The sequence below is a fragment of the Salvelinus namaycush genome, chromosome 16, assembly GCF_016432855.1.
Source record: "Salvelinus namaycush isolate Seneca chromosome 16, SaNama_1.0, whole genome shotgun sequence".
NCBI lineage: Eukaryota > Metazoa > Chordata > Actinopteri > Salmoniformes > Salmonidae > Salvelinus > Salvelinus namaycush.
Window position 1 is genome coordinate 28,809,919 of NC_052322.1, and position 144,179 is coordinate 28,954,097.

The following is a 144,179-nucleotide window of genomic DNA, read 5'->3' on the forward strand; positions in this document are numbered from 1 at the left end:
CCCATATGTATACACTAAGCACCTTTAATGGGCACATGCCAGGGGTCTCTCACCCCACACACCAGGGGCAGAACAGGCTTAAACTACAGGAGAATATGGCTGATGTCCCTGTGTGGTTCATTAGCGCTAGGCTAACCTTTATAAGAGTGAAGGCTGTAAGGGACAGCTGGAGACACAGGGGTTCTTCATCATCATCACGCACGCATACACACACACACACGCACACATGCTAGACACCACAGGCACCACTCACTGTTTGTGTGTGTGTCTTGCAAGGCTCTGTGCAGACACTCTGCAAGAAACAAACACACATGCAAGAGCACACATTGTTAGCTTGGATTTGGCGGGTAGGCAGGGGTGGAAAGATTCTGTTAGGAAGGAAAAAAATCATAAACACTAAAAAAGCAGGCACAGAGAGGGCTTTAGGGGGATATGTGTGGTTTTGTGTTGAGATAGGTATCCATCCAGAGAGGCTTTCAACTGGTGAGCTGGCAGAGGGTTCTGTGGTTGATGGTTAATGGGGAAAGAGGGGAGTAGGAGGGTGACATCTGGAGGGGAAGGAGGAGGTAAGTGGGGTTGTGGATAGGAGTCAGGACCTGAGGCAGTTGGCATCCCCATGACCTATAGGAGCAGAGTTAGTGGGTCTCACCTATCACCCATTTACCCCCCTCCCTTGTAGACTTGTTTGTAGACTTGTTTACGTGTAGCTGTGCGGTTTGTTGCTAACCTTACTTTGCTAGCTGGCAACTTTACGGTTTTTATTTTTTAATTATCGTTTATATTTTTATTTTTTCCCTCGCTCGACTTTTTTCATTCAATTTTTTTCACCCCGGACGCTTTATCTGGACGTGTTTCATCAGGACCCCCACCAGCCGAAGCTAAGTAGTAACATTAACATGATGCCTTCTAATCGCAGACGCTGTACTCATAATATACAGGAGAACGAGCACCTTATGGTGAGGATAGCTGTGCTGCAAGCCCAGCTTCAGACGCAATCGTTAGGCAAGAGTAATTTCAGTGTAGGAAAGGATGAAACAGCGTCTGTGCCACTAGTAAGTACAGATAGTAGTATAAATCCCCTCGCACGGTCCCCGCAGCCGGACAACTTTCTCATGGCTTCTGGAGGGAAATGCTGTAGGAATGCGCAACCGGTGTCGCTCATTCAGCCGACAGAAACTTTCAACCGGTTCTCCCCATTAAGCAGCGAGTCAGAGTCAGAGGCCAAGCCTTCTCTGGTCTCTACTCCTCCCGTTACGGTGTCTGAGACGCCGAAGCCTCCTACCATTAGCTCTGACAAATTGAAAACCCTAGTCATTGGCGACTCCATTACCCACAGTATTAGACTTAAAACGAATCATCCAGCGATCATACACTGTTACCAGGGGGCAGGGCTACCAACGTTAAGGCTAATCTGAAGATGGTGCTGGCTAAAGCTAAAACTGGCGAGTGTAGAGAGTATAGGGATATTGTTATCCACGTCAGCACCAACGATGTCAGGATGAAACAGTCAGAGGTCACCAAGCGCAACATAGCTTCAGCGTGTAAATCAGCTAGAAGGATGTGTCGGCATCGAGTAATTGTCTCTGGCCCCCTCCCCGTTAGGGGGAGTGATGAGCTCTACAGCAGTCTCACAACTCAATCGCTGGTTGAAAACTGTTTTCTGCCCCTCCCAAAAGATACAATTTGTAGATAATTGGCCCTCTTTCTGGGACTCACCCACAAACAGGACTAAGCCTGGCCTGTTGAGGAGTGAGGGACTCCATCCTAGCTGGAGGGGTGCTCTCATCTTATCTACGAACATAGACAGGGCTCTAACTCCCCTAGCTCCACAATGCAGGCCAGGCAGCTTGGTAGAGTCTGCCACTAGCACAGTCAGTGTAGTCAGCTCAGCTCCCCATTGAGACCGCGTCTGTGCCTCGACCTAGGTTGGGCAAAACTAAACCTGGCGGTGTTCGCCTTAGCAATCTCACTGTAATAAAGACCTCTTCAATTCCTGCCATGTTTGAAAGAGTTTGTGATACCTCACATCTCAAAATAGGGCTACTTAATGTTAGATCCCTCACTTCCAAGGCAGTTATAGTCAATGAACTAATCATAATCTTGATGTGATTGGCCAGACTGAAACATGGCTTAAGCCTGATGAATTTACTGTGTTAAATGAGGCCTCACCTCCTGGTTACACTAGTGACCATATCCCCTGCGCATCCCGCAAAGGCGGAGGTGTTGCTAAAATATACGATAGCAAATTTCAATTTACAAAAACAAAGACGTTTTTATCTTTTGAGCTTCTAGTCATGAAATCTATGCAGCCTACTCAATCACTTTTTATAGCTACTGTTTACAGGCCTCCTGGGCCATATACAGCGTTCCTCACCGAGTTCCCTGAATTCCTATCGGACCTTGTAGTCATGGCAGATAATATTCACATTTTTTGTGACTTTAATATTCACATGGAAAAGTCCACAGACCCACGCCAAAAGGCTTTCCCAGCCATCACCGACTCAGTGGGTTTTGTCCAACATGTCTCCGGACCTGCTCACTGCCACAGTCATACTCTGGACCTAGTTTTGTCCCGTGGAATAAATGTTGTGGATCTTAATGTTTTTCCTCATAATCCTAGACTATCGGACCACCATTGTATTACGTTTGCAATTGCAGCAAATAATCTGCTCAGACCCCAACCAAGGATCATCAAAAGTCGTGCTATAAATTCTCGGACAACCCAAAGATTCCTTGATGCCCTTCCAGACTCCCTCCACCTACCCAAGGACGTCAGAGTACAAAAATCAGTTAACCACCTAACTGAGGAACTCAATTTAACCTTGCGCAATACCCTAGATGCAGTCGCACCCCTGAAAACAAAAAACATTTGTCATAAGAAACTAGCTCCCTGGTATACAGAAAATATCTGAGCTCTGAAGCAAGCTTCCAGAAAATTGGAACGGAAATGGCGTTACACACAACTGGAAGTCTTCCGACTAGCTTGGAAAGACAGTACTGTGCAGTATCGAAGAGCCCTCACTGCTGCTCGATCATCCTATTTTTCCAACTTAATTGAGGAAAATAAGTACAATCCAAAATGTATTTTTGATACTGTCGCAAAGCTAACTAAAAAGCAGCATTCCCCAAGAGAGGATGGCTTTCACTTCAGCAGTGATAAATTCATGAACTTCTTTGAGGAAAAGATCATGATCATTAGAAAGCAAATTACGGACTCCTCTTTAAATCTGCGTATTCCTCCAAAGCTCAGTTGTCCTGAGTCTGCACAACTCTGCCAGGACCTAGGATCAAGGGAGACACTCACGTTTTTTAGTACTATATCTCTTGACACATTGATGAAAATAATCATGGCCTCTAAACCTTCAAGCTGCATACTGGACCCACTGAAAGAGCTGCTTCCTTTGCTTGGCCCTCCTATGTTGAACATAATAAATGGCTCTCTATCCACCAGATGTGTACCAAACTCACTAAAAGTGGCAGTAATAAAGCCTCTCTTGGAAAAGCCAAACCTTGACCCAGAAAATATAAAAAACTATCGGCCTATATCGAATCTCCCATTCTTCTCAACATTTTTTGAAAAAGCTGTTGCGCAGCAACTCACTGCCTTCCTGAAGACAAACAATGTATACGAAAAGCTTCAGTCTGGTTTTAGACCCCATCATAGCACTGAGACGGCACTTGTGAAGTTGGTAAACTACCTTCCATTGGCGTCAGACCGAGCCTCTGCATCTGTCCTTGTGCCCTTAGACCTTAGTGCTGCTTTTGATACCATCAATCACCACATTCTTTTGGAGAGATTGGAAACCCAAATTGGTCTACACGGACAAGTTCTGGCCTGGTTTAGATGTTATCTGTCGGAAAGATATCAGTTTGTCTCTGTGGATGGTTTGTTCTATGACAAATCAACTGTAAATTTCGGTGTTCCTCAAGGCTCCGTTTTAGGACCACTATTGTTTTCACTATATATTTTACCTCTTGGTGATATCATTCGGAAACATAATGTTAACTTTCACTGCTATACGGATGACACACAGCTGTACATTTCAATGAAACATGGTGAAGCCCCAAAATTGCCCTCCCTGGAAGCCTGTGTTTCAGACATAAGGAAGTGAAAGGCGGCAGATCTTGATGGTTGTACAGTCGTCTCAAATAAAACTGTGAAGGACCTCGGCATTACTCTGGACCCTGATCTCTCTTTTGACGAACATATCAAGACTGTTTCAAGGACAGATTTTTTCCATCTACGTAACATTGCAAAAATCTGAAACTTTCTGTCCAAAAATGATGCAGAAAAATTAATCCATGCTTTTGTCACTTCTAGGTTAGACTACTGCAATGTTCTACTTTCCGGCTACCCGGATAAAGCACTAAATAAACTTCAGTTAGTGCTAAACACGGCTGCTAGAATCTTGACTAGAACCAAACATTTTTATCATATTATTCCAGTGCTAGCCTCTCTACACTGGCTTCCTGTTAAGGCAAGGGCTGATTTCAAGGTTTTACTGCTAACCTACAAAGCATTAGATGGGCTTGCTCCTACCTATCTTTCCGATTTGGTCCTGCCGTACATACCTACACATACACTACGGTCACAAGACGCAAGCCTCCTTACTGTCCCTAGAATTTCTTAACAAACAGCTGGAGGCAGGGCTTTCTCCTATAGAGCTCCATTTTTATGGAATGGTCTGCCTATCCATGTGAGAGACCCAGACTCGGTCTCAACCTTTAAGTCTTTATTGAAGACTCATCTCTTCAGTAGGTCCTATGATTGAGTGTAGTCTGGCCCAGGAGTGTGAAGGTGAACGGAAAGGCACTGGAGCAACGAACCACCCTTGCTGTCTGTGCCTGGCCGGTTCCCCTCTGGTGCTCTTCCATGCCGTCCCTAGGAGGGGTGCGTCACTTGAGTGGGTTTAGTCACTGGCGTGATCTTCCTGTCCGGGTGGTTGAAGATATCCCTCTAGTGGTGTGGGGCTGTGCTTTGGCAAAGTGGGTCGGGTTATATCCTGCCTGTTTGGCCCTGTCCGAGGGTATCGTCAGACGGGGCCACAGTGTCTCCTGACCCCTCCTGTCTCAGCCTCCAGTATTTATGCTGCAGTAGTTTATGTGTTGGGGGGCTAGGGTCAGTCTGTTATATCTGGAGTATTTCTCCTGTCTCATCCGGTGTCCTGTGTGAATTTAAGTATGCACTCTCTAATTCTCTCTTTTTCTCTCTTTCTTTCTTTCTCTCTTTCTTTCTCTCTTTCTTTCCTTCTTTCTTTCTTTCTCTCTCTCGGAGGACCTGAGCCCTAGGACCATGCCTCAGGACTACCTGGCATGATGACTCCTTGCTGTCCCCAGTCCACCTATCCGTGCTGCTGCTCCAGTTTCAACTGTTCTGCCTGTGGCTATGGAGCCCTGACCTGTTCACCGGACATGCTACCTATCCCAGACCTGCGGTTTTCAACTCTCTAGAGACAGCAGGAGCGGTAGAGATACTCTGAATGATCAGCTATGAAAAGCCAACTGACATTTACTCCTGAGGTGCTGACCTGTTGCACCCTCGACAACCACTGTGATTATTATTATTTGACCCTGCTGGTCATCTATGAACATTTGAACATCTTGGCCATATTCTGTTATAATCTCCACCAGGCACAACCAGAAGAGGACTTGCCACCCCTCATAGCCTGGTTCCTCTCTAGGCTTCTTTTTAGGTTCTGGCCTTTCTAGGGAGTTTTTCCTAGCCACTGTGCTGCTACACTTGCATTGCTTGCAGTTTGGGGTTTTAGGCTGGGTTTCTGTACAGCACTTTGTGACATCAGCTGATGTAAGAAGGGCTTTATAAATAAATGTGATTGATTGATTGATCACTACATAATGACCCTATGGAAACTTGTATCCCTGTATCCCCCTCACTTACAGAGGCGGATCAGAGGAGGTGCTAGACCCCTCATTACACCCCCATATTTATACACTAAGCACCTTTAATGGGCGCCTGCCAGTGGTCTCTCACCCTACACACCAGGGGCAGAACAGGCTTAAACTACAGGAGAATATGGCTGATGTCCCTGTGTGGTTCACCTTTATAAGAGTGAAGGCTGTAAGGGACAGCTGGAGACACAGAGGTGCCTCCATCATCATCATCATCATCACACACACAACAGCTCCCACTTTTTTTGTTTGTTTGTGTGACTGTGAGGACTGGAACCCTGAGAAATAGAACACTTACTTACACTGCCATACTTCCTCCTCTCCTCCTCTCTCCTAACCCTGTGCAGTAAACATTGTTCAGCTGCACTTACTTTTTGAAAGGAGCAGTATTGAGGCGTTGGCCACGGAGGGCATAATTGGATTGGACACACAGTATATCGTTGAGGGTTTTCCGAGGGTGGGAATAACGTTACATAGGGGCTATACCCTGTGTTTAGATAGATAGGTACCATGTGGAGTGGATGGCCAGGTGAGGAGGGGGAGAGAGAGAGATTGATAGTTTCCCCCCTCCGTTCATGCGCTTCATAATCCCTCACAGTGGCTGCCATTCAACACTTCAGCAGCAGCATAAACATCTATGTAGGGCCACATTTTTATGTGCACTGTAATTTTGGTTGGGTGCTTGTATATATCCCACATCTGTTGCTGTGGGGTATTGATGTTAGGGACAGTATAGGATGGAATCACAAACTGTAATGTAAAATTAATAATAATTGTTTGGCAAAAATGTAGATTTTGTACTGCCAGCCCTTGTTATAAGTAACAATCCTTCGTAGGAAGTGCTTACATTATTAGCATATTATTTGTCAATTGTGGAAATAAATTAAGATATATATATATATATACACTACCGTTCAAAAGTTTGTGGTCACTTAGAAATGTCCTTGTTGTTGAAAGAAAAGCAACAAAAAAAATCATTAAAATAACATCAAATTGATCAGAAATACAGTGTAGACAATGTTAATGTTGTAAAGGACTATTGTAGCTGGAAACGGCAGACTTTCTTTCTGAGATATCTACATAGACGTACAGAAGCACATTATCAGCAACCATCACTCCTGTGTTCCAATGACACGTTGTGTTAGCTAATCCAAGTTTATAATTTTAAAAGGCTAATTGATCATTAGAAAACCCTTTTGCAAGTATGTTAGCACAGATGAAATCTGTTTTGCTGATTAAAGAAGCAATGAAACTGGCCTTCTTTAGACTAGTTGAATATCTGGAGCATCAGCATTTGTGGGTTCGATTACAGGCTCAAAATGGCCAGAAACAAAGAACTTTCTTCTGAAACTTGTCAATCTATTATTTTCTGAGAAATGAAGGCTAAACCATGCGAGAAATTGCCAAGAAACTGAAGATCTCATACAACGCTGTGTACTACTCCCTTCACGGAACAGCGCAAACTGGCCCTAACCAGAATAGAGAGAGGAGTGGGAGGCCCCGGTGCACAACTGAGCAAGAGGACAAGTACATTAGAGTGTCTAGTTTGAGAAACAGACGCCTCACAAGTCCTCAACTGGCAGCTTCATTAAATAGTACCCACAAAACACCAGTCTCAAAGTCAACAGTGACTCCGGGATGCTGGCCTTCTAGGCAGAGTTCCTCTGTCCAGTGTCTTATGTTCTTTTGCCTATTTTAATATTTTATTTTTATTGGCCAGTCTGAGATATGGCTTTGTCTTTGCAACTCTGCCTAGAAGGCCAGCATCCCGGAGTCACCTCTTCACTGTTGAATGTATTTCTGATCAATTTGATGTTATTTTAATGGACAAAAAAGTAGCTTTTCTTTCAAAAACAAGGACATTTCTAAGTGACCCCAAACTTTTGAACGGTAGGGTATATATATATATATATATATATATATAGTACCAGTCAAACGTTTGGACACACCTACTGTACTCAAGTGCATTTTTAATTTGCTGATGATGTTGACCTGAAACAAGAAAATGTAATAATAATAAAAAATGGAATACCAGTCAAAAGTTAGGGGACACCTACTCATTCAAGGGTTTTTCTTTATTTTTACTATTTTCTACATTATAGAATAATAGTGAAGACATCAAAACTACGAAATAACACATATGTAATCATTTAGTAACCAAAAAAGTGTTAAACAAATCAAAATATATTTTAGATTTGAGATTCTTCAAACGTGCCACCCTTTGACAGCTTTGTACACTCTTGGCATTCTCTCAACCAGCTTCATGAGGTAGTCACCTGGAATGCATTTCAACTTACAGGTGTGCCTTGTTAAAAGTTAATTTGTGGAATTTCTTTCCTTCTTAATGCGTTTGAGCCAATCAGTTGTGTTGTGACCAGGGGAGTAGCCAGAATGTTTTGGGATGATGGCCTCGAAAAATGTGGATAGGCATTTTTTAAACTTATTTATTACATTTATTTTGCGATGTGCACCGTATATTACTTCGTAATACAATCGTTTTATACTAGTGCATAGTACTTGGAGCAACCTCGTTACATATACAAATAATTACCTATCCCAGCATACTAAAATAAGACAGTAACTTTAGACCAGTTGCCAACTTGCCAACAACATAAAACTCATCTTCATGCGCACTTTAATATTGATGGGAAAACAAGCCTATATTTGATGTTACAATTTATACCACGGCGGGCAGTAGTACTATTAAAAGATACCTTACCTTTAGTAGACGTATCATAAGGCGTGACCTACATCACAAGGCACAGACGGCGAGGCTTTGAGTTGAATATGGTGATGATTTCATCATAATCCAATGTATCTGTCAGTTACCTTTGTTGACTGCCTCTTCAGTTTCTCTGTGCCCTCTGAGTGGAATTTCCTGCTTTGCACACAATTGAACAATATCTCTGACCACTTTAACATGTGCACGGTTTCTTTCTATAAAATCCATGTTTGCATCACCATGTATTTGGTTCAACACAGTCCCACGATTTCTAGGCTCATGGGTCGACTTGTAGGATGAACATTTTTTAAGGGCACTAGCATGTAATTTGCTATTCTCGTGTTTGCAGCAAGCATTTCTTGTGAGTTTCCAGTTTTTAAATCCATCTCGTACAAATCTAAATTCGACATTTGCCCCAGAAAAGTGCCTACAAAACTTACAATAAATTGCATCTTTTGCTTTACTATACTCAATCCACACGAACTGGTCATTCCACCTTGAAGAGAAACAGCGTGATTTGCCATTTATCATACTTGAAGGGAACTTTGCTAGCTTTGGTTGACAGGCTGGTTCATCAACGGCAGACAAATATGTCGGTGGGCCTACTGCAGGTTCACCCCGCCCGCAGCATCAATAATGAGAGGAGACGGTGGGGTAGGCAAGCATGCCTGGCTCAACGTGGCATTGGCGGTTGTGATGGCAATTGTGGTTGTTTCTATCCTGGCGCCACCTGTTAATGTCTCATCAAAGTTTATCCACGTGACGTTGCCAGGTTGTTCAGGTAAACCACCGTATTAATTTAAAATAAATTTAACCAATTATCGGAAGCTAACTTGATTGTCACGGACTATTTCTTTGTTGCATAGAAAGTAAATCTCACATGCATTTATTTTTAAAATGTAATAAAATAAATACAAATAAAAATGTATATCGAATAATTTCTGGAACCTTTTGGGGTAGGCCTTATATGAAACTGGCCTACCCGTGGCTACGCCGCTGGTTGTGACAAGGTAAGGGCGGTATACAGAAGATAGCCCTATTCGGTAAAAGACCAAGTCCATATTATGGCAAGAACAGCTCAAATAAGCGAAGAGAAACGACAGTCCATCATTACTTTAAGACATGAAGGTCAGTCAATACGGAAAATGTCAAGAACTTTGAAAGTTTCTTCAAGTGCAGTCGCAAAAACCATGAAGTGTTATGATGAAACGTGGTCTCATGAGGACTGCCACAGGAAATGAAGACCCAGAGGTACCTCTGCTGCAGAGGATAAGTTCATTAGAGTTACCAGTCTCAGAAAATGCAGCCCAAATAAATTCATCACAGAGTTCAAGTAACAGACAGATCTCAACATTAACTGTTCAGAGGAGACTGCATGAATCAGGCCTTCATGGTCAAATTGCTGCAAAGAAACCACTACTGAAGGACACCAATAAGAAGAAGAGACTTGCTTGGGCCAAAAGACATGAGCAATGGACATTAGACTGGAAATCTGTCCTTTGTCCTGATGAGTCCAAATGTGAGCCGTGTCTTTGTGAGACGCAGAGAAGGTGAATGGATGATCTTCACATGTGTGTTTCCCACAGTGAAGCATGGAGGAGGAAGTATGATGTGTGGGGGTCCTTTGCTGGTGACACTGTCAGTGATTTATCTAGAAATCAAGGCACACTTAACCAGCATGGCTACCACAGCATATATAAAAATAAAACTGAAATACACATTTACATAAGTATTCAGACCCTTTGCTCAGTACTTTTTTGAAGCACCTTTGGCAGCAATTACAGTTTCGAGTCTTCTTGGGTATGATGCTTGGCAGACCTGTATTTGGGGAGTTTCTCCGATTCTTCTCTGCAGATCCTCTCAAGCTCTGTCAGGTTGGATGGGGAGTGTCGCTGCACAGCTATTTTCAGGTCTCTCCAGAGATGTTCGATCGGGTTCAAGTCCGGGCTCTGTCTGGGACACTCAAGGACATTCAGAGACTTGTCCCGAAGCCACTCCTGTGTTGTTTTGGCTCTGTGCTGTTGGCTCTGTGTTGGAAGGTAAACCTTTTCCCCAGTCTGAGCGCCTGAGCGCTCTGGAGCAGGTTTTCATCAAGGATCTCTCTGTACTTTGCTCCGTTCATCTTTCCCTCGATCCTGACAAGTCTCCCAGTCCCTGCCGCTGAAAAACATCCCCAAAGCATGATGCTGCCACCACCATGCTCCACCGTAGGGATGGTTCCAGGTTTCCTCCAGACGTGAAGCTTGGCATTCAATCTTGGTTTATCAGACCGGAAAATCTTGTTTCTCATGGTATGAGAGTCTTTAGGTGCCTTTTCGCAAACTTCAAGAGGGCTGTCATGTGCCTTTTAGCGAGGAGTGGCTTCTGTCTGGCCACTCTAACATAAAGGTCTGATTTGTGGAGTGCTGCGGAGATGTTTGTCCTTCTGGAAGGTTCTCCCATCTCCACAGAGTAACTTTGGAGCTCTGTCAGAGTGACCATCGGATTCTTAGTCACTTCCCTGACCATGGCCCTTCTCCCCTGATTGCTCAGTTTTGACAGGAAGCCACTAGAAGAGTCTTGGTGGTTCCAAACTTCTTCCATTTAAGATTGATGGAGACCATTGTGTTCTTCGGGACCTTCCATGCTGCAGACATTTTTTGGTACCCTTCCCCAGATCTGTGCCTCGACACAATCCTGTATCGGAGTTCTATGGACCTCATGGCTTGGTTTTGCTCTGACATTTAATCCATTTTAGAATAAGGATGTAACATAACAAAATGTGTAAAAAGTAAAGGGGTCTGAATACTTTTCAGAATGTTTTTCCAACAGTCTTGAAGGAGTTCCCACATATGCTGAGCACTTGTTGGCTGCTTTTCCTTCACTCTGCGGTCGAACTCATCCCAAACCATCTCAATTTGGTTAAGGTCAGGGTATTGTGGAGGACAGGTCATCTGATGCAGTGCTCCATGACTCCTCTTCTCCTCCTGGAGGTGTGTTGGGTCATTGTCCTGTTGAAAAACAAAGGATAGTACCACTAAGCGCAAACCAGATGGGATGGAGTATCGCTGCAGAATGCTGTGGTAGCCATGCTGGTTAAGTGTGCCTTGAATTCTAAATAATTCCCTGACAGTGTCACCAGCAAAGCACCATTACACCACCTTCTCCATGCTTCACGGTGAGAACTACACATGCGGAGATCATCCGCTCAACTACTCTGCGTCTCGCATCTACATGGCGGATGGAACCAAAAATCTCAAATTTGCACTCATCAGACCAAAGGACAGATTTCCACCGGTCTAATGTTAATTTCTCATGTTTCTTGGCCCAAGCAAGTCTCTCCTTTTTATTGGTGTCCTTTAGAAGTGGTTTCTTTGCAGCAATTCGACCATGAAGGCCCAATTCACGCTATCTCCTCTGAACAGTTGATTTTGAGATGTGTCTGTTACTTTTTTCCGAGGCTGGTAATTCTTATGAACGTATCCTCTGCAGCAGAGGTAAATCTGAGTCTACCTTTCCTGTGGTGTTCCTTATGACAGCCAGTTTCATCATAGTTCTTGATGGTTTTTTCGACTGCACTTGAAGAAACTTTGAAAGTTCTTGAAATTTTCAGTATTGACTGACCTTCATGTCTTAAAGTAATGATGGACTGTTGTTTCTCTTTGCTTATTTGAGCTGTTCTTGCCATAGTATGGACTTGGTCTTTAACCAAATAGGGCTATCTCCTTGCTCGCACACGCTTTTTCAGTTCCGTCCACAAAGTTTCTATAGGATTGAGGTCAGGGCTTTGTGATGGCCACTCCCAATACCTTGACTTTGTTGTCCTTAAGACATTTTGCCACAACTTTGGATGTATGCTTGGGGTCATTGTCCGTTTGAAAGACCCATTTGCGACCAAGCTTTAACTTCTTAACTGATGTCTTGAGATGTTGCTTCAATATATCCACATCATTTTCCTGCCTCATGATGTGTCACGCCCTGACCTTGCCCACTCCAACCGTGAGTTGGAGTGGGCATTCTATGTTTTGTTCTATGTTGTCTATTTCTATGTGTTTGGCCGGGTGTGGTTCTCAATCAGAGGCAGCTGTCTATCGTTGTCTCTGATTGAGAACCATACTTAGGTAGCCTTTTCCCACCTGTGTTTTGTGGGTAGTTGTTTTCTGTTTCGTGTGAGTGCCTGACAGAACTGTTGCGTTTTGTTCCACTTTTGTTTTTTGTTTCAGTGTTCAGGCTATATTAAAACATCATGAACACGTACCACGCTGCGCTTTGGTCTACTCCTTCTTCCTCAGACGAACATCGTTACATGATGTGGATATAGATATTTTTGTACCTGTTTCCTCCAGCATATTCACAAGGTCCTTTGCTGTTGTTCTGGGATTGATTTGCACTTTTTGCACCAAGTACGTTAATCTTTAGGAGACAGCACTGATTTTGAAGGTAGGCCTTGAAATACATCCACAGGTACACCTCCAATTGACTCAAATTATGTAAATTTGCCTATCAGAGGCTTCTAAAGCCATGACATCATTTTCTGGAATTTTCCAAGCTGGTTAAAGGCACAGTCAACTTAGTGTATGTAAACTTCTGACCCACTGGAATTATGATGCAGTGAATTATAAGTGAAATAATCTGTCTGTAAACAATTGTTGGAAAAATGACTTGTGTCATGGACAAAGTAGATGTCCTAACCGACTTGTTAAAACTATAGTTTGTTAACAAGAAATTTGTGGAGTGGTTGAATAACGAGTTTGAATGACTCCAACCTAAGTGTATGTAAACGTCCGACTTCAACTGTAAGTGTCTTATACCGGCTGAAAGCTTAAATTCTTGTTAATATAACTGCACTGTCCAATTTACAGTAGCTATTACTGCGAATAAATGCCATGCTATTGTTTGAGGAGAGCTCAAAACAACAACTTTTTTTCACCCCGACAGGTTTGATAAATTCACCTCTGAAGGTGAAATGTGTACTTACATTCTGAAATCTTGCTCTAATTTATCATCCCAAGGGTCCCAGAGATAACATGAAGTGTCGTTTTGTTAGTTAAAATCATTTTTCATATTCTAAAAAGGTCCATATAGCATGCACAATTGATTTTGTATTTCCACTAACCCTGAATGTTGTTTCAACCAGTCAAATTGCATTCGTATTTATTCCTCAGAGATCCTAGAACGTAACCAGACTTCACTATATCATTAGAAGGGTAGTATATTCTACAGGACACCAAATTTAGTCCGAGAGCGACTTCTTCATGGCCCGCCGATGACATGGGCGGTCTTCACTTGATTGACTGTAACTTTGTCAAATAAGCACCAATCGGGATCAAACAAAGCTAGCTAGATAGCCAAAGAGCTGGACTTTACGGGAATATGCACAATTTTGCTGCTAACCTTGTGTGACAGCAAGCATTTTCCTTTTGGACAAAAATTGCAAGAATATGGAGAGTTATGAAGTTATTAAAACTGGGTGTTTTGCAAATGTTGAACTTACAATATGGCTACTAATACTGGAAAAGCTAAATCAAACTCCAAATATACAGATTTGACGATATTCTTGCAGAAAAATGTAATGTAAATGTAAATGTACATTTGGGCAAATCGTGAAGGACACCTGGGTGACTTCACACTAAATGTCATGTTTCTTGCTCATACTTAGTTATCAGTCTGTTATCAGTCTGAAACTTTGCACATACACTGCTACCCTCTTGTGGACACCATCGAAATTACAACCAGAGTGATGGCTAGATTTGGGACCTTTCTGTTGCATTTCAAAGATGGTGGTAGAAAGAAATACAAAAAACGTTTTGTTCTTTGTATTTTCTTCTACCAGATCTATTGTGTTATTTTTTTCCTACATTAAATCCACATTTCCACAAACTTCAAAGTGTTTCCTTTCAAATGGTACCAAGAATATGCAAATCCTTGCTTCAGGGCCTGAGCTACAGACAGTTAGATTTGTGAATGGCATTTTAGGCAAAAATGTTTAAAACAATCTATCCTTAAGGAGTTTTTATTAATAATTGAAATGCATTCCAGGTGACTACCTCATGAAGCTGGTTGAGAGAATGCCAAGAGTGTGGAAAGCTGTCATCAAGGCAAGGGTGGCTACTTTGAAGAATCTCAAGTATAAAATATATTTGTTTATTTGTCTAACACTTGTTTGGTTACTACATGATTCCATATGTGGTATTTCATCGTTTTGATGTCTTCACCATTATTCTACAATGTAGAAAATAGTAAAAATAAGGAAAAACCCTTGAATGAGTAGGTGTGTCCTAACTTTTGACTGTTACTGGATTTTTAAAATAATTATTACATTTCCTTGTTTCAGGTCAACATCATTAGCAAATTAAAAATGCACTTTCAGTTCTCTACTCTTTTACAATGTGTCATAGTGTTTCCTGTAGTTAATATGCACACTGCATAATGCCCAGACAGGCAGTGCTGGTATATGTAAAAAGGAGGAAAAAGGGATATGTTGAGATGGACTGATAAGAGAGGGAGAGAGGGAAGGAGGGACAGATTGTCATCTGGCAGAGGTTGTCCCAGTGTTTAGATGTGGCCTCGGTGCAGAGACTGATAAGCAAGAGGAAATCTCAGATTAGCTGTAATCAGCACAGACTCGTTTATCTGGTCACACTTTGACCCATCCATTCAGAGAGAGAGAGAGAGAGAGAGCGCAAAACTCTGCCCTTCAATTCCCTAGGGCTAAGGGAGAAAGTGATGGAGAGGGAGAGGAACCAGAGTTCCAGCTCCAAAAATAACATATATTTCACCAATCCAATTAATTTAGAACTTGGTTTGGTCTCCAAAACTAAGTTAGAAGAGTTAAGCACCTTACAGGGATGGAAGTTTAGTCTATAAAATCATCAATGCGCCAAAAGCAGCTCTGAATCAAAATCAGCTCTGCATGGAGAGGTGTGATTATATGCAGAGACGCCTTCGCACTGCACAGTACAGACAAGGTACAGGATCAGCACAGACAGGCTGGACCACATAGCCTTTGAACATGTCACTGTGTATAGGGAGTGGGACCCCAAAACCAGCCAAGACTTAGGGGGTGTGAAAGGGAAAGCCCCCTGGCCATCTGTTTCCAGTTGGGTTTGATCTCTCAAACTGGTCTGGGCCCAACAATATGCCCTTTCAGTGACACACTCACTGGTCGCAGCTACATGCTTGCATTAAGCCAGCGCTGTGATCGGCCAATCAGAGGCATAAAATAATCCAGTTTACCTCAGTCTAAGGACTGGGCCCAGCACTCTGCTGTGTTGTAGGCAGGGGTCTGGTTTAGTTGAAACAGGACCATTTCTTAAGACAAATTAGATTTTAGTTGAAAGAAGGTATCATGTTCAGGAGAGTGGGGTAAGTTGAGCCAAAAGGGTAAACTGAGTCACCCTTGTGAAGGAAGAAACCACATGGAACAAGTGGTAAGCAAGTTAAGTCCAAAAAAATGATTTTCACCCAGTCAAATGAATTGATTTTGTTAGAGGTTTCATGATGCTTCTACACTACATGACCAAAGGCACTGATGTTGTGCGATTAGGCCTTGCTCGCAATCGGCGTTCCAATTCATCCCAAAGGTGTTTGATGAGGTTGAGTTAAGTTCTTTCACACTGATCTCGACAAACTATTTCTGTATGGACCTCGATTTGTGCACGGGGACATTGTCATGCTGAAACTGTTGCCACAAAGTTGGAAGCACAGAACTGTCTAGAATTTCATTGTATGATGTAGTGTTAAGATTTCCCTTCACTGGAACTAAGGAGCTTAGCCTGAACCATGAAAAACAGCCACAGACCGTTATTCCTCCTCCACCAAACTTTACAGTTGGCACTATGCATTGGTGCAGGTAGTGTTTTCCTGGCATCCGCCAAACCCAGATTCGTCCATCGGACTGCCAGATGGTGACTGCTTGTGTGCGGCTGCTCGGCAATGGAAACCCATTTCATGACAAACAATTATTGTGCTGACGTTGCTTCCAGAGGCAGTTTGGAACTTGGTAGTGAGTGCAACCGAGGACAGATTATTTTTACGGGCTACGGGCTACGCGCTTCAGCACTCGGCGGTCCCATTCTGTGAGCTTGTGTGGCCTACCACTTCGCGGCTGAGCTGTTGTTGCTCCTAAACATTTCCACTTGACAATAACAGCACTTGAATTGTTGAATTAGTGGTTGTGGTAGTGTAGGCGGCTTAACTTACCATATCCCACGGCTCAACTTACCCCATATCCAGGGTAAATTGTGCCAAGACACCACTTCTTTTTGGACAAGCTATGTTTTCAAAACTGTTTACATGAATTCTGATTATCTCCAGGGATACCTAACATCCTGAAATATAGGTAGATCTCTTTGTTAGAAAGAAGATTATATTTCCCTTGACGCAGTGATGCTGAATGTAAAATATAGCACAATTTACCTCACTCTCCCCTACCTATATGAGAAATGGTTTGGCTTTGGATTGGTCTTATGTTCTTTCTCCAACTTTATGGGCTGTTTAACACATATTTTTCCTACTGTGTGGAAGATTCACTGGGGATCTGGACTGGTGAGAGATGGTAATGGCATGTATTGACTGGAGAGTGTGTGTGTGGTCCGTGGGGAGTACTATAGAGTCCAGTACTGTGACATTTCTCTCCCTGCTGGACTATAACGGTAAACCCTGAAGGCACCCAGAAGATACACACACACACTCACACACACTCACACACACGCACACACACACACACTGTTAGACCACCCATGTGTAACACTAAAATCAAACAGACCTACATATTGACAAAAACCACAATCACTCAACCCACAACACATTCTAGGCTCACAAAGCAAAGAAGCAGTGCGACACATACACACAACCACACTGCCACCCTCCCTTTGACAGACTTGATGAATGGCTTTCTGGATGGAGGGGGTAAACAAATATACATCAAAAACCATGATCTCTGGGTCAGGGGTTATAGGTCACGGTGAATGACAATGCCGCTCTGATCATCTGTGTTCAGGTCACGAGCTTAACATTCTGCACCAATCACAGCGCAGCAGAATCCGCATCACTGTCTCCCCTGAGCCAAATGTAATGGATTATCTGCCGTACTTAACATTATCGTTGCATATCATAAATACTTATTTAGTCAGAGTGGTGTGTCTTCCAGGTTCCCAGACGCTCTAGAGATGATGAAACCATCCATCAGGAAGGGAGATTATCCTGACATGTCTCCCCATAGAGGGAGCACTACTCTGGGGCCTGGTGCCAGGGAACCGTCCCTCAGTCCTCCTGGGTGTAGGCTAGGAGCCAGGGAGCTATCAGTTTGGTCAGTAGTGGATAAGAGGGCTATAGAGCAGTCACCCCGTTCTAGAGATATGAAGGTTTTGGAGAGTTCCAAGAATACAGTGCATTCGGAAAGTATTCAGACCCCTTCACTTTTTCCAGATTTTGTAACATTATATCCTTATTCTAAAATGTATAAAAAATGTATAAATCCTCATCAATGCCCCATAATGACATTTATTAGAAATACAAACTGAAATATCACATTTACATAAGTATTCAGACCCTTTACTCAGTACTTTGTTGAAGCACCTTTGGCAGCGATTACAGCCTTGAGTCTTCTTGGGTATGACGCTACAAGCTTGGCACACCTGTATTTGGGGAGTTTCTCCCATTCTTCTCTGCAGATCCTCTCAAGCTCTGTCAGGTTGGATGGGAAGCGTTGCTGCACAACTATTTTCAGGTTTTTCCAGAGATGTTCGATCGGGTTCAAGTCAGGCTGGGCCACTCAAGGACATTCAGAGACTTGTCCCGAAGACACTCTTGCTTTGTCTTGGCTGTGTGCTTAGGGTCATTGTCCTGCTGTAAGGTGAACCTTCTCCCCAGTCTGAGGTCCTGAGCGTGCTGGAGCAGGTTTTCATCAAGGCTCTCTCTGTATTTTGCTCCGTTCATCTTTCCCTCAATCCTGACTAGTCTCCCAGTCCCTGCCGCTGAAAAACATCCCTACAGCATGATATTGCCACCACCATGCTTCACCGTAGGTATGGTATTGGTCAGGTGATGAGTGGTGCCTGGTTTCCTCCACACGTGACGCTTGGCATTCAGGCTAAAGAGTTCAATCTTGGTTTCATCAGACCAGAGAATCTTGTTTCTCATGGTCTGAGAGTCCTTTAGGTGCCTTTTGGCAAACTCCAAGCAGGCTGTCATGTGCCTTTTACTGCGGGGTGGCTTCCACCTGTTCCGCTCTACCTTAAAGTCCTGATTGGTAGAGTGCTGCATTGATGGTTGTCCTTCTGGAATTCTGGAAGGTTCTCCCATCTCCACAGAGGAACTCTGGAGCTATGTCAGAGTGACCATCGACACTTCTCCCCCGATTGCTTAGTTTGGCCGGGTGGCCAGCTCTAGGAAGAGTCTTGGTGGTTCCAAACTATTTCCATTTAAGAATGATGGAGGCCACTTTATTCTTGGGGACCTTCAATGCTGAAGACATTTTTTGGTACCCTTCCCCAGATCTGTGCCTCGACACAATTCTGTCTGGCACACCTGTTCCTTCAACCTCATGGCTTGGTGTTTGCTCTGACATGCACTGTCAACTGTGGGACCTTATACTGTATAGACAGGTGTGTGCCTTTCCAAATCATGTCCAATCAATTGAATTTACCACAGGTTGACTCCAATGAAGTTGTAGAAACATCTCAAGGATGATCAATAGAAACAGGATACACCTGAGGTAAAATTCGAGTCTCATAGCAAAGGGTCTTATGTAAATATATACAGGTATTTCTTTTTTTTCTTTTTATAAATTTGCTACAATTTCTAAAAACCTGTTTTTGCTTTGTCATTATAGGGCATTGTGTGTTGGTTGATGAGGGAAAAAAATATTTCATCAATTTTAGAATCAGGTTGTAACGTAACAAAATGTGGAAAAAGTGAAGGGGTCTGAATACTTTCCCAATGCACTGTAGATCCCTGAGGAGCTCCAGAGATTGTTTCAAAGTCCCCATGGTACTGAATGTTACTGAGAGCACAGGTGGCACTATGAAATGGGTCATGTGGTATTGGGGAGGAAAGGGAGTAAAGGAGAGTAAAGGAGAGACAGAGTAACAAGGTGAGAGAGAGCGAGAGTGGGAGTGGGACAGAGGGACGAGGAGAATTATTGGTCAGGGGAGGGTTGAGAGAAGAAAACCAGAAAGAAGGTATAACTGGGACTGCTCTATTTCAGGCGAAACCACAATCCACAACTGTGTGTCTGGGAGTCAAAAACAATATCCTCTCAGTCTCAGGACAGTTAGAAAGGCTGTTCAAATTACATGTACTGTATAGTTAACCGTGTCTTTGTTTGGCTCAGTACATGAATCGAAACATGCATTCTTGTACTACAACATGTGTTGTTTTTGACTATCAGTTGTTCATTCTGACTATGTATGTGAGGCAGTAGTAGCGTTGAGTCTGTTGACTACAAAGCTCCACCTAGTAAGCAGCTCCCTCCCATGCTGCTGTGTTTAAAGGCACCGGTCAGCGGTCACTGTACAGGTCAGTCTGCAATTAGGGTCTGCTTAGACTGATGCCCTCTGGGGTGTCTACAGGGCTCCTGAGCAACCCCCAGGGTCAAAAGTAAAATGTAACTAGGCTAGATCCATGAGCCTGGGGGTTAGGCCCACTGATATAACCATGGCAACCCAGGTGGCTGATAGGTGGGGTGGCAGATACATTGTCTCATGAAATGTACGTAGTTATACACACAGCAACTTGTGTAGCCATTTTCCCTCAACACATCCAGACCCATCTACAGTCACTCTGCACCTGCACTAAGATACTATATATATTGGAGGTTTGGAGTGAAGCCAGGTGTGCTTTGTATCTATCAGCCAAACATGACTCGGCTCTCCTTCCTGTCCAGTCTATAGCTGCACACACACACACACACACATCCCTCTCTCCTCTCCTCCCCTACTCTGGAAGAGTACAGAGGATATGCTGAGGTGAGGCGGACTGTAGAAATAGATTCTAGACTGGTCCCAGTGGAGAGACGCAGCCTACTGCTCCTCTCTCCTCACTCCGCTCTGATCCACTTCCACTCCCAGTGTCCACGCTCAGCTCAGCTCCAGAGAGGGATGAAACATTTATGAAACCCCCCTTCCTGCCTCTAAAGGATAGGCTGCCCGCTGGCTGTGGCTCCCCCACTACTGCCTCCTCTAGCTAGCAGAGCAGGGACCATGGAGACCATGCATGGAGGGTAGCGGACAGCTAAGTTAGTATCGCACAGTTATATCACCTTCACTGACTTTGTGGACATCTGAGTTACATCACACTATTTCCAAATCATCAAGATTTGACCCTCAATACAGGGGAATTGGTCAGGAGGAGAAAAAATATAGTGAAGAAAATGCGTTAAAATGTTTTAATCAAGAAGCCTGACACTATGATTTTCACAGTTGCAATATACTGAACACAAATATAAACAAACATGCAACAATTTCAAAGATTTTACTGAGTTACAGTTCATATAAGGAAATCAGTCAATTTAAATAAATTCTTTAGGCCCTAATCTACAGATTTCACATGACTGGGCAGGTGCGCCTGGGAGGGAATAGGCCCAACCACTGGGGAGCCAGGCCCGCCCACTGGGGAGCCAGGCCCAGCCAATCAGAATTTGTTTTCCCCACAAAAGGGCTTTAACTTCTTATGGCTGCAGGGGCAGTATTGAGTAGCTTGGATGAAAGGTGCACAGAGGTGACCAGAGTAAACGGCCTGCTCCTCAGTCATAGTTGCTAATATATGCATATTATTATTAGTATTGGATAGAAAACACTCTGAAGTTTCTAAAACTGTTTGAATTATGTCTGTGAGTATAACAGAACTCATATGGCAGGCAAAAACCTGAGAGGTTCCACTTCCTGTTTGGATTTTGTCTGAGGCTGGTAGATTTTCAACCAAGCTCCCATTGAAATTACAGCGAGATATGGATGTGTTTTCACTTCCTACGGCTTCCACTAGATGTCAACAGTCAATAGAACTTTGTCTGATGACTCTACTGTGAAGGGGGGCTGAAGAAGACAGGAATGAGTCACCACTGGCATGAGGTGACCATGCTTTGACCACGCGCGTTCATGTGAGAGGCAGCTCCGTTCCATCGCTCATCTGAAGTCAATGTAATTCTCCGGTTGGAACGTTATTCAAGATGTATGTTAACTTCTTCTGGCTGCAAGCCCGAGGTCGGTACACTTATGACAACAGCCAGCTCAAGTGCAGGGCGCGAAATTCAAAATATATTTTTTAGAAATATTTAACTTTCACACATTAACAAGTCCAATACAGCATTTGAAAGATAAACATCTTGTGAATCCAGCCAACATGTCCGATTTTTAAAATGTTTTACAGCGAAAACACCACGTATATTTATGTTAGCTCACCACCAAATACAAAAAAGGACAGACATTTTTCACAGCACAGGTAGCATGCACAAAACCAACCTAACTAACCAAGAACCAACCAAACTAACCAAGAAACAACTTCATCAGATGACAGTCTTATAACATGTTATTCAATAAATCTATATTTTGTTCGAAAAATGTGCATATTTGAGCTATAAATCAGTTTTACATTGCAGCTACCATCACAGCTACCGTCAGAAATAGCACCGAAGCAGCCAGAGTAATTACAGAAACCAACGTCAAATACCTAAATACTCATCATAAAACATTTCTGAAAAATACATGGTGTACAGCAAATGAAAGACAGGCATCTTGTGATTCCAGCCAATATTTCCGATTTCTTAAGTGTTTTACAGCGAAAACACAATATAGCATTATATTAGCTTACCACAATAGCCAGAAACACAAGCCATTCCCCAGCAGCAAAAGTTAGCGATCGTAACAAACCAGCAAAAGATATATCATTTTTGATTAACCTTGATAAGCTTCATCAGATGACAGTCCTATAACATCAGGTTATACATACACTTATGTTTTGTTCGAAAATGTGCATATTTAGAGCTGAAATCAGTGGTTATACATTGTGCTAACGTAGCATCTTTTTCCCACAACGTCCGGATATTTTTCTGACACTCACATATTCTGACCAAATAACTATTCATAAACATAACTAAAAAATACATGTTGTATAGGAAATGATAGATACACTAGTTCTTAATGCAATCGCCGTGTTAGAATTCTAAAAATAACTTCATTACGATATGCAGTTTACGTTATGGCGAGAGCGTGCCCAAAACCTGGCCGCAAACTACTAGTACACATGTACGACAGATATATGAAATAACATCATAAAATGGGTCCTACTTTTGATGATCTTCCATCAGAATGTTGTACAAGGGGTCCTTTGTCCAGAACAATCATTGTTTGGATTTAGAATGTCCTCTTCTCCAGTCAATTAGCACGGAAAGCTAGCAAAGTGGCGCGAAGCTCTCCTTCCTGAACATACGCAGACAAAGCAACACGCCTAATGTCCCGAAAAAAATTCAATAATCTAATAAAACTATATTGAAAAAACATACTTTACGATGATATTGTCACATGTATCAAATAAAATCAAAGCCGGAGATATTAGTCGTCTATAACGACAGCTTTACAGAAGGCAATACCAGGTACCTTCTCGCGCGCTCCAGAAAACAGGAAACTGGTGACACGTCATACAAAGAGCTTTTATTTGACCCCAGATCAAGTTATACACTCCATTTCTTCTCTCACTGCCTGTCGACATCTAGTGGAAGACGTATGAAGTGCATGTATACTGATATATATCAAGGACATTTATAGGCAGGCCCTAGAACAGAGCATCGATTTCAGATTTTCCACTTCCTGTCAGGAAGTTTGCTGCAAAATGAGTTCTGTTTTACTCACAGATATAATTCAAACGGTTTTAGAAACTAGAGAGTGTTTTCTATCCAATAGTAATAATAATATGCATATTGTACGAGCAAGAATTGAGTACGAGGCCGTTTGAAATGGGCACCTTTTATCCAGGCTACTCAATACTGCCCCTGCAGCCCAAACAGGTTAACAACATTCTAAAGATTGATTCAATACATCGTTTGACATGTTTCTACTGACTGTTACGGAACTTTTGGACATTTCGTCATGTTTTAGTGAACGCGCTTTGTGACTTTGGAATTGTTTACCAAACGCGCTAACCAAATTAGCTAATTGGACATAAATAACGGACATTATCAAACAAATCAAGCATTTATTGTGGACCTGGGATTCCTGGGAGTGCATTCTGATGAAGATCATCAAAGGTAAGGGAATATTTATCATGTAATTTCTGGTTTCTGTTGATTCCAACATGGCGGCTAATTTGACTCTTGTTCTGAGCTCCGTCTCAGATTATTGCATGGTTTGCTTTTTCCGTAAAGTTTTTTTGAAATCTGACACAGCAGTTGCATTAAGGAGAGGTATATCTATAATTCCATGTGTATAACATGTATTATCATTGACATTTATGATGAGTATTTCTGTTGAAACGATGTGGCTATGCACTATCACTGGATGTTTTTGGAACTAGTGAATGTAACGCGCCAATGTAAACTCAGATTTCTTTATATAAATATGAACTTTATCAAACAAAACATGCATGTATTGTGTAACATGAAGTCCTATGAGTGTCATCTGATGAAGATCATCAAAGGTTAGTGATTCATTTTAGCTATATTTCTGCTTTTTGTGACTGCTATCTTTCGCTGGAAAAATGGCTGTGCTTATTGTGGTTTGGTGTGACCTAACTTAATCGTTTGTAGTGCTTTCGCTGAAAGCATATTTGAAATCGGACACTTTGGTGGGATTAACAACAAGATTACCTTTAAAATGGTATAAGAAACATCCTCAGTATGTCTGAGGAATTTTAATTATGAGATTTCTGTTGTTTTGAATTTGGCGCCCTGCACTTTCACTGGCTGTTGTCATATCATATCATTACCGGGATTGGCCCAGCCAATCAGAATTTGTTTTCCCCACAAAAGGGCTTTAATACAGACAGACACGCTCTCTCAAAACTTGAGACATCTGTGGCATTGGGTTGTGTGACAAAACTAACATTTTAGAGTGGCCCTTTATTGTCCCCAGCATGAGGTAAATCTGTGTAAAGATCATGCTGTTTAATGAGCTACTTGTTATGCCACACCTGTCAGGTGGATGGACTATCTTGGCAAAGGAGAAATACTTACTAACAGGGATGTAAAGACATTTCTGCACGAAATTGGAGAGAAATAAGCTTTTTGTGCGAATGGAACATTTCTGGGATCTTTTATTTCAGCTGATGAAACATGGGACCAACACTTTACATGTTGCGTTTATATTTTTGTTCAGTATATGTATTAGTTTTTATTTTATTTTATTGTTCCCTTCACACTTAAGCTTAGAGCTTAAGTATTTACTGTACACTGCATGTGACTTAATAAAAACGTAATCTAAGCACTGGGATAGTATAGTAGGGCATCTGTCATTGTGTAGTGGTTGTTTTCAATGTGTTTTATGTCATGCGATCTTGATGATAGCTGCTGTCAGACTTGTGTGTGTGTGTCAGCATGTTCAATATGGCCTCAGTATGGCCCGACTGGACATGGAGTCATAGAGACAGACCCAGACATAATCATTCTCTCTCTCTCTCTCTCTCTCTCTCTCTCTCTCTCTCTCTCTCTCACACTCACACTCACACTCACACTCACACTCACACTCACACTCACACTCACACTCACACTCACACTCACACTCACACACACATTGAATATAAGCAGTTCAACATTCTCTTTGACATTCTCAATCATAGCTATGGGATGTTCTCTTGATAAGTGAGTAAATTGAACCACTTTCCTGTCCTGCTAAGCATTGAAAATGTAACAAGTACTTTTGGGTGTCAGGGAAAATGTATGAAGTAAAAAGTAGATTATTTTCTTTAGGAATGTAGTGAAGTAAAAGTAGTCAAAAATATAAATAGTAAAGTATAGATACCTAAAAAAACTACTTAAGTAGTACTTTCAAGTATTTTTACTTAAGTACTTTACACCACTGGTAACAATGTAATTCAGACCAAAAGAAGCACAATTTATTCAAATGCCCCTTCAATCATACTTTCCTATACATTCCGTATTCAACCATCCACACTTTTTCCCTGAACTTGGGTGTTGAATACATGCAAGGCCGCAAAGCTCTAGGATCCCTTATAGTTAAGAGTTCCTTTGGTCCATTCCAATTAGGTGTTGCTATGGCTAAGCCAGCACTGGAATGCATTGCTTAGGTTTAGGTGATGGGGACAAGAACAGTTCCATTTTGCATTGATATCTTAATCAAGCTGCAAATGCTACTACCACTGCCATTAAATCCCTCAAGTACAAGAGAAGGGAAGAGGGAACCCCTTTCCTTGAAGAAACAAGTGCCACAAAAGGCAATGGATTGCCATTTCCCTGACACCTTAAATGCCTAGCCATAACCCCTTTGAGACCCCTGCTCATTTGGAGAGTGTAGGAGTAGCCCCAACTTAATGACAGCACCGCACACGTTACAATAGCTCTCAAGGGGTTAACGCAAGTCGCGCACAGACGCCCATGGTGCAGACAAACTCAGTGATACCACATTATTATTGCGCACAGACCATGATAATTTATTCGTTTCACTCCATGTCAGGTTAAAATACATAAACAGACGCAGGTTTTGAGCTTTACTCAATTACAGCCCCTCATCGACAAAATAATGTAACAAACTTATTTATCACATAGTGCGTAAAGTGGACTCTCTGATGAGCATTTGCGTTGAGAGCGTGTCTGGCGAGAGGCTGGTCGCTTAGAACGCTTCCCTTTGCTGGCTGCTGCTCTGCTCTCTTGCTCCTCCAGAGAAAGGCGGGGTTGTAGCGAAGTCTGTTCAGAGGTAGAAACAAACCCACGCTGTCAAGCCCGGAACAGAGAGAGTGGTGGACCCGGAACAGACTAATATCTGAGACAATTATGCACGGAGTCTAGATACAGGAGTGACTGAGTCCTTCAAGTTTATGACAAACAGTTTTATAACTTATGAAAATACAGTGCTACAATAATTTTGAATGTAAATATTCGTTTGTTACAGAGGTGAATTGCAAAACTTCCCAAACTCAAAGATCTATCGAAATTCAAAAGGACATTTCCAAGGAAACATGAAGGAATTATCATATTTCTGCCAGAGGATGATTCGGTTTGCTCTTCTTCTAACAACAGTCTCAGCTACCAAGATGAACGTACCACGACTCAGACTTTCATACAAAGGTAAAAATACATTCAACTACATTCATTTGATCACATTTATTTTTCTGGTCAGCTATATTGATAACTTTTTTATTTTCAAATGTTTTATTATTTCAACAACGTCTAAGACCCCGATGGGGAGGAACGTTTTTGACCGATCTAGGCTTACAACTGGGGAATAATTTAATTATTCTATTGCCTAATAGGCTATTCATTTTCAACTATGTGTCATCATTTGAAAATAGGTTTTGACAGAATGCGCACAAGGTGTTTGAACATGATCTGTCAAAATTGTTTGAACAAGTGCATTACTTTTTCCAGGGCGTGTATGTGAATTATAGCCTATTGCTTTTTATCCATTATTAGGGTACCCACTCCCATGTAAGCACCTCAAAGTTGAAGAATGTATGCTAGTGTGTGTTTGTGTTTGTGTTCGCCTGTGTCGACCATTCAAAGCGCGTGAGCCCAATTGTGGGCAACAGTGTGAATTTAAGAGGTCTCTGAATTTCTTAAAAACACTCAGAAGCTAAATTTGTAGCTATAATATACCTATAGAATATTGTATTTTTTTGTATCTAGGCCTATTACATTTTTTCAATGTTCTCAAAAATCCTACACATGAACTCATGTTCTCCTGAACTGAACATTAGAACATACTGTATTTCTTATTGTCCAATAAATTATGTCGATTACATTTAATTCAATAGTACATAGAATATAATTTCATTAACACCAATATATTTAATTGCCTTTATCCCATTGTCTGAATTGTGCAAGCATAGGCCTATAATACTCTACAGTATTATTTGCAACACACCTTTAATGCACAGGCCTGTTTTATATCATGTGGATGAGTTAAATATTTTAATTCCTCAGTGTTATAACCTACATCCCACGCACAGGCTTCTTGGAGGGTCTTGTCAAGGTGGGAAATGATTGTTTAAATATGGTTGATTGTGGTCTACTGTAGGCAGCGAGCGGTTAGTCGAAGCCCCACATTTAGTTAGTTGGTTTTAACGTGGATACATCGCCGACCTTTCTCCCTGAAGGGATTTGTAGCGTATTTTCACCTCCTTGCGGTCTGGCACACTGTGGCGCGCGAGACGTTTATTCCATTCCTGCGCCGCAATTAAGTTTTATAGAGCGAGCGGACACTGCTGTTCGAGACGGAAACCTCTAGGCTCTGTCTTCGCACACTCAACTATGACAATATATGGATTCATAATGTATTGTCTAACCACTTACATTCAACTGCTGTTTTATCTGCGACTCATAGACTGGAGTGGGATAAATCAATCTCACAAGGTTAGATATTTGCAACCGATTATGGTTGTACATGCCTTGAACGTGTGATACCCCTGAGTAGCTTTGTCATCTCAGGCTGCCTATATATGTATATGCTTCATTTGGCTGGAACATAGAGTTGTAATTTCCTGGTCAGTGTTCACAAACATGGCCCTTCTCCAGTCCCAGTGGGTCTGCTAGCATTAGTGATACAAATCAAAAGGGATTTCCTCCTGTTGGACTAGATGTTTTCAATAGAAAATAATTATGCTCATATTTTCTTTATCCTGTTGCTGAAAAAATGGCACATCTGACTGACCTGTAAAATTTAGCTGGTATTGACTCAAATCTTGACCTAAGTTTCCCCTAGTCAGATCCCGCTATAAAGCCCTGAGATATCATCCTTCCCTTTTAGAGGCAATTTAGAAAAAGGAAAAAGTGTAATTATCTCATTTAATCAATTAGTATGGGTATTTAAAGCAGGAAGGGGCACCAAGCAGCACCCCTTCCTCTGAATCACCACTACCTCTCCTTCCCTCCATCTGTTACACCCCTCCTCCCATCTACTCCTTCACTCAAAGATAATCATCAGACTGTTAAGACTCCAATCGGTCCTTCTGACTAGAGTCCCAGGTCCCCCTAACCCTCCCCTTTACTCCTTCCCCCCTTCACTTCCCCATACCCCCCTCCCCTCCCTCTCACCCTCTTCGCCCCCTGGTGGTATTGGTTGATGTTGGTATCTGGTGGTGCCCCTGCCTCCTGCTCTGTGTGATTAGTCTGGGTGTCAGGCTGGATGGATGGTTGGTGTCGGAGCAGGCAGTGTTTGTGATGTGAAGTGGGGAGCCCCTGGTGGTGGGCTCTTAAAGTGGGTCTGGGTCCCCGGGGATGGGGGTCTGGGGCCGGGTGTGTACTAGGGGTCTCAGGGGGTGTCATTGTAGCCCCAGGTCTGTTCTGTTCTGTGTGTGCTGGTGAGTGTTTGTAGATGGAGACCCCCAGCCCCCTGGCCCTCTGTCTCCTCACCTCCCACCATGTCCTCCCTTCTCCCCATCCTCCCCCTCCTCTGCCCCATCAGGCATATGTAGACCTCAGCTGGGTAAATAAGCCTGGACACGCTCCCATGCACTGACGCAAACAGTCACACACACACGCGCACGCACGCACGCACACACACACACACACACACACACACACACACACACACACACACACACACACACACACACACACACACACACACACACACACACACACACACACACACACCTCTCTCTTGCTCACATGTACACAAGCATAAATACACACATAAACACAGGGCTCCTCATCATCACCCATTTTGAAAGGATTCAATTTGTTTCCAGAGTACTGCAGATGGAGAGGCTGTTTGTTTTAATTAATTCATGCGTTTGTTTTTCCAGTGTTTTCCAGATGTTGTTCGAGTGGGGATTTAGAAGGAGCTGAATATTCTGTCATTGTCTGGAGATCCAGAGGCTGGAATGTTGGGTGTTTCCATCCCTCTCTCTCTAGTTCCCAGGCTTCTGCAAAAATCTAGAAACAGAAAGCAGAAAAAGGGGTCTCAGAAACCAATCCAGTTGGCTCATCACACCAATTAACAGCATACTGTACAGCTCTGAGAGTGAAATACGGAGTAAAACGTTTTGGTGTATGACAGAGATTGACAGAATTGGAGTGGACTAGCTCCTGCTGGCAGTACCTCTCAGCTCAACTCCAGGAGTGTGTTTAGAGTGTGTGTCCATGAAAAGGGTCATTATGGAGTCACTTTAGGAAAGCAGAAGCTCAAGAAAGTCTGAGGAGATGTTCTAATTAAGCAATAAAGCCCGAAGGGATGTGGTATATGGCCAATATACCACAGCTAATGGCTGTCCTTAGGCCCAGAGGTGCCTTATTGCTATTTTAAACTGGTTACCAACTGTCACGACTTCTGCTGAAGTCGATGCCTCTCCTTGTTCGGGCAGTGCTCGGCAGTCGACGTCGCCGGTCTTCTAGCCATCGCCGATCCATTTTTAATTTTCCATTTGTCTTGTCTTGTTTTCCCACACACCTGGTTCTCATTTCCATCATTATGTGTTGTGTATTTAACTCTCTGTTTCCCACATGTCTTTGTGTGGTATTGTTTATTCTATTTCATGTTATGCGCATGTTAGTCTGTTGCGCTGGGTTATTGTCACGACTTCCGCCGAAGTTGACTCCCCTGCCTGTTCGGGCGGTGCTCGGCGGTTGTCGTCACCGTCCTACTAGCCGCCACCGATCCCTTTTTCGTTTGTCTGGTTGTTTTGTCTTATTAGTTGCACCTGTTGTTTTTGTTTCGTAATGAGCTTCCCTATAATTAGGAGTTTGACCCGCCCTTGTTTTGTGCGGGATTGTTTTTGTTACGTGTGTGTATGTTGGGTGTTTGGCAAGTGTTTTCACTGCGCCCTGGATGTTCGGGCTTATTCAGTTTGTTGTAAAAAAGTAAATATAAGGATTATTTTTCCTAAGCGGCTCTCTCTCTCTGCGTCTGGTTCTTTCGCTCACCTAGTCCCGCGTGACAGAATCCCGCACCAAACAAAAATGGAACCAGCAGGAGCAGCCGCGTCTCCTCTCCCATCGATGGAGGAAAGGGTCCTCCATCACACCAGTGTTCTCCACAGAATTGGGTCGGCTATGGACCAAATGATGGAGAGGATGGATCGATGGGAGAGGAGTGGCCTTCCCACCTCATCTCCAGCACCTCCTGTTCCTGTTACAGCATCTGGCTCCGGGGCTCTTCGGCTGGCGCTCCCACGGGAGTATGATGGAACGGCGGCCGGGTGTCAGGGGTTTCTTCTCCAGCTGGAGCTTTACCTGGCGACCGTTCGTCCTACTCCCTCCGGAGAGGAGAGCGTGAGCGCCCTCGTCTCCTGTTTGACTGGACGAGCTCTTGAATGGGCCAACGCAGTGTGGAATGGCCCAGACTCGGCGAGGGATCATTACCCTGAGTTCACCCGCCGATTCCGAGCTGTGTTTGACCACCCACCAGAGGGTCGTGCGGCGGGTGAACGGCTGTTCCACCTGCGTCAGGAGACGAGGAGCGTACAGGACTTTGCCCTGGAGTTCAGGACCTTGGCTGCAGGAGCAGGGTGGAACGACAGGGCCTTAATCGACCATTTTCGATGTAGCCTTAGGGAGGACGTCCGCAGGGAGCTAGCGTGTCGGGACACCACACTCACGCTGGACGAACTTATTGACATGGCCATCCGTCTCGACAACCTGCTGGCTGCCCGCGGACGTTCGGAACAGGTCCTGTCGTTTCCACATCCCAGCCCTCCTGCTCCTATCCCTATGGAGTTAGGGGGGGCAGCATCAAGGGGGACCGGAGGAGGAGTGTCCTCCTGCACCAGTTGTGGTCGGCGAGGGCACACGGCCGACCGGTGCTGGAGGAACTCTTCTGGGAGTCGGGAGGGCAGGCGGAACACTACTCGATCACCCCAGGTGAGTCAGCACCAGACTTACCCAGAGCTTCCTGTCAGTCATATGTATGTATTAACCCCTCGTTTCATGTGTCTCTCCTCAGGCCGGTGGTGGCTGGTCCCCTGCAAGAAGGTGAGGTGCCTGAGGTCCCTCCACCCCCTCTGGAGATCGAGGGGTCCCCGGCGTACACAGTACGTGCCATTCTGGACTCGAGACGCCGGGTGAGGGGCCTACAGTACCTCGTGGACTGGGAGGGGTACGGTCCGGAGGAGAGATGCTGGGTTCCGGTGGGGGACATTTTAGATCCTACTCTACTGAGAGACTTCCACCGCCTCCACCCGGATCGCCCGGCACCTCGCCCTCCGGGTCGTCCTCGAGGCCGGTGGCGGCGCGCTGCGGGAGCCACGCGTCAGGAGGGGGGTACTGTCACGACTTCTGCCGAAGTTGACTCCCCTGCCTGTTCGGGCGGTGCTCGGCGGTCGTCGTCACCGTCCTACTAGCCGCCACCGATCCCTTTTTCGTTTGTCTGGTTGTTTTGTCTTATTAGTTGCACCTGTTGTTTTTGTTTCGTAATGAGCTTCCCTATAATTAGGAGTTTGACCCGCCCTTGTTTTGTGCGGGATTGTTTTTGTTACGTGTGTGTATGTTGGGTGTTTGGCAAGTGTTTTCACTGCGCCCTGGATGTTCGGGCTTATTCAGTTTGTTGTAAAAAAGTAAATATAAGGATTATTTTTCCTAAGCGGCTCTCTCTCTCTGCGTCTGGTTCTTTCGCTCACCTAGTCCCGCATGACAGTTATGTTAACCCGTATTGTTATTTCGTGTTCACTTTGCCGTGTGTTTTTGGTTCGCCTAAATAAAAGGCTCCGTTGGCTACCCAATATCTGCTCTCCTGCACCTGACTCCCTTACAGCCATTTACGCATACCTGACACCAACATAATTAAAACAGTAAAAATATGTTTTATCATACTCTTGCTATACGGTCTGATATAGAACTCGAACCACCCAGTTTATAATATAGACTACCATTGAGTGGTCTACCATTGAGTGGTGGATTGTTCTAGAATGTCCATCAACAATGTCTGTGTGTTCCAGTATCTCACAAAACAAGATGGCTGCCTTGCTGCTGGTATGCAGGGATGGTGACAGTAGCAGGTAGCTATCTGCTTGACGCCCGACACCTCAGAGCTGTCATCTCTTCTCTTATCACACCCTGTGGCGCTCTCACACGTGTGTGTTTTGTGTCTGAGCCCTGATAAAGTGTCACCTTGTCGTCACCATGTCTGCCACCTCCGCCGCAGCACTCTGAAGTTACAGCTCCCAGACGACAATACCGTCAGATCACACAGCACCGACAGAGGAGTGGAGAGAGGGAGAGGAACACAGGAGATGTGTGAGAGAAGAGAGGGGGAGACTGGGAAAATAAAAGAGAGAAAGAAAGAGCCTGAGAAAAAGTTCCACTTGCCAGACCTATGGATACTCTCCGGACTCTGGCAAACCTGTTGTGTTTTTCTTTATGCCTATAAAGGAAATTAAAATGAAGTGAGGTTGAAGAAAACATATTTCTTGGCAGGACAGATCATTTGACGTGGAACCAGAGGGTTTTTGTAATGCCTCATCAAGTCAGTGAAAGCAGGTGGGGTTATGAACTCTACGCAACCTAGATGCAACCTCTCCTCAGACCCCCTCTACTCCCAGCACCCCCAGTATCTCCCAGTCCCAGTAAGGGCATGTTAGTGTGACTGGGAGGTAATGATTACATAGCCATGGCTGGAGCTCCGTCATGAGAGACCTGTGGCTTCCTCCAGTCCAGCGGTGGCTATCACTGGGAGCTATACACTGCCTCTAATTAGGTAACATGCCTTTCTCCCACCGTTTCCCTTGCGCACACACACACACACACACACACACACACACACACACACACACACACACACACACACACACACACACACACACACACACACACACACACACACACACACACACACACACACACACACACTCTGATAGACTCATCTCTTGGTCTCTTAGGGTCCAGCTGAGCCGCAGCATTTAACAAACTAAAGCAGCAGCATAGAGAACAGCTGGGTCAGTGTGGCAGGCCTCTATAGGCCTGGCTCTATAGGACGACTGTGTCTGTGTCTGTGTTAAGGGACGACTGTGTCTGTGTTAAGGGAATGTTAGGGAAAAGAGAGGGATTGATGAATGCGTGAATGGAGAGGATGGTGGTATAGCGATGGAAGGAGGATAAAAGGAGGACTAGCAATGTGGGTGTGTGTTGGTGTGTGAGAGGGAGACAGTGTCTGTGCAAGTCTGTTTGTCTATATACACACTATACATTACAGCATAAGCCTCTGTGTGTCATCTGTATTTTTGATTGTTTGTGTGTGTGTGCGTGTGTACTGTATATATGTATAAATCAGTGATGTGTATAAACGCTGGATTACTGAGGACACTGTATTGAAACCATCATGCAGCCATCTTGTTGGTACTCCTCAATTGTAAAAAAGAGTTTGGAAGCTATAGGAAAGCATTAATTAATGTCTACATTCGTTTTTGAAACATTTATTATATTACAGAAACCTTAATGAGAACTTTTAAATGAAATGATGTGAGCTAAACATAAAAAAAACATTTTCCTAAAAGTATTGTTTTTTTAGAGACTACTAATGTTACTGTCCCCTAACCTTAACCACACTGTTAACCTTATGCCTAACCCTAATCATTTTTGTTTTTGACTTTGTGGCTCTGGTAACTAGTGGAAACCCCTAATTCTATGCTTTACAGATGTAGACTGATTGTAGCTTCAGATTGGATTAGATTTAGGCTGGTGACGCCATTACGGTTTGTTGCTCCTAGTTCACTGTATTAGTCAGACTCAGACATGAGTTAGCTACCACCATAGCTGAATCCATTATTTAGATTTGCCCTAGAAAATACAGAATATACTTGTATGAGCTACGAACTAATTTGCAAATCCGACTTGTAGTCTAACGTTAGCTAGCCTGTAGCTAGCTAGCCTGCCTCACTAGTATTATCAAATGATAACGTTACATAACCAACAGTATCTCTTTTCTATCAAATATATGTTCAAACTAGTTTTCACTGGGATCACTTTTGCATTTGGAAACACAGAATCCTACTCATTACTCCACATGCTAATTACGTCACTTTTGTTTTGAGTCGACCTCGCTGTGAGCTTTGAATGGGGACCCTCGCTCATGCCCCTTAGGCAGCCGGTTCCAATACGAAAGCAAGTAATAAACGCCTACCCAGGTGCCAGGGCCAGATTAATTGATTCCCCTCAATGAAGGGAACCGAAGAGGGAGGAGGGGCAATTTGCACGTGGAGCTTGGCAAAAGGGGGTATGATTTCTTGACATCACTGAGGATCCAAACTCTGTTTTGGATGAGACTGACTTTATGACAAAACTTATTCTATTTACACTTTGTAGTTAATTTTGACACTAGAATAACTGTTTCTGACTCGTATCGATGCCACATAGGCCTTTTTAAAGGGATTAGTTCCTGTTTAGGTGCAACTCATTCTTTAAAGGTGATGGATGCCAGGGATTTGATGCCGGCTCTCGGTTTCTTCATAAAAGGCTCTACCTCTCCTAGTCTTGGGTAAACAGCTCAGACCTATGCATATTTCATTGGAGAGAAAGAGAGAGCAAGAGGTCCTGCTTGGCCCGTAGCGCAGGCAAAGAAAGGAGGGAGAAAATTTGAGAAAAATAGGTCTGGAGTTTGAGGAGGAGGGAGGAGTATTTACTTTAGGCTTTGAACCTACAGCAATCCCTGCTTTCACTGCTACTCTATGAGGAGTGAGTGGGTTTTGTATATTTTCTGACTGCTGGTGGGGTTGGCCCTTTCTGCCATGGCTAGTTGACCCGGTGAGAGAGTTAGTGAACGGGGCTACAGTTTCAATTGGGGTCGCAGGGCCGTGGTCCTGGGGGTCCCATTGGGCTATGGTACTGGGGGTCTGGGGAGCTGGAGGAAGGTTGGGGGGGGGGGGGGGGGGGGTAGTAGTTTGATAGGAATGTCTAAATGCAAGGGGGTCCTGTACATTACCCCCCCATACTACTGTAATCACATTGATTGAACGTCACATCTAATTCTCTGATTCTCTGATTTCTCCTATTGGCTGATGTTCAGTGCAGTGAACACAGGAAGCCGAGAATGTTATTCTTGCCTTTTGGCAAATGAGACAGAGGACTGGTAGGGTGGAAGGAAGGTCCTGTGGTCTCAGTGTGTTGGTCTGGGTGAGAGGCTACGTGTGTGGGTGTAATGTTGAGTGTTGTAGAATTAGTTTGGATGAGGAATGGAGTCTCTGTCTGTATGTTGTCTGTGTGCGTGTGTGTGTGTGTGTTAGTCAGTTAGTGTAATGTGTGTGTATATACATGTGTCTACCCATGTCATTGCACTAGAGATCCAGAGTTGTGTGGCTGTGGGCCAGTGAAAGGTGAGCAGGAGTGGGGTGATGGGAACCCCCTCTGAGAGCGTTCACAGCGCACAGGGAACAAAGTCCGTGTCGCTCACAGTGATGTGCGTCGCTGTGAACAATCCCCCCCACTGCAGGCTGCATTGGGACACGGACTTTGTTGGGACACGGACGTTGTTCCCCATGCGCTGTGAACGCTCTCAGAGGGGGTTCCCATCACCCCACGCTTTCTGGGGCGGCAGGTAGTCTAGTGGTTAGAGCGTTGGACCAATAACCGAAAGGTTGCTAGATCGAATCCCCGAGCTGACAAGGTAAAAATCTGTTGTTCTGCCCCTGACCAAGGCAGTTAACCCACTGTTCCTAGGCCGTCATTGTAAATAAGAATTTGTTCTTAACTGACTTGCCTAGTTAAATAAAGGTTCAATGAAAAGAATAAAAAATTGGCTCAGCAATAAATTAATTCCATGCTGGAGCTGCTGACAGGAAGTGCCAAGAGCAACAGTGCCCGCTGCATTTGATAGAAACACAGCAAAAAAAGAAAGGTCCTCTAACTGTCAACTGCATTTATTTTCAGCAAACGTAACATGTATAAATATTTGTATGAACATAACAAGATTCAACAACTGAGACATAAACTGAACAAGTTCCACAGGCATGTGACTAACAGAAATTGAATAATGTGTCCCTGAACAAAGGGGGGGTAACAGTCAGTATCTGGTGTGGCCACCAACTGCATTAAGTACTGCAGTGCATCTCCTCCTCATGGACTGCACCAGATATGCCAGTTCTTGCTGTGAGATGTTACCCCACTCTTCCACCAAGGCACCTGCAAGTTCCCGGACATTTCTGGGGGGAATGGCCCTAGCCCTCACCCTCTAATCCAACAGGTCCCAGACGTGCTCAATGGGATTGAGAAAAAGGGCTCTTCGCTGGCCAACACTGATATTCCTGTCTTGCAGGAAATCATGCACAGAACGAGTAGTATGGCTGGTGGCATTGTCATGCTGGAGTGTCATGTCAGGATGAGCCTGCAGGAAGGGTACCACATGAGGTAGGAGGATGTCTTCCCTGTAACGCACAGCGTTGAGATTGGCTGCAATGACAACAAGCTCAGTCTGATGATGCTGTGACACACCACCCCAGACCATGACGGACCCGCCACCTCCAAATCGATCCCGCTCTAGAGTACAGGCCTCGGTGTAACGCTCATCCCTTCGACGATAAACGTGAATCCGACCATCACCCCCGGTGAGACAAAACCACGACTCATCAGTGAAGAGCTCTTTTTGCCAGTCCTGTCTGGTCCAGTGATGGTGGGTTTGTGCTCATAGGTGTAAAACCTTTACAATGAAGATCTGTGAAGTTATTTGGATTTTTACAAATTATCTTTGAAAGACAGGGTCCTGAAAAAGGGACTTTTCTTTTTTTGCTGAGTTTAGTTATTGATATTTATAGGATACAGACGCACGACTGCACACACACATATAGGCGCCCGCACGCACGCACACACGCACACAAACCACAAACACACACACACACACACACACACACACACACACACACACACACACACACACACACACACACACACACACACACACACACACACACACACACACACACACACACACACACACACACACACACACTGCGTTCATTACCTCAGCACTCCTGGCGATTACATAGGCCGCCGTTAACTGATACTTGAGCCAATCCTCCATACAGGCCACGTGTGTGTTAATTAAGAGAGTAGCTCAACATGGGGTGCTGCCTGGCTCTGATAGGGAGAGTCAGCTGGTACAGGGGCCAGGGAGACTACCTGCCTACTAGTGTTTACGAGGGTCATTTCTTCATTACAGAGAGAGAGAGGAGGAGGGAGACCTTCTCAGCAGGGGGGTACTGGACTGGGTACTGGACTGGGCATTCCAGTACCCCTCTAGACCCTCCAGAAGTGGCCTGGTTCTGACCCACCTTGTTGGGAAGCACTAGAACATTTGACAGATGATGGACCATCTTATTGGACGTATCATCACATGCCTGTCCCATTTCACGGCCCTCCATACCAGCCATTCCCAATTCAGCCCAAATTCCTCCATAATTCCAGGTTTAGGGTGTTTTATGAGCACTGTGTGTGAGCCAGTAGGGTTTGGACTGAGTTTTGGGTGAAACCTCACTCCACTGTGAAAGTCATTGGTGAGGTTTACAGTGAGTTGGCTGTCCTTCTGACAAGGGCTTGATTGAGGTCCGGGGTGCTGAGGTCACCCTCTACCCCCCTCTCCCTCTCCCCCCTTTTCTGGTTGGCTCTATAGGGGGATCGTGTGACCCTGTCAGATAAGCGTCCTGAGACGACTGATAAGAGAGATGTTCCTGTGTGTGTGTGTGTGTGTGTGTGTGTGTGTGTGTGTGTGTGTGTGTGTGTGTGTGTGTGTGTGTGTGTGTGTGTGTGTGTGTGTGTGTGTGTGTGTGTGTGTGTGTGTGTGTGTGTGTGTGTGTGTGTGTGCATGTGTGTGTGTGTGTGCACGTGTGTGTGTCAGTGTCCAGTGGATCTCTTCTGACAGAGCCCTGGCAGTGGTGCGAAGAATGTACTACAGCTCTACCTCAGAATCCACAGGGACAACTTCTGTCTCCACTGAGGACCTTCACAACACAGAGGTCAAACAACACTATGTGAGGTCGTAGACATAGAATGACTAAATGTGTTCTTAGGAAGCAAAAAAACAAGCTTAGGAGTTGAGGGCAGGTCCAACGCACAGTCAATGTGTCTATATACATTACTCTCTCTGTCAAACAGACACACAGGCACTCCCTCACACATACTCAGTGTAGAGTTTCACCATATAATACCATAGAAAGACCAGGTCCCTACCAGTAAGCAGTAACCCAGAGTATTGTGTCACCAGCCAAGACAAACACCTGACTTCTGTCCCATAGACTCATGTAGCCATAATAGACCCCATATAGATTCACAGTCTCCATACACTGTGGAAGAATCTTGTTTGCATACTCCTTGCGTCCTCTCTCCTTTCTTCTCTTCTCCTTCTCAAAACCCATTGGAGGAGAAGCTCAGAGGGGAGGGACCTCTGGCATTCTCATCCAATGGGTTTTGAGAAGGAGATGAGGAGAGAGGACGTGAGGAGAATGCAGTTGAGATCTTCCCTGTAAATATGATCTAATTAGGAAAGAACAGCTCTGGGGATGATATATAGCAGATGTTTTTCTGGGTGAATTTGTTGTTTTCGTGTGTGTCTGTGTGTCTGTGTGTGCGTGCATGTTTGCTTACTTGTGTGTGTATGATTCTGCGGTCGGTTATATATGACAGGCCCAGAGATGGTTAAGGACACGTGGGCAGAAAATACAGGGCTTTCATGTGTCACGGGCATCTGTGGTGGGGCAGGTGGACACAGATAATGGTGGCAGCCCTGCCAAGTGGGTCCCCTGTGGGTCCGTGCACAGAGGAGGGGGTGGGTAGTCCGGACAATGTGGAAAAGATGGAGGAGGAGGTGGGAGGGTTGATTTGTGTGTAGACCCAGATTCCTGCCATTCCTGGCACACAGTAATAATATACAGCAGTGCTAAAACAAGGAACATTGGCCTGGGAAGTCTTTTAGTAGTGTAATAACTTTAGTGTGTGTGTGTATGTGTGTGTGCACGTGTTTATCTATACTTGTGGGGACTAGAAGTCCCCACAAGAATAGTAAATTAACAAACATTTGACCAACTGGGGACATTTTGTTAGTCCCCACAAGAGCAAATGCTATTTATATAGGGTTTAGGGTTAAGGTTAGAATTCGTTTTAGAATTAAGTTTATGGTTAGGGTTAGGAGCTAGGGTTGGGTTTAGGTTTAGGGTTAGGGTTAGGTTTAGGGTTAGGGAAAATAGGATTTTGAATGGGACTGAATTGTGTGTGTCCACAAGGTTAGTTATACAAGACTGTGTGTGTGTGTGTGTGTGTGTGTGTGTGTGTGTGTGTGTGTGTGTGTGTGTGTGTGTGTGTGTGTGTGTGTGTGTGTGTGTGTGTGTGTGTGTGTGTGTGTGTGTGTGTGTGATTGTGTCTCTTTGTATGTGTGTGCACTATAAAAAAAGCCAATTTAACCAATTGTTTAAACAGCGTTCTTCTGTGAGTTGAGTTTACTTCAAAAGCACAAGAATTTGAGCTAATGTGTTAAAGTTTGTTTACTCAGCAAACTCTGCTCAAAATGAGCTGAATATCAACAAGCTTGTTGAGTAAAATTACAAATTCATGTTTGCCCAAAATCACTCAAAACTACACTCATCATTATCATATTTCCCACCATTTTTTCTTGCAGGTTGATTTTTCAGAATAATTTTTTTAAATAACTGTGTTTTTACAGGTACTTTGATTAGTTGATTAAACTTATGCCACACAGCGATAAATATCATACATTTTTCTAAACGAATGAAATTTGTTAGTTATTGGACTTATTGCACCCGATAGTGAGATGGCTGTTCCAGTTCATATGATTTAGGTAGCTCAATAATCAATCTTGGCAAGGCCTCTGAGAAATATGCAAATAACGTAGAATACATTCTCAAGTTGAATTGTATCTTAACTCAACCTACATTTCAAAATTGAGTGATCATACAATTCAACTTGAGAATGTATGTTGGTTCAGCTATATTACCAAATTTTAGGCAAACTTACAATCCTATTGCAGCTAGATGCCTTACAATCTTTTTTTACAGTGTGTGTGAACCTGTCAGATGGAGGGAGTAGGTGGGTTAGAGATGTAGCGATGAGAGGCATGAGATGAGAGGCATGAGATGGAGACAATGAGAGAAGGGATGTGAGTGTACCATGAAGAACGAGTGAAGGAGAGAAGAGAGAGAGAGAGAAGGGATGTGACTGTTTCACCAGGGTGTGGCCCCGGGGGTCTAATGGGCATCAGATGTGCCCCCCTCCTCTGCCCCTCGCCCATCACCCCCTCATCCCTCACCCTGAGCTCAGAATAACACTCCTCCAGCCAGCCCTTAACACACGAACTACTAACACTGCTTGGCTTGGGGCTCAATTTGTACCTATAGATGATACAGTCAGATACAAGAGATTGAGCACTCCCTCACACACAGCCTACTTTTCACCAGCCTCTCTCTCTCTCTCTCTCTCTCTCTCTCTCTCTCTCTCTCTCTCTCTCTCTCTCTCTCTCTCTCTCTCTCTCTCTCTCTCTCTCTCTCTCTCTCTCTCTCTCTCTCTCTCTCTCTCTCTCTCTCTCTCTCTCTCTCTCTCTCTGAATATTTATTTATATTCACTATTTGAATATTATATTTATTGGCTAAGGCATCCAGAGGATCTGTATTGAGTACAATTTCACAGAAGTGATTGGATGTTATGGTTACAGAGAATGTAGGAAATTGCATGTTGAATGTTTTGTGAGTTTTTCCCCAATCCTGGAATTGGTCAGAGGTTACCATTGGGCAAAACTGGTTAACTCATCGTTGTTTCCAGGTAATTCCAACCCCTAAAATCTATGTGATGTCGTTGAAGCAACGCGGAAATCCACTGAGGCATCGTCTGGGTCAATGGTGTTGTGGTTAGCACTCAGACAGACCATAACCAGGGACACTCTGCATTAATATTGAATTGGTATTGGGTTAGTATTTGGATAGTCTGGGTTAGTCTGGGATTTCAGGCTGTCTTATAGTGTTCTGTTGAATCAATATTATCCCTGGGCTCAGGTGTCAACTCTGAGGACCATCCAGACAGGGAGGTGGAGACACACATGCACGCACGCACGCACACACGCACGCACGCATACACACACACACACACACACTATTACGGGGCATTAGCCTATGGGGTGCCAGTATAGTGCGACCAGATGAAGGGCCCAGACCAGATGTTTACACTCTTAATCCACTGGATAAACAAACATGAAGACTGAAGAGGAGGGGAGGAGGAGGAGAGACAGGAGAAGAACCCTCGATAGACTCCCACCCTCCCTGATCCCCTCCTCTCTCTCCCCAGTCTCCAGCCGCTGTGTTTGGTTCCCAAAGCCCCAGACCCACAGAGAGTGACCCCTCTTTCTCTGTTTATTTGTGTCTGTGGGACACTGCAATGGGAAGACAGTGGATGTTGGTTAAAAGCTGCATGTAGGAGCATAGTTCGTTTTAGTTTTGTTGAATTTAAGGCAGAGGGTTTTGCTGTGATATTCAAGATTTGACACATTGACAACAAATGGTTATTACTTAGATTTGGCAAGGATGTTCTTATTTTGGAGCATTGCGATAATGTAAATGTGGCATATGTATCTCCGTATGTACAATGTTGTTCTTTACATTTGGGGTTATTTTTTTGGTAACTGTAGGGTTCTAAATGATTTGGCAGATGTTTTGCTGTCGTGAGGTTTTTTAAATAGGTAAAAAGAGAGAGAGTTGAAGATGGAGAGCGAAGGAGAAAAAGAGGAGAAGTGTGTGGTGTATGTGTGAAGTATGACAGTTTTCCGAGGCGTCAGGCTGTTACAGTGATAACAAGCTACAGATGAGCTGAAATCTGTTAGGTATTAGCTTGCCGCCACCACCTTTCTGTGTGTGTGTGTTTGAATGTGTGTGTTTTATGTGTACTGCACAGTATCTTCAGTTTGGGGGGTTTGGGAACAGGGAGAGGAGATAGTAGCTAAAGGAATGGAGTAGGAGCTGCATCACTGACAGGTTTCCTATACTCCTCTCTGTCAAACACAGAGGTGAGAGCAGAGCAACAGATCTCTACCTCATAGTTGGCTATCTCAGACTTCAACACTCACTCCAGACTGAAATCTATCCTCAGCTCATACAGATCAGTGGAAACCACTGAACCCCTAAATGCATTTACAGGTGTACGCTGATAACTTAAAATGAAAACAGTGACTGAATTTCTGCAAGTGTTCAGTTGGACACTGTATCTTTGTCTGTAACATCATCTGCTACAGAATAGTATTGATGATGTTTCCTTCTGCTTATACTGTACATGTGTCTCAACCCTACTACCTCTCTAGGTATCTCTCTTCTGTACTGTCTGTATTTGCTAACCTGTCTGTCTCCAGTATATATATATATATATATGTATACATATGTCACCTGTGGCCTTGTGGCCCTCATCTGTACTTATCGCTATGCTTCCCTGTCTGTTAGGAATGTAGGTCAGTACCCCCCCCCCCCCCCCTCCCTATTTCTCCCTGTTGATGCTCATGTCTACAAGACCTGTTTTTGTGTCTGTGAGTTAGATCTCCTGTCTGTCAGTTTGTCCGTCCATCCGTATGTCTGTATGCTGAGTCAGTGGTACCTTAGGCTGCGTTCTGCTGAGAGGTAGGCTTAGTCTTTGAAAAGGCTTCCAATAACTTTTATAAGGTCTTAATAACAGGCAGCCCTGTTGTTTGGCTTCTGCTGTAGCGATTGTTTCATCAGATTCCAATTAAAGGGGTTGGGTCTGACTCGTGCCACCTCAGCTTTTCCATTCATATACATTTATTGACAATTAGGAAATATATGAGGGGAAAAACACTGTAAAGTGAAAAGTGTTCTCCAATGCTTTCTACAGTTCATTATGGTGATGAGGGATAACTGTTTTTGTGTGTGTGTTTGTGTTTAGTTGGCTGTTAAAAAGCTGTAATAGTGTTTATGTACTTGGGTAGACCAATGCATAGAGCTTGTATGATATCATCAGTGTATATAAGGTTTATTGTGCTCTCTGCATGTCTGTCATCACTCCACTGTCACCTTCTCTACTTCTCTACTGAGTCTCTCTACCTTTCCGCGCATGCACAAACACACAAACACACACGCTGATAGACGAGCCCCTGTCACTCAGTGCTCCTCAGTGTTCGCTGAGTGATGCACAAGGTCCCCTCTGTACCCAGCGACACCTTGTCCATCCGTGTGGCCCTACAGAGTTCTGGGCGTTAGGTCCCCACAAGACACAGAGAGAGAGACACACACACACCCCACACAAAACCCCCCACCCCCAGACACACAGAGAGAGCGAGAGACACCCCCCCCCCCCCCCCCCCCCCCCCCCCCCCCACCCCCAGACACACACTGGGCTGATCTGGCAAAAACATACAAACCACCACCTCACATCGAACTTGAACTGCGTATATAGTCCACTCTTGCAGAGAGAGACTGTAGATGTGTTTGTTATTTGATGTTGTTGCCAGAATAGCTGGAGATCCAACAGTGAACTAATGTCTGTAAGACATTAAAGAGTAGAAATGGCAGGCTGTAGAGATGTTTGAAATGTAATTACAACACTCCCTGAACTGAATAATACCTCAGGTACCACTCTGCCTTTTAATGAGCTCAGCGCTTCTGATCTGATGGTTAGAGATCAAACGATTTTCTCTCTCTCTCTCTTTCTCTCTCTGTCTGAGTTCCACCTCCTGATTCTCGATTGGTTTTGGGAAGAGGGAGATCTGATGTGTACAGACCAGTCTGGCAACACTTCACACACTTACACAGAGACCACCGACAGACACACACACACACACACACACACACACACACACACACACACACACACACACACACACACACACACACACACACACACACACACACACACACACACACACACACACACACACACACACACACACACACACACACACACTTTTTCTGTCTTCTCTTACAACACTCCAGCCAAGATGTCAGGGGAGCATGCCTCGCCTCCCTACTGTGCTCTATGTTTATGGTCTGCGTGTGTTTGGTCGATCTGGGTCTGCACTGTAGAGGTGAGCCAGTAAGAAGAAGGCCCTGAGTGGATACTGTGCACACTAAAAAGTAGGGTTCCTCAAGGGTTCTTTGGGTGATTCTTCAGTATGGAACCATACTGACCCAAATAACCCTTTGAGGCCTTCAATGGTTATTTTCAGTTCAAAATATGATTGTTTCCTCTTTTAGTGACGAAGGGTAGTGTCATTCCAGTTGATATAATCTGTTGTGTTATGCTACGACAGTCTCATTTGGCTCAGTTGGTAGAGCATGGCACTTGCAATGCCAGGGTTGTGGGTTCAATTTCCACTGGGGATCAGGACGAACAAATATGAAAATATATGCACTAACGACTGTACGTCGCTCTGTCTGCTAAATGACTGAAATGTAAATAGAAACACGTTGTACTGTATATGACTATGGCCAGTGATGGTGTCTTATGAAAAACTCACGTATGGCCTTATGTCAATTGAGAATGGTTGACTAAGTCAGTAGTTCTTCATTTCCTGCACAGGGAACGCCAGCCATTCCAGAGCTAGCACAGCTGAATCAACTTACTAATAAACACAATAATAACACCTATGGGCGTTTAACAATATAATATGGCTAATAAACTAGAAATTAAATATAAAGAATACAAACGTTTTCTTATGGTTCTTTATACAACCTTAGGAAAGGGTTATTTATGAAACCATACAGGTTCCATTTAGAACCGTATGAGCATGGTTATGTATAGAACCTTCACATTTTTTCCCCATATAATGCCAAAATGGGTTCCACTAGGGTTACAAGCCAAATAACCCTTATATGGCACTACAGTGCCTTCGGAAAGTATTCAGACCCCTTGACTTTTTCCACATTTTGTTACGTTACAGTCTTATTCTAAAATGGATAAAATAAAATAAATTCTCAGCAATCTACACAGAACACCCCATAATGACAAAGTGAAAACTGTTTTTTAGAAATGATATACATACGTATTCAGACTCTTTGCTATGAGACTCGAAATTGAGCTCAGGTGCATCCTGTTTTCATTGATCATCCTTGAGATGTTTCTACAACTTGATTGGATTCCACCTGTGGTACATTCAATTGACTGGACATGATTTGGAAAGGCACACACCTGTCTATATAGGGTCCCACAGTTGACAGTGCATGTCAGAGCAAAAACCAAGCCATGAGGTCGAAGGAATTGTCCGTAGAGCTCAGAGAGGATTGTGTCGAGGCACAGATGAGGGGAAGGTTACCAAAACATTTCTGCAGTATTGATGGTCCCCAAGAACACAGTGGCCTCCATCATTCTTAAATGAAAGAAGTTTGGAACCACCAAGACTCTTTCTAGAGCTGGCCGGCTGGGGAGAAAGGCTTTGGTCAGGGAGGTGACCAAGAAACCGATGGCCACTCTGACAGAGCTCTAGAGTTCCTCTGTGGATATGGCAGAATCTTCTAGAAGGACAACCATCTTTGCAGCGCTCCACCAATCAGGCCTTTACGGTAAAGTGGCCAGACGGAAGCCACTCCTCAGTAAAAGGCACATGACAGCCCGCTTGGAGTTTGCCAAAAGGCACCTAAAGACTCTCAGACCATGAGAAACAAGATTCTCTGGTCTGATGAAACCAAGATTGAACTCTTTGACCTGAATGCACCATCCCTACGGTGAAGCATGGTGGTGGCAACATGCTGTAGGGATGTTTTTCAATGGCAGGGACTAGGAGACTAGTCAGCATCGAGGCAAAGATGAACGGAGCGAGTAGAGAGAGATCCTTGATGAAAACCTGCTCCAGATTGCTTAGGACCTCAGACTGGGGCGAAGGTTCACCTTCCAACAGGACAATGACCCTAAGCACACAGCCAAGACAAAGCAGGAGTGGCTTCGGGACAAGTCTCTGAATGTCCTTGAGTGGCCCAGCCAGAGCCCGGACTTGAACCCGATCGAACATCTCTGGAGAGACCTAAAAACAGCTGTGCAGCAATGCTCCCCATTCAACCTGAAAGAGCTTGAGATGATCGGTAAAGAAGAATGGGAGAAACTCCACAAATACAGATTGTAGTGTCATACAAGTTTGTAGTGTCATGCCCAAGAAGACTCTATGCTGTAATCCCTGCCAAAAGTCCTTGAGTAAAGGGTCTGAATATTGATGTAAATGTGATATTTTATATTACCATATATTTTTTATAAACAAAATGTCTAAAACCTGTGTTTTCTTTGTTATTGTGGGGAATTGTGTGTAGATTGATAAGGAAAAAAATCTATTTAATCAATTTTAGAATAAGGCTGTAACGTATCAATATGTGGAAAAGGCAAGAGGTCTGAACGCTTTCAGAGGGCACTGTATATAGAACCATTTGTTTTTAGTGTGTGTGTGTTTTTGTGTGTGCGTGTGTGTGCGCGCATGCGAGCAAACATGCGTATGTGTTGATGGGTGGTGTACCTCAGAGTAGCGCGTTCCATGTCAAGCCCAGATAACTCTTTCTGCAACTAATGTGTATTACAGGTGTAGGACATCCTATAAACACTGTAAAGTAGAAGGAAGCACGGGACTCCACTCAAACTGCTATTGATCTTTATTTGTCATCTCAGAACACAGAACACTGAGTCATTCTCTAGCTGAGCCAAACCTTCCAGTTCTCTAATGTTCTGGAAGACCCCTGAATACCTTTGAACAAACATGGAGATCTCCTTCCCAGCAGGGAGCCCACCCAGAACAACAACCCAAATTCCATCTTAATCACAAACTGACTTTTCTTCAGCATATTGAGCAGATTTATAGTAGTCCTCCATATTGATGTATTGCATACAAAAAAGAAAGAGAAACATCATTAAAAACAGGTTACTCCATATTTGCACAGTATGGCTATTAACATAGGACATGACTGCATGTAGTATGGCTATTAACATAGGACATGACTGCATGTGCTGAAATACAACAGAGACATAATCTAAACGGCAGGCTCCTCACAGGTCACAGACATCAATTCAACATCTATTCAACTAAATGATGTGGAAACAACATGATTCAACCAATGGGTTTCTACGTACTCCATGAATGGAGACCAGGTCAGGTCAGATTTCTTCCAGGACCCACATACGGTGTACCTAACCTTTTCAAGTGGCAGAGATGACATCACCTCCTTGACCTACTGCATATTGATGTTTTGCTTAGTTTTCCACTGGGTTTATATATCTTCACATGCTCACTCTGTTCTTCTCCGCATCCATCCATCCATCCTCCTTCACCTCCTCCTCCCACAGACCTTGTAGCCACCAACCGGTCCTCTATCTTCAGTGGTCACCACGGTCAGCTTTCCCTGAGCGCTGTGTTTCTGGACGAGTACCATGACCGCCTGTTCCTGGGGGGCAAAGACGTCCTCTACTCCCTGAGACTGGACCATACCAACCTGGACTCCAAAGAGGTGAGTCCATGTTCCCTGTAATACATACTGTACCGATAGGCCAATGGGGGAGTTTAAACCCCTCCCCGTACTCGCCAACTCATGTACAATAAACCCCACATAAATAATTATTCCTAAACTCCCCCATTGAGTTTGTGTTGTTTGAGCTGCTGACAAGGGTGGCATGAACATCTCACCAGGATTCCATATAGTCATTTAACAGACACTCTTATCCAGAGAAATTTACTGTAGTGAGTGCATAAGTCATACTTTTTTGTACTGGTCCCTTGTGGTATTCAAACCCACAACCCTGGCATTGCAGGTGCCATGCTCTACCAACTGAGCCACACAGGAATACCAACCTCAAATGTCTCTAAATCATCTCTCTCTTTAATCCAGCTCCAATTTTAGGATTCCTAACTTAATCCCTGTAGAGATTAACACTTTAACAGTTTGAGTTAGTGGGAATCACTGCTTGAGCGGTGTGTGTGTGTGTGTGTGTGTGTCTGTCTGTCTGTCTGTCTGTCTGTGTGTGTATTTGTGTGTCCTCATTCACCCTGTGATATACAGCCTCCTGTGTGTGTCACACTTCTCCTGGTCTAGAGTTTACACTAAACTGTTCTCTTATCAGGTCTCTGTGGTTTCCCACCTGATAGGGTAGCAGAGGGAGAAAGAGAGACAGGAGAGAAAGCTTAACCCTAGCCCCAGGTTTCTCCAGCCTCCTCACATATCATTACCTCTAGAATTCTTTAATCCCCCTCTATCCCTCCTTCTCTCTGGTCCTCCATCATAGACTAAGCTCTCTGCTCCTCCCTCCCTGCCTCTGTATATCACTTAACCTGCTATGTACCAGTTTACTGTTAGACTCCATTTAGAAAGTCACCTCACTATTTATTATATTTTTAAAAATTAATTATGTAGGGAGTAGATCAGTTTTAATATTGCAGATATATTGTAGCTTCCATCAATGTAATTGTCTGCATCACTTCCAATCCCCCATATATTTTGTTGGCGCATATACATACACATATATATATATACATACATATACATACACATATATATATACATACATATACATACATATATACAGTGGGGCAAAAAAGTATTTAGTCAGCCACCAATTGTGCAAGTTCTCCCACTTAAAAAGATGAGAGAGGCCTGTAATTTTCATCATAGGTACACTTCAACTATGACAGACAAAATGAGAAAAAGAAATCCAGAAAATCACATTGTAGGAATTTTAATGAATTTATTTGCAAATTATGGTGGAAAATAAGTATTTGGTCACAAGCAAGATTTCTGGCTCTCACAGACCTGTAACTTCTTCTTTAAGAGGCTCCTCTGTCCTCCACTCGTTACCTGTATTAATGGCACCTGTTTGAACTTGTTATCAGTATAAAAGACACCTGTCCACAACCTCAAACAGTCACACTTCAAACTCCACTATGGCCAAGACCAAAGAGCTGTCAAAGGACACCAGAAACAAAATTGTAGACCTGCACCAGGCTGGGAAGACTGAATCTGCAATAGGTAAGCAGCTTGGTTTGAAGAAATCAACTGTGGGAGCAATTATTAGGAAATGGAAGACATACAAGACCACTGATAATCTCCCTCGATCTGGGGCTCCACGCAAGATCTCACCCCGTGGGGTCAAAATGATTACAAGAACGGTGAGCAAAAATCCCAGAACCACACGGGGGGACCTAGTGAATGACCTGCAGAGAGCTGGGACCAAAGTAACAAAGCCTACCATCAGTAACACACTACGCCGCCAGGGACTCAAATCCTGCAGTGCCAGACGTGTCCCCCTGCTTAAGCCAGTACATGTCCAGGCCCGTCTGAAGTTTGCTAGAGAGCATTTGGATGATCCAGAAGAAGATTGGGAGAATGTCATATGGTCAGATGAAACCAAAATAGAACTTTTTGGTAAAAACTCAACTCGTCGTGTTTGGAGGACAAAGAATGCTGAGTTGCATCCAAAGAACACCATACCTACTGTGAAGCATGGGGGTGGAAACATCATGCTTTGGGGCTGTTTTTCTGCAAAGGGACCAGGACGACTGATCCGTGTAAAGGAAAGAATGAATGGGGCCATGTATCGTGAGATTTTGAGTGAAAACCTCCTTCCATCAGCAAGGGCATTGAAGATGAAACGTGGCTGGGTCTTTCAGCATGACAATGATCCCAAACACACCGCCCGGGCAACGAAGGAGTGGCTTCGTAAGAAGCCTTTCAAGGTCCTGGAGTGGCCTAGCCAGTCTCCAGATCTCAACCCCATAGAAAATCTTTGGAGGGAGTTGAAAGTCTGTGTTGCCCAGCAACAGCCCCAAAACATCACTGCTCTAGAGGAGATCTGCATGGAGGAATGGGCCAAAATACCAGCAACAGTGTGTGAAAACCTTGTGAAGACTTACAGAAAACGTTTGACCTCTGTCATTGCCAACAAAGGGTATATAACAAAGTATTGAGATAAACTTTTGTTATTGACCAAATACTTATTTTCCACCATATTTTGCAAATAAATTCATAAAAAATCCTACAATGTGATTTTCTGGATTTTTATTTTATTTTTGTCTGTCATAGTTGAAGTGTACCTATGATGAAAATTACAGGCCTCTCTCATCTTTTTAAGTGGGAGAACTTGCACAATTGGTGGCTGACTAAATACTTTTTTGCCCCACTGTACATACATATACATACATATATTAATACAGTTGAAGTCGGAAGTTACACCTTAGCCAAATACATTTAAACTCAGTTTTCACAATTCCTGACATTTAATCCTAGTAACAATTCCCTGTCTTAGGTCAGTTAGTGTAACGCTCGTCTGAAGAAGTGGACCAAAGCGCAGCGTGGTACGTGTTCATGATAATTTATTAACCAACAACACTCAAGCAAAATAACAAAGTGAGAAACGAAACAGTCCTGTAAGGTGCAGCAACATTAAACAGAAAACAACTACCCACAAAACACAGGTGGGAAAAGGCTACCTAAGTATGGTTCTCAATCAGAGACAACGATAGACAGCTGCCTCTGATTGGGAACCACACTCAGCCAAAAACAAAGAAATATAACACATAGAATGCCCACCCTAATCACACCCTGGCCTAACCAAAATAGAGACTAAAACCCTCTCTATGGCCAGGGCGTGACAGTTAGGATCACCACTTTATTTTAAGAATGTGAACATGTCAGAATAATAGTAGAGAGAATGATTTATTTCAGCTTTAATTTTTTTCATCACATTCCCAGTGGGTCAGAAGTTTACATACACTCAATTCGTATTTGGTAGCATATACATATATGCGTGGTCCCATGGTGCTTATACTTGCGTACTATTGTTTATACAGATGAAAGTGGTACCTTCAGGCATTTGGAAATTGCTCCCAAGGATGAACCAGACTTGTGGAGGTCGACAATTGTTTTTCTGAGGTCTTGGCTGATTTCTTTTGATTTTCCCATGATGTCAAACAAAGAGGCACTGAGTTTGAAGGTAGGCCTTGAAATACATCCACAGGTACACCTCCAATTGACTCAAATTATGTCAATTAGCCTATCAGAAGTTTATAAAGCCATGACATCAATCCTGGAATTTTCCAAGCTGTTTAACGGCACAGTCAACTTAGTGTATGTTAACTTCTGACCCACTGGAATTGTGATACAGTGAATTATAAGTGAAATAATCTGTCTGTAACAAATTGTTGGAAAATGACTTGTGTCATGCACAAAGTAGATGTCCTAACCGACTTGCCAAAACCTATAGTTTGTTAACAAGAAATTTGTGGAGTGGTTCAAAAATGAGTTTTAATGACTCCAACCTAAGTCTATGTAAACTTCCTACTTCAACTGAATATATATATCTTTAAAAAAATACATATTTCCTTTATTACCCTCCAACCCTACCACCCCTCCCTCAATTGGAGCAAACTAGTGAACAACAACGCTTAGGCCTGTATTTCCAGCTTATACATACTATATACATTTTATGTATATTTTAAGTCAACTCACTATTAGTAATGTCTATACTCTTAGGCTCAGTCTGGCTGGGCCCACTAGTCTTTGACAGGGAGAAACAAACATGGATGAGTTGGAGAGATGAGGTCACAGAGACCAGGTTTGCCTGTGAACTGCCCACAGCTCACAGCTCACAGCTCACTGCCCACTGCCCACTGCCAACTGCCCACAGCCCACAACTCACTGCCCTCAGCCCACAGCTCACAGCTCACTGCCCTCAGCCCACAACTCACTGCCCTCAGCCCACAGCTCACAGCTCACTGCCCTCAGCCCACAACTCACTGCCCTCAGCCCTCAGCCCACAGCTCACAGCTCACTGCCCTCAGCCCACAACTCACTGCCCTCAGCCCACAGCTCACAGCTCACTGCCCTCAGCCCACAACTCACTGCCCTCAGCCCACAGCTCACAGCCCTCAGCCCACAACTCACTGCCCTCAGCCCACAGCTCACAGCTCACTGCCCTCAGCCCACAACTCACTGCCCTCAGCCCACAGCTCACAGCTCACTGCCCTTAGCCCACAACTCACTGCCCTCAGCCCACAGCTCACAGCTCACTGCCCTTAGCCCACAGCTCACTGCCCTCAGCCCACAACTCACTGCCCTCAGCCCACAGCTCACAGCTCACTGCCCTTAGCCCACAACTCACTGCCCTCAGCCCACAGCTCACAGCTCACTGCCCTCAGCCCACAGCTCACTGCCCTCAGCCCACAACTCACTGCCCACTGCCAACTGCTCACTGCCCACCACCGCTTCTTAAGAGCTTCAACAGCCACTCTGGCGCATCATATTTGGGAAGTGTTTGAACTGTTTCAATACAGTCTTAATGGTAATGACCATGCCAGAAATAAAACAAACACATGCCTATTAAACTCATGTAAATGTGCCACATTAACATGTAAATATTTTACTCTAAACAGAAATGATTGCAGCTCGATATAGACCTTGAGCTTTTGAGGAGTGTTTGTGTGTAAAACCAAACTTGTTTTATGTTGCCATAAATGTGGTCGGTTCTTAACAGACATGTCCCCCTAGTTTCACTCACACTAGAGACTAGATAAGAGTAGATTTAAACATACGGTCTGTGTGTAGTTTAGTATGTCATGGATCTACTTGATGCATGCCACAGTAAGGTCCTTGATTGGCCAGCTCATGCCAGGGTTTGTCAGTGCTTGTTATGATTGGCTGGTGCCTGGGCTTTCCGGCCAATGGATGACACTACTGAGCCAAACAGGAAAAGGAAGTTAATCAGCGCGCTGACAGCCAAGCTCTGGTAAGAAGTTGCCCTAAGGCACAGAAACCCAAGCTGACCAGATCAATGTCTAGACATAGAGGAAACTTTATCCTGCAATTGGTGTTGATGACTAACATGTCAGGATGGTTAAACAGAGGGACGGAGTTATAGAGACAAATAGAACATGATGACCACAGCACTTCCTATTTGAATCCAGGCAAGGAATATTAGTATAAATAGCGCAGTGTTGACTATCAGGTTGGCTGATTCTGTGGTTCAGACCATAAAAAGGCATGTTTCAGACAGGCAGGCAGTGATTTATTGTGGTTCAGTTCCAGACAGGCTCGATAAAGGGATAAAGTGTGATTTATAGAGGAGGCCCTAATCCTTTCTGTAACATTAATTTATGATATGATAGCTGTGTTACAGAAAGCACCTGTATCAGGTGTCATTTTCTCTCTTATGATGAATGGCTATGCATGCACTATAATGTAGGAGCACGCATGTACATGCACAGACACAAATACACATGGACACAATTGCGGATGGACACGTACGCACATTGTCACAGAAAGTTACTGTTTCCTTGATTGTTTTCTTGGTATTCTGTATATACCTCTTCCCGAAAGCAAAATAAGCTTTTAAATGAAACACACAAAAGAGCCATTGTTTCAGATAGCCATCTGTGAGTCAGTAATTTACAACACAGTATCTGATGGTGCCAAAGAGGGGCCTTCCAAAAACAATCTTGAATAAGCTGGATATTGATGATATAGAATGATATAGCACTGATAGCACACAATTAGCACTGATTAGCCCATGGATGATTGTGTGGGAGCAAAGACTTAGTGAGATACGGGCTTGGTTTCATATGTGATCTAGTAGGTCTTCATTGTTTAAACTGTGGCTAATAATGTTCTCATGCTCTAATTGCCTGTAGTTATATTGTGGATTTAGGCAGTGTACAATGTTATGACGTGATTTATCATTCTCTCTCTCTCTCTCTCTCTCTCTCTCTCTCTCTCTCTCTCTCTCTCTCTCTCTCTCTCTCTCTCTCTCTCTCTCTCTTCTCTCTCTCTCTCTCTCTCTCTCTCTCTCTCTCTCTCTCTCTCTCTCTCTCTCTCTCTCTCTCTCTCTCTCTCTCTCTCTCTCTCTCTCGTTGTAGATCTACTGGCCTCCGTTGCCTGGTAACAGAGATGAATGTGTCCAGAGAGGGAAAGATTCTCAGGTGAGTGACAGCTCAGTCAGACCAATCCACCTTTGAGGTCGCCTCTCTACTTCCTATTTACTCTAATAATGTCACATGTATGGTTTCCACCAGCCTAGCCTATTCAGCTGCTCTATCAGCCACTCTAGACAGTAACATTCTAGTCACCTTACTGACTGTACTGTACATTCTACATTGCCACATCTGGATCATGTTATCAGGAAGCTAACCAGCAAATTTATGTCGACAGTTGGCTTGCTGTGTCAACACTCCCTTTTCCTATATCCTACAGGCTACAGCCATAGTCCCATGCATCATCCCACCATCCCTTCATCTATCCATGCCTCCATCCGTGTGTACAGTGAAGTTGTTTAACAGCCCAGTGAATGAGATAGGGAGTCTTTCAATATCTAGTAATAGCCCCTCCCACATGGCTGAGGTGTCCAGAGTTGGGTTCCGACACAATAAACACCAGTAATTATATCTTTAAGAAGACTGCCCATATTGAAACTGGCCCTCACTCCCCAGTCAAACACTCTAAAGACACTTGTGGTTCCATGTTTAATATCTTCTGTCCGTGGGCAGCCTTGGGTAAGCCTTGGGTAACGACAGAAAGGGAAACAACCCTGGCATCTGGTCTGGGTTAGGTGATTTGGGCTGTAAAACAGGACTAATCTGTCTCTGTGGATGTGGGGGGGGGTTGGAGGGAAGTTTAAGACCCCCCCATTGGGTGTCAACACTGGCCCTATAGGTAACTGTGGCGTTTGAAGTGGCAGGTGAGGAGGGGTATCTAATATCAGGAGTTATTACGCGTTTCCTCCTCCCGTATGAGGTATGTGAGCTGGTGTTCGTAGGGGAGAGGAGCAGTCGTTATGGGTTAAAGTTGGGCCCACGGTAACTCAATCTAACCTGTGCCAAGGGAGCCGTGGCCAGTGTGTGTTTAAGCTCCCCTCCATACCCCTGGAGACACACCCCTGCACCCCAGCAGCACTCACCTACCATCAGACTCATTCAGACCACAGTTCAAGTGGACTTGGTTCTTGTCCTCTCCATCATTCTTTTAAACAGGCCTGGACTGAATCTGTTGCTGGAGATATGTTGTTTGTCAGAGAGGAAGATGGGGCCCATGTTTCTAGTCTAATGTCTAGCATCATTAACAATGACTGGACTGGGAGATGGAGGTGAAGTGTGTCTGCTGGGAATGTGTGTACAGGGTCACATCTGTAACACTTCACACCTCTAGTTCTTCCCAACCGGAATACGACCCACCACCTCCACCCCAGTGCCCTCTGAGGCTAGGGACTCCATGAGAAAGGCTTTCAGGTACTGTATGTGTTGTTAACCCCATGTAAGAGGCTGGTCCCCTGTTTTGAGGACTGTACTGTATGTGTTGTTAACCCCATGTAAGTTGCTGGTCCCCTATTTTGAGGACTGTACTGTATGTGTTGTTAACCCTATGTAAGAGGCTGGTCCCCTGTTTTGAGGACTGTACTGTATGTGTTGTTAACCCTATGTAAGAGGCTGGTCCCCTGTTTTGAGGACTGTACTGTATGTGTTGTTAACCCCATGTAAGAGGCTGGTCCCCTGTTTTGAGGACTGTACTGTATGTGTTGTTAACCCTATGTAAGAGGCTGGTCCCCTGTTTTGAGGACTGTACTGTATGTGTTGTTAACCCTATGTAAGAGGCTGGTCCCCTGTTTTGAGGACTGTACTGTATGTGTTGTTAACCCTATGTAAGAGGGTGGTCCCCTGTTTTGAGGACTGTACTGTATGTGTTGTTAACCCTATGTAAGAGGCTGGTCCCCTGTTTTGAGGACTGTACTGTATGTGTTGTTAACCCTATGTAAGAGGCTGGTCCCCTGTTTTGAGGACTGTACTGTATGTGTTGTTAACCCCATGTAAGAGGCTGGTCCCCTGTTTTGAGGACTGTACTGTATGTGTTGTTAACCCAATGTAAGAGGCTGGTCCCCTGTTTTGAGGACTGTACTGTATGTGTTGTTAACCCCATGTAAGAGGCTGGTCCCCTGTTTTGAGGACTGTACTGTATGTGTTGTTAACCCAATGTAAGAGGCTGGTCCCCTGTTTTGAGGACTGTACTGTATGTGTTGTTAACCCTATGTAAGAGGCTGGTCCCCTGTTTTGAGGACTGTACTGTATGTGTTGTTAACCCTATGTAAGAGGCTGGTCCCCTGTTTTGAGGACTGTACTGTATGTGTTGTTAACCCAATGTAAGAGGCTGGTCCCCTGTTTTGAGGACTGTACTGTATGTGTTGTTAACCCTATGTAAGAGGCTGGTCCCCTGTTTTGAGGACTGTACTGTATGTGTTGTTAACCCTATGTAAGAGGCTGGTCCCCTGTTTTGAGGACTGTACTGTATGTGTTGTTAACCCCATGTAAGAGGCTGGTCCCCTGTTTTGAGGACTGTACTGTATGTGTTGTTAACCCTATGTAAGAGGCTGGTCCCCTGTTTTGAGGACTGTACTGTATGTGTTGTTAACCCAATGTAAGAGGCTGGTCCCCTGTTTTGAGGACTGTACTGTATGTGTTGTTAACCCTATGTAAGAGGCTGGTCCCCTGTTTTGAGGACTGTACTGTATGTGTTGTTAACCCCATGTAAGAGGCTGGTCCCCTGTTTTGAGGACTGTACTGTATGTGTTGTTAACCCCATGTAAGAGGCTGGTCCCCTGTTTTGAGGACTGTACTGTATGTGTTGTTAACCCCATGTAAGAGGCTGGTCCCCTGTTTTGAGGACTGTACTGTATGTGTTGTTAACCCCATGTAAGAGGCTGGTCCCCTGTTTTGAGGACTGTACTGTATGTGTTGTTAACCCCATGTAAGAGGCTGGTCCCCTGTTTTGAGGACTGTACTGTATGTGTTGTTAACCCAATGTAAGAGGCTGGTCCCCTGTTTTGAGGACTGTACTGTATGTGTTGTTAACCCCATGTAAGAGGCTGGTCCCCTGTTTTGAGGACTGTACTGTATGTGTTGTTAACCCAATGTAAGAGGCTGGTCCCCTGTTTTGAGGACTGTACTGTATGTGTTGTTAACCCTATGTAAGAGGCTGGTCCCCTGTTTTGAGGACTGTACTGTATGTGTTGTTAACCCCATGTAAGAGGCTGGTCCCCTATTTTGAGGACTGTACTGTATGTGTTGTTAACCCTATGTAAGAGGCTGGTCCCCTGTTTTGAGGACTGTACTGTATGTTCAGTGGACAGGCCCAGTTATGTCGTTGTCTCTGGGCTCAGTGAAGGGCCATTGATGGGGTGCCCTCTCTGCCCCTGTTCTCTACCTGACAAAGACTCGGACATGCACACACACTCAATCAGGGCTCTGTTTGCACCTTTCCCTGCTGCTAGACAAAACCCCAGGCAATGTCATAAGTCAAAAAGTTACAAAGGCATGGATAGGTGTTTGTTTGATTGGTTGAAATGGACTTGTTTGTGATTTTGGCAGAGAGAAAGGCTTGGTTCACAACCCTTACTGAGGACTGATGTTATCCCAGTGGGTACAGGGACATGTGAGTGTGTACAGAGCAGCTCATTCCATCACAGATGGACACTTAAATGTGTGTTCTAAATATACCCTGACTGCCTATGCCAGCGGGCGGGTGAGTGAGGACAGAGCTATCCCTCCCTCTCTAACTTTGTTAGGCAGTGTTGGACATGGAGACCTCCCATTAAACAAACACCGTGGAGTGAAGCGGGCGCTGGCACTGACTAGACACTGACTAGACAGCCTGGCTGGTTTTAAAGCTGGAGCGCATTGTGTTACTATTGTTGCACCTATTCAGCGTTCTGATACAGTGACCTCTCAATGGAAAACACTGCAGGGCTGCTGGGCTGGTGGTCGCAATCTATCTCCTTCCCTTATACACAAGTGTCTGTGTCTTGGAGCTGTAGGATGTGCATACTACTTCCCTCCATTGACTGTGGGGGGATGGAGGAGTTAGAGGTGGGTGCGTGTCTGTGAGGGTATTTTATTGACTGGCTAAAGGAGGGGAACCGGCTGATCAATGGGGCTGTGTGACCCCGCTGGTTGACCACTGGGTAACACCTAACGTGTTTGCTTTATGATGGCCTTCCTCACAGGTTGCGACCACATGACCCCTGATTTCATTACCCCCAGCAGACATAGATGTCCCATAGCCCCTCCCTCAGCAGGAACCAGACAATAACAAAGCAGGAACTACCAGGGTTGTGGGTTTGGGAGAGTTATTAGTCCGAGTGAATGGGTGAGAGATTTGAATGTTTAAAGGATTTGTAGGAGACTTTTGAAGAACTTTGTGAGACTTCATGCATCAGGGACCTGGAAACTCAGCTTGGTGCCATTTGGCACAGTGCCCTGGCATTATCCAGCACTGCCAGAGGAAACAGTCCACTATGTTCATTAATGGGCACAGCCGTACCTATGGGTACAAACGTGGAAGTGACTTGCTTTAAAAAGTGAATCATCTACAAACCAATCCAAGGACAAATCTGCAGACAGACACTGTGGATCGCTCTAGGTTAACAGTATGTCTAAGCATACTGATATGAACAACTACTGCTGGGCTAAAGCAACCAAACTTTAGGAGTTGAGCACGTCTTATAGTGCATTTGATGCCTACGCTTTTGTCTACCACTTGTCTGGGAGCTGGTGTGGTGGTGGGATTGTGTTGTGTGTCTGTCTAAGTTATGGATGTTCACATCCGTAGTCTGCTCATCTGGTCTTCTCCTCAGCACACTGCTTCTATGCTCTCTCTTCTCCGTGTAGCTCCAGCTGTGTGGACCACAGAGACTTGGACAGACTGAAGCATCCTGCTTTTTCCAAAACAGCTTTGTGTGTGCCTCTTTGTGTGTGTGAGTGTGTGTTTGCATCCATGTGTGTCTTCGAGTGTGTGTGCACAGCTGTATGCCTGTTTGAGGGTGTGTGTGTTTGTCTTTCTCTCTCTGCGTGTGTTTCCCTCAACGATGGTCTTGATTTCCTGTTAGTGTTAACAGCGCTGATTGCTCTCCAGTGAATGCATGCTGTTTACACTGGAACAAGATGTCTCCATCCCTCAGTATAAACATCTGAGGCCTGATGGTATTACCCTACCACCCCGCCTGTCTGTTACACACTCAATATTATGGAGAAATACATTACGAAGGATCTGCCACTCATCAGTTTATACACTGAGTGTACAAAACATTAGGAACAGGGAGGAAACAGGGCCAGGAGGCTGCTTCTCTCCACTGGGACCAGTCTGGAGTCTATTTCTACAGTCCGTCTCACTACAGCCTACCCTCTATACACTACCAGAGCAGGGGAGGAGAGAGGGATGGTGGTAGGTGAAGAGAGGGAGGGAGGGAGCGTTTTGGGTAATTAAAACCTGAGAGGAGGTGTGTGTGTATGTGTGTGTGTGTGTGTGTGTGTGTGTGTGTGTGTGTGTGTGTGTGTGTGTGTGTGTGTGTGTGTGTGTGTGTGTGTGTGTGTGTATGTGTGTGTGTGTGTGTGTGTGTGTGTGTGCAGCTATAGTCTGGACAGGAAGGAGAGCCGAGTCATGTTTGGCTGATAGATACAAAGCACACCTGGCTTCACTCCAAACCTCCAATATACTGTACAGTAGGTGTACAAAACATTAGGAACACCTTCCTAATATTGAGTTGCACCCCCCTTTGCCCTCGAACAGCCTCAATTCGTTAGGACAAGGTGTCGAAAGTGTTCCACAGGGATGCTGGCCCATGTTGACTCCAATGCTTCCCATAGTTGTGTCAAGTTGGCTGGATATCCTTTGGGTGGTGGACCTTTCTTGATACAAACGGGAAGCTGTTGAGCTTGAAAAAAACAGCAGAGTTGCAGTTCTTGACACAAACCGGTGTGCCTGGTGGCACCTACTAACATACCCTGTTCAAAGGCACTTAAATATTTTGTAACGTGTCTCCTCGCCTTCATCACTACTGATTGAAGTGGATTTAAAAAGTGACATCAATAAGGGATCATAGCTTTCACCAGGATTCCCCTGGTCAGTCTATGTCATGTTCAGAATGTTTTGTACATTCAGTGTATAATACTAGTAGTCACACACACACAGCAGCTAAGTGGACGAGTTTGACCCTCTCACCCTACGGCAGTGACACTGTTGGTCACTGTGACACCACTCCTCAGCATCTATTGTGAAGCTTCAAGAAAAGGATACATCGAGGATTCTATTTTCTATTATTCTGTCTCTTGATCTCCTCTCTTATTCTCTCCCTCTCTCTCTCTCTCTCTAGCTCTCCGTCTTTCTCCTTCTCTTCTCTCTGTTGCCTGATCCCTCCATGTCACATCTTTGGCTGTGGGAAAGATCTGGGAAGCCCAGCATTTGTTGAAGTTTATTGTTTTTCATCTTTTAAACTCTTGTTCTTGGCCCTTATTGCTAACATGTGGAATCAATGGCCTTTGTTAATAAATATTTTTACTCTACACAAAATGGTCAGAAATTGGTTGACAGTTTATTGTTGTCCTGTGTATTTGTATTTATTTAACCTGTGTGTGTGTGTGTGTGTGTGTGCGTGCGTGTGTGTTCACAGACGGAGTGTGCCAACTTTGTGCGCCTGCTGCAGCCCTATAACCGCACCCACCTGCTGGCCTGTGGTACGGGTGCATTCCAACCCATGTGTACCTATGTGTACGTGGGCTACCGTGGAGAGGTAAGAACCCACTGCATCACATCACCTCTTTTCTCTCACGCCCGCATGCCCGCATGCACGCGCACACGCGCACACACACACGCACACGCACACGCACGCGCACACGCGCACGCACACACGCACACGCACACGCACACACACACACACACACACACACACACACACACACACACACACACACACACACACACACACACAGGCTCTGACAGACGAGTCATCCTGATTTTGCTCTACATACTACTCCCTATGGATTGTCTGTCTGTCTCCGTTGTATAGTATTTGATACCTGTTGGGTCCAGTCTGTGAGCACAGTGGTCTTTCTCTCTCTCTCTCTTTCTCTCTCTCTAAGACAGTGTATACAGAAAGAGGCAGCAGGCTGTAGCCGTCAGTAACATTCAGTGCTCTGGCTCCAGGCTCAGAGCTCCAGGCTGAAGACACAAAGCCCAGGGTTGTGCTCCAGCATGCAGCTGTCCAGCGGGGCCCTGCTGCCCTGGTGTGAGGCCCTGTGTAGGCGCCTGTATGTGGTGAAACCCCACAAAGCTGCACACAGGCCCACGTGGCACACCCAGCAGAAGGGGATCGGACTGGGCATGAGGAGGGGAGGCACTGGGCTTGGAGGGTTGGTGAGGGTTCCACCTATTCAAGTTGGGGGATGGAGGTTGTGGAACCAACAGGGTGTGATGTGAGACAGGGAGGGTATATTTATAGGCAGGGAGTGGAAGGGTGGTCTGTCTGTGGTGGTCATATTGGGGGTCTTAGTGTGTTTGTGTGTGTGTTGGTAGTTAGGGTGGGGGCTGCTGGATGAACTGTGGGGAGAGTTGTGTGTTCTGCCATGTTGGCCCTCTCTCTAAATTCATCATCCTCTGTGTGGTTTGGACCTATGCTTTATGACACTTCATTAAAAACCTTTAGATCTTATCTCTGTGCTGCCTCTGACAAGCTCACCATGACACTGAGAACAATACATCTACTTTGTAGAGTAGAGCAGCATAGTGTGTGTTTGTGTGTGTGTGTGTGTATGTGTGCATGCTTGTGCGTGTGTTTCTATGTCTCTCTGTGCCTGTGTGTGTTGGCAGATGGATACAGTGTGTTAAGGTTTGAAGGCGACGTAAGGCAGCTGACTGCACGTCTGTCCTGGGGAGGCCTGGAACAGAGGGGAAACACCCTGTCAAAGGTCATCCCACCCACAGACCGGCCTGAAGGTTCATGACCCCCCCCCCCCCGTCTCAGAATCGAGGGAAAGAAACAGACGTGTGTTCCTAAATGAGTTAGTGACTGCTTAAATGAATGCAGGGTTCCCCGTGGCGCTGCCGCCGTAGGGTGGCATGGACTCCCAGAGCACCTTGTAGGAATGGCACTGGTGACACACACACACTGCCACGCAAGGAAAATAAACCCCAGTAGTGGTGACAACATCCAGAGGTTCCAGCTCACACACACACACACACACACACACACACACACACACACACACACACACACACACACACACACACACACACACACACACACACACACACACACACACACACACACACACACACACACACACACACACACACACACACAGCCCACTAAAGGTAAATGGGTCAGGTTCTCAACAAAGTCCACCTATAGGAATAATTTCTCTCTTTCCTGCTTTCTTTCTTTCTCTTTGTATTCATCTCGTTACCTTTCGTTTCTTTCTCTCTATTGCTCTGTTTCTGTCTCTTTCCTGTTATGACTGTGGTGCTGGGTAATGTTAGGGATGGACTAAGAGAAGAGAGGACAGAGTGCATCTTTCTGAGGCTGTCTCGCCTTAGAGAGAGAAATGACAAGATCATGAGAGAAGAAGCTGGAAAGGATGAGGGAAGGATTTTGAAAAGGTTGTGGGCGCAGACAGAGGTGGATATCTGCTTAGAGAAAGAGAGGGAGAGAAGAAAGATAGAGGGGTGGAGGATGGAGACCGACACATGGATCCGAGGAGCAGAGCGAGAGCAGCTTAGCGTATGTGTTTTCAAGTTTTTATTACACTAATATAGCAGTCAATACAAACTGACATCCATGAGCAAATAAAATATGAATGGATAAGAGAAACAACAACAATTTTTTTTTTTTTTGCAATAAAGTCCTGCGGTCTTAAAACTAGCGTGTGTGTGGCAGTGGGGGCTGCTGGGGGAGGACGGCTCATAACGGAAACCATATGTTTAAGTTGGATTTTATACTATTCCACTTATTCTGCTTCAGCCATTGCCACGAGCCAGTCCTCCCCAATTAAGGTCCCACCAACCTCCTGTGTGTGTGTGTGTGTGCATCAGAGAGCATGTGTGTGTGCCAGTAGTGTGTCAGTGGCCCAGGCTTGGTAGTGGGGTTGCTGGGCTGTTTGGCTTGGCAGGGCTGACTAGAGAACGACAGCAGACATGACTAGCGCCAGTCCCCTCGCTCTGCACTGAGTTACCACAGAGAGACTGGATCTGAGAGAGACTAGCCAGGAGGAGAAAGAGAGGGAGGGAGGGAGTAGAGAGAATGGGGGTGGGGAGGGAGAGATGGATGGATGGATGGATGAAGTAGAGAGAGAGGGGAGGGAGAGGCAAAAGAGAGGCGGTAAAGTAAAGAGAGTAGAGCGGTGCTGTAAGGAGGACAAATGAGGTATAGAGAATGGAAAGTAAAAGCGGTTTGAGATCTGACTATTTGAAAAAGATGAGTGAGATTGAACTATGGAGATTCACAAAGCGGAGTTATAATTGGAATTTGAAATCATGCTGATTGATCTGATCACGATAACTAATGTTACTAGATAGATTTTATAAAGGAGGTTAGTGTCTGTGCGTGTGTATAGGGTACTGTGTACTGTTTGTGTGCAGCCCGGAGAGTTACACCGCTCAGGGAGAGGTAACATCTGGTGTTTCTGCCACTATTTAGCTCACTGAGAGAGAAACAGCAGAGATCCTCTACCGCTTGCCAAAGGGCCTGTCTTTTCTCTCTGCTGAGAGAGAGAGAGAGAGAGAGAGAGCGAGAGAGAGTGAGAGAGCGAGAGAGAGCGAGAGAGAGCGAGAGAGAGCGAGAGAGAGAGAGAGAGAGAGAGAGAGAATAATATACACCTGACCACCGTGACTGACCCAAACGTAAGGAAAGCTTTGACTATGTACAGACTCAGTGAGCATAGCCTTGGCATTGAGAAAGGCTGCCGTAGGCAGACCTGGCTCTCAAGAGAAGACAGGCTATATGCACACTGCCCACAAAATGAGGTGGAAACTGAGCTGCACTTCCTAACCTGCTAAATGTATGACTATATTAGAGACATTGTGGAACTCAAAGCCAACCTTACTTCCTCCTCTCTCCTCACTGAGAGTGTCAATATAGCTGGAAAGGTCCTAGTGCCACTGGGAATCCCTGTGTGATTCAAAGCCAAGGAAAGGGCACTTACTGGAAAGGGCCACAAAATCAAGGACATACAGTGTTATTTTAATCATGGTAGCGTTATTAAGTGTAATTTTATCCGGCTAACTTCCATGTCATGGTGTCCTACATGACAGTGTATACAGTCATTCAACCAGAGAACCACAATGCCTCAGTGTCTGCACTAGGAACTGCTACCCAGAGCTGGAGACTGTGGATAGTTCACAGGACATTCATCTGGGTCCTGATTCACTTGGAGCTCATCCTGTTTGTCTTTTTACACTCACTGTGTTACCCCTTGTTAATCCTGTCCCTCACTGATGACATCACTACAGTCAAAGAGTCACTACCGTATTAGGGCATAGAGATACATTCAATTAAGTGTTCTATTTAATTATATGTATTAGACTGACGTACTGTATGTTGAAATATTTACAATGAGTTCAGTAATTGCCCTTACGGCGATTAAAGGAAAACATTCAAATCGTAAGATTTTCTTAAGATTTTCACTGTAGCCTGTAATTGCACTTGCAACCCTGGACATGTGACTATTAAACTTCTAATGTTTTAATGATATGTGATATCTGGATTTTTCTAATCTCATTTCTCGTTTTTCCCCTAAACAGCATGTTTTCACCATGGACCCTACCAAAATGGAGAGCGGACGGGGGAAGGTTCCTCACGACCCCAGCCTTCCCTTCGCTAGCACCTTAATTGGTAGGTCCTGTACTCTGTGTCTTTATTAGTCCAGTATGTTTATCTCAACACAACAGCCGGAAGGGGTTTGAGGTTTCTGATTCTGTGAGATACACTGTAGTAAGGGTGTTCCTCTCTTGTTGTCATTCGACATAGCTTGTGAAATAAGTCAGATTTACTGCATCAACATGCAACTCTAGAAGTCGCAGGGGTGAAAAGTGTGTGTGTGTGTGTGTGTGTGTGTGTCTGTGTGTCTTCCCACCCCGCCTCAGTCCACTCTGCTGCTGAACCCCACAAACTCCAGGATCTGTCCCAAAATTCATTGGATCTGGCAGGCAGACACACAGGGACGGCCAAAGGCCCAGCAGTCTATCCTTGAGCACACTGATACACAAAAGACTAACCCTACACAAACAACGTAATATTCCACTAATGCTCACTCACATACACTGTGTAAAGCTAACATGGAAAAACACACACACACACACACACACACACACACCCACACACACACACACACACACACACACACACACACACACACACACACACACACACACACACACACACACACACACACACACACACACACACACACACACACGGATACAAGTTGTGTACATGTTCTACACACATCTATTATCCTCTATTCATTCTGAAGGGACTTTTTAATCATGATTAAGGAGTAATTGCTGTCAAATGTTTAGTTTCAGAGGTCGCAATGGATAGATTAATCAGACAGAGAAAGAGAGAGGGGGGAAGAAAAAAAATATAGAGAAAGAGAAGGGGAGACGGAGAGGGAGAAAAAGATAGAGAGAGAGGAAGACAGAGCGTATTTGTCATGGCCATTGTGTCCCACTAGTAAAGAGAGCTCTTTGGCAGGAGGAGGACAGGAGGTCAGTAACCCTCCTCCCTGCTTCCTCACACACACACATCCTTCTGACGTTTCTCTGCATCTCTTCTATCTCTGGGATCAGCTATTGAAAGAAGCTATTGCCTTTCAGCGGGGCCAGAGTCTGCATTAATCACACTTCTCAAAACTCGGTGGGACCAAGCCAGACTGACTATTTGTTTGTGCATGCTCAGGGGTGTAAGGCAGCCCCACTGTCTCTGTACAGCTAGCTGCTCTTATAATTCAGCTCCTTGGTTGGGAAACGATCATCGGAGCCATAGACACACACACATGTGCGCGCACACACAGACACTTCCATCCTCAGTCAGTGAAGTGATGACAGGGCTTAGGGAGCTATGACACGGCCACTGTAGATGAATATACTCTTGTTAGGAGCATGACCTGAGCTCTGTCATGTAGAGCAGGGATAGCATTTCATCTGATACGAGTTCAGTTGGGAATGCTGTCTGATTCAATGGGAGATGCTGTTACAGACAGTTGATCTCATCTTTGTCCAGTCTATGAACCTTCTCTAGGGATGCAGGACATGTGGCTTGGGGTATGTCTACCATATTGGCCAATGTTGTATTCCTGTCATTGTGACATTTTTCCCCTGCCATCCCTTATTTCCTCATCCTCTCTCCTCATCCCCTCATCTTTCATTCTCTTCCTCCATCCTTTCCGCTCTGTCTGTTCCCAGGTGGGGAGCTGTACACAGGGCTGACTGCAGACTTCCTGGGTAGAGACTCAGTGATATTCCGTAGTCTGGGAGGTCGCTCCACCATGAGGACTGAGACGGACCAGAGACTGCTGCATGGTACAAGAACTGTACTGTACTTACCACCCACACTGAATACACACCTAAAACCAATATCAATTATTCACCTATTCTACACCACTTGGTTCTTACATCTTCTATAGACAGTACTTGCTATGAAATAACTCGTATCTGCTCTCTTTTTTTATATTTCTTTTTCTTTTTCACTGACTCCCACTCACTCACTCACTCACTCACTCACTCACTCACTCACTCACTCACTCACTCACTCACTCACTCACTCACTCACTCACTCACTCACTCACTCACTCACTCACTCACTCACTCACTCACTCACTCACTCACTCACTCACTCACTCACTCACTCACTCACTCACTCACTCACTCCCTCACTCACTCACTCACTCTCTCTTCTTCCCTCTCTCCAGATCCTAAGTTTGTTGCGGCCCACCTCATCCCTGATAATGATGACCGTGACAATGACAAGGTGTACTTCTTCTTCACGGAGAAGGCCATGGAGGCCGGGGACAGAGAGGGGGCCATCCACACCCGTGTAGGACGTGTGTGTGCGGTAAGAGAAATATACATACGGTTACACCTAACTCATCCCACAGGCAAACCCTGTGTTAGTTCAGTGAAGCTAACAGGTTACGTGAAGCCAAGGTGAATCTGGATATGTGGGAAAGCTCTCTCATTGACTCCAACAGTGACACTGGTGGCTTCTATGCTCGCTTCGACGCAAGTAACACTGAACCATGCATGAGAGCACCAGCTGTTCCGGTCAACTGTGTGATCACGCTCTCCGTAACCGATGTGAGTAAGACCTTTAAACAGGTTAACATTTACAAAGCCGCATTGCCAGCAGCAGGTTAGGCGCTGACAAGCTGGAAAGTGTCTTGACTGACATTTTCAACCTCTCCCTGACCCAGTCTGTAATACTTACATGTTTCAAGCAGACCACCATAGTCCCTGTGCCCAAGAACATCAATGTAACCTGTCTAAATGACTCATAGCACTCACATCTGTAGCCATGAAATGCTTTGAAAGGCTGGTCATGGCTCACATCAACACCATCATCCCAGACCCACTCCAAATCGCATACCACCCAACAGATGATGCAATCTCTATTGCACTCCACACTGCCCTTTCCCAAATGGACAAAAGGAAGTCCTACATGAGAATGCTGTTTATTGACTACAGCTCAGCAATCAACACCACTAAGTTAAGGACCCTGGGACTGAACACCTTCTACAACTGGATCCTGGACTTCCCGATGGGCCACTCCCAGGTGGTGAGGGAAGGCAACAACACATCCACCATGCTGACCCTCAACACGGGAGCCCCTCAGGGGTGCGTGCTTAGTCCCCTCCTGTACTCCCTGTTCACCAGAGGCTGTGTGGCCGTGCGCGACTCCAACACCATCATTAAGTTTGCCTCTACTGAAACAATGGTAGTAGGCCTGATCACCAATGACGCTGAGACAGCATATATGGAGGAGGTTAGAGACCTGGGCAGTGTGGTGCCAGGACAACAACCTCTCCCTCAACGTCAACAAGACAAAGGAGCTGATCGTGGACTACAGGAAGCGGAGGGCCGAGCATGCCCCCATTCATATCGACGGGGCTGTAGTGGAGCCAGTCGAGAGCTTCAAGTTCCCTGGTATCCACATCACTAAGGACCTATCATGGTCCTGCTACATTCCCCAGCTAGAAATCCAAATAATGTTGCTCAAACAGAAGGGGGAACTAACAAAAAGTCACTGACAACAACTACACAAAACAGGTGGGGTTTTAGCAGGGGTTCTGTAAGACACTCATGGGTGTGTCCACTGAAAGTTGACTAGCAACAATAACTGGAACCTAAATGACACTCACCTTGATGGTCCACAAAATTTGCCTAAGAAGAGGCAAACAAAAGAAAAACCCCACAATGAACTTAAAGACAGGAAGCAAACCAAAAAGGTGGAGCAAAATGAAATCAGGGAAATCAGACAAAGGAATGTTATTTAAAAAAAAAAAAATTATAGGGAGTGCCAACTAAAGGTGGGCCAGCCACTCTTAAATAGCACATGGGCCAGCACAGGTGAAACACCTTCCCACTAACGAGATGGCAACCAGCACAGGTATAACACATACTGACTAACGAGGTGACCCCAATGGTGCGCCCTACGTGCTAACGAGCTACACGTGCTAAAGTCCAACCTCAAAACATAAATGGAAAAACCAAAGCCTGTACAGTCAAAACACACCAACACAGTCTTGAAGAGGGCACGACAATGCCTCTTCCCCCTCGGGAGGCTGAAAAAATTTGACATGGGCCCTCAGACCCTGAAAGTTCTACAGCTGCACTATTGAGACCATCTTGACTGGCTGCGTGACTGCTTGGTATGGCAACTGCCTGAAGACTGCTGAACAGTTAATCACATGTCTACCTAGACTATTTGCATTGACCCCCGTTTTTTGCACTGACTTTCTTGCACTAACTCTATTTTTTATTTTATCTTTATTTAACTAGGCAAGTCAGTTAAGAACAAATTCTTATTTTCAATGACGGCCTAGGAACAGTGCCTTGTTCAGGGGCAGAACGACAGATTTTTACCTTGTCAGCTCGGGGATTCGATCTAGCAACCTTTCGGATACTAGTCCAACACTCTAACCACTAGGCTATGCACACTCACTGGACTCTACCCACACACTCACACATACTACACTGATACACCAACACACACATGAATATTGATGCCACAAACACAAACTCACACATACACACTTTCACACTCTTCACTTACGCTGCTGCTACTTTGTTTATTATCTATTCTGATTGCCTCGTCACTTTTAACCCTACCTACATGTTCATATTACCTCAACTACTTCGTATCCCTGCACATTGAGTCGGTACCGGTAGTCATTGTATATAGACTCGTTATTCTTTTGGGGAAAGGGCTCGTAAGTAAGCATTTCACGGTAAAGTTTACACTTGTTGTATTCGGTGCATGTGACAAATATAATTTTATTTGATAGTTCACTCTCCAGGACCCCCCAGGTCAGTCTTCATCTTCTCTGAGACCACGTCATGATCTGGGGTTTGGGAACTGGATCATGGCTCTGAGTTATTTCCACAGTGGAGCTTCAGCCCTGGCATAGTGATAGTTTAGCGTTTAGTTACAGGGAGATGTGCTTATAGTATCGCCTTACAGGGAGGGTCTCTAATGGTTTAGTCAGGCCACAGGTGGCGGGTTGAGAAGAGCTGACATTCCCCAACAGTTGGCGTCTTTCTTCCTCTACACACACACAGCTGTTGGATGTTCTCTGGTATGAGCGTCAGAGTGTGCATACCTCCCATCTCTCTCACACAGTCATACATCCCTTCTGACACACACACACACACAGCTGTTGGATGTTCTCTGGTATGAGCGTCAGAGTGTGCATACCTCCCATCTCTCTCACACAGTCATACATCCCTTCTGACACACACACACACACACACACACACACACACACACACACACACACACACACACACACACACACACACACACACAGCTGTTGGATGTTCTCTGGTATGAGCGTCAGAGTGTGCATACCTCCCATCTCTCTCACACAGTCATACATCCCTTCTGACACACACACACACACACAGCTGTTGGATGTTCTCTGGTATGAGCGTCAGAGTGTGCATACCTCCCATCTCTCTCACACAGTCATACATCCCTTCTGACACACAGTCACACACAGCTGTTGGATGTTCTCTGGTATGCGCGTCAGAGTGTGCATACCTCCCATCTCTCTCACACAGTCATACATCCCTTCTGACACACACACACACACAGCTGTTGGATGTTCTCTGGTATGAGCGTCAGAGTGTGCATACCTCCCATCTCTCTCACACAGTCATACATCCCTTCTGACACACACACACACACACACACACAGCTGTTGGATGTTCTCTGGTATGAGCGTCAGAGTGTGCATAACTCCCATTTCTCTCACACAGTCATACATCCCTTCTGACACACACACACACAGACAGCTGTTGGATGTTCTCTGGTATGAGCGTCAGAGTGTGCATACCTCCCATCTCTCTCACACAGTCATACATCCCTTCTGACACACACACACACACACACACACAGCTGTTGGATGTTCTCTGGTATGAGCGTCAGAGTGTGCATAACTCCCATCTCTCTCACACAGTCATACATCCCTTCTGACACACACACACACACACACACACACACACACACACACACACACACACACAGCTGTTGGATGTTCTCTGGTATGAGCATCAGAGTGTGCATACCTCCCATCTCTCTCACACAGTCATACATCCCTTCTGACACACACACACACACACACAGCTGTTGGATGTTCTCTGGTATGAGCGTCAGAGTGTGCATACCTCCCATCTCTCTCACACAGTCATACATCCCTTCTGACACACACACACACAGCTGTTGGATGTTCTCTGGTATGCGCGTCAGAGTGTGCATACCTCCCATCTCTCTCACACAGTCATACATCCCTTCTGACACACAGTCACACACAGCTGTTGGATGTTCTCTGGTATGAGCGTCAGAGTGTGCATACCTCCCATCTCTCTCACACAGTCATACATCCCTTCTGACACACACACACACACACACACACACACAGCTGTTGGATGTTCTCTGGTATGAGCGTCAGAGTGTGCATAACTCCCATCTCTCTCACACAGTCATACATCCCTTCTGACACACACACACACACACACACACACACACACACACACACACACACACACACACACACACAGCTGTTGGATGTTCTCTGGTATGAGCATCAGAGTGTGCATACCTCCCATCTCTCTCACACAGTCATACATCCCTTCTGACACACACACACACACACACAGCTGTTGGATGTTCTCTGGTATGAGCGTCAGAGTGTGCATACCTCCCATCTCTCTCACACAGTCATACATCCCTTCTGACACACACACACACAGCTGTTGGATGTTCTCTGGTATGCGCGTCAGAGTGTGCATACCTCCCATCTCTCTCACACAGTCATACATCCCTTCTGACACACAGTCACACACAGCTGTTGGATGTTCTCTGGTATGAGCGTCAGAGTCTGCATACCTCCCATCTCTCTCACACAGTCACACATCCCTTCTGACACACACCACAGCTGACTACAGGTTTTCCCAAGAGACTCGCAATCTGCTTTAGAGTCTAGGCAATTTATAGTATAACATTCCTTTGCTCACACTTACAAGTATATGGTTCTCACACAAACAAACACACACAGTCCCCACAGTCCTCCCCAAATCTCTCTCCATACATAGTGTATTTCTTCCTGTACATCCCTCCCCAAGGCGTTGTTAAACACTGCCTGCTATTATCAGTTCCACCAGAACAGGACCACATCCTTCCAAGAAAGCAATGATTTGATCCCAGACAGCTTACACAGCCCTGGTGTCTATTAAACGACCCTGTCTGTCTGTACGCTGCCTATATGCTAGCGCTACAACAATACACTATAAAACAGTATGGAGGAGAAGACAAGCTCATATGATTACATCTCCATAACTCGTGCTCTCTGTCTCCCCAGTGTCCAGTGCATGGTTATAAAAGGGTTTACTAGACAACTTTCCCACGGGAGAGGACAGACAGAGTTAGTTAGCTACAGTATGTACTTCTATGCTTTTTAGTCCTGCTGCTGTATAGATAATGGTTATTCTTTGTTTGGGTGTAACTGATATACTCTATTTGTTTGGGTGTAACTGATATACTCTATTTGTTTGGGTGTAACTGATATACTCTATTTGTTTGGGTGTAACTGATATACTCTATTTGTTTGGGTGTAACTGATATACTCTATTTGTTTGGGTGTAACTGATATACTCTATTTGTTTGGGTGTAACTGATATACTCTATTTGTTTGGGTGTAACTGATATACTCTATTTGTTTGCCTCGTATTGACAATTATACTGTATGTCTAGTCAGTGTGGGCCATCTCTCCTCTCTCCCTCCCTTTTTTGGTTAGTGTATGTGTTGTCTGTATGATTGAGATGTTATGGTGATGGTGGTGATGGTGTGTTGTCTGTGTGATTGAGATGTGATGGTGATGGTGGTGATGGTGTGTTGTCTGTGTGATTGAGATGTTATGGTGGCGATGGTAGTGTGTTGTCTGTGTGATTGAGATGTGATGGTGGTGATGATGATGGATGTATGTTGTCTGTGTGATTGAGATGGTATGGTGATGGTGGCGATGGTGGTGATGTGTTGTCTGTATGATTGAGATGTTGTGGTGATGATGGTGTGTTGTCTGTGTGATTGTGATGTTATGGTGATGGTGGTGATGATGATGGTGGTGTGTTGTCTGTGTGATTGAGATGTTATGGTGGTGGTGTGTTGTCTGTGTGATTGAGATGTTATGGTGATGGTGGTGATGGTGATGGTGCCTGTGTGATTGAAATGTTATGGTGGTGATGGTGGTGTGTTGTCTGTGTGATTGAGATGTGATGGTGATGATGGTGGTGTGTTGTCTGTGTGATTGAGATGTGATGGTGATGATGGTGGTGATGATGATGGTGGTGTGTTGTCTGTGTGATTGAGATGTTATGGTGGTGGTGGGGATGGTGTGTTGTCTGTGTGATTGAGATGTTATGGTGGCGATGGTGGTGATGGTGGTGATGGTGATGGTGGTGGTGTGTTGTCTGTGTGATTGAGATGTTATGGTGGTGGTGGGGATGGTGTGTTGTCTGTGTGATTGAGATGTTATGGTGGCGATGGTGGTGATGGTGGTGATGGTGATGGTGGTGGTGTGTTGTCTGTGTGATTGAGATGTTATGGTGATGGTGATGTGTTGTCTGTATGATTGAGATGTTATGGTGATGGTGGCGGTGTGTTGTCTGTATGATTGAGATGTGATGGTGATGGTGGTGTGTTGTCTGTGTGATTGTGATGTTATGGTGGTGGTGGTGGTGGTGGTGGTGGTGATGATGATGGTGGTGTGTTGTCTGTGTGATTGTGATGTTATGGTGGTGGTGGTGGTGGTGGTGGTGGTGGTGGTTGTGGTGGTGGTGGTGATGATGATGATGTTGGTGGTGTGTTGTCTGTGTGATTGTGATGTTATGGTGGTGGTGGTGGTGGTGGTGGTGGTGGTGGTGATGATGATGGTGGTGTGTTGTCTGTGTGATTGTGATGTTATGGTGGTGGTGGTGGTGGTGGTGGTGGTGGTGATGATGATGGTGGTGTGTTGTCTCTGTCCTCTATAGAATGATGCAGGTGGACAGAGAGTGCTGGTGAATAAATGGAGCACCTTCATCAAGGCCAGACTAGTGTGTTCTGTACCTGGGCCTCATGGCATTGACACACACTTCGACGAGCTGGGTGAGACACACACACACACACACACACACACACACACACACACACACACACACACACACACACACACACACACACACACACACACACACACACACACACACACACACACACACACACACACGCACAAATAATTTATGCTCGCAGGCACCAAACCTGAGCACATTAACAAAAGTACTCAATAACGCTTGTATTTTGTTTCACAGAGGATGTTTTTCTGCTTAGAGGCAAGGATGAGAAGAACCCAGATGTTTATGCTATCTTCAGCACCATCAGGTGAGCTCCACACATGGTTACACACGTCCATATCGCCGTCTATGAATTTGACAGTGGTTGCATTCCTCCAGACCCATCCCTTGGTTGTTTACCAAAACAAGCGGCAAGGCGGACATTTTGTTGTTTTTCAAATCCCAGTCTGTAGTTTTAACATGTACAATGGAGGAACCAAACCCTAATGAAATCAGTCACTAACATTAAACGTTCCTCTCTCCCCTAGTAACGTGTTCCAAGGCTTTGCAGTTTGTGTGTACCGTATGGCAGACATCAGAGAAGCCTTCAACGGGCCGTTTGCACACAAGGAGGGACCTGACTACCAGTGGGGGGCTTACGAGGGCAGAGTGCCCTATCCAAGACCTGGGGTGGTGAGTAATACCATACAGTACCATACTGCAGGCTACCATGCCATATCTACAAACTAATACTTTGTTTCAGACTCCTTGTCAGCTTGCTTGTGTGAGAGAGATCAGGTGATCAAACTGGGGCGAGAGAGAGAAATAGAATGAGAAAGGGAGACAGACAGCGACAGAGAGCATGAAGAAGAAACTCCAACAGAGGGATAAAGAGTTCGTCCAGCTGTGACAGTGTGGCTACTGTTGGTCCTTCCCTCAGCAGCTCTGCCTCATGTTTTCTTGTCATCCACATCGCTGTAATTTAGCTTCATTCAGTGCCCGAGTGTCAGAGCAGAGTCGGCACCTCTGTGGTTTCAATCCACACACACAGGCCTGATTAAGAAGTATGTCCTGGCCAAGAGAGAGAGAGAGAGAGACAAGCCATTCAGGGACAAGCCTGTAATTAATTTTTTATTTTACCTTTATTTAACTAGGCAGGTCAGTTAAGAACAAATTCTTATTTACAATGACGGCCTAGGAACAGTGGGTTAACTGACTTGTTCAGAGGCAGAACGACAGATTTGTACCTTGTCAGCTCGGGGATTCGATCTTGCAACCTTTCGGTTACTAGTCCAACGCTCTAACCACTATGCTTCTTTTACACCCATTGGTGTAAAAGAACCCCAGCATTGGTGATTTAAAAAAAATTGTTTGTTTCAATCTCTATGTTTTTGCAACTAAATTGATTTATTAATTAATCTAATGCTACTCAAATATAAATAATATATATTTATCTAAACTAATCCAATCTGTTACTTGTTGTTCCGGTTTAAATGGTTAGGTAGTCTCATATGCTGTATTAGTAGTTTTCCCAACCTGGCAGTCATTCTGAAGAATTCTAAATGTTGGATATCCCCACTGGTTGGATTCCAATAGGAAATACACATCATAATGTGACTTGCAGGCCTGAAACCCATGAGTTTTAGGCCACTGTATTAGGGTAAAACTAGGCCCTCAAAATAAGACCTTATTAAATACTTTGTACGTTGTATTGTTTTAGGGAATTTAATATTAATGATAACATATATTGGTGAAGACCACAGGTCTAAAAATCGATGAATGCAACAACCATGTGTCCATCAGAAAAAATGTGTCATGGGTATTAACTACAATTCACTGGAAAGCCAAGGCACTCTGGGAAATATTCAAATAAGGCTTTACCCTAGCATTTTGTTAATTTAACACTGAAAAGTGTGGACCCGTATAGACACTGGAGAATTTACTGTGTACATGCTCCTTTACGAATACTCTACATATGCAGGGGGGATCTGCTACAGTTTGCTCATTCCTGAGGTTCACCAATGTAAACACTCCTAAGCCAAAGACACCCTAAATTACGGGATCAATATATAGCTGACTGGCTTGGATCTGTGTTCGTCTCAAATAGCACCCTATTCCCTATATAGTACACGACTTCTGACCATTGTCCATAGGGAATAGGGAGCCATTTTGGACGAATCCTCTGTTTGGCACTGTGGAGACATTTGGCTGTCATCTCCTCCCTCAAACAGAGAACACCTCAGCTGTACTGTTTCTGAAAGCTATTGTGTAATTGTGCAATTTTCTATGATTTAGTGCTTAGGCGGTGTGCATAGTTTTCACACCCATAATGAGAGTAGATAAGAATTTGGCAACAATTCTTTCTCCATTCCTGTCAATTCAGGAATTTAGATAGGCTTTGATAGCAGTAGTGGTGCGTGGGTAAAATCACTGGGGAAGCTAAAAAAAAAAGCCATATTACAACCTACAACCAGTCAAAAGTTTGGATACACCTACTCATCAAGGGTTTTTCTTTATTTTTATTATTTTCTACATTGTAAAATAATAGTGAAGACATCAAAACTATGAAATAACACATATGGAATCATGTAGTAACCAAAAAAGTATTAAACAAATAAAAATATATTTTAGATTTTAGATTCTTCAAAGTAGAGTTACCTCTGCTGCAGAGGATGAGTTCATTAGAGTTACCAGCCTCAGAAATTGCAGCCCAAATAAATGCTTCACAGAGTTCAAATAACAGACAGATCTCAACATCAACTGTTCAGAGGAGACTGTGTGAATCGGGCCTTCATGGTCAAATTGCTGCAAAGAACCCACTACTAAAGTACACCAATAATAAGAAGAGACTTGCTTGGGACAAGAAACACGAGCAATGGACATTGCGGTGGAAATCTGTCCTTTGGTCTGATGAGTCCAAATGTGAGATTTTTGGTTCCATTCGCTGTGTCTTTGTGAGACGCAGAGAAGGTGAACGGATGATCTTCACATGTGTGTTTCCCACCGTGAAGCATGGAGGAGGAGGTATGATGGTGTGGGGGTGCTTTGCTGGTGACACTGTAAATTATTTATTTATCCGACCTCAACCCAATTGAGATGGTTTGGGATGAGTTGGACCACAGAGTGAAGGAAAAGCAGCCAACAATTGCTAAGCATATGTGGGAACTCCTTCAAGACTGTTGGAAATACATTCCTCATGAAGCTGGTTGAGAGAATGCCAAGAGTGTGCAAAGCTGTCATCAAGGCAAAGAGTGGCTACTTTGAAGAATCTAAAATCTAAAATATATTTTGTTTTGTTAAACACTTTTTTGGTTACGACATGATTCCATATGTGTTATTTCATAGTCTTGATGTCTTCAGTATTATTCTACAATGTAGAAAATAGTAAAAATAAAGAAAAACCCTTGAATGAGTAGGTGTATCCAAACTTTTGACTGGTGCTGTATTGTGTTGTGATAAATGCATTGTTTGCTCTTTAACCTGTTAGTTCATATGCCTTGCGACTGTGAAATATAGGCCTAAAGGCCGAGACAAAAATAAGACATTTTGGCAGAATAAATTCAACCACACCTTTGTTTCATCACAGGAGATGCCTCCATTATTCCAGCACCATTTCAACATTTCAACATCATCAAATCACCAATGTTTACTCTAATACAGCGACAACTAAAAGATACTAAACACAATTTAGTCCAAAACTTTGTCATATAGTACACGCTTTCATTTTTTGTTGTCTTAGGCTAGCTGGCTAAAATGCTTGTTAGCTAGCCTAACTTATTTTCATTGGCAACTTTAGTTAGTTAACATTAGCCTTCTACATCTAGCTACATATTGAACTTCCATCGTCTCAGGCTAGGTGCACAATGTAGCAAACAATGGTTGGATCAGAATCGGCGTTCTAACCATTGGCTAGTACGTAGAATTAAGTAAAACCACAAGATCAAATCCCCATCTCCATCCATGGTTAATTTAGAAAAGGGCAGCAACACAACAAGATGCAACAATTCAAGTTGTTTCTGTCAATGACATATGCTCTCGATGCGATTTGATAGGAGTGACGCCAAATCCAAACTGGCTTCCATTTACACTTTTTTTTGGTGCGCCAGGACCAACGCTGATTGGCTATTATATATTTTTTTATTATCAAGGGAGGCCAAATGGTCACGGGCGTCCCTTGCATTCAGTGCTATGGGCAGCAACAATGTCATACTCTTTTGGACCAGACTGCTTTAGATAGATGGCCTACACATACAGAGGGGCGCTGTTTTGCTCGCTCGGATGCTATCTCCGGTCAGATACATTCAGCCTCTTGCGATTTGAAGGAAAATTATGAAACATAGAGACAAAAGATACATTGTAACGGCTGATTTCCTCCTCTTCGTCTGATGAGGAGGTGTAAGGATCGGACCAAGACGCAGAGTGGAAAGTGTCCATGATTTATTAACAATAAACTGAACACTACACGAAACAAAATAACAAAAGCGAATCAAACCGAAAGACAGTCCCGTGTGGCACGAACACTGACACGAAATACAAACACCCACAAAAACACACGTGAAACCCCGGCTGCCTAAGTATGATTCTCAATCAGGGACAACGATTGACAGCTGCCTCTGATTGAGAATCATACCAGGCCGAACACACAAAACCCCAACATAGAAAACAACACATAGACAACCCACCCAACTCACGCCCTGACCATACTAAATAAATACAAAACAAGAGAAAACAGGTCAGGAACGTGACATACATTTTATATATTTTTTTCTTTGTCAATTTTTTGGGGGAAGCCTGGCTTCCGTTGGCATCCATGAATTCACGCCACTGTTCGATAATGAAATTCTATGTCCATTCCAACTTACAGTAACTGAAATTATTTTTTTCAATGCTGTCAGAAGTGCCTATGGATTAGTCAATGTTATGACAGAATTTTAAGATATCTTCCCAAGCAGTGTTGAATATGACTCCCAGCCAAACATTGTAAGGGAGTCACAGAGAAACACAGACCTAACTTACTAAATGACTCATCAACTGATCTCTAAAAACACAGCTGAATAAAGCGTTCATATCACATTCCCCCAACCCTTTTACATTTAACACAAATCATGTTTTTCTAAAATGATTACTAAAGAGTTCCTCTCATCTCCAGTGCCCTAGTAAGATCACCAACCAGCCTGGCAGACAGTTTGGCAGTACCAAGGACTTCCCAGACGCAGTGCTCCAGTTTGCCCGAGGGCACCCCCTGATGTGGCGACCGGTGTACCCGGCCATGAAGCAGCCTCTGCTGGTCAAGGCCAACTTGCCCTACCGCCTCAAACAGATCGTGGTGGACCGTGTAGAGGCAGAGGATGGACAGTATGACGTCATGTTCATAGGCACAGGTTCGTCCTAACTTCTCCACATTTCTGTAATTAGTCTGAGTGGCGACTAGTTAGGAAACTTGAGTGTATTGGGATGTAAGTTGACCATTTTGACCCCTGACCTCTGACCCCAGACATAGGCACTGTGCTGAAGGTCATTGCATTGCGCAGCGGCAACACTTTGGACACAGAAGAGGTCACTCTGGAGGAGCTGCAGGTCTTTAAGGTAACTAGATAAGACTCCTCCTTTCTCCTCCGTCTCCCCTCCTCATGTATTTAAAAGTCTAACCAATTCACAATGTCTGAATGCGAATGAAATATAATATTTTTATTTTATCAAGGTGCCAACTCCCATTACCTCTTTGGAGATCTCAGTAAAAAGGGTGAGTAAATGTAAATTCTTTATCACAGTTGACATAAATTTAAAGAAAACATGCAAGCACTGAAGCCAACACCACGATAAAACATTAGATTCTCATTCTCTGGTTGTACTCTGATCCCTTTCCGCACACAGCAAGCACTGTACGTGGGTTCTCCGGTGGGTGTGGCCCAGCTGAGGCTTCACAGGTGTGAGACATATGGGAAGGCCTGTGCTGAGTGCTGCCTGGCCAGAGACCCCTACTGTGCCTGGGACGGCACCTCCTGCACTCGCTACACCTCGCTCAGCAGACGCCGCTATCGCCGTCAGGACATCAGGCACGGCAACCCGGCCCTGCAGTGTATGGACCAGAACCTCAGTGGTGAGAGAGGGGGAGATGGAGGGTAAAGGGTGGGAATGAAAAGGGTGGGAATGAAATGAGTGTAAATGAATTACAAAACGAAGATGATAGACTATTTGAGAAGGATATACAGTACAGAGACTCACAACATGAGTTGTCAATATCCTGTTGATAAATGCTTATTACAATGGTGTGCATGACAGAGCGGTGAAGGGGGTGAGCTAGTCTGGCTGTCATGGTGGCCAAGCGGAAATTGACCCAAAGTATTTGCTCCAGGGAGGTCAGAGGTCAAACTCGTCCATTGAGAGGCATTAGACTCTGAGAGGTGAGGTAGGACAAACACTGGGACTGCATCTGTACATAGCCCATCTGTAAATAGCCCATCCAACTACCTCATCCCCATACTGTATTTATTTATCTTGCTCCTTTGCACCCCAGTATCTCTACTTGCACATTCATCTTCTGGAGCAGAACTATCACTCCAGTGTTTAATTGGTATATTGTAATTACTTCGCCATCATGGCCTATTTATTGCCTTACCTCCCTTATCTTACCTCATTTGCACACACTGTATATAGACTTTTTCTATTGTATTATTGACTGTATGTTTGTTTATTCCATGTGTAACTCTGTGTTGCTGTATGTGTCTAACTGCTTTGCTTTAACTTGGCCAGGTCACAGTTGTAATGTAAATGAGAACTTGTTCTCAACTAGCCTACCTGGTTAAATAAAGGTGAAAATCATAAATGGTACCCTATTGCCTACATAGTGCACTACAGGAAGGATTGGTTTGGTTACTTTCTAAATGTAATCCGTTATAGCTACTAGTTACCTGTCCAAAATGTTTATCAGGAATGTAACTTTTGGATTACCCAAACTCAGTAACTGATTACTTTCAGTTCCTTTCCCTTTAAAAGGCATTAGATGAAGACAAAAATGACCCATCAAACACATTTGGTGTGTCATCATAAATTTGGTTTGTCTGAATTTAAAAGTGATCCAATAAGTAATCATCTAGTTTTTCAAAAGTATCTGTAATCTGATTACAGTATTAGTGCTGGTAACATAACTGATTACAGTTAGTGTTTTTGTAACCAGATAACACCCCAACCCTGACTACAGGGCTTTGGTCAAAAGTATAGTTCACTACAGTATATAGGTAATAGGGTACCATTTGGGCTGCAGCCTGGGTCTGTAGAGAAATAAATATAAATAGCATCTCTGATTTTGTCTCAGGGGAGAGCGAACAAGACATACACTGTAAAAAATGTATAGGTTGGACGACCAAAGGCCAGTTGAAATCATGTGTAGTTTATATTGTATATCCCAGTGTCAGGTCTAGAGGGAAGTTGAAATCATGTGTAGTTTATATTGTATAGCCCAGTGTCAGGTCTACAGTCGTGGCCAAAAGTTTTGAGAATGACACAAATATTAATTTTCACAAAGTCTGCTGCCTCAGTTTGTATAATGGCAATTTGCATATAATCCAGAATGTTATGAAGAGTGATCAGATGAATTGCAATTAATTGCAAGGTCCCTCTTTTCCATGCAAATGAACTGAATCCCCCCAAAATATTTCCAATGCATTTCAGCCCTGCCACAAAAGGACCAGCTGACATCATGTCAGTGATTCTCTTTTTAGGGATAGGGGGCAGCATTTTCACTTTGGATGAATAGCGTGCCCAAATTGAACTGCCTCCTACTCTGTCCCAGATGCTAATATATGCATATTATTATTACTATTGGATAGAAAACACTCTGAAGTTTCTAAAATGGTTTGAATTATGTCTGTGAGTATAACAGAACTCATATGGCAGGCAAACTTCCAAACAGGAAGTGGAAATTCTGAGGTTGGTATTTTTTCTACTCATCGCCTATTCAAATCCCAGGAAGATATGGATTTGTTTGCACTTGCCTACGCCTTCCACTAGATGTCAACAGTCGGTAGAACATTGAATGAAGTTTATACTGTGATGTGGGACCGGATGGGAGGTGTTTCAGTCAGTGGTCTGACAGATTGCCAGTTCCTGGTCATGCGCATTCCTCATGATATCGCCTTGCGTTCCATAACTTTTACAGACACGAAGGAATGCTCCGGTTGGAACGTTATTGGATATATATGATAACAACATCCTGAAGATTGATTATCTACTTAGTTTGACAAGTTTATTCGACCTGTGATATAACGTTTTGAAGTTTTCGTCCAACGTTATGCGTCACTTGCACGAGCGTTTGGATATGTGTACTAAACGCGCTAGCAAAAGTAGCTATTTGGACATAAATAATTGTAACGACTCTCTAGCTCTTCCTCCTCCTCGGACGAGGAGAGGAGAGAGGGATCGGAAGACCAATGTGCAGCGAGGTATGATGACATAATGATTTATTAACTGAAGTCAAAGACGAACACGAAAAACACTTGGAAAATTACAAAACAACAAACGAACGTAGACTGACCTAAAACATGTGAACTTACATATAACGAAGAACGCACGAACAGGTACACGACTACAAACAAACGATACAGTCCCGTGTGGTAACATATACGGACACAGGAGACAACCACCCACCACAAACAATGTGAAACAACCTCCCTATATATGGTTCTCAATCAGAGGAAAACGTAAAACACCTGCCTCTGATTGAGAGCCATACAAGGTCAATTAAACCTGACACTAAACATAGAACAAACACAGACTGCCCACCCAGCTCACGTCCTGACCCACTAAACACAACTATACAAAAGGAAAACAAGGTCAGGAACGTGACAATAATTGACATTATCGAACAAAACAACAATTTATTGTCGAACTAGGATTCCTGGGAATGCATTCTGATGAAGATAATCAAAGGTAAGGGAATATTTATGATGTAATTTCGTATTTCTGTTGACTCCAACATGGCAGAGAAATGTTATTTATATTTGAGCACCGTCTCAGATTATTGCATGGTGTGCTTTTTCCGTAAAGTTTTTTTGAAATCTGACACAGCGGTTGCATTAAGAACAAGTGTATCTTTAATTCTATATAAAACATGTATCTTTCATCAAAGTTTATGATGAGTATTTCTGTTATTTGACGTGGCTCTGCAATTTCTCCGTATATTTTGGAAGCATTTTGGATATAAATATGCACATTATCGAACAAAAAATACATGTATTGTGTAACATGATGTCCTATGAGTGTCATCTGATGAAGATCATCAAAGGTTACTGATTAATTTTATCTCTATTTCTGTTTTTGTGACTCCTATCTTTGGCTGGGAAAATGGCTGTGTGTTTTTTGAACTTGGTGGTGATCTAACATAATCATATGTTGTGTTTTCGCTGTAAAGCATTTCTTAAATCGGACAGGATGGGTAGATTAACAAGATGTTTATCTTTCATTTGCTGTATTGGACTTGTTAATGTGTGAAAGTTACATATTTCTAAAAAATATTTTAGAATTTCGCTGCCTTTTCAGCGGAATGTTGTGGGGGGGTTCCGCTAGCGGAACGTGTGTCCTAGAAAGGTTAACACAGGTGTGACTGTTGACGAGGACAAGGCTGGAGATCACTCTGTCATGCTGATTGTGTTCGAATAACAGACTGGAAGCTTCAAAAGGAGGGTGGTGCTTGGAATCATTGTTCATCCTCTGTCAACCATGGTTACTTGCAAGGAAACACGTGTCGTCATCATTGCTTTGCACAAAAAGGGCTTCACAGTCAAGGATATTGCTGCCAGTAAGATTGCACCTAAATCAACCATTTATCGGATCATCAAGAACTTCAAGGAAAGCGGTTCAATTGTTGTGAAGAAGGCTTCAGGGCGCCCAAGAAAGTCCAGAAAGAGCCAGGACCGTCTCCTAAAGTTGATTGAGCTACGGGATCGGGGCACCACCAGTACAGAGCTTGCTCAGGCATGGCAGCAGGCAGGTGTGAGTGCATCTGCACGCACAGTTATGCAAAGACTTTTGAAGGATGGCCTGGTGTCAAGAAGGGCCGCAAAGAAGCCACTTCTCTCCAGGAAAAACATCAGGGACAGACTGATATTCTGCAAAGGGTACAGGGATTGGACTGCTGAGGACTGGGGTAAAGTCATTTTCTCTGATGAATCCCCTTTCCGATTGTTTGGGGCATCCGGAAAAAAGCTTGTCCGGAGAAGACAAGGTGAGCGCTACCATCAGTCCTGTGTCATGCCAACAGTAAAGCATCCTGAGTGGGGTTGACCATTCATGTGTGGGGTTGCTTCTCAGCCAAAGGAGTGGGCTCACTCACAATTTTGCCTAAGAACACAGCCATGAATATAGAATGGTACCAACACATCCTCTGAGAGCAACTTCTCCCAACCATCCAGGAACAGTTTGGTGACGAGAAATGCCTTTTCCAGCATGATGGAGCACCTTCATGCTGATAACTAAGTGGCTCAGGGAACAAAACATCAATATTTTGGGTCCATGGCCAGGAAACTCCCCAGACCTTAATCCCATTGAGAACTTGTGGTCAATCCTCAAGAGCGCATCTCTTTCCAAAACTTTCCAGCCCATTCTTGCATAATCAATGCTTGGAGTTGGTCAGAATTTGTGGGGTTTTGTTTGTCCACCCGCATTGATTATGCAAGAATGGGCTGCCATCAGTCAGGATGTGGCCCAGAAGTTAATTGACAGCATGCCAGGGCAGATTGCAAAGGTCTTGAAAAAGTAGGGTCAACACTGCAAATATTGAATCGCTGCATCAACTTCATGTATGTCACGATCATCTTGAGGTGAATGAGTGGACCAAGGCGCAGCGTGATACGAATACATCTTCATTTTTATTGACGAAGATGAACACGAAACGAAACACTTTTACAAACTAACAAAAACAACAAACGACCGTGAAGCTACAAAACTGACGTGCACACATGCAACATACGTTTAGACATAGACAATTACCCACAACCTGTCTAATGCCTATGGCTGCCTTAAATATGGCTCCCAATCAGAGACAATGATAGACAGCTGTCTCTGATTGAGAACCACTCAGGCAACCATAGACATACCTAGACACCTACACTGAACACACCCCCATAAACTCTACCAAAACCCCCTAGACACTACAAACACCCTCGACTAGACAAAAACACACAAACATCCCCCATGTCACACCCTGACCTAAAATAATAAAGAAAACAAAGATAACTAAGGCCAGGGCGTGACAATGTAATTGTCAATAAAAGCCTTTGACACTTATGAAATGCTTGTAATTATACTTCAGTATTCCATAGTAACATCTGACAAAAATATTTAAAGACACTGAAGCAGCAGACTTTGTGAAAATTAATATTTGTGTCATTCTCAAAACTTTTGGCTACGACTGTAGAGGGAAGTGTAAATCATGTGTAGTTTATATTGTATAGCCCTGTGTCAGGTCTAGAGCGAAGTTGTTATCTGATAGAACACAAGCTGTGTTTGACTGAGGTGTCAGGTCCCTGTGTAAAATGTGCATCCCTCTGTTGGGAGCCAGAGTGATAGCAACATGAAACACATGCTTTATCTTAAAACAACACACTTGTGTATATACTGTACACAGACATATACTGTAACACAGATTATCACAAATATACACAAATTGTGCTGTGTTTGGGTTCCTTGTCTGTATCTTATAGGTCTGAAACATATGCTATGGTACAGTTGAAATATACAGCATTACCGGTATGTGTGCGTAAGAAATTACATCATACACAAGCCGTGGGCTGAATGAGAGGGTCTTCATTTGAAAAACCTTTTAATTTACCAAGTAATGGAAACTAGGTTATATTTATGGAGAAGCTTCACTGAACCTTGACACGCCTGTGCTGAGAATAAGACAGATTCCTGTCGGTTTGTCAACGTGTGAGAGGGGAACAGAAGGGGAGAGAGAGGGGGAACAAAAGAAGGAAGGGTGTAGCAGTCAGAGGGGCGGAGAATGTGTGTTTGCTCACCTGAATGTGTGTGTGAGGGGTGGTGAAAGTTCTCTGCCAGGTCTAGAAGTTCCTTAGGGTTGGATTGCATTACACTGACATTGAATAAGGGCACTAAAAAGGGAGATTTCGTGTCTACCATAGCTGAAGATGACATGACCAAAGTCACAGGGCCTACTGAGAACACACCATACTCTGAAGATCACCTTTCTAAGTGTACATATTCTAATGTTGTGTCTGCTGTGCTACAGTGGAGGAGCTGGACGTAACAGAAGACAGAGTTGTATACGGGACAGAGAACAACAGCACCTTCCTGGAGTGTATCCCCCGCTCCCCCCAGGCCACTGTTACATGGCTGCTCCAACGAGACGACCGCAAGGAAGAGGTGAGATAGATGGATCAATGGAGGGAGGGAGAGAGTGTGAGAGACAGTTGGAGGAATCACAAGAGTTTTGGAAAGAGATGGAGAGAGAGAGAGAGAGAGAGAGAGAGAGACCGCTCGCTCTAGCGCTCTGTTGGATGTACAGTAAAGCGCCTGTTTCCTCAATGCCAGGGTCTCTTTATGGTTCCTCTAGGCTTAATGGAGTGTTTCAGTCAAGCATGTACGTATTAAGACATTAGAGCAGCTTTCTATTTCCCACCAAATAAACCTGGCTCTCAGCTGTCAATTGGAGAAACCAGGCTGCCCTGTATGCTTTGGCACAAATACAAAAAAACTACTGCTGAATTTCATGGCAAAATTCTTCTTAGCCTTCCAAGCTGAGAAAACAGCACAAAAACTCAACTTTGACCCCTCCCCCCTCTCTGTGCCATACCTCATCCACTTTGCATCCCCTCATCCCTCCATCTCACTACCACTTTGCCCTCTTTATTTTTTCTGTTATTTTTTTACCCCTATATGTTCCCCTCTTGCCTTCCTATCTCCCCTTCTCAATCCCTTCCGTTCTCCCTCCATATCTCTCTCTTGTTATTTCCCTTCTCTTCCTCCCTCCCTCCCTCACCCTCCCTCCCTTTCTCCCTGCAGGTGAAGCTGGATGACCGAGTGATGCGTTTGGAGCAGGGCCTGCTCTTCCGCCGTGTTTTCCGTCAGGATGAGGGTGTGTATGTGTGTCTCTCCCGTGAGCACGGCTTCACCCAGACCCTCACCCACCTCTCCCTGGAGGTCCTGCAGGGGAACACACTGAGTGAGCTGCTGGCCCGTGACGACACCCCCTTCGACGGTCCCCTCGGGGTGAAGGGGTACCGGTCCTGGCCTCCCTGCCATGCTTACAGGAGCACCAACCCCCTCAGCCACCCGCGCCCCTGGTTCAAGGACATCATGCAGCTGATCGGCCCGTCCAACCTGCCGCACGTGGAGGAGTACTGTGAGAGGATGTGGTGCAACGACAAGCTGCGGCGTAAACACAAGAGCATGCTAGACAAGTACCGGCAGGCACAGGATAGTGCGCGCAAGACCCGCAATAAGGGCCCCGGGGAACGCAACCGGACGCCGCGGGACGTCAGTAACCGACAGCCGTAGAGGGGAGGGAGAAACAGATGGAGGGAGGAAAAAGAGAAGGACTGAGAGAAGGACTACATGACATGATGAATGAGAGAAGGAAGAGGTGGTAGTGATATGTATTGTAGGAAGATATACTGCCAACAGGCTGTAGTGTTAAGGGTTGAGACTGATGTGGAGGCAGAAGGGAGGAGGAGAAAGAGAGAGACAGGTACTCATGGCACTCATCAACTCTCATTTGCTTCATGAAAAACCCTCAACTGTTTTCACCAAGGGACCCCTTCTCCTCTCCACGCACTCTTGCAACGTCAGTGTCTCTGTATGACTATGGATTGACTGTAACATGCTGCAAATAGTGTGTGTGTTGGACTGCTACAGCTGATCACCTTCAACCCAACATTGCACTCATTTCTCTTAGGTCATTGAGCCCATTCCATGTTACCCATTCTGTGACTGCTTCTGTGTTCTTCGCTCTGTACCCCTTAAAACTGCATTTCCGGAGCCTTTGCCTTACCCTGCACCTCAACACATCCTACACTGCTAGATAACAATGGTCCTATGGCACACTTCATATACAGTCAAAAAGTGATTTAAAGAACCCCAAACCCCAAAACACCGTTATTTTTTAGCAGTGTAATCCCATCACCCTGCAAATGATTCACAACAGCAAATAACAGCCATAACAACACACAAGCACACTCACACAACCATCACTCAACCAGCCATAACAACACACAAGCACACTCACACAACCATCACTCAACCAGCCATAACAACACACAAGCACACTCACACAACCATCACTCAACCAGCCATAACAACACACAAGCACACTCACACAACCATCACTCAACCAGCCATAACAACACACAAGCACACTCACACAACCATCACTCAACCAGCCATAACAACACACAAGCACACTCACACAACCATCACTCAACCAGCTATAACAACACACAAGCACACTCACACAACCATCACTCAACCAGCCATAACAACACACAAGCACACTCACACAACCATCACTCAACCAGCCATAACAACACACAAGCACACTCACACAACCATCACTCAACCAGCCATAACAACACACAAGCACACTCACACAACCATCACTCAACCAGCCATAACAACACACAAGCACACTCACACAACCATCACTCAACCAGCCATAACAACACACAAGCACACTCACACAACCATCACTCAACCAGCCATAACAACACACAAACACACTCACACAACCATCACTCAACCAGCCATAACAACACACAAGCACACTCACACAACCATCACTCAACCAGCCATAACAACACACAAGACAATTGCTTTAACTGGAAGTAGCCATGAGACGATTGTTGATGGTTCAACAGAGAAAAGGCCTGTTTGTTGCTTTGTATTATCAGCTAGACTCCAGTTCCCACCATTCCTTTGTGTGTCGTAGGTGTACTTCTCACTCCTGACAAAGGAAGGAAAATAAAAAGGGTCGTTGGCGCTGGCTGAATGTTCTGCTGGTGCTTTGTAAACACTGGTTCTTTATTTAAATACAGGATTTCTGTCTCCGTTGTTAAAATACAATGTTTCACTAACATACTTCACTGGAAGCTCTCCTTCCACGGGCACTGGTTGTAGGGGAGGGTGGGAGAGTGAGAGCAATTATTAGCCTCTTGTCCTCCTCTCCTTTCTCTCCAAATATTGTTTCTGATCGTATGTTAGACCGACCAGATGTGACGGAGAGAGTGTCGCAGGGCTTAGCTCAAATAGACAAGAATGGGGAGTTGATGACTATTGATGATTGGATTACTGTAGGTCTGCCCTGGTTTGAGTGGTTCACTATACAGTACCAGATCTCATTCTGATTGGTTATAAAGATGGCATTAACACAGTATTTTTCATCAAAAGGGAAAATACACTGCTCCACACAACACAATAGCTTACGGCACACAACTATGCAAAAACAGGATTGTTGAGTAACTAAATAAAAAATAACAGTGAATATGAATAAAACAATGAAAAATGTTACTGACAAAATGCCATTTGTTTTTGCCAATTTTTAGATCTTTCTGAAGCTCCGTCTCACAGTTACTATCAGCAATAGTTTAAAGAACAAAACAGTAGTTTTGACATGCTTTGTGTTGAAAATGTCAATCTTAGACTACAACATAAAGTGAGACTTCCAATGTCGATGACGTGTGGTTTGTAACTCATTGGCGGGTCTCTTTCACAGGGAAGAGCCTAATTTAAATGTTGTATTTATGTCTTATTTAATGAGCTCTCCTGCATGCGGTGTAAGTTTATTTAACATACAATACCAGTCAAAAGTTTGGACACACCTACTCAGGGTTTTTCTTTATTTTTACTATTTTCTCCATTGTAGATTAATAGTGAAGACATCAAAACTATGAAATAACACATATGGAATCATGTAGTAACCAAAAAAGTGTTAAACAAATCCAAATATATATTTGAGATTCTTTAAAGTAGCCACCCTTTGCCTTGATGACAGCTTTGCACACTCTTGGCATTCTCTCAACCAGCTTCACCTGGAATGCTTTTCCAACAGTCTTGAAGGAGTTCCCACATACTGTATGCTGAGCACTTGTTGGCTGCTTTTCCTTCACTCTGCGATTCAACTCATCCCAAACCATCTCAATTGGGTTGAAGTCGAGTGATTGTGGAGGGCAGGTCATCTGATGCAGCACTCATTCACTCTCCTTCTTGGTCAAATAGCCCTTAAACAGCCTGGAGGTGTGTTGGGTCATTGTCATGTTGAAAATCAAATGACAGTCCCACTAAGCGCAAACCAGATGGGATGGCGTATCGCTGCAGAATGCTGTGGTAGCCATGCTGGTTAAGTGTTCCTTGAATGCTAAATAAATCACAGACAGTGTTACCAGCAAAGCACTCCCACACCATCACACATCCTCCTCCATGCTTCACGGTGGGAACCACACATGCGGAGATCATCCGTTCACCTACTCTTTCTTGTGGCGGTCCTCATGAGAGCCAGTTTCATCATAATGCTTGATGGTTTTTGCGACTGCACATGAAGAAACTTTCAAAGTTCTAGAAATTTTCCAGATTGACTGACCTTCATTTCTTAAGGTAATGATGGACTGTCGTTTTTCTTTGCTTATTTTAGCTGTTCTTGCCATAATATGGACTTGGTCTTTTACCAAATAGGGCTATCTTCTCTATACAACCCCTACCTTGTCACAACACAACTGATTGGCTCAAACGCATTAAGAAGGAAAGAAATTCTACAAATAAGTGTTTAACTTTTTAGGGATAGGGGCAGCATTTTCACTTTGGATGAATAGCGTGCCCGGAGTGAACTGCCTCCTACTCTGTCCCAGATGCTAATATATGCATATTATTATTACTTTTGGATAGAAAACACACTGACGTTTCTAAAACTGTTTGAATGATATCTGTGAGTATAACAGAACTCATATGGCAGGCAAAAACCTGAGAAAAAATCCAAACAGGAAGTGGAAATTCTGAGGCTGGTCGATTTTCAACTCATCACCTATTGAAATCCCTGTGGGATATGGATCTGTTTGCACTTCCTACGCCTTCCACTAGATGTCAACAGTCTGTAGAACGTTGAATGAAGCTTCTACTGTGATGTTGAGCCGGATGAGAGCTGTTTGAGTCAGTGGTCTGGCAGAGTGCCAGGTCCTGGTCACGCGCATTCCACATGATATCGACTTGCGTTCCATTACTTCTATAGACACAAAGGAATTCTCCGGTGGAACGTTATTGAATATTTATGATAACAACATCCTAAAGATTGATTCTATACTTAGTTTGACAAGATTATTCGACCTGTAATAACTTTTTGAAGTTTTCGTCCGAAGTTCGCCTGGACCTGCGCGAGCGTTTGGATATGTGTACTAAATGTGCTAACAAAAGTAGCTACTTGGACATAAATAATGGACATTATCGAACAAAACAACAATTTATTGTGGAACTAGGATTCCTGGGAGTGCATTCTGATGAAGATCATCAAAGGTAAGGGAATATTTATGATGTAATTTCGTATTTCTGTTGACTCCAACATGGCGGAGAAATGTTGTTTCTATCTGAGCGCCTCAGATTATTGCATGGTTTACTATTTCCGTAAGGCTTTTTTGAAATCTGACACAGCGGTTGCATTAAGAACAAGTGTATCTTTAATTCTATATAAAACATGTATCTTTCATCAAGGTTTATGATGAGTATTTCTGTTATTTGATGTGGCTCTCTGCAATTTCTCCAGATATTTTGGAGGCATTTCTGAACATGGCGCCAATGTAAACTGAGATTTTTGGATATAAATATGCACATTATCGAACAAAACATACATGTATTGTGTAACATCATGTCCTATGAGTGTCATCTGATGAAGATCATCAAAGGTTAGTGATTAATTTTATCTCTATTTCTGCTTTTTGTGACTCCTATCTTTGGCTGGGAAAATGGCTGTGTGTTTTTTGGACTTGGCGGTGATCTAACATAATCATATGTTGTGTTTTCGCTGTAAAGCATTTTTTAAATCGGACACGATGGGTAGATTAACAAAATGTTTATCTTTCATTTGCTGTATTGGACGTGTTAATGTGTGAAAGTTAGATATTTCAAAATAATATTTTTGAATTTCCCGCGCTGCCTTTTCAGCAGAATATTGTCGAGGGGTTTCGCTAGCAGAACGTGTGTCCTAGAAAGGTTAACAAGGCACACCTGTTAATTGAAATGCATTCCAGGTGACTACATCATGAAGCTGGTTGCGAGAATGCCAAGAGTGTGCAAAGCTGTCATCTAGGTGGCTACTTTGAAGAATCTCAAAAATAAAATATATTTTGATTTGTTTAACACTTTTTTGGTTACATGATTCCATATGTGTTATTTCATAGTGTTGATGTCTTCACTATTATTCTACAATGTAGAAAATAGTTGTGGTGGGTTTGTGGTGTAGTAAGTTTGTGGGCCGATAGGGGTGGGGAATGGTTTAATGAGCCAATGAACAAGCAGATTGGCACATATGATTTTCTGTTGCTAATTAGAAAAACAAGACTTCCGTCTTGGAGGTGTGTTTCCTGACCAATTCCATGTTTGGTTAATGATGCTTGTCCCCCTTGAGACACTGTAGACACGGAAGCATATTTCACTTCCTCAAAATTCCCTGAATGAGTCTAAGATAATATAGGAAATCTGTGATTAAATGAAGTTTTTGCTGAGAATGTTTCAGTTGGCAATTGTAAATCTAACTAAGGTGTTTGGTGCAGTATTTCTCAAGTAATTTTTTTTTGCATTTTGTCTTATGTAAACAAAGTCGGGCTGCTGAGCAGGTCTGCCTCACTGTCTATGCTATTGGATAGAGAACAATCACCGCAGCTGTTCACCTCAGGTTAGTGGTCAAATGTACATCGTCAAATCAAAACCCAACCTTAATTTACCCATTGTGACACACGGGTGTTCCAAACTCCATTTTAGACTAGATTGACTTTAGGACCAAACTTATCCTGTTTACACTTTGAAGTCAATTTTGACACTAGAATAACTGTTTCTGACTAATATTGATATTACATAGGCCGTTTTCAAAGGGATTTGTTGCTTTTTAAGGCTGTGAGAGTTGTGGGCAAGGGTGTGGGTGTGGGGATGTGGGGTGTTGTTGTAGGGAGTGGGTGTATGGGGGTTGTGGTCCAGTGGTAGAGATTAGTTCTGTCAGGTCAGAGAGGAAGGAGAGTCCTGATCAGAGCCAGGAATCATGCATCACACAGACACACCAGACTGCTTTCATCAATCTACAGGATGCTTGCTTGCGTGCGTGCCTTTGCAGGACGTATTTGTGTCCGGGGATCAGCGGCTGCTCTGTGTATGAGTGTGTCTGTTTGTCATCTGGCAGTGCAGTGTTCAATGTTTTGTCTGTTGTTGGAGCAGGCTAATGAAGTATGCCAAATCAATTGTAATACTATCCCTGAGTAACATCTCAGTGGCTTTGTCTACACAGGCAGCCCAAATCTGATATATTTTTCACTAATTGGTCTTTTGACCAATCACATCAGATCTTTTCACATCAGATTTAGTTCAGAGCTGATCTGATTGGTCAAAAGACCAGTTAGTGAAAAAAAGATCAGAATCGGGCAGCCTGAGTAAACATAGCCAATGAGTCTGAAAGAGATTGAGTCTAGGATAAAATGGTTCTTGAGTGTAAATCAAATGCCCCATTTGAGTGTAAACATTAGGTATGCCCTATTTGAGTGTAAACTTTAGACATGGCCCGTTTGAGCGTAAAAATTACCCATGCCCCATTTGAGTGTAAACGTGCAGTAGGTTGTGGTGCATTTCATTTTTGAACTCCTAGATGGCGAACTCCAGCCCCCAGCCCTGTTATCAATGAAGGTGCTCTTGCATGTTATTGTAGCGTAATTGCCAGGGTAACATCTGTATAAAAGCTTAGAATTGTTTTTTGTTTTTTGTCGGGGAAGCAAGAGACATGGTCTCATAAACCCAACCCCAACCCAAAAACCTAAACGCCTTGACAACCTAAGCACAGACACAACCACAGAGCCTGCCCTGAAACTGTAAAACACCTCAGCCCATTCTGTCCTCATTCTTCACTGTGTGAAACAAAATGCCAGAGTTGTACAATGTGACATTGTCGGAGGGACATAGGCTGCGTTTGCAGAGACAGCTCAATTCTGATATTTTTTTAGTGGGACTTTGACCAATCAGATCACATATGAAAAAGATTTGTGAAAAGATCTGATGTGACTGGTCAGAAGACCAATTAGTGGAAAAAATATCAGAATTGGTCTGCCTGTGTAAACACAGCTTTAGTGGGAAAGACTTATGGGCAGCAGCATTAACCGAGGCTAGAGAGGCTCCGTTGGACCCAATCCCCCATAAACCCTCTTTATCCACGCAGCAGGGGGTGATGGGAACTCCAGCTGCTGCAGCCATTTCACTTAAGGCCCTTAACTCGTTAAAAATCAGCATTGCACATCGGTTACAGTCACTGCTTGTTAGGAGCCACCAGGGCTTAGCTTAAACAGGTGGGTCTTCTTCAATAATTTTACCTCTTTTGAGGAAGCCTGGGTGCCAGGCAAGCTAGTGTGGGAGGGAGATCAGGACTGTTAAGCCTTGATCATATCGACAGTTTGAAGTGACTCAAACCCCTTTTTTTTGCATCTCTGATTTGAATCTGTTCTATTTTTCCCAGTCTGAACAGCCAAAAAGCACGTTAAATCTGATGTTTCAACCCACATTTCAAACCACTTTTGTAGGTGGTTTGAAGTCAGATACAAATCTGATTCCTGGCCATGCGACTTCAATTTTCTTATTTAATCTTTATTTAACTAGGCAAGTCAGTTAAGAACAAATTCTTATTTACAATGACGGCCTACAAAAAGGCAAAAGGCCTCCTACAGGGACGGGGGCCTGGGATTAAAAAATAAAAAATAAATACAATATAAATATAAATATAGGACAAAACACACATCACAACAAGAGAGACAACACTACATAAAGAGAGACCTAGGACAACAACACAACATGGTAGCAACACAACATAGTAGCAGCACAAAACATGGTACAAACATTATTGGGCACAGACACCAGCACAAAGGGCAAGAAGGTAGAGACAACAATACATCACACAAAGCAGCCACAACTGTCAGTAAGAGTGTCCATGATTGAGTCTTTGAATGAAGAGATTGAGATAAAACTGTCCAGTTTGAGTGTTTGCTGCAGCTCGTTCCAGTCGCTAGCTGCAGCGAACTGAAAAGAGGAGTGACCCAGGGGTGTGTGTGCTTTGGGGACCTTTAACAGAATGTGACTGGCAGAATGGGTGTTGTATGTGGAGGATGACGGCTGCAGTAGATATCTCAAATAGGGGGGTGTGAGGCCTAAGAGGGTTTTATAAATAAGCATCAACCAGTGGGTATTGCGATGGGTATACAGAGATGACCAGTTTACAGAGTAGTATAGAGTGCAGTGATGTGTCCTATAAGGAGCATTGGTGGCAAATCTGATGGCTGAATGGTAACGAACATCTAGCCGCTTGAGAGCACCCTTACCTGCCGATCTATAAATTATGTCTCTGTATTCTAGCATGGGTAGGATGGTCATCTGAATCAGGGTTAGCTTGGCAGCTGGGGTGAAAGAGGAGCGATTACGATAGAGGAAACTAAGTCTAGATTTAACGTTAGCCTGCCTTTGATATGCGCTGAGAGAAGGACAGTGCACCGTCTAGCCATACTCCCAAGTACTTGTATGAGGTGACTACCTCAAGCTCTTAACCCTCAGAGGTAGTAATAGCACCTGTGGGAAGAGGGGCATTCTTCTTACCAAACCGCATGACCTTTGTTTTGGAGGTGTTCAGAACAAGGTTAAGGGCAGAGAACGCTTGTTGGACACTAAAAAAGCTTTGTTGTAGAGCATTTAAAACAAAATCCAGTGAGGGGCCAGCCGAGTATAAGACTGTATCATCTGCATATAAATGGATAAGAGATCTTCCAACTGCCTGAGCTATGTTGTTGATGTAAATTAAGAAGAGTGTGGGGCCTAGGATCGAGCCTTGGGGTACTCCCTTGGTGACAGGCAGTGGCTGAGACAGCAGATTTTCTGACTTTATACACTGCACTCTTTGAGAGAGGTAGTTAGCAAACCAGACCAAAGACCCATCAGAGACACCAATACTCCTTAGACTGCCCACAAGAATGGAATGGTCTACCGTATCAAAAGCTTTGGCCAAGTCAATAAAAATAGCAGCACAATCTCATTTGCCTGAACGATAGCCAGTCAGCCTGAATATGCCTGTGCCTGAACAGTCAAATCTGATTTATTTGCCCTCAAGTGTTTTTAGGCTGATATTTGACATGTCTTGTTGCTTACTAGCTACCCTGTTGACAGTTTGACAAGAACATGTGGTAGCTAACTAGCTTATTAATTGTTTACAAACACATTAGTGAATGAGCTTGAAAGCTACACAGCTAGCTAGTTGACTGCTGTGGCTAATCAAAAAGGACTTTTGACATTTGGATCATCTTATTCTTTGAGGCTTTACACTTTGATTTTGAACATTCAAAGCAACTGGGAAACATCAATGGAAGGTGTTGTTGTCATACGGTACATATTCTGAGTGATAGGAAGCAAGAGCACCACCAACCAGCCTTCACCACTGCTCACCCACCCTTTGTTACTATGACTAGCATAGCCATGTCAGCAAATTACTGTTGTCTGAACACACACACACACAAATCCGATTTGGTCACTTGTAACTTGCTGTTTGGACAATTATTATTCCAAAACAAAACAGATTTGAGCATTAAGGCCTGCAACGTGAACAAGGCTTTTAGAGTGTTTTTTGACAACTAGGGGGTTCCCTAATATGGATGCTGTAATGACGTTGCATTGTGATATGCTGGGCCATACAACTCGGTCAACCTTACCTATTCCATTGTGTTAAGTAAATATAAAATGTACACACTAAAACAGGCCCAGAGACAATTATGGGCAAAATCTTTCGATGTGCCCTTGAGCAAGGCATGTGCCCTTGAGCAAAGCAAGGTCGCTCTGGAAAAGAGCCTCTGATAAATTACTAAAATGTAAATTAAAAAATACTTACAGGCAGAGAAAGTCCCCCTATAGATAGTGTTGGGAAGCTACTCTGAAAATGTAGTTTACCAAGCTACCAATTACTTCACACTGGAAGAAGTTAAGCTACCCTATAGCTATATATAGTTTACTTAACTAAATGTACTTTGAAAAAGTAGTTCACTACATCCAACCTACTTTGTGATAAATTATCATATCTAAATCTGAAATGTCAGACTACAAATTGCAAGAACAGATCACTCTGGTGTCAGATGTCAACAGAATGTGTAATTTAGCCTATTTCACACTGTTTCAAGTGACAATTGGGTAGGTTTGATGCTGAAAAATGAAATAAATTCTTGGCTACTTCACCATTATTTTATTTTTGCAAAAAAAGCAGTATGTAGGTCCAGTAGTTAGACACACCTCTACAAGGCAAACATGTAATTAACTACTGAAAACTTTACCAATATTTGCATTTAGTTCAACTACCGCCAAGCCACTGCAAAATGTAGTTATATTACTACATAGTTGAACTACATGTGTGCCAATAGAATGTACATGCCTTAGTTAATGGTTTCAGCAGCTAGTACACACAAACGTACATAACCACTATCCCTGTTTAACATCCCATAAACACACTTTATATAACGTTTAGACAATATAAAATACTGTAATAATGCCACAGGCCCAATTCAACATCACTCTGGTGACATAATTGCTGGTTGTTGATTCATACACAAAACACACCCTGTTAGTTGACACTGTCTGTAGAAATACTGCTGCTCCATGAATGTGCCATGTACAGACTTATGTCTACATTGTGGTTTATCAGGTGTAGAAATCCCAGCATGTATCTGCAACAACATGTCATCCGGGGTTGTGTTTGCTATAGAGCACAGATTAATTTGGCAATGGTTATTAAACCACTGCTAGTCATGGCTTAAACTTGGATGTAATAGAGGTTGAGTCAGTCTACAGGGTAATCACTGAAAATACACCAGAGAAAAAACAACATCCGCAGAGCCCAATCCAAACAGCTCATAGCCTTTGAAAACCGTCTGGTCTATGAAGTCTTTGAAATGTCCACCAGAATCAGACATGAGAGGATTTGAGGACTGTTCCCCGATCAGATTTCAGTCTCTAGCCCCAACCTGCAGTCAAACTGCCAGCCTGGTGTTCTGGGAGGCAGAAGGTGGGAACAAAGTTCTGGGTCTGACAGACAGTTTGTGTGAGACTGACACTCTTCAGCTGCCAGTAGAGCCAGGGGCAGACCTCACCTCTCCTCTGGTGGGACTCAGACACACAGACAGAGGTGGAAGAAGACTGATCCAAGGTTGTTATAGTTGTGTTTTTATATTTGTTTTTATTTATATACATTTAAAATATATATATATATAATTCTGTTGACTTTGTTAGTATTCTGACTTGATTTACTAGTAAGTTTTAGTTTTATAAAAACATTTATTTTTTTATTTTAAGTTTCAGTTGTAGTATTATGGACTAGGCTTGGGGGGTTTAACGTATACCGGGATATTTGGAAATAGCCACAGGATGGTTTTTACCAAAGATTTTTTTTGTTGTTGAAGTTTTTCAATAAATTGTTATATTTGTAGCTACTTTTAAGTAAATGCCTGCAGTCCACTTGTGAAATACGTTGGGAGATAAAGCAGATTGCGTTCTTCATATCACCTATCACATTATTTTGCATTATGAAGCTTACCGTAGTTCCCCAGAACAGTTGAGCCAGTCACGTGTTCGTTTGTAAATAACACAACAGGAGAAAGCGGGGTAGGTGAGTTCAGCTGTGTATATACAGGGGTCACGTTTTATATTGAAAGTCATTGTTTTTTTGCTTCAATCGAGTGATCAGGGACATGCAACTATAGTTGTCCTTTACAGAAAATGCATTAGTGTAACATATTCAGCAGAAAATAGCTTAATTGTCATCAGATGACAACAGAATTGCAACACTATTTGGCTGGCAGCCATACAAGTAAATGAGCTTACAATGAAAAAGCAAGGTATTTTTTTGCAAAAAACCTGTGCCTGACTGTGATATTGCTAATGTTTACCATAGAAAGAATATCATCAGCTACATTTCCAAATGTTTTGCTTAAAGTTAATGTTGCATTTTACCAAAGATTAGAGCGACCCCTAAGTTTAACTTGCTAGTTATCTAAGCAAGTGGCTGAATTAATATTATTCCTGCCGTGTTTGAGAAGTTAAAGCCCTTTGGATGAATTCTGTACAGCTGCCACTGCAGTTTGATTTCCTTACGTTTTTTTCTTGTCAGTTCTCCTCCCCTATCTTCTCCAAGCACAGCAGGCAAGCCCGTTTCCCTAGCAACTCCCAGACTCCACATAGACACAGTGTGCACACTGTACTGTTCTTCCTTCAGACAAGCATGCATCAAAACTTTGTTAATTTGCAATGTTTCTCATTCACATTCGCATGTAAGTGACCAGAAATGACATTCGGTAACTCCTACCTATATATATGTATAACTTTATGAGCTGAATTGCCTGCCTTTGCAATTTGTTTATTTTTGTTTGCACTCGTTAGCATATTTAGCTAGCAGCCTCCATGGATATTCGCTATTACAGGTGCTAATTTTGTTAGCATTCTGGCAATAGATGCCCAATGATCCTTTTTGCATTTTTTGGTGCCCCTTGTGTACTAAGCCGGTAATACCATAAATCCTGGTGTGAGAGAAGGACGATATGAGGATATGAAAATCGGGATACCACCCAACCCTATTAGGGACAGAAAGTAGCCTAGGCATGGGATGCTAGTGTTGTGGACTTGCCAGACTCAATAAATAACTGAACCAATGCTTCTTCTCTTTTTTTATACTCATTGAAATGAGGTTGCCAGGTTTCTGCTCTGTTGTCCTGGGGAAGAGGTTGCCATTTGCATTGTCGAAGCAGCAGCTAGCTCTTGTGGCTGTCTGACTTTGTCAAATTGTTTGACTGCTTCTTTGTGGATGTTGTTCAGGTGAACTTTCAAGATGGAAGGGTTTTTCCCTTTGATCTCCATCTAACACAACAATACATTCACTTTTTTCTCTCACATTAATGTACTCAAAATAATCCGATATGGGGCTTTGTTGTTATTGACCGACCACTGGTGGTGTAGGGTTTACTGCTGCCAGTGTTCATATTGCAGAGTATTTGAATAAAGTTCAACCTTTCCCTGACTTAGGTCCCGCCCTGTTCACGCTCCCTCGACCATGCTTGCATTACCTGACAGTCACCCCGCCCATTTAACAACCATTTAAATGAATGGGCTTCCATTGTTTCATCGCCCCTACATGCTCTATGGATCTCAGCCATTATGAACAAGCTAGGCCTATTCGAAACATCACCATTTCCTGGCAACATTTACCTGCAAGATTCAGAAGCTCGAAAACCCCATTCGACTTTTGTAAAAGTAAAACATAAATAAACTTGGAACATAGCCATTTAAAGGTATATTGTAGATAATGCTCTATTTCTAAAAGGTCGAGGAAAGGATATCCACTATGTCCATTTATTTAGCTATAAGCATTGAAGCCTTGGTTGAGCGCATAAGAAAAAAGGATAGACTAATGGATCTGTGGTAAAATGTCTATCTAACATGCACCTCAGCTACTCAATGTCACATCAACATCCCAGTACACTCGAATGTGACCACTATCAGTACTTCTGGAACACATGTACGGTAGAAGAATGAGGTAGTTGTAGGAATTGGAATAAAGATATTCCAAAACATGCATCCTGATTGCAATAAGGCACTAAATTAAAACTGCAACAACAACAACAAAATGTGGCAAAGATATTCATTTTATGTCCTGAATACAAAGCGTTATGTTTGGAGAAAATCCAACACAACACGTCACTGAGTGCCACTCTGTGTTTTCAAGCATGGTGATGGCTGCATCTTGTTATGGTTATGCTTGTCATCGGGAAGGACTAGGGAGTTATTTAGAATAAAAAGATACATGGAATGGAGCTAAGCACAGGCAAAATCCTAGAGGAAAACCTGGTTCAGTCTACTTTCCAACACACTCTGGGAGACAAATTCACCTTTCAGCAGGACAATAACCTAAAACACAAGGCCAAATATACACTGTAGACACACCTTCATTTATTTGATCTCCACTGTAAATGAATAGTTGGTGAATAGCATGCTATTCCCATGCTTAAGTTCAAGGTCAGAATACACATAGATAGAAAAGGGCATAAAAAGGGACTTCCATTCTATTTACGTGCACTTAACTTGGATCAGCCCCTTAGCGATTTACCCAGAACAGCTATAATCGCTGCCAAAGGTTATTCTAACATGTACTGACTCAGGGGTGTGAACACTTATGTAAGTGTTTCATTTTCAATGCATTTGCGAACATTTCTAATAACTATGTCATTATGGGGTATAGTGTGTGGATGGGTGAGAAAAAACGTATATTTAATACATTTTGAATTCATGCTGTAACAACAAAAAGTGGAATAAGTCAAGGGGTATGAATACTTTCTGAAGGCACTGTAACTCTCTTCATAGTTAGTCACATCCAAACGATAAGAGCAAGTAGAGGTTTCCAGAGCTATTATTTAATTCAGTCTATGGGACTTATCCCTATGTTACAAATCACCATCCTATCGCACTAAGGGGAGAAGCCACCCCTCCATCTCACTATCCCTCCATCCCTGATCCCAGTCCTGCGTTACTGTACTGTAGGTCTGGGTCCAGGCCCATGTCCTCCCTCTCCCCTGCAGCTCCGTATTAGTGGTGTGTGGCTGAGTGTGAGGGACAGATGACCGGCGGAGCAAGTAACATAAGAGGCATTATGAACACAGACTGACAGAGCTGGGCTATGGGCCTGTTGCCTTGCTATGGAGGCTCCATTGTGGATGAAGATTTAGTGCCATGCAGGGGACCGATGGAAGGTTGGAGGACCGATGGACGGAGGGAGGAAGGGGAGTGGGTAATTCATCTCAGAGGAGAATGTTTTGACCTCACACCTACCTGGGGAGAGCGAGGGAAGACATTCACATTGTGTCACAAATTAGGGGACAGAACTAGGGCAGCTGTGAATAGCTCCTACACACACTCAATATTAGGATGAGCCGTTCCAGTATTAACCCTATGGTCATGTATGAACTGACATTCCTTCTGTACAGCATTACATACAGTACGTTAGTCTATAATCAACTAGTTATCCATTTGAATACTTACATTACTTTCAGTGGAGACCAAAATATTGTTGGAGACCTACTTACTTTCTGTCTTCATCATACAGTACAAGTCCTTACAACCACACAGTCCTGACCATTTCCCAACATCTGTGTCTTCGATAGAATTTCTCAGCTATTGCATAAATCAAAATGGTTTTCATATGAAGAATATGTCATTTTGGCTTTAAGTTCAACTATAATGCCAAAAGATTTCCCATTTTGTTATCTTGACATGACCCACTAGTTATACTGGGAAGAACACGTCATTTACAGACAACCATTTGCTCTGAGCCAATATGGGAATCTCCCAGATAGTGCATGAGTCGTAATGTGTATAGAAGATCTCCTCTATGGAGTCCTCAGGTGCACCAGAGAGGGGAAGGGTATTAGAAGTGGAATAAACCACAACACCTGGTCCATTTGTGAAGCGGAAGAGAAATGAGTGTGGCCGATCCTACACCACCCCAGGTTCAAACAAGAGCATGGGGGGCTCTGCCTAACATACATACAGGTTCTTACAGTTTGGGTTGAGTGGCAAAATAAAGTCAGCAGGTTACACATTTACAAGTTATTTTCACCTTTTCCACCATTAGTCAAAACCTCAGACTTCTCTCTTTGAAGCCTAAGTCAAAGAGCACACTAAAATATACAAACAAACACAGGCTCTGGTGCAGGATCAAGGGCAGCACTACCTAAAGATAAATTCAACATCACATCAGTATAAATCAAATATAGTCTTAAACAGACAGTCAACACCTAACACCCGGGCCACATGGCAACTTCCCTCGTACAGGCACCTTCCCCGGGTGGCCACACCTCAAACAAAAGCAGAGACAGTATTTACAGAAACAGTCAGCCAATGAAATTACATGATCAATCATTTAATTAGCAAGGCAGAAGCATGCATGATAAGCAATGAAGGCTCATTGTCACACCTGTGACACATAATATGGTGTGACGAGGTAAACACTTCCTAATTCAATCAGATCCGCTTTAGCCAACATCTGCATTGCGGTTGTTTTGGCGATGTCGGACGTGGAACCGCATTCGAGCTGTCAAATCTTCAAGCAGCTCTGTGCGGTAGACAATTGCGGACACTGCCATTGGATGGACCGAGTCACATTAGTAATAATCCAATGCAGCCTCTACACCTCCATTAGGGTGATATAAATCCTTATTATTTTGTATAATGATTTTCATTTTGAGTGTCATTGTTTCGATAGGTCATACAGCCTACACTTTCTCATTCTGACTTCTAACGTGAGTGGGAGGGATGTTGCTTTGTGACGAGCAGCCGCTCACTGATTTGACAGCTTAACTTCCGAAATGCGGATTGAATAGAACCCTACGTTAATGACCTGGGACCGGTTTCCTAAAAGAATCTTAATGCTAAGTTCTTTGTTAGAACTTTTGTAGGAACATCGTTAAACCTCTGAGCTGTTTCCCAAAACCATCGTTATTAACGTTGCACCTGAAAATGCTCGTAATCTAACACCTGTCTCAGACCACCAGTAGAACAGCTAAATTAGATGCTTTTTTGCCCTCCCGCATCACTTTACACAAAGAACATCTCTGCTAAACATAGAATCCCATGGTTTATCCATCTCTCTGTAACCGCTGATTATTTCAGAACAAAGTTGACCACAAACACAAAGTTGCCAATGTCTTTGCAATTGATACAAACAAACAACTTATAAAAATATGCTAAAAAAAAGTAAAATATACGAGATGACTGCATTAAAATATAAACAGTAGGCTTTAGGCCTATTTCAATTATTGAAATACATTTCATGCTCTATCAACTAAGTTGTATTTTGCTACTTGTCAGCTACTGTCTGTGGTTTGTCTCAATATATTTCATGATGTGTAGTCTAATATGTGCGCAATGATGTGCCAAATTGGTGATTTAGTGCATTTTTATTGAGTAAGCCATAGAATAATCCACCTAAATATTTGCATCAGTAGGTGGTAATATCTCTTTATGAGCTTATCCGTCATAAGTACTGTGAAATAATTATAATGTTAAGGTAAGATTTGAGTAGAGAAAGCTGATCAGAAAACAGTGCACCCTTTCTTTTGATCCTATCAGTATCGACACATGCTCCAACAACACACTTAGAGACTATTCTCTCTTTGTGTTACAAAGACCCTGGGTCATCTCAAATTGTATTTGTCACATGCTTCGTAAACAACAGGTGTAGACTAACAGTGAAATGCTTACTTTGGGGCCCTTCCCAACAATGCAGAGAGAATATATTTTTTTTATAATGGAAAAATAAAAAAATTATGAGTAACGATAACTTGGCTATATACCGTACATAGGGTACCAGTACATAGTACCGAGTCAATGTGCAGAGTTGCTAGGTAATTGAGGTAGATACAGTGCATTCGGAAAGTATTCAGACCCCTTGATTTTCCACATTTGTTACGTTACAGCCTAATTCTAAAATTGATTATATTTGTTTTTTTTCCTCAATCTACCACAATACCCCATAATGACAAAGTTGAAACTGTTTTTTATTTTATTTTTATGTTTGTAAATTTATTACAAATAAATAACTGAAATATCACATTTACATACACTACCGTTCAAAAGTTTGGGTCACATAGAAATATTCATGTTTTCTATGAAAACATACATGAAATTAGTTGCAAAATGAATAGGAAATATAGTCACGACGTTGACAAGGTTATAAATAATGTTTTTTAATTGAAATAATCATTGTACTTTCAAAGTATAAAGGCACAAGGCGAGACCCAGATGCAGATGGTTTGAGTCTTGATATTTATTAAACAATCCAAAAGGGATAGGCAAGAGCATGGACAGGCAAATGGTCAAAACTAGTTCAGAGTCCAGGAGGTACAGAGTGGCAGGCAGGCTCGAGGTCAGGGCAGGCAGGCGGGTACGGAGTCCAGAAAACAGGCAAGGATCAAAACCGGGAGGACTAAAAGAGAATAGAAGCAGTAGTACGGGGAAAATGCTGGTTGACTTGGAAAGCATACAAGACGAACCGGCACAGAGAGACAGGAAACACAGGGATAAATACACCAGGGAAAATATTCGACACCTGCAGGGGGTGGAAACAATCACAAGACAGGTAAAACAGATCAGGGTGTGACACAGAGAACCCTCCATTTGCAGCAATTACAGCCTTGCAGATCTTTGGCATTTTACTATAGTTGTCAATTTGTTGAGGTAATCTGAAGAGATTTCACCCCATGCTTCCTGAATCACCTCCCACAAGTTGGATTGGCTTGATGGGCACTTCTTATGTACCATACAGGTCAAGCTGCTCCCACGACAGCTCAATAGGGGTGAGATCCGGTGACTGTGCTGGCCACTCCATCATAGACAGAATAACGGCTGACTGCTTCTTCCCTAAATAGTTATTGCATAGCTTGGAGCTGTACTTTGGGTCATTGTCCTGTTGTAGGAGGAAATTGGCTACAATTAAGCGTCGTCCAAAGGGTATGGCATGGCGTTGCAAAATGGAGTGATAGCCTTCAAGGAACGCCATGCCATACCCTTTGGACGACGCTTAATTGTAGCCAATTTCCTCCTACAACAGGTCAAGATCCCTTTTACCCTGTACAAATATCCCACTTTACAACCACTAAAGCACGCCCAGACCATCGCATTTCCTCCACCATGCTTGACAGATGGCGTCAAGCACTCCTCCAGCATCTTTTCATTTTTTCTGCATCTCACGAATGTTCTTCTTTGTCATCCGAACACCTCAAACATAGATTCGTCTGTCCATAACACTTTTTTACAATCTACCGCTGTCCAGTGTCTGTGTTCTTTTGAAAATCTTAATATTTTCTTTTTATTGGCCAGTCTGAGATATGGCTTTTTCTTTGCAACTCTGCCTAGAAGGTCAGCAATGCCTCTTCACTGTTGACGTTGAGACTGGTGTTTTGCGGATACTATTTAAAATGAAGCTGTCAGTTAAGGACATGTGAGGTGTCTGTTTCTAAAACTAGACACTCTAATGTCCTCTTGCTCAGTTGTGCACCGGGGCCTCGCACTCCTCTTTCTATTCTGGTTAGAGCCAGTTTGCGCTGTTCTGTGAAGGGAGTAGTACACAGTGTTGTACGAGATCTTCAGTTTCTTGCCAATTTCTCGCATGGAATAGCCTTCATTTCCCAGAACAAGAGTAGACTGATGAGTTTCAGAAGAAAGTTATTTGTTTCTGGCCATTTTGAAGCCTGTAATCGAACCCATAAATGCTGATGCTCAACTAGTCTAGAGGAGGCCAGTTTCATTGCTTCTTTAATCAGCAAAACAGTTTTCAGCTGTGCCAACATAATTGCAAAAGGTTCAAGTCGGGTTCAAGTCCGGGCTTTTGCAAAAACCTCTAAAAACCTGTTTTTGCTTTGTCATTATGCGGTATTGTGTGTAGATTGATGAGCTAAAAAACGATTTAATACATTTTAGAATAAGGCTGTAATGTAACATAATGTGGAAAAAGTCAAGGGGTCTGAATACTTTCCAAATGTACTGTACACGTAGGTAGGGATAAAGTGACTAGTCAACAGGATAGAAAATAAACAGTAACAGCAGCATATGTCAAAAGAGTCAGTGCAAAAAGGGTCAATGCAGATAGTCCGGGTATCTATTGGTTAACTATTTAAATAACTATTTAGCAGTCTTATGGCTTGAGGGAAGAAGCTGTTCAGGGTCCTGTTGGCTCCAGACTTGGTGCATCGGTACCATTTGCCGTGCGGTAGCAGAGAGAACAGTCTATCATTGGGTGGCTGGAGTATTTGACAATTTGTAGGGCCTTCCTCTGACACGACCTGCAATAGAGGTCCTGGATGGCAGTGGCTCGACCCCAGTGTTGTACTGGGTCGTACGCACTACCCTCTGTAGCGCCTTACGCTTGGATGCCAATCAGTTGCCCTATCAAGCGGTGATGCAGCCCGTCAAGATGTTCTCAAAGATGCTGCTGTAGAACTTTTTGAGGATCTGAGGTCCCACGTCGAATCTTTTCAGCCTCCTGATGGAGAAGAGGCATTGTGGTGCCCTCTTCACAACTGTGTTGGTGTTGTGTGTGGACCATGATAATTCCTTAGTGATGTGGAACTTGAAGATCTAGACCTGCTCCACTACAGCCCCGTTTATGTGAATTTCCACGATCAAATCAAATCAAATGTATTTATATAGCCCGTCTTACATCAGCTGATATCTCAAAGTGCTGTACAGAAACCCATCCTAAAACCTCAAACAGCAAGTGATGCAGGTGTAGAAGCACGGTGGCTAGGAAAAACTCCCCAGAAAGGCCAAAACCTAGGAAGAAACCTAGAGAGGAACCAGGCTATGAGGGGTGGCCAGTCCTCTTCTGGCTGTGCCGGGTGGAGATTATAATAGAACATGGCCAAGATGTTCAAATGTTCATAAATGACCAGCATGGTCAAATAATAATAATCACAGTAGTTGTCGAGGGTGCAGCACCTCAGGAGTAAATGCCAGTTGGCTTTTCAAAGCCGATCATTAAGAGTATCTCTACCACTCTTGCAGTCTCTAGAGAGTTGAAAACAGCAGGTCTGGGACAGGTAGCACGTCCGGGGTGAACAGGTCAGGGTTCCATAGCCGCAGGCAGAACAGTTGAAACTGGAGCAGCAGCACGGCCAGGTGGACTGGGGACAGCAAGGAGTCATCATGCCAGGTAGTCCTGAGGCATGGTCCTAGGGCTCAGGTCCTACGAGAGAGAAAGATAGAGAGAAAGAGAGAATTAGAGAGAGCATACTTAAATTCACACAGGACACCGGATAAGACAGGAGAAGTACTCCAGATATAGCAAACTGACCCTAGCCCCCCGACACATAAACTACTGCAGCATAAATACTGGAGGCTGAGACAGGAGGGGTCAGGAGACACTGTGGCCCCATCCGATAATACCCCCGGACAGGGCCAAACAGGAAGGATATAACCCCACCCACTTTGCCAAAGCACAGCCCCCACACCACTAGAGGGATATCTTCAACCACCAACTTACCATCCTGAGACAAGGCCGAGTATAGCCCACAAAGATCTCCGCCACAGCACAACCCAAGGGGGGGGCGCCAACCCAGACAGGAAGATCACGTCAGTGACTCAACCCACACAAGTGACGCACCCCTCCTAGGGACGGCATGAAAGAGCACCAGTAAGCCAGTGACTCAGCCCCTGTAATAGGGTTAGAGGCAGAGAATCCCAGTGGAGAGAGGGGAACCGGCCAGGCAGAGACAGCAAGGGCGGTTCGTTGCTCCAGAGCCTTTCCGTTCACCTTCACACTCCTGGGCCAGACTACACTCAATCATATGACCCACTGAAGAGATGAGTCTTCAGTAAAGACTTAAAGGTTGAGACCGAGTCTGCGTCTCTCACATGGGTAGGCAGACCATTCCATAAAAATGGAGCTCTATAGGAGAAAGCCCTGCCTCCAGCTGTTTGCTAAGAAATTCTAGGGACAATTAGGAGGCCTGCATCTTGTGACCGTAGCGTACGTGTAGGTATGTACGGCAGGACCAAATCGGAAAGGTAGGTAGGAGCAAGCCCATGTAATGCTTTTGTAGGTTAGCAGTAAAACCTTGAAATCAGCGCTTGCCTTAACAGGAAGCCAGTGTAGGGAGGCTAGCACTGGAGTAATATGATCCAATATTTTGGTTCTAGTCAGGATTCTAGCAGCTGTATTTAGCACTAACTGAAGTTTATTTAGTGCTTTATCCGGGTAGCCGGAAAGTAGAGCATTGCAGTAGTCTAACCTAGAAGTAACAAAAGCATGGATTAATTTTTCTGCATCATTTTTGGACAGAAAGTTTCTGATTTGTGCAATGTTACGTAGATGGGAAAAAGCTGTCCTTGAAATAGTCTTGATATGTTCGTCAAAAGAGAGATCAGGGTCCAGAGTAACGCCAAGTTCCTTCACAGTTTTATTTGAGACGACTGTACAACCATCAAGATTAATTGTCAGATTCAACAGAAGATCTCTTTGTTTCTTGGGACCTAGAACAAGAATCTCTGTTTTGTCCGAGTTTAAAAGTAGAAAGTTTGCAGCCATCCACTTCCTTATGTCTGAAACACAGGCTTCTAGTGAGGGCAATTTTGGGGCTTCACCATGTTTCATTGAAATGTACAGCTGTGTGTCATCCGCATAGCAGTGAAAGTTAACATTATGTTTTCGAATGACATCCCCAAGAGGTAAAATATATAGTGAAAACAATAGTGGTCCCAAAACAGAACCTTGAGGAACACCGACAGTTGATTTGTCAAAGGACAAACCCTTCACAGAGACAAACTGATATCTTTCCGACAGATAAGATCTAAACCAGGCCAGAACTTGTCCGTGTAGACCAATTTGGGTTTCCAATCTCTCCAAAAGAATGTGGTGATCGATGGTATCAAAGGCAGCACTAAGGTCTAGGAGCACGAGGACAGATGCAGAGCCTCGGTCTGTCCGATCAGCTCCCTGTCTTGCTGAAGTTGAGGGAGAGGTTACTTAATGATGGTGTTGTAGTCGTGTGCGGCCACGCTGTTGTGGCCCCCGGTCAGCATGGAGGATGTGTTGTTTCCTACCCTCACCACCTGGGGGCGGCCCGTCAGGAAGTCCAGAATCCAGTTGCGGAGGGAGGTGTTTAATCCCAGGGTCCTTAGCTGAAGGATGAACTTGAATGGCGCTATGGTGTGTGTGTGTGTGTGTGTGTGTGTGTGTGTGTGTGTGTGTGTGTGTGTGTGTGTGTGTGTGTGTGTGTGTGTGTGTGTGTGTGTGTGTGTGTGTGTGTGTGTGCGCGTGGGTGCGTGCGTGCGTGCAGTGTCTTTGAAAGAATTCATGCTGATCTCCCTCAGGTGAACCAGAGAGGGGAAGGGAAGGTATTAGAAGTGGAACAAACAACAACTACAACACCTGGTCCATTAGACGGTGTGATGAAGGTAAACACAACCTGATGAAATTCTCTTACAGGAAGTTGATTTGAAAACACAAATACCGTAAGTTATTTACCATCACACACACACTTATGACCCACTTCCTGTTCTCTTCCTGTTTAGGGAACAGAGCACCTTGTTTCTGTCAGGAGTAAGTTCATGACCAGAGTGGGACCAGGTGTGTGTGTGTGTGTGTGTGTGTGTGTGTGTGTGTGTGTGTGTGTGTGTGTGTGTGTGTGTGTGTGTGTGTGTGTGTGTGTGTGTGTGTGTGTGTGTGTGTGTGTGTGTGTGTGTGTGTGTGTGTGTGTGTGTGTGTGCGCGCGCGCGTGGGTGCGTGCAGCATGTGAATTATTTATTTTCCCAACATCTCAGTGTCTTTGAAAGAATTCCTCATGCTGTGCAATTCCTCATGAGCTCTACCAGCTTTTGCTGAAATAAAGATTTGTATTAAAAAAACGAGACATTTTGGTCGTAGGTTCAACTTTAATGCCAAAAGATGACCCGTTTTCATCATCTTGCTCTTCCCAGAACATGACCCACTACAGTCATACAGGGAAGAACTCTTGTCATTTCCAGGCAACCATTTTCTCTGAGCCAATATGGGAATCTCCCAGATAGTGCATAACAGTCATAATCAGTACAGAGGATCTCCTCTATGGAGTCCTCAGGTGAACCAGAGAGGGGAAGGGAAGGTATTAGAAGTGGAACAAACAACAACTACAACACCTGGTCCATTAGACGGTGTGATGAAGGTAAACACAACCTGATGAAATTCTCTTACAGGAAGTTGATTTGAAAACACAAATACCGTGAGTTATTTACCATCACACACACACTTATGACCCACTTCCTGTTCTCTTCCTGTTTAGGGAACAGAGCACCTTGTTTCTGTCAGAAGTAAGTTCATGACCAGAGTGGGACCAGGTGTGTGTGTGTGTGTGTGTGTGTGTGTGTGTGTGTGTGTGTGTGTGTGTGTGTGTGTGTGTGTGTGTGTGTGTGTGTGTTTTCTCAGAACTAATGACCAAAGTGGGCCGCAGCGCAGGCTGGGTTGAGTGTGATGTGAGAAAGCAGGAACAGGCAGTGTGTGTGCAGTGTGTGACTCCAGCCATGTGATAACTGCACCAGCTGTGCTAAGTAATAACACAGCCACCTAAGGAACCTGAGATACACTGTTCAGAAGTAGGTCATACAATGGATACCAGATACAGTCAAACTCTTCCTAGCTTTCTCTCTCTCTTTCTCTCAGTTGTTTTCTTTTCACTCACTCTCTCTCTTTCGCAAACACTTAAACCTGTTACATCCCGTGCTAATACAAACAAATTAGGCTAAATCAATAGGAAAACACATTAGAACTAATAATGAAGTTTATGAGTTAAATCATTTCCCTACATTTCAGTGTTGTCACAGCTCACTCAGACGTCTTTCATTGTAGGCACAGGATGTGTCCACCTTCTCGTGCTACTTCCTTCCTGTGGGTGTGGGCCCTGCCATAAGCATTGTCCACTATAGCCATATATTCCTGTCCTGTCAGTAGCTCAAACACACTGCCCTGCTCTATCTACTCTGCACAGCACAGTTCAATGTAGCGCAAAGCAACACAATGTAGTTCTGCTTCGGAAAGCACATGACTGGACACAGGTGAAGTCATTGATGGATTGGATAGTAAGAGAATGCAACTTTCTCTGATAGTGGGTGCCAGTTTAGTCTATCCACCATACAGTTCCATCCAGGAGAGACTAGAATACATAATGGAGATAATGTATTTTCTAATGTGCTATGGTCTGAACCTAACACTCAGACCACAGATGCATGCTCTTCAACCGATCGCTGCACGCACCTGCCCGCCCGTCCAGCATCACTACTCTGGACGGTTCTGACTTAGAATATGTGGACAACTACAAATACCTAGGTGTCTGGTTAGACTGTAAACTCTCCTTCCAGACTGGCGATGTCATTTACAAAATAGCCTCCAACACTCTACTCAGCAAATTGGATGCAGTCTATTACAGTGCCATCCGTTTTGTCACCAAAGCCCCATATACTACCCACCACTGCGACCTGTATGCTCTCGTTCGCTGGCCCTCGCTTCATATTCGTCGCCAAACCCACTGGCTCCAGGTCATCTATACGTCTCCGCTAGGTAAAGCCCTGCCTTATCTCAGTTCACTGGTCACCATAGCAGCATCCACCCGTAGCACGCGCTCCAGCAGGTTTATTTCACTGGTCACCCCCAAAGCCAATTCCTCCTTTGGCCGCCTTTCCTTCCAGTTCTCTGCTGCCAATGACTGGAACGAATTGCAAAAATCACTGAAGCTGGAGACTCATATCTCCCTCACTAACTTTAAGCATCAGCTGTCAGAGCAGCTCACAGATCATTGCACCTGTACATAGCACATCTGTAAATAGCCCATCCAAGTACCTCATCCTCATATTGTTATTTTTTTTCTTTCTCCTTTGCACCCGAGTATCTCTAATTGCACATTCATCTTCTGCACATCTATCACTCCAGTGTTTAATTGCTAAATTGTAATTACTTCGCCACGACTTCCTATTTATTGCCTTATCTCCCTAATCTTACCTCATTTGCACACACTGTATATAGATTTTTTTATATTGTGTTATTTACTGTGTGTTTGTTTATTCCATGTGTAACTCTGCATTGTTGTTTGTGTTGCTTTGCTTTATCTTGGCCAGGTCGCAGTTGTAAATGAGAAATTGTTCTCAACTGGCCTACCTGGTGAAATAAAGGTGAAATAAATAAAATAAATAAAAATAAAAGACCACAGGCACGCTATATCACAGAGAAGCAGAGAGCTAGATGACATCACAGTATTTCAGGGTGGCGGGTAGCCTAGTGGTTAGAGAGTTGGGCCAGTAACTGAAAGGTTGCTGGATCGAATCCCCGAGCTGACAAGGTAAAAATCTGTTGTTCTTCTCCTGAACAAGGCAGTTAACCCACTGTTCCTGGTAGGCTGTCATTGTAAATAAGAACTTGTTAAATAAAGGTTACATCTCCCAGCCTGTCTCTGTCTCTCTCTGTCTCTCTCTGCCTCTCCCCCACACACTCTGCTCATTGTCCCCTCCTCTCTCGCTCTCTGCCCACCTCTCGCTGTTTGTTTTTTAAAGAAACACTTTCTGTTGGTGTGTGTTTGGGTTGTGTGGTGTTGTGGTTGTGGCTTAGATCTGTCAGCGTTGCTCGTGGCCCAGGGTCCAGGGCTCAGGGAGGGGAGGGGAGGGAGAGAGGGCTGTCACTGAACCCCTGCCTCCTTTATGTCAACACTCTCCCCAACACAACCCACTGGGGTTAATCACTCCAACAAGAGGGAGATAATTACTGCTAATTAGAACCATTCATCATTAGACCTGTCACTGCATGGTGGGGGGTGGGGGGTATGTGTGTGTGTGTGTGTTTGCGTTTATGTGTTTGTGTATGTGTATGTGTCGTTAAGTAGTTGTTACAATGCTTGAGTGAGGAGAGGGAGAGTGAGAGACTTTTCAGGGGTTTTCCACCATACTGCCTGAACTGGACACTGGCCCTCTCTTTAACTCTTTAACCACAGAGGCCAGACTCATTCAGACTGCACCTTTAAACATATACTGTAGACGTCCTGCTTGACTAATGAAAAATAATGAATAAGCTCAGTAAGAAAGCTACATTAGGAAGTTAGGGAAAATCAGTGAGTATTACACAGTAAATGAAGAGACTTGGCCTCTCCTCAGGCAGTAAAGCACAGTGATTAAATCATTGAGTGAGAGGCAGAGAAATTATGATTCTCCTATGATGACTGCTGGATGTCGAAGCCACTTGCCTCAGTCCCCACTGTCTCTCTGCCAGATGATATTCTCTCTCTCTCTCTCTCTCTCTCTCTCTCTCTCTCTCTCTCTCTCTCTCTCTCTCTCTCTCTCTCTCTCTCTCTCTCTCTCTCTCTCTCTCTCTCTCTCTCTCTATATATATATATATATATATATATATATATATATATATACTGTAAATATCTCTCTTCCCACCTTCTATCTCTTCTTCCCCCGGCCAGGACGCCGAGAGCTGAGATGAGGAGATCACTCTCCCTGACACATTTCAGTGGCCCCATAAAGTTTCCCCCTTAGGGTTGTAATCATGTGCAAAACAACACTGGAAGCTACAGTCATAAATATGGATTCAAATCTTTCCCCCAGGTGACCTGTGTGACTATTTATGTACTGACATGTACTGTATGTGTAACTGATAGATGCACGCACGCACACACGCACAACCATGTTAATGTATGTAAATTGCAAAGCCTTTTGTCTGTAATGTCTTTTTCGTTATGTGTCGGATCCCAGTAAGACTAGCTGTCGCCATTGGCGTTGACTAATGGCGATCCTAATAAATTAAATTAAAATCGAATTATGTAGTTAGGTAGGTAGCTTAGCGGTAAAAGTGTTGGGCCAGTAACTTAAAGGTTGCTTGTTCCAATCCCAGAGCCAACAATGTGCATTTCTTTTTCGATGTGCCCTTGAGCTTTAGGGTGACCCTGGCTGTGACCCCACTCTCAGAGGGTGTCTCGGGGAGTTGTGATATGCAAAAACATATTTGAAATAGGACAACTATAAGCCCCCATCAAATTATTATTATTATGTTAGAGTTCAGTGAAACAAGAACTTACTTGGCGGGGGTTAGGATTATGGTTTTGGCTAGGGTTAGGAGCTAAAGTTAGGGTTAAGATTGTGGTTTTGGCTAGGGTTAGGAGCTAAAGTTAGGGTTAGGATTATGGTTTTGGCTAGGGTTAGGAGCTAAAGTTAGGGTTAGGATTATGGTTTTGGCTAGGGTTAGGAGCTAAAGTTAGGGTTAGGATTATGGTTTTGGCTAGGATTAGGAGCTAAAGTTAGGGTTAAGATTGTGGTTTTGGCTAGGATTAGGAGCTAAAGTTAGGGTTAGGATTATGGTTTTGGCTAGGGTTAGGAGCTAAAGTTAGGGTTAGGGTTGAGCTGGGGAATGGACATGAAGTTAGGGTTAGGATTAGGGTTGAGCTGGGGTATGGACATAACTTTAGGGTTAGGGTTGAGCTGGGGTATGGACATAACTTTAGGGTTAGGGTTGAGCTGGGGTATGGACATAACTTTAGGGTTAGGGTTGAGCTGGGGTATGGACATAACTTTAGGGTTAGGGTTGAGCTGGGGTATGGACATGAAGCTAATGTTAGGGTTAGGTTTAAGGTTTTGGTTAGGGTTAGGGTTGAGCTGGGGTATGGACATAACTTTAGGGTTAGGGTTGAGCTGGGGTATGGGCATAACTTTAGGGTTAGGGTTGAGCTGGGGTATGGGCATGACGTTTGGGTTAGGGTTGAGCTGGGGTATGGGCATGATGTTAGGGTTAGGGTTGAGCTGGGGTATGGGCATGACGTTAGGGTTAGGGAAAGGGTTGGTCCTGGTCTGTCCCTGGATGGGAGACCAGATGCTGCTGGAAGTGGTGTTAGAGGGTCAGTAGGAGGCACCCTTTCCTCTGGTGTAAAAAAATATCCCAATGCCCCAGGGCAATGATTGGGGACGTTGCCCTGTGTAGGGTGCCGTCTTTCGGATGGGACTTAATCGGGTGTCCTGACTCTCTGTGGTCACTAAAGATCCCATGGCACTTATTGGAAGAGTAGGGGTGTTAACCCTGGTGTCCTGGCAAAATTCCCAATCTGGCCCTCATACAGTCACGGTCACCTAATCATCCCCAGCATACAATTGGCTCATTCATCCCCCTTCCTCTCCCCTGTAATTATTCCCCAGGTCGTTGCTGTAAATGAGAATGTGTTCTCAGTCAACTTACCTGGTAAAATAAGGGTAAAATAAATTAAATAAAAATATTTAAAAAATCAAACATTCAAACAGTGTATACTATCCTGTTACATGCTGGTGCAATGTGTGCCCCTCTGAGGGTGCCCTGTAATCTCAGGAGAGGGCATGAGGTACTCAACTGCATGTTAATCTAAGCCCCTCTGTAACCCTGTAAAATAGTCTGCGGAAATGAGTCCTCAATTAGGCTTGCTGGTCCTAGGACCCCACGGACCCCCCAGCCCATGAGTTCATACACACATACCAAGCCCTTCTCTACTAGCAAGCACGGTAAGGGGAACAGAGGGGGGGGGGGGGGGCTAATGGGTTGCCAGTTTCAGCAATACAGTAATATGTCAATGTGATATTTCATAATTATTTTTTACACGTCAAAAAAACGTTTTTTGCTTTGTCATTATTGGGTATTGTGTGTAGATTGATGAGAAAAATAAACAATTCAATCCATTTTTGAATAAGGCTGTAACGTAATACAATGTGGAAAAGTCAAGAGTTCTGAATACTTTCCCAATGCACTGTACATCCCCAATTTAATTTCTTTGTGTTTATGATTGCATTGTGTGTGTGTTGTGTGTGCATGTTTGTGCGTGTGTGTATTTGTGCATGGGCATGAACATCGATCAGCTCTGTGACAGCAGGGTCATTATGATATTTCTATGAAGAATGTGAGGCATAATGTTGGTATGGTTGCTCCACTAACCCCCCTTTTCCACAAAAGCCGCTCCTGGAGAATGTCAAGGGGCCAGTGATATAAAGGGGTTAAGGGGCAGTGGTGGGCTATAAGGGGTTGTGGGACATGAAGGCACAGATTGGTTTGTAGATAATGGGAAGAGGAGAGTGAAACGGGGCTCCCACTTCCCCACAGTACAGGCACAGAGCCCTCCCTCTCCTCTGTCGATACAGGGATGCCATCCTCTGTACGAAATAGGAATTGCATCGTTTTTGGCTGTTGATGTAAGGCTGCAGGCCTAAATACCATTGTTGTGCTGTAATACTCAGTAGTAGTGTAAAACATAGTAGATGACATATGACAATAAACTACTCAGATGTAAGTAACTGGGTATTTTATTGTGTTAAAAACAATCTGACATAACAATCCACAAAGAACTTTGGAAGTAATACAGTGCACCATGTCAACTTTGGCCATTGAACTGTCTTCACAGACCACCTCTCCTACTTAACCAATATCAGCTCTCCTTTCCCCCAAACATACACAAAACACTCATGCACGCACGCACGCACACAGACACACACACACTCTTTCTCTCTCAGAAATAATGTTGGGGTGCGTAACATAGCAAGGAATAGAAAGGATCAGCGATTGGAGGGCAGTGTAAAGAACAATGATGCTAATTGGACAACCGGATCAACATTTACAGAAAGATTTTTTAATTATGGTATTTTTGGGAGAATGTGTAGGCCTATGGTACAAATATAAGTGCTCTATTCAATCCGTATCACAGAAGTTCAGCGTTACAGAGTGATTGAAATTTAAAGGCAGCTCAATCGGAAACTGCCTTAACATTTCTAGTGTGCAAACTCTATCGCTTCAGCAATACAGATTGAATAGAGCCCTTAGTCTCTACAAGAAAAAAATCCACCACATCATATTAGCTTATCTGCGCACATAAATACATAGCATAACCATATTGACATTGTGCTTTCTCAACTCAGTCGCACTTCTCAGAAGTAGCCCAAAGGCCGGCACATGGCGATATTGAGTCGTTTCATCTTACCATCTAAAGGGAATGTATGCAGCCAGCTATACACTCCCATCCCCCTGGACCGGATCGTACATAAAACATTCTCCATTCAGGCTGCTAAGGCGTCAATTTTCTCATTAACCCAATTTAATTGCGAGAAGATAGAGAGAAAAAACTGGGAAAATATGTGTACTTTCACTATGAAACACTATTTTCCACCATCATGGTAGAGTAGCTAAATATTAGTACCAATATTTATATATTTCTTAATTCTATTATTTTCCTTTTAGATTTGTGTGTATTGTTGTGAATTGTGAGATACTACTGCACTGTTGGAGCTAGAAACACAAGCATTTAGCTACACCCACAATAACATCTGCTAAATATGTTTATGTGACCAATACAATTTGATTTTATTATATTTGGATGTTGCTTATTGCATTCAGCCAATCAGGTTGCAGCAGTCTTTTATTTTGAAACTATCAGACCAGGGGTGAAAAAACTGACTGCTGCAACCTGATTGGCTGAACACGATATGCATCATCCAGGACTAGCATTAGCTACTGTAGCATGGTGGTGGAAAATGGTGTTTCATAAAGTATGCATATTTTCCCCATTTTTATCTGCCTTCTCGCCATTAAATCAAGTTAAGGATGAAATGTATACATTTGTAGCCTGAATGGAGAATGTTTTATGTACGAACAGGTCGACGTGGGACACAAGTGTACAGCCGGCTGCATACATTCCATTTGGACGGTAAGATGAAACGACTCAATATCGCCATCTGCAGACCTTTGGGCTATCTCAAAGAGTGCATCCCAAATGGCACCCTATTCCCTACATAGTGCACTGCTTTTGACCAGAACCCTGTAGGCCTTGGTCAAAAGCAGTGCACTTTAGGGAATAGGGTGCCATTTAGGGAGGCAGTCAAAGTCTCCATTGTCCATATGTAGCCACTAACCTTGGTCATGCAATTAAAGAGCACAAAACTACAGTCCACTTAACTTATTTTCCTCAGTCATTCAAGAGTTAATAATTACATCTTTATAAAGCAGGTATAAATAACAGACAGGATTTAATACATCTAAACGCTCTCGTAGATTCCACTGGGATAAGGGAAAAAGTAAAAGCGTGTTTTATTTTACAAAGCCACTTGTCTTTCACAACAGACTATATGTAAGTATATTGAATCGTACCACAGAAAGTCCTTGGACCAGGCCAGGTCTATACACGGAAAAGTCACTAGGTTGCGCTCTACTCACACCATTTCACAGAGGACAAACGGGTTTTGCTGAACACAAGGCAGCAAAGGTATCCTGTGTAATTGACACACAGAGACAGGCCTACAGAAAAAGCAGAAAGGAGGGAAGTTCTTATAATGTCTGTATTTTATCATTTTGTTTTATTGTACCTGATTATTGTCCTTGAATTCAGACAAAACGGTCATTTTTTGGAATTCTTGGCACCTCAGTGGTGATATTTGTCTGTATGTGTTTATGATATAATGGACATATTACACAGCAGGGAATTGACCAGAAACACTCTTCAGCTCTCTTGCCAATACGCGCACGCACACACACATGCACACAGACACACAGACACACAGAACAAAGAACAAAGTAGGTACCATTTAGAATAAGAATCAAGATGTTTTCACACATAAATATCATGCTTTTAGCCCAAAGATGGGATGTCGTATTTAAAGTCTACTATTCTTTCACAAGGCCTTGCAATCCCATCTACACATTGATGTTGTGCAGTCTGTCACTAGTACCATCTCAACTCCCACATGGAATTGTGTCAGCACACAACACAAGTCATTACAATCAGAAAATACACACAGATCATTTAAATAAAAGACTAAATAAAACACAAAACATATTTCTTGTCACCCCATGAACATATATGTAGAATATCTTCCACTTGCCCTACCTTGTCAGCCATTTTGTAAAACAAAATCACAATAGAACCATTGTATCGATCCTGTACACTCTTTCTGCTTCAGAATCTACCCTCATTGTGAGTACTCTATATACACTGGAATGACAGTATAGTGCCTTCTCCAATCTCTAGTTGTTTGGACCAAAATGCTAAGAAGTATATCAAAGCCTAGCTCTACCACAAAGCACACATCTACATTATTATCTTATCTTTGCATATAAAACACGTGAAATGTGATTACATCTACGTGGATCAATCTGCATTTGGAGTTATGTGTATTCTGTCTTGATCCCATTGTTTTTGTCCATCTCACGATTTGTCATCCATATCATCATCAAATTCATTGTCATCATGGGTTGTAAATGTGTGTATGTCTGTTTCCATTCTGATATTCCAGTTACGAGCCAGTTGTATTTCCGCTGAGAGATTGAGTTACACACACTGAGCCATCCTTTAACTTGTCTGTCTGGCTGTCTGTCTGGCTGTCTGCTCAGTTTATTCTGCTGTGGTGAGGTCTCTATCAGAAGCTCTCCAGCAGAGTGCATACAAAGTGACTGACAGCTGGGGCAGATAGAATTAGGATGGGGTATTAATAGGAGGCAATACAAGCAAGGGGTGGTAGTCAGGTGTCAGGTGTCAGGGAAGAGTGAAGCATCATGGGGCAGTAGATAGTGGGGTGTCGGAAGGTAAATATTCACAAAGAAGGAGGTGCTGTGTGTGTGTGGTTGACCTCCATAAGTTCTTGGTCTCTATCAGTCTCTGTCCCTCTCTTTTCCTCCTCTTTTTTCCTCTCTCCCTAAACTCTGTATCAGTCCCTCTCCTTCTCCTCTCTCTGTCTGTTGCTACTCCCCTGCACTTCGCGGTGCTCGTGAGGAGGGCTTCCCGTCGTGGGTTCGGCGGTTCCTCCCCTTGCGGATGTCCTGAAGATGCTTCCACTTCTTGTTAGGGGCCTGGACCACAGGGCCAAGGGGCGGGGCCTGTTTGGCAGGAGAAGCCGGGAGGCTCTTTTCCGATTGGGCATTCTTGCGCGCCCAGACCTGCTCGCAGATCTGGTCCACGGTGCTAAGATTGGGGTGGTCCACCAGCTGCATGAAGTTCCGGTACCACATCTTCTGATTGGTGGAGGGTGGGCCGCCGCTACGGGGGTCCAATCGAAGGAGAGGGTCAGCAGGCGGAGAGGGGGAGGAGGAAGAGGAGGGTACTACCTCCAGTGTGATGTCCAGTAGGGTCTGGGTGAAGCCGTGCTCCATGGCGTGGCACTGGTAGAGGCCCGTGTCACGTTTCAGTACCCTCCTTACCAACAGTCCCCGCTCTGTGTGCAGGACACGGTCATCAAGACGCAGCTGGATGATTAAAGCACACACAACTGAAGATTAGAGCTTGAAACAGTCAATGTGAACCAAAAATCACTTGACTATTGTTGAAAAAATAATTGGAGGGGAAAGAGTTACTATGAATGACCTCTCAACTGTACATCCGTTAACTGTAATTTTGCTTAGTAGTTTCATCCCTCCCTCAATGTGCTCTCACCTCTTCCCTGGGGTTGTGGGGGTGTTTCTGGAAGGTCCAGGTCACTCTGGCCTGCAGGGATTTGGGGATACACTCCAGGAAGGTACTGCTCCCCTCCACCCCAAACAGCCTCCTTTCTGACACACGGTGCTTGTGGTGGTCTGTACCCCATCAGATAATGTGAGATTGCAATTTATTCAACATTTATTTCACAGTCTTGAGGTTGACAACTTATTATTTCCAGTAGTGTAAGTAAATATGCCATCCAAACTCTGAGATAATCACACAGACCTTTCCCTTTCTTGAGCAACACCCTCACTGAGCACATGATATGACATAATTGTGTGAAATCACCATGTCGTGCCATTTGGGTAATTTGTATAATAATTCATGTCATTGTGAGTGACAGAATGCTCTATTGTAGTCTGGGATGTAGGGGTGAGCGAGGTCAGGATGTGGCTTTGGCACGGGCCAAAGAGAGATTATGGCACAGAATCCCACTAATCACCCTGCCCTCTATGAGTGGGAGCATGGGAGAGGGAGTTAGCTCCTGGTCACAGTGTGCTGAATGCTAACTTGAAATCAGAGTGTGTAACTAAAACTTTTCTGCAAATCTCCTATTGACATCAGCCTAATTTCTGTGAAAGTCTGAGTTCGGGAGGTACAGCAGAGTGAAAGAGTCTTACCTCCTGAACACAGGGTGTTGGGGTCTCCATTCCTCACGTCCTGACGACGGAAACGCCTGGAAAACAAGAACAAAGGGAAGTGTTGATAGAACATAGTACAAAGCGTTGATATGTCTGATCTCTTGTGATTATAATGACTAGGCTAGTAGTCCATTGGGGTATGTACACTAAGAGTAGAGCTAACTGGGTAGAGGATCAGGTTTGGTGATGTTTACAGTTTTAAAGGTAGTGGGTAAGGTTGGTTAGGGTCCAATATTGGGCAAATAGCATATACTGTAGGTTGTTTACCATCTGGTGTTGGGAAGATAGCATGTTAGGTTGTACGTTTGGAAATTTGTTTACCGTTTGGTGTTGGGAAGGTAGCGGGTGCAAGAGGTGCCGTCCCAGGCGCAGTATGGGTCTCTGGCCAGGCAGCACTCAGCACAGGCCTTCCCATAGACACTGCAGCGATGCAGAGGAACCTGGGCCAGACCCGTGTCTGAACCCACATACAGCTGCTGCTATGGGCAGAGAGAGAGAGAGATAGAGGAGCAATGTTAGTGATATACAGTCAAATGGATATTAAATATCTTGGAATTCATCTGGGAGAGCTAGTACATTGGTGCCTATCCTTCTGATGTTATGTTAGCTCTTAGCTCTTTTCTCATTTGCCTTGTATTTTTGTATTTTCTCCACCACCTTTCTATGCCCCTAAGATTCTTTAGAGGTAAGTGTCTCTTACCCGCTTTGAGGAGATCTGCATGTTAATGATGGATGAGGCATCCTGTAGAGAAGAATAAATGGTTAATTATCCCACTCCTAAATATAAACATAACTATATACTTCCATAATATACTCAATAATTTATACATATGGAAGCAGCATGATGGATGGGTCCTCTCACCTTGAACACCTCTAGCTCTTCCAGTAGCAGGTCCTCCATGTTCTTCCAGCTCTCTTTAGGTACAGAGATCACCTTCAGCACTGTCCCTTTGTCTACAACACAGAAAGGTTTCAGACTGGATCACACACTCTATCCCTGCTTACTATTCCATATACACACTGCTCATTTCATACATTCTAGTTAGTATAACACACAGAAGTGCCAATGTGGGGGAAAACAAAGCACACTTACACTGTTATCAGTATAAGTGTGCATAAGTGTGGATGCCAGTCTGTTTCTGCTCTCTTGACAACTCCTAATGGAATTGTCATGCGAAATGTTTGGATTGAAAATGACAGCAATGAAGTTGGCAAGAGCACAAACAGATCTGGGACCAGGCAAAGCATAAAGAGTAAGGTCTACATATAAGTAGTTACCTGTGCCAATGAACATGACGTCATACTGCCCGTCGGCGGCGCCCACCCGGTCCACAGCGATCTGGGTGAAGCTGTAGTCTACGTTGGTCCTCAGGAAGACTGGCCGGCGGTTCAGGGGGTATACAGGGTTAAACATCAGAGGGTGGTGACGCGCAAACTGGATCACGTCGTCAGGGAAACCCTTGGTGGACTCGAAACTGCCGAATGTCTTGCTGGGGCACTAAGGGGTCAAACAGAGTAACAGTACAGCGGTTATTGTAAGGTTATTATGAGGTTATTGTAGTTATTATAAGATTATTATCAGGTTATTAAGGTTATTATAAGGTTATTATGAGGTTTTCGGGAGGTTAAAATTAGTTAAAACAGGTTGTAACAAATGTTACACACATAGGCCTATCTAAATGAGTCTAAAGTGAAAAACAGACATGGTCCTCTAACTAAAGGTTAAAAGGGTAAAAGGTCATTCCTAGACCAAACATTGTATGTAAAGAATATGCGTTTCTATGATCTATGAACTTAATGTTTATTATTTTCATTGAATGTGCTGTCAAATGCTGTATCTTTAAGTAATGGGGGCTAATGGGAGAAAAGGAGTGTGAAAAAAGGCCTGTCTGTTTATACCAGGGGTAGAGTTATGCTGCTCCTGGGGAGTCTGTTTGCAGTGGTGTAAAGTCTTAAGTAAAAATACTTTAGGGTACTATGTAAGTTGTTTTTTTGGGGTATCTGTACTTTACTTTACTTTTTGAATTTTTGACAACTTTTACTTTTACTCTACTATATTCCGAAAGAAAACAATATACTTTTTACTCCATGCATTTTCCCTGACACCCAAAAGCACTCGTTACACTTCGAATGCTTAACAGGACAGGAAAGTGGTCCAATTCACACACACACAGAGAGAACTTCCCTGGTCATTCCTACTGCCTCTTATCTGGCAGACTCACAAAACACAAATGCTTCATTTGTAAGTTATGTCCTGTGTGTTGGAGTTTGCCCCTGGCTGTCCATAAATGAAAAACAAAAAAACAGAAAAACAAGAAAATTGTGCCGTCTGGATTGCTTAATATAAGAAATGTGAAATGATTTATACTTTTACTTTTGATACTGAAGTATAATTATAATCAAATACTTTTAGACTTTTACTCAAGTAGTATTTTACTGGGTGACTTGCACTTTTACTTGAGTCATTGTTTATTATGATATCCATGTATATTTTTTATATATATATTTTTTTGTCGGTAGATCACCTTTTCTCAATAGGGGGTGCTGTTTTCACTTTGTAAAAATTTTGTTCCCAAATTAAACTGCCTCGTACTCAATTCTTGCTCGTACAATATGCATATTATTATTACTATTGGATAGAAAACACTCTCTAGTTTCTAAAACCGTTTGAATTATATCTGTGAGTAAAACAGAACTCAAGTTGGAGCAATTTTCCTGTGAGGAAGTGAGAAATCTGAAATCAGGCAGGCTGTTCTGAGGTCAGTTTATTAATTTGCATGTCTTCTATTGGTCGAGATGCACTGCATACGCCTTCCCCTAGATGTCAGCAAATAGTGAGAATTGGAATGGAGTTGCTAGGCAGATCTGAGGCCATATAAATGGGCTTGGAACATGTGGTGCAGTCTTTTCTTCATTCGCCATAACGCAAGACAGACCTCAGGATTGCGTTCTGGGAAGCTCCCGTTATAGGCCTTAGATATATCCGGCTCTGATTTTATTCGATATAGGTGTTAAAGACATCATAATGTTGTTATTTTAAACCGAGTTATATCAGTTTATATCAGTATATTGCGATTTTTGGTATTTTATTTGTGCTGCGTTATGGTGAGTTGGACACGTCTTCGCCACATGGCTAATGTTTACTGCTAATTCCAAAGTTGAAGGCGACAATCTACAACCGAGCAACGATTCCTCTGGACAAAGGACAACTTGCCCAAGATTCTGATGGGAGCTCATCAAAAAGTAAGAAGTATTTATGATGTTAATTCGTTGTTCTGTTGAAAAATGTAAAACTACTGTTCCGCCATTAATTTCGGTGCGGTCTCGCTTTAACGCACGCTGTATGTCGTAGTAACGTTAATTTTAAAAATGTAACCCAGCGATTGCATTAACTTCTTGCGACTACAGGGGGTGCTGTTCCGAATTAGCATTTTGTCGTCTCCAAATTAAACTGCCTAGTACTCAATTCTTGCTCGTACAATATGCATATTATTAATTCTATTGGAAAGAAAACACTTTCTAGTTTCATACAAAGTTGGAATGATGTCTGTGGGTGACCCAGAACTCTTTCTACAGCGAAATCCATGACAGACAGTGAAAGGTCTGAGAGCGAAGCTCTGGTTTCAGATCAGTTTTTAAGGTCTCTGTCTATCCTATGGAACGACACGAACTGCACCCGCCTTCCCCTGGATGTCAGTAACCAATGAGAAGTGGAATGGGCCTTCTCCGTAGCTCTCAGAGGTTATAAAAGACCAAGGAGTGAGAGTAGCCCCCCTTTCGACGCTCGCCCTTACGCAGGAAGGGACCTCCGGACGCCATTTTCACAGGCTCGGTTATCAACTTGAAATGTATCCGTCTGTAATTTAATTCGATATAGGACTTAGAAACATCATAAGGTAGTTAATTTAAACCGTTTTATAGGAAATTATATCCGTTTAGTGCGATTTTGAGGAATTTCTTTGTTGTGCACTCTGAAACTTTGGACACGTTTTGTGGTCCCGTTCGATCGTTAGTGGATATTTCGAAGGACAGAGGACATCTATCGACCAAAAGACGTTTATAACATAGAAAGGATACATTGCCCAAGAATATGATGGAAGAACAGCTCATAGTAAGCAATATTTAATATGATAAATTGTTGTTCTGTCGAAATATTTTAAACGCATATTTCGCCATTTTGTTTGGTGTAGCTTCACTTGGCGAACCCTGTATTGAAAAGTAAGGATAATTTTACAAATGTAAATCAGCGGTTGCATTAAGAACTAATTTGTCTTTCGATTCCTGTCAACCCTGTATTTTTTAGTCAAGTATATGATTAGCTTTCAATTAAACTAGATCACTCTGATAGATGACGTCAGACATATTGAGGCTTGATTTCCTAGTATTTTTATTGTGTAACCACGGTTTTGTATGGCTAAATATGCACCTTTTCGAACAAACTGTATATGTATGTTGTAAAATGATGTTACAGGAGTGTCATCGGAAGAATTCTGAGAAGGTTAGTGAAAAAATTAATATCTTTTGGCGATGTTGACGTTATAGCGCTCTTTGGCTGGAATCGATGCTCTGGTAACGTTTGCACATGTAGTATGCTAACTTATCGATTTATTGTGTTTTCGCTGAAAAACGCTTAGAAAATCTGAAATATGGTCTGAAATCACAAGAACTGGGTCTTTCCATTGCTATGCTTTGTCTATTTTTATGAAATGTTTTATGATGAGTAAATTGGTCATACACGTTGCTCTATCTAGTAATTCTAGTCGATTTGTGATGGTCGGTGCAATTGTAAACTGTGATTTCTACCTGAAATATGCACTTTTTTCTAACAAAAACTATCCTATACCATGAATATGTTATCAGACTGTCATCTGATGGTTTTTTTTATAGGTTATTGGCTATCAATATCTTAGTTGAGCCGAATTGGTGATAGCACCTGAAGGAGTAAGAAACTGATGGAGTTAGAATAGTGGTGTATTTTGCTAACGTGTTTAGCTAATAGATTTACATATTTTGTCTTCCCTGTAAAACATTTTAAAAATCTGAAATGGTGGCTTTATTCACAAGATCTGTATCTTTCATCTGGTGTCTTGGACTTGTGATTTAATGATATTTAGATGCTACTATCTACTTGTGAAGCTATGCTAGCTATGCTAATCAGTGTGTGGGGGGTGGGGGGTGATCCCGGATACGGGGTTGAGGTTCGGTAAAGGTTAAGAACTAATTTGTCTTTCATTTGCTGTCCAACCTGTATTTTTTAGTCAAGTTTATGATTAGTTACTGATTAGATTAGGTGCCTCTCCCAAGATTTCTCCCGACATATTGTTGGCAGCTTGGCTACTATTCTCATTGTATAACCACGATTTGTGCCGCTAAATATGCACATTTTCAAACAAACTCTATATGTATTGTGTAATATGATGTTATAGGACTGTCATCTGAAGAAGTTTGAGAAGGTTAGTGAAAAAATTAATATATTTTGCTGGTTTATTCGTTATCGCTATTGTTGGCTTGAATCAATGCTGTTGTGTGGTTGGCTATTGTAGTAAGCTAATATAATGCTATATTGTGTTTTCGCTGTAAAACACTTAAAAGATCTGAAATATTGGCTGGATTCACAAGAGCTTTGTCTTTCATTTGCTGTACGCTGTGTATTTTTCATAAATGTTTTATGATGAGTATTTAGGTAATTCACGTTGGTCTCTGTAGTTATTCTAGTTGCTTTGGTGAGAGTTGTGATGGTGGCTGCAATGGTAAAACTATGATTTATACCTGAAATATGCACACTTTTCTAACAAAACATATGCTATACAATAAATATGTTATCAGACTGTCATCTGATGAAGTTGTTTCTTGGTTAGTGACTATTTATATCTTTATTTGGTCGAAATTGTGATAGCTACCTATGCAGGAAAAAAATGGTGGGAAAAAAAAGTTGTGTATTTTGCTATCGTGGTTAGCTAATAGAAATACATATTGTGTCTTCCCTGTAAAACATTTTAAAAATCAGAAATGATGGCTGGATTCACAAGATGTGTATCTTTCATCTGGTGTCTTGGACTTGTGATTTAATGATATTTAGATGCTAGTATTTACTTGTGACGCTATGCTAGGCTATGCTAGTCAGCTTTTTTACTGATGGGGGTGCTCCCGGATCCGGGATTGTGACCAAGTAGAAGTTTTAATATTGCAGATATATTGTGGCTTCTATCAATGTAATTGTCTTTATCATTTCCAATCCCCCATATATATATAATTTTGTAAATAAATATATTATTTTAATATTAATTATATATATTTTTAATATATTTTCCTTCTTTATCATTGTCCTCTAACCCTACCACCCCTCCCCTAATTGCAGTAAACTAATTAAATATATTTTCCATATTTATTATTTTTCCCTAACCCTACCACCCCTCCCCTAATTGCAGTAAAGTAAATAAATATATTTTCCATATTTATTATTGTCCCCTAATCCTACAACCCCTCCCCTAATTGGAGTAAACTAATGGACAACAACACTTAGGCTTCTACTTCCATCCTATAAATACTATATACATTTTACGGACAGTATATTTTACATTAGTTAAATTTAGTTTGTTTTTAGTCCAAATCTTCAGCTACATTCAACCTCTCCCATCTATCTCTGAAGACCTGTCACGTTCGTCGTATGAATCGGACCAAGGCGCAGCGTGGTATGCGTACATTCTTTATTATAATAAGAATGAACACTGAACAAACAAACCAAAATAACAAAACGACACGTGAAGCTATACAAAACGAGTGCTGACAGGCAACTACACATAGACGAGAACCCACAAAAGGGAAAATGGCTACCTAAATATGATCCCCAATCAGAGACAACGATAAACAGCTGCCTCTGATTGGGAACCATATCAGGCCACCATAGACATACAGATCACCTAGACCTACAAAACCCTAGACTTACAAAAACCCTAAACAATACAAAACCCCTCGACAATACAAAAACTAGCGTACCTACCCTCGTCACACCCTGACCTAACCAAAATATAAAGAAAACATAGATATCTAAGGTCAGAGCGTGACAAGACCATCCAGTTGATTTCTAGCTGCCATAAATATTTATTTTACAAAAGTTCTAAACCTTTCTATTCTCATAGTTTATTCAGATTGTAAATTAAAGATTACATTTTTTGATAAGAGTATTATTATTTTATTGATCGAATGACTATGACTTTTCAGATCACCCAGCAGGGCTATTGGCAGAGTTAACTCCAGGTAAAGGTTGCAATTCTTCAGTCATTCCTGAACCTGCGACAAAAAACAAGCTGCATGCGGACAATACCAAAACAAATGATCTAATGATTTTGTGTCTTCGCAGCAAAACCTGCAGAGCTGGGATGGATGTATTTTCTGTTCAGTGAATTGTGGAAACAACGGGTAGCCATCTGCGTTCAGTAAATTTCCACAGAGCTACGTACCATGCCAGGGCGTGGGTAGGGGACTTTGCCCTGGAAGGGGACCCACTGATAGTTTGGCCCCTCTTTGTGGGCGAAGGGCCCCAGGAAGGCCCTGCGGATGTCATTCATGGTGTAGATACACACGGCTGATCCCTTGAATACACTGCTGCTGGGAGGCAGGGGACGCACAGTTAGAGACAAGGCCTACTATTAAACACACTATCACAGTCAGGAACTACAGTAAAACACACACACACACACACACACACACACACACACACACACACACACACACACACACACACACACACACACACACACACACACACACACACACACACACACACACACACACACACACAGAATAACTCAATACATCGCCTTGTTTAAACTCTGACCTAGAGGTAGAGAAGACGGTGTAGACCAGAGGGTTCTTCCTGTCCCTGGTCTGCAGCAGGAATACGTCCCCTGTGGCAGGTACACAGGTCAAAGGTCAGAGAAACACAAACATAACCTCCCGCTCTGTCCATTTAGCTCAGATGAATCTTCATTGGTCGTGTGTAAATATCCCCAGCCCAGATATAGCCTGGAGTGAGAGCTAGGATCAGATAACAAACTCAGACGTTAACGGTTACTTACGGAGCTCATCAAAGTAGGTGTCACTGCCGTCACTGCCTGGCACAGAACAGATGAGACGAGTCTTCAGGAAGGTGGTCCACTTATTGACCAGACTACGCTGGCCACCCATATCATTCTGCAACAACAAACCAAATAGACATTATAGACCAATGTTATAAAGTCAAGATGCCCGTAATAATATGTAACTGTTGTATGAACAATAAACATCGAACAATGTTGTATACAAAACAGTGTCAATGACACAGTATACTGGATGTGTCCACCAGAGGCTAAGGAAAAGTTATGAATGTATGGAATAGTATTAACTAAGGTACGGTATGGTACAGTATTTTTAAGCATGATACGGTATGGTACAGTGTGATACAGTATGATTAAGTATGGTTACGTATGGTAGAGTATGATACAGCATGAATAAGTATGATACAGTACGGTACAGCATGATACAGTATGGTACAGTCTGATACAGTATGATTACGTATGGTACAGTATGGTACAGTATGATTAAGTATGATACAGTATGGTACAGTCTGATACAGTAGGGTACAGTCTGATACAGTATGATTAAGTATGGTACAGTATGGTACAGTATGATACAGTATGATTAAGTATGATTAAGTATGGTACAATCTGATTAAGTATGATACAGTATGGTACAGTCTGATACAGTATGATTAAGTATGGTACAGTATGATTAAGTATGATACAGTATGATTCAGTATGATACAGTATGATTAAGTATGATACAGTATGGTACAGTCTGATACAGTATGATTAAGTATGGTACAGTATGGTACAGTATGATACAGTATGATTAAGTATGATTAAGTATGGTGCAATCTGATACAGTATGATTAAGTATGGTACAGTCTGATACAGTATGATTAAGTATGGTACAGTCTGATATAGTATGATTAAGTATGATACAGTATGGTACAGTCTGATGCAGTATGATTAAGTATGGTACAGTCTGATACAGTATGATTCAGTATGGTACAGTATGATTAAGTATGGTACAGTCTGATACAGTATGATACAGTATGGTACAGTACGATTAAGTATGATACAGTATGATTAAGTATGGTACAGTATGGTACAGTCTGATACAGTATGGTACAGTATGATACAGTATGGTACAGTATGGTACAGTCTGATACAGTATGATTAAGTATGGTACAGTCTGATACAGTATGATACAGTATGATTAAGTATGGTACAGTCTGATACAGTATGATACAGTATGATTAAGTATGGTACAGTCTGATACAGTATGATACAGTATGATTAAGTATGGTACAGTCTGATACAGTATGATTAAGTATGGTAGAGTCTGATTAAGTATGGTACAGTATGATACAGTATGATACAGTATGGTACAGTATAAACGGTAATACAGTATGGTACAGTGTGGTACAGTATGGTACAGTGTGATACAGTATGGTACAGTATGATACAGTATGATTAAGTATGGTACATTATGGTACAGTCTGATACAGTATGGTACAGTATGGTACAGTATAAACGGTAATACAGTATGGTACAGTGTGGTACAGTATGGTACAGTGTGATACAGTATGGTACAGTATAAACTGTAATACAGTATAGCTACAGTATAAACTGTAATACAGTACAGGTACAGTATAAACTGTAATACAGTACAGGTACAGTATAAACTGTAATACAGTACAGGTACAGTATAAACTGTAATTCAGTACAGGTACAGTATAAACTGTAATACAGTACAGGTACAGTATAAACTGTAATACAGTACAGGTACAGTATAATCTGTAATTCAGTACAGGTACAGTATAATCTGTAATACAGTACAGGTACAGTATAATCTGTAATACAGTACAGGTACAGTATAATCTGTAATACAGTACAGATACAGTATAAACTGTAATACAGTACAGGTACAGTATAAACTGTAATACAGTACAGGTACAGTATAAACTGTAATACAGTACAGGTACAGTATAAACTGTAATTCAGTACAGGTACAGTATAATCTGTAATACAGTACAGGTACAGTATAATCTGTAATACAGTACAGGTACAGTATAATCTGTAATACAGTACAGATACAGTATAAACTGTAATACAGTACAGGTACAGTATAAACTGTAATACAGTATAGCTACAGTATAAACTGTAATACAGTACAGGTGCAGTATAAACTGTAATACAGTACAGGTACAGTATAAACTGTAATACAGTATAGCTACAGTATAAACTGTAATACAGTACAGGTACAGTATAAACTGTAATACAGTATAGCTACAGTATAAACTGTAATACAGTACAGGTACAGTATAAACTGTAATACAGTATAGCTACAGTATAAACTGTAATACAGTACAGGTACAGTATAAACTGTAATACAGTACAGGTACAGTATAATCTGAGTGGTGTTCTCACCCTGCAGAGCTGTCCAATACGGGAGTAGGTGGACTTCCCCAGACCCTGAGCCTCCACCGCCGTCTCCCGGAAGAAGAAGAAGATCTTATCATCGTCTGGGTTCTCACTCTCTGGCACCCAGAACGAACCCACAAACTTAGGCTCTGGAGGAGAAAACACTGCATGGGTTATAACGCACTATAAGGCACAATAGGCATTATACATTCACTTATATGAGCCATTATATGTGTGTGTGTCTCATAGAAAATGTTACCACAAGATACATACACAATCAGACACAATTAGAGATATGCTGAAAAACTTGGTCTCGTAGGAATCGTGCTAATAGTATCAACAACACATACTTATATAGGCAGCTACACACCCATACTGCCAAACAGTGCACACACTCAACACATATACACACTCAACACACACACACTCAACACATACACACACTCACCGTTGAGCCAGCGTGAGTCGTGTTGTTCAGTGCGGATGGACGGTCGTCCCCCCAGACTGCGGAAGATGGTGAAGTCTCTTCCCATGAGGTCTGTGGCCACACCCGCATACAGCTCATCACCTTAGAGACAGAAAGAGAGGGTGACAACACGAAGTTGCTACGCTACGGATTTATAGTACCTGTGTAAGTAGCTGCAGTGCCATCCTGTACCACCAAAAGACGCCTTGAAGGCTCTTGTGTACTTGTGTACATTTTAGTCATCTAGCAGACACTCTTATCGAGAGCGACTTTCAGTTCAGTGCATTCATCTTAGGTAGCTAGGTGGGACAAGCACACATCACAGTCATAGGAAGTACATTTAGTAGAGTAGGCTGATAGACTAAAGGTTGAATGTATCCTTAACCACAGCTCTAGGATCAGATTACCTAAGCTATTTACCATTCTAAACCGTTAAGAGGATGACAAGCATTTGACGCTGTATCAGATAAGGAGAAACTTCCACCTACTCAGTCTGAGAGGCTGACAGAAATGCAAGACTCACCTATCAGTACTGAGGCTGCAGGGTGACGGGGGTCATATGGACTCTTCCCTTTCCCATCCTCCACCTTGGACGGGTCAATCCTGAACACATAGTCCTGGAGGGGGGAGAGAGAGGGAGAGAGGGAGAGGGGGGGAGAGGGAGAGAGAGGGAGAGGGGGGAGAGAGAGGGAGAGGGGGGGAGGGAGAGGGAGAGGGGGAGAGAGGTGGATTACAGTGCAGAGTAGAACCATCATAGATATATAACAGGTGATCAGATAGGATCTCATCCATGGTCTCTACTTGTGTGTGGATGAAAGAGAGAGAGCTGGGAAATAGGAAGATGACAGATGAGCTGGAGGTGTGTGTGTGTGTTTTCTTGCATGTGTGTCTCTTACCTCCATCTTCTGTCCCACCTCTACGAAGGCGCAGGTGGGGTGGAAGGCCCCGGTTCCACAGGCATATAGGTGGGTGCGGTTGTAGTGGTGCACTATCTTCACATAGTTCACACAGTCTGTCTGCAATACAAACACACACTCACCAGTTTAACAACGTCCCTTCTCCCCTCAGGTACAAGCTCCATCAACAGAGCATCCCCTCATTTTACTTTAACTTTCTACCTTCACAATGCATTTAATGATGTGCATTCTTCACATATCTTACACTGCCTGCTTGTAAAACATTATTGACTTCTCTTCTCCTGTCTGCACCACATCTCCCTCCTCCCTCCTTCCCCTCCTCATATCCACTGCTGCCGTTCTGTCTGACATAAACTGTCCCCTTCGGTATCTTGTTGTATTACACAGTGATCCTGGTCATCAGTTATGACTAAGTGGCCTCCTGGCAGATATATCAGCCTCAGTGACGCCAGAGAAGAGAGGAGAGGAGAGCAGAGAAGAGCAGAGCAGAGAGGAGCAAGGCAGAGCAGAGTGGAGTGGAGCAGAACAGAGCAGAGCAGAGAGAAGTAGAGGAGAGCAGAGAGGAGCAAGGCAGAGTAGAGTGAAGTGGAGCAGAACAGAGCAGAGCAGAGAGCAGTAGAGGAGAGCAGAGAGGAGCAAGGCAGAGTAGAGTGGAGTGGAGCAGAACAGAGCAGAGCAGAGAGCAGTAGAGAGCAGAGAGGAGCAAGGCAGAGTGAAGTGGAGCAGAACAGAGCAGAGCAGAGAGCAGTAGAGGAGAGCAGAGAGGAGCAAGGCAGAGTAGAGTGGAGTGGAGCAGAACAGAGCAGAGCAGAGAGCAGTAGAGGAGAGCAGAGAGGAGCAAGGCAGAGGAAAGAAGAGCAGACCTAAAAAGGAGCAGAGTATAGGGGAGCGGAGGGGAACGGAACGGAGCGGAGGGGAGCAGAGTAGAGTAGAGTAGAGTAGAGGAGAGCAGAGGGGAGCAGATGGGAGTAGAGGGGAGCAGATGGGAGTAGAGGGGAGTAGATGAGAGTAGAGCGGAGTAGATGGGAGTGGAGCGGAGTGGAGGGCAGTGCAGGGAAGCAGAAGGAAACAGAGAGGAGGGGAGTAGAGAAGAGAAGAGCAGATTGGAGTAGAGGGGAGTAGAGAGGAGAATATGGGAGTAGAGAGGAGTAGAGCGGAGTGGAGGGGAGCAGAAGGGAGCAGAGGGGAGTAAAGGGGAGTGCAAGGGAGCAGAGAGGAGCAAAGGGGGGGTAGAGGGGAATAGAGGGGAGTGGAGGGGAGCGGGAGGGAGCATAGAGGAGCAGAGAGGAGTAGAGAGGATTAGAGTGGAGTAGAGCGGAGCGGAGGGGAGTTGAGCGGAAGGGAGCAGAGGGGAGCAGATAGGAGTAGAGTGGAGTAGAGTGGAGGGGAGCGGAAGGGAACAGAGAGGAGTAGAGAGGAGTAGAGAAGAGTAGATGGAAATAGAGCGGAGTAGAGCGTAGTGGTGGGGAGCGGAGGGGAGCGGAGAAAAGGGAGCAGAGGGGAGTAGAGGGGAGTAGATGGGAGTAGAGGGGAGTGGAGAGGAGTAGAGGGGAGTAGAGTGGAGGGGAGCGGAAGGGAACAGAGAGGAGTAGAGAGGAGTAGAGAAGAGTAGATGGAAATAGAGCGGAGTAGAGCGTAGTGGTGGGGAGCGGAGGGATCGGAGAAAAGGGAGCAGAGGGGAGTAGAGGGGAGTAGATGGGAGTAGAGGGGAGTAGAGGGGAGTAGAGGGGAGTAGAGGGGAGTAGAGGGGAGTAGAGGGGAGTAGAGGGGAGTAGAGGGGAGTAGAGGGGAGTAGAGGGGAGTAGAGGGGAGTAGAGGGGAGTGGAGAGGAGTAGAGGGGAGTAGAGGGGAGTAGATGGGAGTGGAGAGGAGTAGAGGGGAGTAGAGGGGAGTAGATGGGAGTAGATGGGAGTGGAGAGGAGTAGAGGGGAGTAGAGGGGAGTAGAGGGGAGTGGAGAGGAGTGGAGAGGAGGGGAGCAGAGAGGAGCATAGGGGAGTAGAGTGGAGCAGAGTGGAGTAGAGGGGAGTAGATGGGAGTAGAGGGGAGTGGAGTGAAGTGGAGGGTAGCGGAGGGAAGCGGAGCGGAAGGGAGCAGAGTAGAGGGAAGTGGAGGGAAGTAGAGAGGAGTAGAGGGGAGTAGAGGGGAGTAGAGTGGAGAAGAAGAGAGTGGAGGGGAGCGGAGGGGAGCGGAAGGGAGCAGGGAGGAGTAGAGGGGAGTCCAGCGGAGTCGTGGGGATTAGAGGGGAGTGGAGAGGAGTAGAGGGGAGTAGAGAGAGGGAGTGGAGTGGAGGGGAGATGAAGGGAGCAGAGGGGAGCAGAGGGGAGTAGAGTGGAGTGGAGGGAAAGGGAGTGGAGGGGAGGGGAAAAGAGGGGAGTAGATGGGAGTAGATGGGAGTAGAGGGGAATAGAAAGGAGTAGAGGGGAGCGGAAGGGAGCAGAGGGGAGCAGAGGGGAGTCGAGAGGAGTAGAGGGGAGTAGATGGGAGTAGAGAGAAGTAGAGGGGAGTAGATGGGAGTAGAATTGAATAGAGGGTAGTAGAGGGTTAGGGTTAGGGTTCGCCCTAACTCTACCCCTCAACGGCCCGTTGCCCCCATAATGGCCGCTTGCTATAGCATACAAGCGTTCCTAGAAAGTCGGTGGTCACTGACAAAACAAAGCCCTGACGTAACATCCTGCACCAGGTGCCCTTTGACCCCCAGGAATAACAGTGTGCAGCTGAAACACAAGCTCCACAGGCCCAGGGCAGGGAGGGCAGGCAGGGTGGGACACCTTGCACAATGGGCCCTGAGTTAATGAGTAAACTCTACAGGCCGTGACTGAGCCACACACAGGGAGGTTAAAGGAGAGGAGATGTTTAAAAGGAACCCATCTTACTCCATACAACCATGTTTACCCCTACCAGACGGACCAAGGCCTTTACCTCTGATAGAGACAGCCAGAGAGGTTAACAACCACTCCCTCCTTCTACCCTTGCCCCTTCGTTCAGTCCCTTAGTGCGGCACCAGCTGTTCTGTTCTCCACTCCCATACTGTAATTATCTATGAGGCCATCGCCCCACTTCTCATCTGAGCAGGTCACTAGTTCCAGCGTGTGGAGTAACCCCCCAGACACCAGCTTTTGAACAACACACACAAAGACACACACACGCACGTACGTATGCATGCACGAACACACACACACACACACACACACATCACATCTGTCTGTCCAGAGTCAGGTTTCACCCCTCATCCATCTGGACCCCGGGGGAACCCCGGAGAAGAGGTTTACAAAGAGAGCTGACACCACACTGTGGAGATATCAATGTATCTCTTCTTTCTCGTGTGTGTCGGCTCCTCTTTCTGTCAGTGTCTCTATTTGCCTATAAGTCTGTCTGCATTTACAGATAAGTATACATACTTGAACTTTGTGTCTGATTCATCCGTCTATTCCTGTTCTCTGTGATTAGCCAGTGTCCCTCTAGGTCAATCTGGGAGTTTCCAAAGCCTGTACCCTTCAGCTATTAATGCTAGGAGGGAAAATATATAAGAGGTGCTTTCTTCTCCTCAATAAATATAATACACTGAATAGTCCACCTATCATTGGTGTGTGTGTGTGTGTGTGTGTGTGTGTGTGTGTGTGTGTGTGTGTGTGTGTGTGTGTGTGTGTGTGTGTGTGTGTGTGTGTGTGTGTGTGCGTGCGTGCGTGCGTGCGTGCGTGCGTGCGTGCGTGCGTGCGTGCGTGCGTGCGTGCGTGTGTGCGTGCGTGTGCGTGTCACTAAACTTTAAGCCTGTATGTGAGTGTTTGATGTTGAACCAGAATTGAAACATGTTTGTTAACCAGTCGTCTCTGTTCTCTCTATTCTGTCTTTATCCCTGTTTGGCTGTGCCCCGCCCCAGTGACATACAGGGTTATGTACCCAGTGACGCTGTAGCCCAGCCTGGCCCTGCCTGCTAACCGGAGTTCTGCCTCATTAACCCAGACACACACAGCCCTGCTGCCCTGGCCTGGAACAAAGGGCTTCACAGAGCCTGGCGCTTCCAAAGACCGGGGGTGTCAGAGACCATGGGGGTCAGAGACCAAAGGGGGGTCAGAAATGGGGGGGTTGTCAGAGACCAGGGGGGAGGCAGACCCTCTGGTATTGCAGCCCTATTGCATACACTCAACACACACACACACACACACACACACACACACACACACACACACACACACACACACACACACACACACACACACACACACACACACACACACACACTTTGGAGTACAGAGCGGGTTTAGGCCGACAGGGCCGGTGGGCAGACAGAGGGAGGCTTTGATGTGTGGCAATGTGGAGGAGAGAGCGAGAAAGGGAGATGTCACCCTCAACTGCAGCCCCAGCACCTCACACAGGAGCAACAGAGCAACGGACACCCCGCCCAGACCAGCGAGACACCCTCCCAGACCTGCGATACCCCCTCCCAGACCTGCGATACCCCCTCCCGAAGGACCTGCACCGAGAGAACCAGCGACAAGAAGACCTACACCCAGACCACATCATCACCAACCACATCCCCACCCCCATCCCAACCAGCCGAGACCCCCCCCCCCCCCCCCACCAAGCAAACCCTGGCCAAACCCTATACAGGCCCTTCCAGATCAGACCTATTCCTCTTCTGCCCTCCCCCCATGCCTCCGCCCCCTCAGCAAGGACCTCAACATGACTGCCACACATATGCCCAGGCCTTGAGCAGAGCAACAGGCCCAACCCCCACGAATACACCCGCCCAAGCCCCATCCTACGACCTAAGAGGTATTATCAGATGCTCAACATGCTCTGCTCACACTTACTGTAATGGTCCCCATACTTTAACGATGACAGCTTCTCCATCCTAGATGGAGAGATGAACCATTTCCAGGCCCAGGGACATGTACTAGTCTGTGACGACCTAAATGCCAGAACTGGACATTAACCTGACACTCTCAGCACACAGGGGGACAAACACCTACCTGGAGACGACAGCCCCAGACACAACAAAACTATGACAAAACAACCAGCAAAAACGGGCACGCTCTGTCGCATGCTGGGTCTGTACATAGTCAATGGACTTTGAGGGGACTCCTACGGTAGGTACACCTACAGCTCATGCCTTGGCAGTAGTACTGTAGTACTTTATCACTGACCTCAACCCAGATTCTCTCAGAGCGTTCAAAGTCAGCCCACTGACACCCCTATCAGATTGGAGCAAAATCACAGTCTACCTGAACAGAGCAATACTCAATCATGAGGCATTAAAGCCAACGGAACTGCATAATATTAAGAAATGTTATCGATGGAAGGAAAGTAGTGTAGAAATTAATTAGGTAACAACAAATTCCATCCCTTTTAGACAACTTCCTGGACAAAATGTTCCACTGTAATAGTGAAGGTGTAAATTTGGCAGGGAAAGCCAAACATTATACTTTACCTTTAGCTTCCCTATCAAATCAAAAAAATTCAACCAGCCAATCTAAGAAAATTAACAACAATGAAAAATGGTTTGATGAAGAATGCAAAAACCTAAGAAAGTAATTGAGAACCTATCCAACCAAAAACATAGAGACCCAGAAAATCTGAGCCTACCCCTTCACTATGGTGAATCACTAAAACAATACAGAAATTCACTATGGAAAAAAGAAGGAACAGCATGGCAGAAATCAGCTCAATGTAATTGAAGAATCCATAGAATCTAACCACTTCTGGGGAAATTTGAACACACTAAACAAACAACAACACAAAAAGTTATGTATTCAAAACAGAGATGTATGGATAAACCACTTCTCCATTATGTGTGTCTCTACAACAAAGAACAAACATCAAAAACAAATACATGATCAATTACAAATCTTAGAATCAGCCTATTAAAGACTACCAGAACCCACTGTATTCTCCAATTACATTGAATGAACTACAGGACAAAACACAAACCGCCCAACCCAAAAAGGCCTGTGGTGTTGATGGTATCTTAAATGAAGACCACAAATTCCAATTGGCTATATTTAAACGCTTTAACATCATCCTCAACTCTGGTATCTTCCCCAATATTTGGAACCAAGGACTGGTCACTCCAATCCACAAAAGTGGAGACAAATTTGACCCCAATAACTATCCTGTGATATGCATTAACCTGTTGAGGACAGAGGGCGCTGTTTTCACTTTGGGGGAAAATCGTTCCCAATTTAAACGGCCTCGTACTCAATTCTTGCTCGTACAATATGCATATTATTATTACTATTGGATAGAAAACACTCTCTAGTTTCTAAAACCGTTTGAATTATATCTGTGAGTAAAACAGAACTAATTTTGCAGCAAACTTCCTGACAGGAAGTGGAAAATCTGAAATAGATGATCTGTTCTAGGGCCTGCCTATAAATGTCCTTGATATTTATTAGTATACATGCACTTCATACGTCTTCCACTAGATGTCAACAGGCAGTGAGAGAAGAAATGGAGTGTATAACTTGATCTGGGGTCGAATAAAAGGTCTTTGTATGACGTGTCACCAGTTTCCTGTTTTCTGGAGCGCGCGAGAAGGGACCTGGTATTGCCTTCTGAAAAGCTGTCGTTATAGACGACTAATATCTCCGGCTTTGATTTTATTTGATACATGTGACAATATCATCGTAAAGTATGTTTTTTCAATATAGTTTTATTAGATTATTGAATTTTTTTTCGGGACGTTAGGCGTGTTGCGTTGTGTGCCTTTGTTCAGGAAGGAGAGCTTCGCGCCACTTTGCTAGCTTTCCGTGCTAATTGACTGGAGAAGAGGACATTCTAAATCCAAACAACGATTGTTCTGGACAAAGGACCCCTTGTACAACATTCTGATGGAAGATCATCAAAAGAAGGACCCATTTTATGATGCTATTTCATATATCTGTCGAACATGTGAAATAGTCGTTTGCGCCCAGATTTTGGGCACGCTCTCGCTATAACTAAGCTGGATGTCGTAATGAAGTTATTTTTAGAATTCTAACACGGCGATTGCATTAAGAACTAGTGTATCTATCATTTCCTATACAACATGTATTTTCTAGTAACGTTTATGAATAGTTATTTGGTCAGAATAGTTGAGTGTCATAAAAATATCCGCACATTCTGGGAAAAAGCTGCTACGTTAGCACAATGTATAACCACTGATTTCAGCTCTAAATATGCACATTTTCGAACAAAACATAAGTGTATGTATAACCTGATGTTATAGGACTGTCATCTGATGAAGATTTATGAAGGTTAGTGAAAATTAATATCTTTTGCTGGTTTATTCGCTATCGCTAACGTGCCTATTGCTATCGCTAACGTGCCTTGATGAATGAATGCGGTAGTGTGGTAGGCTATTGTAGTAAGCTAATATAATGCTATATTGTGTTTTCGCTGTAAAACACTTAAAAAAATCGGAAATATTGGCTGGATTCACAAGATGTTTGTCTTTAATTTGCTGTACACCATCGATTTTTCAGAAATGTTTTATGATGAGTATTTAGGTATTTGACGTTGGTGTCTGTAATTACTCTGGCTGCTTCGGTCCTATTTGTGATGGTAGCTGTGATGGTAGCTGCAATGTAAAACTGATTTATACCTCAAATATGCACATTTTTCGAACAAAACATAGATTTATTGTATAACATGTTATAAGACTGTCATCTGATGAAGTTGTTTCTTGGTTAGTTTGGTTGGTTCTTGGTTAGTTAGGTTGGCTTTGTGCATGCTACCTGTGCTGTGAAAAATGTCTGTCCTTTTTTGTATTTGGTGGTGAGCTAACATAAATATATGTGGTGTTTTCGCTGTAAAACATTTTAAAAATCGGACATGTTGACTGGATTCACAAGATGTGTATCTTTCATTTGCTGTATTGGACTTGTTAATGTGTGAAAGTTAAATATTTCTCAAAAATATTTTTTGAATTTCGCGCTCTGCCTTTTCAGTGGAATGTGGGAGGAGTTCCGCTAGCGGAACCCCGGTGCCAGACAGGTTAACAGCAACCTTGGGAAAATCCTCTGCATTATCATTAACAGCAGACTAGTTAACTTCTTATGGCTGCAAGGGGCAGTATTGAGTAGCCAGTTAAATCGTGCCCATTTCAAACGGCCTCGTACTCAATTCTTGCTCGTACAATATGCATATTATTATTACTATTGGATAGAAAACACTCTCTAGTTTCTAAAACCGTTTGAATTATTTCTCTGAGTGAAACAGAACTCATTCTGCAGCACTTTTCCTGACCAGGAAGTGGAACGTCTGAAATCGATGCTCTGTTCTTCTTCATGCCTATACATGGGCACAAGACCTATTAGTATACATACACGTCATACACCTTCCTCTGGGTGTCAAGAAGGCTGTGAGAGAAGAAATGAGGTGATTATCTCGATCTGGGATGGAATAAATCCTCTTGGAATGACGTGTACCCCAGTTCCGGTACTCTGAAGAACGCGATTTGGACAGTGGGGTTGCCTTTTGTTTTGCTGACGTTATAGGCGACTATTATTTCCGGCTTTGATTTTATTTGATACATGTCACCATATCATCGTAAAGTATGTTTTTTCAATATAGTTTCATCAGATTATTGAAATTTTTTCGGGAGTTTTGCCGTGTTCCGTTCTCTTCCGTTTGTTTACATGGAGAGATCCGTGCAACCCGGCTAGCGCGCTTGCTAAATGGAGAGAGAAAGTTGCCATTCTGAATCCAAACAACGACTCATCTGGACAAAGGACACCTTGTTCAACATTCTGATGAAAGATCAGCAAAAGTAAGACCCAATTTATGATGTTATTTCATATATCTGTCGTAGTCGCCGGCGCCCAAGTGTTTCTGGCTATTGTGCTAAGCTAATATAACGCAACATTTTGTTTTCGCTGTAAAACACTTAATAAATCGGAAATATTGTCTGGCATCACAAGATGCCTGTCTTTCATTTGCTGTACACTATGTATTTTTCAGAAATGTTTTATGATGAGTAATTAGGTATTTGACGTTGGTGTCTGTAAATATTATGGCTGCTTTCGGTGCAATTTCTGAATGTAGCTGCAATGTAAACTATGATTTATACCTGAAATATGCAAATTTTTCGAAAAAAACATATGCTATACAATAAATATGTTATCAGACTGTCATCTGATGAGGTTGTTTCTTGGTTAGTGGCTATTTATATCTTTATTTGGCCGAATTTGTGATAGCTACTGATGGAGTCAAAAACTGATGGAGTAATAAAAGTGGAGTCTTTTGCTAACGTGGTTAGCTAATAGATTTACATATTTTGTCTTCCCTGTAAAACATTTTAAAAATCGGACATGTTGGCTGGATTCACGAGATGTGTACCTTTCATATGCTGTATTGGACTTGTTAATGTGTGAAAGTTAAATATTTAAAAAAAAAATCTTTTGAATTTCGCGCCCTGCACTTGAAGTGGCTGTTGTCATAAGTGTACCGACGTCGGGCTTGCACGCCAAACAGGTTAATTTCCTCAGCGAAAACAATGTACTGAGCAAATGTCAAATTGGCTTTTTACCAAATTACCGTACGACAGACCACGTATTCATCCTGCACACCCTAATTGACAAACAAAACAAACACAACACTTTCGTTCCACAGTGCCGTGGGGTGAGACAGGGATGCAGCTTGAGCCCCACCCTCTTCAACATGTATATCAACAAATTGGTGAGGGAAATGTCTACTGTTGGCTGATGATTTGGTGCTTCTCTCCCCAACCATGGAGGGCCTACAGCAGTACTTAGATCTGTCCCAACCATGGAGGGCCTACAGCAGTACTTAGATCTGTCCCAACCATGGAGGGCCTACAGCAGTACTTAGATCTTCTGCACAGATTCTGCCAGACCTGGGTGCCCTGACAGTAAATCTCAGTAAGACAAAAATAATGGTCATCCAAAAAAGCCCAGTTCCCAAGACCACAAATACAAATTCCATCTAGACACCATTTCCCTAGTGCACACCAAAAAAACATACCTACATCCACCTAAACATCAGCACCACAGGTAACTTCCACAAAGCTGTGAACGATTTGAGAGACAAGGCAAGAAAGGAACATCAAAATACTTTAATCAGTTATAGAACCCATTGTCCTTTATGGTTGTAAGATCTGGGGTCCGCTCACCAACCAAGAATTCATAAAATGGGACAAACACCAAATTGAGACTGCATGCAGAATTCTTTAAAAACATCCT

At 43.7% G+C, this 144,179-nt stretch overlaps 2 protein-coding genes across 2 annotated transcripts in view; one reads left to right on the forward strand and one right to left on the reverse strand.

Annotated features, from left to right (window-relative positions):
- The first annotated feature begins 26,527 nt into the window (after positions 1-26,527).
- On the forward strand, positions 26,528-88,845 carry LOC120060743 (semaphorin-3G-like). The gene is made up of 16 exons (XM_039010152.1): positions 26,528-26,843; positions 47,949-48,109; positions 54,502-54,564; positions 61,074-61,193; positions 65,198-65,288; positions 66,860-66,976; positions 67,366-67,508; positions 74,202-74,316; positions 74,520-74,589; positions 74,810-74,954; positions 79,411-79,642; positions 79,756-79,847; positions 79,963-80,004; positions 80,136-80,361; positions 86,506-86,639; positions 87,279-88,845. The coding sequence occupies exons 1-16, from the start codon at positions 26,735-26,737 to the stop codon at positions 87,771-87,773; spliced, it is 2,355 nt and encodes a 784-aa protein (XP_038866080.1). The 5' UTR covers positions 26,528-26,734; the 3' UTR covers positions 87,774-88,845.
- A 30,513-nt stretch (positions 88,846-119,358) lies between these two features.
- Positions 119,359-144,179, reverse strand: part of LOC120061280 (semaphorin-3B-like) — a 111,510-nt gene continuing 86,689 nt past the window's right edge. The window contains exons 5-18 of the mRNA XM_039010981.1: positions 133,980-134,099; positions 133,607-133,700; positions 133,066-133,185; positions 132,624-132,766; positions 130,209-130,323; positions 129,968-130,037; positions 129,591-129,735; positions 123,409-123,628; positions 122,993-123,084; positions 122,831-122,872; positions 122,452-122,609; positions 122,110-122,165; positions 121,445-121,584; positions 119,359-121,257 (exon numbers count right to left, since the gene is read on the reverse strand). Coding sequence (XP_038866909.1) covers positions 120,757-121,257; positions 121,445-121,584; positions 122,110-122,165; positions 122,452-122,609; positions 122,831-122,872; positions 122,993-123,084; positions 123,409-123,628; positions 129,591-129,735; positions 129,968-130,037; positions 130,209-130,323; positions 132,624-132,766; positions 133,066-133,185; positions 133,607-133,700; positions 133,980-134,099 — 2,016 coding nt within the window. The 3' untranslated portion in view covers positions 119,359-120,756. The remainder of the gene's footprint in view (positions 121,258-121,444; positions 121,585-122,109; positions 122,166-122,451; positions 122,610-122,830; positions 122,873-122,992; positions 123,085-123,408; positions 123,629-129,590; positions 129,736-129,967; positions 130,038-130,208; positions 130,324-132,623; positions 132,767-133,065; positions 133,186-133,606; positions 133,701-133,979; positions 134,100-144,179) is intronic.

Excerpts from the sequence above, each read along its gene's own strand:
- LOC120060743 (XM_039010152.1), top strand. The coding sequence starts at position 26,735 with ATGAAGGAATTATCATATTTCTGCCAGAGGATGATTCGGTTTGCTCTT. Across the intron at positions 54,565-61,073 it reads AGAGAGGGAAAGATTCTCAG|ACGGAGTGTGCCAACTTTGT; the intron begins GTGAGTGACAGC and ends GTGTGTTCACAG. Across the intron at positions 74,317-74,519 it reads CACACACTTCGACGAGCTGG|AGGATGTTTTTCTGCTTAGA; the intron begins GTGAGACACACA and ends TTTGTTTCACAG.